The sequence below is a fragment of the Macaca mulatta genome, chromosome 9 (genome assembly GCF_049350105.2).
Source record: "Macaca mulatta isolate MMU2019108-1 chromosome 9, T2T-MMU8v2.0, whole genome shotgun sequence".
In the NCBI taxonomy this organism is placed as follows: domain Eukaryota; kingdom Metazoa; phylum Chordata; class Mammalia; order Primates; family Cercopithecidae; genus Macaca; species Macaca mulatta.
In genome coordinates, this window is record NC_133414.1 from 24516005 (window position 1) to 24657500 (window position 141496).

Below are 141496 nucleotides of genomic sequence, written 5' to 3' on the forward strand. Positions count from 1 at the left end.
GAGTCACTAAAATGAAGCATTTTCCTACAAGACTCAATCATAAGTCAAGAAATGCTTCGGAGAGAGCTACAGCTTGTGGCTAATCCATCAACACTTCCTTTTGCCTGGAAAACAAATTCCGAGGAAACAATTGGCAAGTGTTTCCAAGCACAATGTCTGCTGCATGGTAGGTGTTTAATAAATACTCATGAGAGGATGCTTGGCTGGGAGGATAAAATACGTAGAAGTCGAAAGGTTGTTTTGTTGGATGAAGCTATTTCTGGAGAATCTAATCAGTCCAGGGATCCTGCCATCCTCAGCCGAGCCCTGGGGCCAGGCAGGACAGGTGGGCTGTCCCTGGAAGGCTCTGCCGTCACTACCCCAATCCAGGCTGGATGATGGGGTACCCCTTCTCTTTCCCAGAGTGTCTGATCTGCTCTGAGAGCACGTCCAGCTGCAACCAAGAAATTGGAAGGCTTCAGCAAATGAAAGGTGAACTTTCCAAAAGCCTTGACTTCTTTTTCAACCGCGCAGGGAGAGGTTTACATTTGGGATATTGGATAGCAGTTCGGGTCTGGTTAACACAGCTCTCCCACCACAAATCACCCCGTTGCATTCTCAGATGACACTGGCCATATAAGCGCCGCTGGGTTTGCAAGACACTGTCTTTTGCTGAAATGTAAAACGAGACTGGGGAGCTGGATATAAGATATTGGCATGAGGATCCGGAACTGATCTGAGACCTACTTGGAATCCTGCTTCTGTTCTGCCTGCGTGAAAACATAATTTTGATTATATGGCACATGGATAATACCACACAGCCCCTAACTACCATTCCTGTCCAACTTCAACCAGTCTGCAAAAAGTTGTTGACAGCCAACAGCTGAAGGAAGATCTTTCCACTGGTCGCAGAGAGCAGGTGTTTGTATGGTGAGGTCTTAGATGGGGTAGGACACGTTATGCTCTCTTTGTAAACTAAAACCTTACATTTGTCACCATGTAGAGAAAACAACATTAAAAGAAATAAGTTTCTAAGAAAGAACAAACCATTCTCTGAATTGGTTGGAATTTTTTTCGGGGGGTGGGGTGGGCAGAATCTTGCTCTGTCACCCAGGCTGGAGTGCAGTGGTGCAATCTTGCTCACCGTAACCTCTGCCTACAATCGTTCAAGCGATTCCCCCACCTCAGCCTCCCGAGTAGCTGGGATTACAGGTGTGCACCACCACATTTGGCTAATTTTTTGTTTTTGTTTGTTTTTTAGTAGAGACGGGGTTTCACCATGTTGCGTAGGCTGGTCTTGAACTCCTGACCTCAAGTGATCCACCTGCCTCAGCCTCCCAAAGTGCTGGGATTACAGGTGTGAGCCACCGTCCTCAGTCTGGTTGAAACTTCTTAAGAGTATTCACCACCATACCCAGCATAGGAAAGGAAAAATTTCGGCTTGCTGCTTGTCAGTTGCTATTTCTTTCTGGATAATCTCTTTCAGATAAATAACTGATGTGGCAGACTTCTTTCTTCCCTGCAGGGCCTTCCACCCAATTTCTCCCCAAGATGGCATCTGGTGACTAGGGGTCTGTAGACTACCACTCCCCACGAAGAGACCAGTGAGAGAGAACTGCTGGCACCTGGCCTTCCTTCAAGGAGGAAGGGAATACGATGTTGGTATCAGAGTCCCAGCCATTTGCTTCTGTCCATAAATTCTGTGTGCTCTCCGGCTTCTCTGTTCTAACCCCAGGCTTCTGTCAGTCTGGTGACTCCCTCTCTAGGGGACACAGTAAGTTCTAGATTCCCTACAAACTCTACGAAGGCTGTGAGAGCCAGAAGCAGCAACTGCCTCAGGCCACTGGCCCAGACACTTCTCCCTGCCAAAGTTCTATGACAGTTCTCTGGCATGTGGAACTTGGCATGGAGTAAAATGCAGGCATCACGTGATGTCCTGGGAGGCTCAGAGCTGTTGTGCCGCAGGGAGACACAGAACAAGAAATGATTGGCTAGGAATTACTACCAGGCAGCTGATGACCCCTGAGTGGGCTTTCGCTCACCTTCCCTGAACCCCACCCCCTCATACCCAGCTCTCTCTAACCCAAAGTTCAGGAGGAAATGGCTACACCCTCTCCTGGTATCAAACAGGCAGGTGCAAACTTGGGGCACTGAGAAACACCAATTGCTCTCTGCAATTTAATGCATGTTTAGCATAAAGCAGTGAAGGGCTTAGCTTTGGCTCCTGGGGCAGGAAACAAAATTTATTAGCTAGATCATTTGCCTTTGGTGTGCGCTTTATACTATTAATAAACTAGAATGGGCTCTGAGCTCTGTGCTCTCCAGTGAAGTCTAGAAATATGTGGCCAAGGGTCACTGAGACCCTCTCCAGGTCCTGCTGCAGCGTTAAGATTTCCTACGATGATTTTACAGGCGCTTTAAAATGGCCACAATTTAAGGTTACTATTTCAGCATCTGGAAGGCACGATGTCTGGAATTCATAATCTTCCCAGGAAGCTGGGACAATATATAAAACAAAATTCACAGTCGTTCCCTCTTAGGTGGTGGCATTTCAGGTGATTTTGTTTTTGTCTTTGTGCCTTTCTATATTTTCTGTATCAAATAATATTACACTGACATGTAGCAGAAAATGAAAACATTTTTTCTCTTGATAATGTTTTTTTTTTTTTTTTTTTTTGAGATAGAGTCTTGCTCTGTCGCCCAGGCTAGTGTGTAGTGGTGTGATCTCGGCTCACTGAACCTCTGCCTCCCAGGTTCAAGCAATTCTCCTGCCTCAATCTGCCAAGTAACTGGGATTACAGGCGCCTGCCACCACGCCCAGCTAAATTTTGTATTTTTAGTAGAGATGGGGTTTCACCATCTTGGCCAGGCTGGTCTGGAACTCCTGACCGCGTGATCCACCTACCTAGACCTCCCGACGTGCCAGGATTACTGGCGTGAGTCACCGTGCCTAGCTGACAATGTTTTCATAAAGATGTTGTTTATGTTTACATGGAGTGGATTATTATTGTTTCAAATGAATTAATATTTAAATTACTTTGCTTTAATTTATAGTGCTGTAAATAGCAACACATAAAACCTACAGAAATGATATTCTTTAGTCTTCAATAATTAGAGAATAAAGGGGTCTGAGACCAAAAAATTTAAGAACAGTGATACAGAGGATTCAATAGGATTTGGAGATAGAGGATCTAAATTCAAGTTCCAGTTCTGTCACTTAACTGATATTAATTTCTGTTAAGTTACTTAAGGGCAGCCTCTGAAGTCAGACTATCTGGGTCCCTAATTTTAGCCTCGCTCCTTGCTGGCTGTGTGGCTTCGGGTGAGCCATTTCACTTATGTCAATACGGATGACTATAGCACCAGGTTGCTGCATGCCTTAAATGGCATTAGATTTCTAAAAGGTGACACCTATTACTAGAACACAGTAAGAGCCCAGTAAATGTTAGCAATTATTATTAGTCTGAAATATTTTTAAGTGGGAAAAAGTTCCTTCCTTTTTTATTATCTCATGGTTCAAAATAATAATAAAGTGTGATTCTTTTTCTTTTCTTTAGAGTTGGGGTCTTGCTCTGTTGCCCGGGCTTTAGTGCAGTGACACAACCACGGCTCACTGCAGCCTCGACTTCCCAGGCTCAAGCAATCTTCCTGCCTCAGCTTCCCTAGTAGCTGGGAGTACAGGTGCATGCCACCTCGCCTGGCTAGTATTTTCAAAATTTTTTTGTAGAGATGGGGGTCTCACTATATTCTCCAGGCTGGTCTCAAACTCCCGGGCTCAAGCAATCCTCCCACCTGGGCTTCCCAAACCGTTGGAATTACAGGCGTGAGCCACTACACCTGGCCGGTAGTGTGATTCTAAAGGGCTGGAAGTGATGACCAAATCCACTGTCTCCATCCTCCCCTCCTGCTTCCACGGGGAGGTACTGACATCAACACGTATCGTTGTTTTATAGAAAGACGTGAGCAAGGCAAGTTGTGAACCTAATGCAACAGGAAAAGTATGAAGTGGGCAGGTTGGCACAGGTGTCTGGGGAGACACTGGGGAGACCCAGATAGCCTCAGGCACACAGATGCCTAAGACCTCCTGGACCAGAGAGACTCCCAGCATCCCGAGTTAAGCCCAAACCTGGCTCCTTCCCCGTCCCCCGACGCACCATAGGGTCCAAAAAGACAGCAGTGTCCCACTGTCTCTGGAGCTGCCCAGTCCCGCAAAACGCAGCCTCCCCTCTCCCTGCCCTCCTCGTTTCCTCTTCTCCAGGCCTCCGCTCTCTTCCTTCTCTCTCTCCCTGCCGCCCTCTCCAGTTTCCTCTTGCCCCTTCCGCCTTCTCGATTGCTTACCTTCTCCCCGACCGGCCTCCTCACTCCCATCTGGGGCTGGCAGTGCTCTTCTCTGTCCAACCAGTAATGACACATGAAGGCCTTCCAGGAACCTCAGTGGAGCCTGGAATCAGCCTCCAGCACCAGGCCTGGCGACCTGCCCGCCTTCTTGCTTAAAGGTGGACTATTCTGAGGCACTGGGCGCCCCCTAGTGGTCCCTTCATGACACCAAGTCCCACAGGATCGATAACGATAACCTTTTTTATCCAGAGCGGAAGGTGTCTTCAGTTAGGCTAAGTGGAGACTGAAACAAGGAATGGGCCTAATAATGCATCAAAACTGTAGAAACCTTCCCTGATCCCTTACTTTCCAAAACATATTTTATAAGAAGGTAGGTGGAATAAAAAGCAAGTTAAGCACGGAGCCAGTGCACTTCACAACAATGCTTAATTTGTCTAGAGCCCCCAGTAAGATGCACCAACTCAAAACCAGGGTGAGACAGATGGTGGAGTCTATAGCAATGCAGAGATGATCCTGGGAAAAGCCATGGGCACAAGAGATGTCGATCCAGCAATAGTGGAAGCTTGACAAAGCCCTGGCACTTAAACCTGCTGATTTTTATTGAAGGATGCTCAAGAGACCAGGCAGCTCATGCCTGTAATCCAAAAGCTGTGGTAGGCTGAGGTGGGAGGATTGCTTGAGCCCAGGAGTTCAGCCTGGGCAACATAGTCAGATCCCGTTTCTACAAAAAAATAAAGACAATTAGCCAGGCATGGTGGTGCATACCTGTAGTCTCAGCTACTTAGGAGTCTGAGGTGGAAGGATCAGTTGAGCCCAGGAGTTTGAGGCTGCAGTGAGCCATGACTGCACCACTGTGTTCCAGTTTGGGTGACAGAGCAAGAACTTGTCTCTAAAAAAAAAAATAAAAATGCTCAGGAGTAAATGTCTCTATTCTGAGCATGACACGCATTCCTCTGAAAAACTATACTGTGACAGGCTACACAGCTACTCACTCAGGATACCCCAGAAAAAGTCCCAGCCACAGATTCTGGATCCCTTAATGACTACAGACGTCATTGTCTTTAAATGGCAGATTGTCCCAACCGCAAGTCTCTTCTGCACAGTGAGCCTGAGATGCAAGCAGATTGCTTTAACGTGTAACTTTGAAAGTCAGCTTGTCATAACCTAGAACTCTGGGAAGCCTCATCATGAAATCATAAAAGCTTGTGCTTGGCTAAAGCAATGTGTTCATGTGTCAATAATTCATGCAATCCTGTACAAATGCAATTTTAACAGATGTTAGCACATACCTGAGCTGGTGGAACATTTCCATTAATAACTGTCTGCTTGTTCCGGGAGGCTGGGGAGCCTGATCCTCATCTGCAGGCTTAAGTTCAGGTTAGGGTGGGGATAGAATTTCCATGTAGACTTTTTTAAAGTAACAGTAGTAGACGCTTGAAAGTTTCTAACAAATGGCAGGACATAAATATGCAACCAGCGTGACTGTTTTTGCACGGGTTTGCCCAGGCAGTAATTACTCCTCAGTCTTATTTGATACATGCTAATTCCTACCTTGTTCTAACTGATTTGTTTTCAGGTCCCTGGGTCTCATAGTGACAACAGAGAAACTAAGAAGAATGATGGCATTTCCCAAAAAGGAACAAGAGTTCCCACACGTGTCCAAGAGGAAGAACCGGCCATGGTTGGGGCAGGGTAGTAGCGGGTTAGGTGGTAGCAATGTCTCCATGTATAGGGAGAAGCCCAGGGCAGGTAGGCTTTGGCTGCAATCCTCTGGCACAGAACTTTTCCTTAGCAATTGCCCATCTCATTAAGAGAAAAACACATGAGAAAGGGAGAAGACTGTCCTGGTCAGGCTGGGTGCACACACACTCTTCTTCTGGCTATTGCTGGAGGTTAAGGCCCAGAAAGATCTATTCAGAGTGTTAATGGGTCAGGCGCGGTGGCTCATGCCTGTAATCCTAGCACTTTGGGAGCTGAGACAAGCGGATCACTTGAGGCCGGGAATTCGAAACCAGCCTGGCCAACATGGTGAAACCCCATCCCTACTAAAAATACAAAAAAATGCCGGGCTTGGTGGAGCATGCCTGTAATCCCAGCCACTAAGGAGTCTGAGGCAGGAGAATGGCTTGAACCTAGGAGGCAGAGGTTGCAGTAAACCGAGACTGCATCATGGCACTCCAGCCTGGGTGGCAGAGCAAGACTCCATCTTCAAAAAAAAAAAAAAAAAGAAAAAAGTGCTGATGGCAGCACTTAGCTTTCTGATGGAACGTTCTTGTCACAATTTTATAGGAACCATTGTAAAATGCAGATATGGACATGCACTTAAAACAAGGGTCACGGAGGCTATTAAAGGACACAGAAAAACAGAGGGGAGACAGAGATTGGGTGACTCAAGTGCTAATATACTTCTGTCTGGAGAATCAAGGTTGTTGCAGTTCAAGAAATAATGTGTTCTATAGTATCTGGTTATCTGTCTCTGATGTGTCCTTTGTCATGGTTGGGTACTCAGCCATGGGCTGTGCCCATGTTCAGGTGGCTCCCCAGAAGATTGGCTACTAACTAACCAATTTGTTGACACCATTATCTAATTGTAAGCAGTCGAGTAATTACTGACGCCATTAACTAAGGCTAAGGAGTGGTGTCCCCAAACCACAAGCCACTTTAAAAGAGAAGTGGTCCTCAATGTCCCATCTATTAACTATGACCCTGCATTTGCTAACCTGGCTAGACTGAAGTACAGGAAGCTGAAATGTGCTCTCTGTACTCAAAGCATGATTCGATTCAAGGCACCTGTTCTCACACACTAGACTGATGGAGCGGCAGTTCTCAAACTTCCGTGGGCATCAGAATCAGCTGGATGCTGGTGAGTCCTGGGCCCCATTTTCAAAAATAGCCATTCTATTAGGCCTGGGATGAAGCCTCAGAATTTGCACTGTTAACAAGCTCCCAGGTGAGCCTGCCTCTCTGGTCTGGGGCCATGCTTTGAGAACTACTTGCCTAGACTCTGAAAAAAATCTCCCACTTAGGCTAGCCTGAGTCCCTCTTTTTTTTTTTTTTTTTTTGTAGAGACAGGGTCTCACTCTGTTGCCCAGGCTGGAGTGCAATGGTGTAATCATAGCTCACTGCAGCCTCAATCTCCTGGTCTCAAGCAATTCCCCTGCCTCAGCCGCCAAAGCAGCTGGGACTACAGGTGTGTACCATCACGTCCGGCTAATTTTTGTATTTTTTGTAAAGATGGAGTTTTGCCATGTTGCCCAGGCTGTTCTCGAACTCCTGAGCTCAAGTGATCCTCCTGTCTCAGCCTCCCAAAGTGCTGGGATTACAGGCATGGGCCACTGCACCTGGCTAGTTTCACTCTTTCTTTCCCAATATTGGTGTAGCAAGAAATAGGACAGATGCTACTTAGTCCTGAAAAGCAAACTATCACCTTGGCTTACAACCGAAAGAGATGTGCAGTTTTGTGAATTTCTGAATTAAAGTTTCTTTTTTTTTTTTAATTTTTATTTTTTGTTTTTGAGACGGAGTCTTGCTCTGTCGCCCAGGCTGGAGTGCAGTGGCTCAATCTTGGCTCACTGCAAGCTCCGCCTCCTGGGTTCACGCCATTCTCCTGCCTCAGCCTCCCGAGTAGCTGGGACTATAGGCGCCCGCCACCACGCCCGGCTAATTTTTTGTATTTTTAATAGAGACAGGGTTTCACCTTGTTAGCCAGGATGGTCTCGATCTCCTGACCTCATGATCCGCCTGTCTCGGCCTCCCAAAGTGCTGGGATTACAAGCGTGAGCCACCGCGCCCGGCCAAAGTCTCTTTATTAATAACCTGTGAAATTTCCATTTTAGCCTTCTTAATGCCCTGGAGAGATTAGCGCTAGAAACAAGAACACAAAATTGCAAAATGAATAACCTTCCAGTGACAGCTGTGACCACACTGAGGTCACTGGAGCCAAATAAAAGTATACTCAACCGCTTGTTTATCTCATTTTGAACTCTGAATATATTCAGTCAGCCGAAACTCTGAGATGACTGAGACAAGGAATGAAAAGTAAGGAATTAAGATCTCAATGCAACAATTCAAAACTGAGAAAAGGTCAGGCACAGTGGCTCAGGCCTGTAATCCCAGCACTTTGGGGGGCCTAGGTGAGGGGATAACTTGAGGCCAGGAGTTCAAGAACAGTCTGGCCAACATGGCGAAATCGCGTCTCTACCAAAACTACAAAAATTAGCTGGGCATGGTGTCGGGCGTCTGTAATCCCAGCTACTCAGGAGGCTGAGGCACAAGAATCGCTTGAACCCAGGAGGCAGAGGTTGCAATGAGCCGAGATGGCGCCATTGCACCCCAGCCTGGGTTACAGAGTGAGACCGTGTCTCAAAAAAAGAAGAGAACAGAGATTTAGAAGTGATAGCTTTATGATTTTAAATTGCCCATTTTAGCACAGGGTTTTTAAATTAGAAAAGAGATCATAAATTTTACTTATGTCTGTATCAAAATAGCTCTCCATCCACTCACTGACCTCCAGCCCTATGCGTTGTAAGCTGATGACACAAATGGGTCAATGAGTAATTACATGTGTGTGCACAGCATGCAGCCTTAGCTGTGTCTTTTGTTTCAAGAAGCCCTCCCCTATGAGCTCTGCAGCCGGAGTCTTGTAGATTTGGCCCTCTCAGCAAAATGCTTAGCCCCAATCCATGTTTATTCAGTGATTACTTTCTATTGTCATAGTTAACGATGGCCATGATATACCAAGGGCCATCTCTATAACTGCCTAGGTGTAACTCTTAGTGATTGTTTGAGAAAATAAAAAGACAGACTGCATGCATCTAAATTCACCTGTATTCATAACTTTAAACAATTATGTATTTATTTTTGAGACAGAGTCTCACTCTGGCACCAAGCTGGAGTGCAATGGCACGATCTCCGCTCACTGCAATCTCCGCCTCCCAGGTTCAAGTGATTCTCCTGCCTCAGCCTCCCAAGTAGCTGGGATTACAGGCACCCACCACCACGCCCAGCTAATTTTGTATTTTTAGTAGAGATGGGGTTTTGCCATGTTGTCCAGGCTGGTCTCAAACTCCTGACCTCAGGTGATTCACCTGCCTCGGGCTCCCAAAGTGCTGGGATTACAGTTGTGAGCCGTGGTGCCTGGCCCCTTGTATTCATAAGTTCTATGCCTGTTAAAAACTCTATCACACTATTTCATAGTTAAACTTTATGCTGTTCAAAGTGCTTAACTTACATCATGTATTTATACATCATGGTGAGATTGGGGTTTTAGAGAGTAATGGCCACATTCTCCTTGAGTTTTAAGATTTTAGGTGTCGCCTGTAGTCCCAGCACTTTGGGAGGCTGAGGCAGGTTGATGGCTTGAGCCCAGGAGTTTGAGACCAGACTGGGCAACATGGTGAAACCCCATCAGTACAAAAAAAAAAGAAAAAAAGAAAAAATATATATATATATACACACACACAAAAAAAAAATTTAGCCAGGCATGGTAGCACGCATCTGCAATCTCAGGTACTTGGGAAACTGAGGCGGGCGGATTGCTTGAACCCAGGAGACAGAGATTGCAATGAGGTGAGATCATGCCACTGCACTCCAGCCTGGGTGACAGAGGGAGACCCTGCCTCAAAAAAAAAAAAAAAAAAAAGACAAGACCATTGTTATAGGCACGACATGAGGTATGAAAACCTGGCTCTTCAGAACTGAGAAGCTGAGAAGAGGGAGGGGAAACAAGAAATATCAGGATTCCAGGAAGGGAGCGGATGGAGCTCTGAGCTGGCATTCTCCCCTGGCACAGATGGGGCAGGAACTAGAAGGGCGTGAAAACTTACAGATGAAACAACTCTCTACAAGCAGGTGTTTCTTCCCCTAGTGTGGTTATGTGCAAAGTCCAGACTTAATACCTTTTCCCAAAGGGAATTTCCTCAGTGATGAAAGAAGACTATGCTTCCAGTCTAAAATCAGAGAACATGCACCCCTCTCCCGGTGCCCACAGCAGTGCGGTGCTCACAGCTCTCCATAAAACACAGCTGTTATGATTATAAAATCTCTGTCAGGCACTGATGCTTGAATGGTTTGCAACATTACTATATATAGCTGTTTATTTATCCAAGCACAGGTAAAAAGATGGCTGTTTAGATGTTGTTTTATAGAACTCAGAATGATAACTCTATCTCCAGAAATTAGAGCTGTCAAATGTCACATATTGGCTTGTTTGTTTATATATTTATAGCCCACCTTGTTCCACAAATAATTTGAAGAGGCCGATGATATACGTGACGCTTTAAAATAAGAAACTATGAAAAAGAAGTCAAGGTGACAGATAATATGGGTAGAATTGGAAAATATGACCAGAAGGTTATATGCAATTTCCTAAATTAAAGACCAGGCCAGAAATTGGGCCCTGGGCTTTTCAGGAACAAAAAAAAAAAAAAAAAAAAAAAAAAAAAATGGAAAATAGGAGAAACGCAAAATCCATAAAATTCATAAAATTCATAAAATTCATATTGTGTATAAAAAGAAAACATTCCATCTCATCAGAAGAAAGCCCATTCCCAATTTGGGGGTTGAAGTACCTTTCAAGCACATACAGTCTCATGGGAGATGCTCTGGCCATGCTGGGGTAACTGCATGTTTCTGGTTGAGCCCATCAGGGACAGAACACTGGAGTTGGCGTCGGAAGACCTGGTTTGAGTGTTGGCTTCAGTTAGAGGATCCTGGAGCAGTCACCCACTTATTATAAACTAGCAAAACATATTCCATAGCTGGCATCAGAATTAAGATGAAATAAACAAAGATAGCAACCTGCTATCTAAAGGTAGGGCTTTTTTTTTTTTTTTTTTTTTTTTAAACGCTTCCTTTATTATTGTTTTTGCCTTTCTTACCATAAAGATCATGCTGTCCCACACATCCTCCTGGGTCTCAGTTGTCCACAGGGGTGCTCTAACTATATGGATCCAAAATCAGCGTACCTCCAGGAGAGCTGATTTACTTTGGGGGCCTTGGTCTCAGTAATTAGTAAATGTGAACAGTCTCTGACTTATTACTGCCCTTTGCAAGTTCCATCTCTTGATCAGCAAGTCAGAGATTAATCTGAGAAACCCATTTGTTTGTTCATCACAGTTTCTAGTTTTTGCCTAGCTTACTCCACCCAACCCTTTTTCGCCATCCTCTCTTCCTGATGTAGCCTAACACAATGTTCCATGAAGACTCTGCAGGTGCAGCAAGATCTAAAGTAGAATATTGGTAATGAAGGATCATGCAAGATTTTATTTTGTATACTCAGTTTTTAAAAAGTCATTACCTTTCTTTCCTCAAGGCATGTAGAGATAATGTTGATTGCTTATTTTGTTTTATTTCATATATATATATATATATTGAGATGGGATTTCGCTCTTGTTGTCCAGGCTGGCGTGCAATGGCATGATCTTGTCTCACTGCAACCTCCACCTCCCAGGTTCAAGAGATTCTCCTGCCTCAACATCCCAAGTAACTGAAATTACAGGCACCCACCACCACACCCGGCTAATTTTTTGTATTTTTAGTCGAGACAAGGTTTCACCATGTTGGCCAAGGCTGGTCTCGAAATCCTGACCTCAGGTGATCCACCCACCTCGGTCTCCCAAAGTGCTGGGATTACAGGGGTGAGCTACTGTGCCTGGCCATTGCTTATTTTAGTTTTGAAAAGCGGTCTTTCTCTGTCACCCAGGCTGGAGGGCAGTGCCGCGATTATAGCTCATTGCGGTCTTGAACTCCTGGGCTCAAGTGATCCTCCTGCCTCAGTTTCCTAAATGGCTGGGACTACAGGCATGCACCACCATGCCTGACTAATTTTTGTATTTTGGGGGGAGAGATGGGGTCTTGCTATGTTGCCCAGGCAGGTCTTGAACTCCTGGACTCAACTGATCCTCCTGCCTTGGGCTCCCCAAATGCTGGGATTACTGGCATGGGCCACCACGCCTGTCCTCAACTGCTTATGGGTTCAATATAATGACAGATTGTTTTGATCCCAAATCCCCAAATACCAAAGATAGAATACAAATTAGGAAAAAAGTGTCACAAAATTGATATGAAAATTTTATCAAATGGATATCAAAAACAGAGACTCAGACTTGTAAAATAATATGCCAACATCATCGGAATTAGTCTATTTTTACTTTGGGCTTGGTCTTCGCTTAAGATGCTTAAGATGATAAAACCTCTTTACTAAAACACAGGAACTCACACAAGACAAAAGAAGAATGGGTTTTCCATTTCTTGTCCTGTAATTTTTCATCAGTTCTGCTTCCTCTACTCATGTCACATGGGGATGGACCCTTCAGGCGAGAGGAGCTCAATGGCTCACATTTTAAGAAACACGATTCACTTTGTGCAGAAGGTCACCATTTGGAAAATTGCTGTCATGGGCACTAATCATAAATGAATGAGGGTGGTACTAGCTTCTTACTTAAAGAGATAAGATACCTCCTATTTAAAGAACTTCTGCTTATGACCATTTTTCTCCCAGGTTCCAAGAATTTTCCTCTATCTTTTATTGAAAGACAAGGGAGGAAACAGAAAGTATACTAATACCTTAAATATCTGAAAAAAATTACGGTAGCTCATAAATTATTTTTGTAGAGGGAAGAATCTTGCTTCTTTAAAATCCCAAACTTAGGAAAAGAGCAGCCACTTTGTTTTTGTTTTGATATAGAGTCTCACTTTGTCACCCAGGCTGGAGTGAAGTGGTGTGATTTTGGCTCACTGCAACCTCCGCCTCCCGGATTCGAGCCATCCTCCTGCCTCAGCTTTTCAAATAGCTGGGATTATAGATGCCCACCACCACGCTTGGCTAATTTTTGTATTTTTAGTGGAGACGGGTTTTCGCCATGTTGGCCAGGCTAGTCTTGAACTCCTGACCTCAGGTGATCCACCCACCTCAGCCTCCCAAAGTGCTAGGATTACAGGCATGAGCCACTGCGCCCAGCCAAGAGCAGCCAGTTTGGATGGCAATCTTTCTAAAATGAATTATCTATATAACTGATTTACTAAGTCATTTAAGTTATTTGAGAGTATAAAGATATTATTCTTGCCTTAACCACAGCTTTCAGTGGTGCTATGTCAAATGAATTTCCCCTCCACTAATGGCATCTTAGTCAGATTCCATATACCTGGTTTACTTTTAGTTATTAAAGCATAGTCTGACCGTGGGCTGTAGCTCACTGCTGTAATCCCAGCACTTTGGGAGGCCAAGAACGGGAGGATCACTTGAGGCCAGGAGTTTGAGACCAGCCCTGGCAACATAGCAAGACCCCTGTTTCTACAAATAAATAAAAAATAAAAATAAATAAATTAGCCAGGTGTGGTGGTGTGCACCTGTAGTCTCAGCTACTCAAGAAGCTGAGGCAGGAGGATCACTTAAGCCCAAGAATTGGAGGCAGCAGTCAGCTACGACTGCATCACTGCACTTCAGCCTGGGCAACAGAGTGAGAGACTCAAAACAAAACAAAACAAAACAAAAAGCTCCATAGTCTGCTCAATTCAAAGCTCTTCTTTGATACAGGCTAGATTGGGGAGACAAAGGCTTGGAGTGCCATATGGGGCATGGATTGTTTTTCATTCTTTCTCCCACCCTAGCATGTTGGGTTTGGTTGGCTGGTGGGGAGGATGCTGGCTCCACTCCTGGGTCCAGCTGTTCTCCAGTGAGGAGGTAGAGGAAGGGTAAGGAAATACCACTACTAAAACACTAAGCTCACAGCACTTGGTATTTAGCAGTTGTTGCGATAAAGAAATATTTTTCAGGAACGGATGCTGGAATGCCTTGCAATAACTCTCTGCAGAGCTGGATCTTTATCCGAGTGCAAGCGAACAGATGGATTTGACATGTTGTTTTGTAAAACTCTGAATGATAGCTCTCTGGCCTGCTTTTGGTTTGCTCCAATATGGTGACCTAGACTCATGTGGTTGACTCAGCATAGGGGTTTATCATCTTTCCTTTGATGGTGTTTAGTTTCATCCCAGCCCCCTTGGTCACTGAAGACCAAGACCATCTCTCTTTAGCCTCACATGGCAGCTCCAAGAATGGGGAGCACCCCATCATTTGTTTGGTGCCCCCTGGGAAAGCCCATAGCCCTTACCTTTCTCTAGGTTCCATATTCCTTCATGAACAGCCATGGGGATGAATAGGATACTTTTCGCTTTTCTCCAAGGAGCACAGAGAAGTTGGTTGGGGTGGGGCTGCACCCTACTTCTTCCCAGGCCACTACCATGCTTTAAGACTTCTGGAATGTGGGCCAGGCACAGTGGCTCATGCCTGTAATCCCAGCACTTTGGGAGGCCAACGCGGGTGGATCACCTGAGATCAGGAGTTTGAGACCAGCCTGGCCAACAAGGCGAAACCCCGTCTCCACTAAAAATACAAAAAATTAGCTGGGCGTGGTGGCAGGCACCTATAATCCCAGCTACTTGGGAGGCTGAGATGGGAGAATTGCTTGAACCCAGGAGGTGGAGGTTGCAGTGAGCCGAGATCTTGCCATTGCACTCCAGCCTGGGCAACAAAAGCGAAACTCCATCTCAAAAAACGAAACAAAACAAAACAAAACCCAAAAACAAACAAACAAAAAAGACTTGCTGGTGCAGAGAGAGCTCTCCACTGGACCTTCCTCTTTCAGAACACTCTAGAACAAAAATTGGCAGCAGGCCCTATGTGCTTGTATGCCCCAAACTCCAGAGAATTCATGTCAAGTATTCTAAAACATTCTCTCACCACTCTTTAGTCTGGCTCGTTAAGCCTCTGGCCAGGGGATCAGAGGCAAGTCTTCCTTCTTGCAGGCACTCTAATTTCCATAAATTCTATCTTGGAGAAAAGGAGAGAATTTAAAGAAAATAATAAGGAAGGCAGGGTTTTCCAGAACACTTTTTACCTGATCAGGAAGTGGAATAGAATGAAAGTCCTCAGGAAAAGAACTAGGATGTCATTTCCCTTCTCTAAAGGACATTTTGTGGTTCGTGTCTGTAATTCCAGCAATCTGGCAGGCTGAGGCAGAGGATTGCTTGAGCTCAGGAGTTGAAAACCAGCCTGGGCAACACAGCAAGACCCATCTCTACAAAAAAAAAAAAAAAAAAAAAAATTAGCCAGACATGGTGGCATGCACCTGTGGTCCCCGCTACTCAGGAGACTGAGGCGGGAGGATCACTTAAGCACAGGAGCTGAAGGCTGCAATGTGCTACGATGGCACCACTGCACTCCAGCTGGGGTGACAAAGAGAGACCTTGTCTCAAAATAAATGAATAAATAAATAAAATGTTTGTGCCTCAAAATTCTTAGAATATTGACTTAAACTAGGATGAGATTCTGATTTCCTTCTTAGTGGAGCTCCCAGAAAGATTAACTCCTAAAAATTTACTTTGAAGAGGAAAAAGAAACACATAGGTGTACATGACCTTCTAGATGCCTATTGTTCATCATGGTGTGAGTGCTGTGATGTTCTCTTTCACTGTTTGGGAGCCACACTATCCCTTAGCCTTGCAAAAGGAAGTTCCTTCTGCCTTCTGTCTTACAACACAGGAAGACAGCACCTCATGGACCAAAGAGGGTCTTCAGCAGGCTTGACTTGTCAGGAATTCATGTGTTAGGATTGACAGAGCATTCCTGGTGGGCACTTAATGAGCATGCATGCCTGACTAAAGCTTTCCATTAGTGGCCTGTGTGTGCGCTGGGTTGTGTGTAGGGAATGTTAACATTTTTGACTTACATAGTTTGGCAAATGACACAAGTGTTGTTAAAAAAACTAAATAACAGATCCCAAGTGCAGTGTATCATGCCTGTAATTCCAGCACTTTGGGAGGCCAAGGTGGGAGGATCACTTGAGCCCAGGAGTTCGAGACTAGCCTGGGCAACCTTGCAAAACCCCATCTCTACAAAACATGCAAAAATTAGCTGGGCGTAATGGTATGTGCTTGCAGTCCCAGGTACTTGGGAGGCTGAGGTGGGAGGATTACTTGAGCCTAGGAGATAGAGGCTGCAGCAGTGAGCCAAGATCACACCATTGTACTCCAGCCTGGGTGACACAGCAATACCCTGTCTAAAACAAAACAAAACAAAACAAACACACAAAAAGGAAAAAAAAAAAAAGTACAGGGATCAGTAGAGTTCCTGGAATTCAAGGAATGTTAGATATTGGTTCTTATTTATAACCTAACATAGCCCTCAAAAATAGCCTGCTTGCTCTTTTCTCTATGTCTGTCTCTTTGCTCTGGTATTCTGTTTTTCTTTATATTTTATTATTATTGTCTTTTTTGAGACAGGGTCTCACTCTGCTGCCCAGGCTGGAGTGCAATGGAGCAATCATAGCTCACTGCAGCCTCTAACTTCCGGGCTCAAGTGATCCTCCCATCTCAGCCTCCTAGATAGCTAGGACTACAGGTGTGCACCAGCACACCTGGCTAATTTTTGTATTTTTTTGTAGAGATGAGGTCTCACTTTGTTGCCCAGGCTGGTCTTGAACTCCTGGGCTCAAGCAGTCCTCCTGCCTCAGCCTCCCAAGTGTTGGGATTACAAGTTGCACTGCTATTCTTGCTTCTTCCAGCTTCCCCAATTCTCTCTCTATCCATACCGCCTTCAAATCTCACTCCTAAGAAACTGTCCTGGACTTTCCCAGCTTATCTCCAGTAGTGTTTCCATTCATGTGAATCTACATAGTAAATGCCAAACTTGGTTAGAGATGCATGAAGATGGAAATAATACCTTGTCCTTTATTTTATGACCTTTCACAAACACGTAATAAATATTTGTTAAGTCCTTAAACGAGGTAGCAGTCACAGTATTGTGGGTTTACAGATGATGCCTCTTTAATTCATAATTTGAAAGTATAACGTTCTATAAAATTATAAATAATAAGTAATCAAGAAGTAGATGATTTTTATTCAAGTGAAGATTATTTATTAACAAAAGCATGAAAATAGATGCTACTCTGTGTGGATAATTACTAGATCCACATGAACTTGGCTTTCAGAGAAGTGGAATGTGATGTTCTGATTTTTCGTTTGTAAGTCAATCATCCAAAAACCCAGACAGATCTAGGCAAGGAAAGAGAAGGGAGGTAAAATGTAATCAACATAGGCTGCAATGGCCTGCTTATTCAGCTGTTAAGACATGCAGTAAAATGGATACTTTTAAATAAAGTGTATGCATTCATTACAAGGAAAAAAAAATGAATACGTTCAATCAAAACGTGGGCCTTTAGAATAATAAATGGAGAAGGAAAAATAGAATGTGTTGAGATGATCAAGACAAAATAGATATGATCATTTTGATCATCTCGATTTCACCATGGCCCTCCTACAGAGTTCTGTAGCGCAAAAAACTTGTTGAAAAAACAGCTCTGTCTCTAAAACAAAACAAGGGAAATCAAAAGAGGTCATTCTTGCATTTGCATAGTGAAGCATAAAGAATCTGCATTAGAGGTCAGAAAATACAAGTTATTGATCTGTGTCTAATCCTTTAGGTGTGTGAAACTGGGGAAAGTATCAGCCTCTATGGATCTCATTTGGCTAAAATACAAATGAAGAGTTTGAGTTTGATGACCTCTATGGCCCGTTCTGGTCTAAAATTCAGCACAATGCTTGCAAAGACTTGGAAGAATCAACTCTTATTACACTATGTGTTCAGTTCTTAATTACGAATGGTAAGATGACTGCATCTTTAAAACTTGTCATTTCATGAACCTGCAATGGGTTGACTACTCTCTAGCTTTGTCATGATGTGTATAGGCATGAGGGTGGGGTTTCACCTTATCATGACGAAAGCCACAGTACAGACCATACATTTTCTGCTATATACTTGGAAACAAGACACTTTCTCAGACTAGAAAATGAATCAGAAGATTGAGGGAAGTTAGGGAGCATGAATTAGGGTTCCTTGGCCTTGTCAGAAAAAAAACCAGAATTTTGAAACACTCTTGAATGAGAAGTGAGACTGTGCTCACACAGGCATAAGCAAGTCAGGAAAATAAGGCAAGCAAATTTTATGAAAGGGATGTTTTCTGGCTGGGTGCTGTGGCTCACGCCTGTAACCCCAGCATTTTGGGAGGCCGAGGCAGGCAGATAACTTGAGGTCAGTAGTTCGTGACCAGCCTGGCCAACATGGCAAAACCCTGTCTCTACTAAAAATGCAAAAATTAGCTGGGCCTGGTGGCGGGTACCTGTAATCCCAGCTACTCAGGAGGCTACGGCACAAGAATCACTTGAACTGGGAGGCGGAGGTTGTAGTGAGCTGAGATTGTGCCACTGCACTCCAGCCCGGGTGACAGAGTGAGACAACATGTCAAAAAAAAAAAAAAAAAAAGTTATGTTTTTCTAAGCTGTTTGTTTTATATACGTAAATCCCTCTCTATTCCTCAGAAGTAAAATTCTAGTATTTGCAGATTTAGTGCTGTATAAAACTTTTCTGTAGTTGCCAGATTTCCAGTTTGCATATAAGCAAACCTCGAGTGACTCCTATTAAGGATAATTAGAAAAAGAAGGAGCTGGATATAGAGAAGGGGAAAAGAGAGAAACATGAAAACAGTAGAAATATTTTTTCAGTGCCACATTATAAAAACAAATAAACAAAGTAAAATATAATATTTCTTCCCCTAAACACGAAGAGTTGTAGCTCTAAAGACTCCTGAGCTGACTTTTTGTCCTGGTCATGATGAACTAAGAAGCATCAGACTTAACATTTCCAAAATAATAAGCACAAAACTGGACAAAATGCATGAAGCAGCTGTTTTCAGTCATAGACAACAGACAGCAAAGGGTTGTGATCTTCAGAAGAAAGGAAACAGTACATTTGCCATGACAGGCTTGGAAGGTATCCTGGGGCACCTTCCACACTGTGCAAGAGGAAAATCGAGCCCAAACAGATAGCAGTGGTTTCATTGTGCTAAGGAAACAGAGATTTGATTCAAGGCTGTTAAGGCAGCTAGAATTTGGGGATTAGAATGCTATAGAGGAGAGAGCGTCTCAGAAGAGGAGCTGCAGAAGTCCTGGATTCACAAAGGGTCTTTAAATCCTTAAATCTTTGGCTGAAGACAAAGTTGCACACATGGAAGGTAAGACTTTGTGGGGTAGAGAACAGCTACTGGGGACCTCTAAGCAGAGCAAAGGTTCCAGAGGTCACCTGGAGCTGGAAGATGTCAGAGTTCCAACCAGCCAGAGTGGACAGAACTTGCTGAACACCTCAGGTATTCAGTTGAGAGCCTAGAAAGGCCACACCTAAAACACGGACTACCCAAGAACTGCCCTAACAAAGCCTAAAACAAGTCTTAGCAAAATCAAACTAATCCATCAGCAAAGTAACTGGATGCCAGAAGTGAACTCAACATACTTTAAAGAAAAACATCAAAATCCAGCACTGGCAGCATTCTCAAAGTCCAGCATACAATAAAAAACTACTAGCTGTGACAAAAAGGAGGAAGAAAGTGGACCCCAATCAGGAAGAAAATAAATTAATAGAAACCGACCCAAAGATGACACATGTTGGAATTCTTGGACAGGACTTTAAAATAGCTATTATAAATTTGTTCAAGGATTTAAAGGAAAAGATGAACTTAAGGAGTTAACAGATACGGAATCTCAACCAAGAAATGAGAAATGGAAGCAAATAGAAATTATAGACCTAAAAAATAAAATGTTTAAAGTATAATATTTAATTATATTGATTTAACAGTAGATTAGACATTGCACCAGAAAAGGTCAGTGAACTTTCAGACAGCATATTAAAACTGAAGCACAGAGAGAAAAAAATAACTTAAAAACATGGACAGAGCCTCAGTGCCTTGTGGGACAGCATCGCATAATCTAATAAACACATAATTAGAGTCACAGACGAGGAGGAGAGAGAGATTGAGACAGAAAAAAAAAATTTAAAGAAATAATGGCTGAGCAATTTTCAAATTTTTGGGAAAATTTCAACCCACAAATTGAAGAATTTCAACACGCCTTAGTCAGAACATAGTGATATTCACATCTAGGCATCATAGTCAAAATGCTGGAAATCAAACATTAAAATCAGCTGGTGGGACTGGGGGAAGAATCACTTTACATGAAGGAGAATAAGATAATTGTTGACATCTCATAATACAGTACAAGCCAGAAGTCAATGAAATAACATCTTTAAACTGCTGAAGAGGCAGGAGGGGGTTCTATGGGGAAATGTCAATCTAGAATCCTATAAATGGGAGAAACATCTTTCAAAAATGAAGGTGAAAAGAGACATTTTCTAAAAAACAAAACTGAGAGACTTTGTTGTCAGCAAGCCTACACTACAATAAATGTTAAAGCATGTTCTTTAGGCTGAAGGGAAATAATACCAGTTGGAAACTCAAATCTGTCAAAGAAATAAAGAACACCAGAAATGGTAAATATATAGATAAATGTAGAAGAACTTTTTTCATTTTTAAAATGTTTTCACAGGTAAATTAACTATTTAAAGCAAAAATAGGGCTGTGTCTGGTGACTCACAGCAATAATCTCAGCACTTTGGGAGGCTTAGGCAGGTGGATTGCTTGAGTCCAGGAGTTCGAGACCAGCCTGAGCAATATGGCAAAACCCTGTCTCTAAAAAACATTTAAAAATAAAAAATAAATAAAGCAAAAATAAAACAATGTGCTGTGGGGTTTATGGTGTATGTTGAAGTAAGATGTTTACAACACAAAGACAAGAATGTGGTAAGTGGATGTGCAGTCATCCCTCGGTATCCTTGGGGAATTTGTTCCAGAACCTCCTACGGATACCAAAGTCTGCAGATGTTCAAGTCCCTTATTAGGAATGGCATAGTATTTGCATGTAACCTACTCACATCCTCCCATATACTTTAAATCATCTCTGGATTACTTCTAATACCTAATACAGTGTAAATGCTATATAAATAATCGCAATCCTATATTTTTATTTGTATTTTATATTGTTATTATTGTTTTTTAAGCTATTTTCTGTCCATGGTTGGTTGAATACCCAGGTGCAGAACCATGAATATGGAAAGCCAACTGCATATAGTTTAAGATTTTATATGAGAAGTGGTATAATAGACTGTAATAAGGATGTAATGGTAACCTCCAGAGCAACCATTAAAAACAAATACAAAGAGGCATAACTCAAAAATTCAACACAGGGAAAACAGAATGCCAAAATGCCAAAAACTCAGTTAATGCAAAAAAATCAGGGAATGAGATTTTAGAGAAAACAAAAAAAATTGGGGACAAAAAGAAAACAAATAGCAAACAAGCCCGAGTCAAGTGTAACGATTCCTGGCGGGACTTAGCTCCTATGTGAAAAGCCCTTATAAATATTATTATAGTCACTAAATCACATAGCCATGGCAGTCCACAAGCTCAATAGTAATATCTATGATAATTTATACACATTAAACTTTTATGAATGGGTTATTAATAATTTCCATTTACTATCTTGTAATCAAAAGAAAATTTTTAGAACCTTCTTATCCAGCAGTTTCAACAAGAATTCTGCTTTGCTGCAGCTAAAATACATTTTAAGACTAAGAGCTATTTCCGCAATGATTGAAGTATTTCTGATTCTATGACTGGGAGTTGCTTGAGACAAAAAGTCTTGGGGATAGACTTTTATTTAAGCTGCCTGGTCCAGACATTCTGAATATCTGATGCCCTAGCTTCCTGAAGGAGGCAGTGGGGGAGATGAGACTTTAGCACACAGACCTGCAGTGGGAGTGTTGAACAGTCCTCAGCATGAACTCTGAGGTCGCCCAGCTGCTGGGCTGGAGAGAAAGACACTAAACCAGGCACACATGTCTCCAGTGAATGCGGGAGAGTGACCCAAAGGTTGACAGATGGCAGGACTGAGACATAGGTCGTGGGTGTTTGTAGACCTGAGTAACCTGAGCCTCAAAGCAGGAGTTTGTTTATGGCAGAAGTGGAATTCCAGAGGACTTGCTGGGGAAGTTTACATGGAAGGGAACCTGTGGGAGGAAGGGTGAATCTAGGGTACCACAAAATCGGATTATGGGAGGGGATAGGTGAGTGGAGGAGGCTTAATTCACTGTTTGTTTCCTTCTGGTTTTCCTTTTGCATGTATTCATGTTGTTTAGGAATTGTCAGTCTGCCTGGGCTGGGCTAAAAGGGAACACAGTAAATTCGTTGTTGCTGTTGTTATTTACAACAGAGCAGGACACTGGACACTGATTGCTTCCAAGAGGAAAGGACAGAATTGAGACCTACGTGTGGACACTTTCTCCAGTTTTGGAGATGTTCTTTCTAGAGCTCTTTCTTGCAAAACACTTGGAGGGCTCCGGATTTCATATATGGGGGCAGATTCTTCCATTACTGAGAATGGCTCAGATTTAATTCCATCACTGCTGCTGTAATGTGAACACGAGCAGCCTAACCTCCACGTGGTTCATTTTCCCCACCTATAAACTGTGGAATGGGATATTTACAATGTACCCAACTGATGGGGAGTCTCATAAAACAAAGTAATTACAAAGACTTTTATGTAGTGTGTGTGCGATAAAACAAAATTGACTCCATTTCTACAGCTTTTAAAATAATCCGTAATGAAGTCAATGTGCCATTTTACAATGACTAATGAAATTTAATTTAAATACAAACTTTAGTAATTTATAAAATTGAAAAAAAAAAAAGCCAAGGACGCAGTTGAATGATGAACACTATTTTCTTGTTTTCTGTTGACCTCTTGATAATCATAAAAGCCAATTTATTACCTACATCAAAAATTTTGTAAGTCTATTAAGTTTCTAGAGGTGATTTTTACTCCATTATCTTGGTAGTATTTCTGAAAAGGCATTAAATACGAGGAGTAGTTTCTCCATCTGCTCTGCAACTCTGATTTCCTTGTTTCCAGGGAAATTTACAAAGCTTCTCTTTAAAAACAAAACAAAACTTCTCCATAGCCATCAAATTAAAGAAAAACCTTTGCTCAACTCCTAATTTTTTTTTCTAAGGTGAAACTTCCTTTTCAATCCTGCAGTACAAATTGGACTTTTATGACTTACTAAAAGTAGTGTCAGGGGGTCAGTTTCCACTGTAGAGTTGTCCTTATAACAAGCCCTGGAAGCATCTTGCTTTGTGTTGCCTCGGACCAGATGCCAGTCAAACAGGCAAAAAAGCAAGCCCAGTTATGTGATTATTTTCCAAACCCAATGTCTTGATGCTCTGTTTTACTTTTAAATGTGGCCAACTTCAAATGCCTCTGGCCTCATGGGCAACATTTAAACAAATACACTTACTGACGCAGAGCAGCAGGCAGCCTCTTTCTTACTCAATCAGGTTTCAGCTGTCTGCATGGCAAAGGTCCTAAAAGAAAGATTTTGCACAAAGCTTCTGAGGTCAAGAAACCCAAGGCTATGTGGAATAATTTGCTCTTACTTCTTTTTCCATGGTTCTGATTTTTAAGTACGGGGGATTACCCATTGCCTGTAGCTCATTAATCACGGTAGCTTTTGATTATGAAAAGTGCTATCCAAAAGATAGGACTCTGAGGACTTGGCAGGGAGGTTCTCTGCCCGTCCCTTGAACGTGCCAGAACACCCTGAACTCTGCCAACTATGATTACACTTGGCATTAATTGAAGATGCTGAGAGATATAAGCCTTCCTGAGTTTAGCCACCTGGAGCAGATTAAAATCTGGGTCCTGCCGGTGAGGAGGTCTGAGGGATTGGGAATACTAGGCTGTTTTAATCTTTTCCAAGTCAGGCTGTTTAGAAATATCCATACATCAAATGTTCATGGATCTCATACAATTTCCTTCTCAGGGGAGAATTCAATTACCAGTAACATGAAGTGGGATTAACTTGTTGTGGTGAGCCATCTGGAGAGAGGAGATTCACCATCCCCTCTAAATATGTTCGGAGATTTGCCCCCATGGTTTCGAAGAACTTGCTGAAGGTGCTCGAAGGCACAAATGATGTTTGCTCTGAAAGCCTTGTTCAGTGGACCCAGTGAAATTAAAATGCAACTAGAGGATAATCTAGACCTTCCTCCGTGCTGAAATACTTCTCTGACACAAGAGGGTGATATTCGGGTTTCAAGGACCAGACTATTTGTAAAGATACAACAAAGAGCCAGTGGAGGCTGGGTGTGGTGGCTCACACCTGTAATCCCAGCATTTTGGGAGGCTGAGGTGGGAGGATCACTTGAGCTCAGGAGTTCAAGACCAGCTTGGGGAACATAGTGAGACTCTGTCTCTACAAAAACATACAAAAATTACCCAGGCGTGGTGGTGCGTGTCTTTAATCCCAGCTACTCAGGAGGGTGAGGCAGGAGAATCACTGGAATCTTGGATTTGGCCACTGTAGTTAGCCATGATTGCATCATTGCACTTCAACTGAGCAACAGAGTGAGACCCTGTTAAAAAAAAAAAAAAAAAAAAAAAAAGCCAGTAGAACTGTCCTGGAACAATACTTCATATGTAAACAATGGGACTGGAGGACTAGCAGGGAAATTACTGAGTTAGAATTCAGCTTTCTAGATTTTTATTCTAGAGTGCCAGATAAGGGCTGGTTCCCTTGAGGAAAAAAGGAACACATTTAGATTAGCCTCAGAAGTAAAGGACCCAGAGGAGCACTAAAGGCAGCAAAAGTCTTCACATTTTAATGGAAGAAAACTAATTGGTGGAGTGTGGGGATAAAGACAAGATGCCTCACACATGAAGAGCCCAGGAGACCAATGACCAGAGCGGAGTTCCCTGGACCAAACCCAGATTCATCCTGAAATGATGCCAGTCTGTGGAGTGGGAAAGATGCCAGACCTCTGGAGGGGAAACTCACCTCTGCTAAAAGGTAAGTGCTAGCCTAACAATTTGGCCAGGAAACCTCTATGATTTGGTAACAGAACCAGATAGATCAGAACAATAAAATATTATTTTTATGTTGGTTTTGCTAACTGTTCATCATATTTACAATTAAAATCACCAACAAACTATACATAAAGTATCTTCTTTAACTTGCAAATAAATTATGATACATCCAAACAACAGTGAAGTCATTAAAATTACACACACACACACACACACACACACACACACAGAGAGATTGATTTTTGAGCAATATACACAAGGCTTCGAGATGCATTTGGTAAGACTAGAATAAGCTTAATTTTTAAAAAGCAGGCAATGGAACTAGGAGAAAGGAAAATTATAAACTAAATTCAGTTTTGAACATAAATGCAAAAATCCTAAATAAGACATTGGCAAACCAAATTAAATGCATGTTTTAAAAGAACAAATCACATCGTGACCAAGTATGGTCATGAAAATGACCTGAAAATTTCAATGATGGCTCAGCATTAGTAGAAACTCTATTAATATAATACATGACATTAACATAGTAAAAGAGAAAAATTATATGATTATCTCACTGCAGCAGGAAAGTCAAGGAATAAAATCCAATGCTCATGCATGAAAAAAACTCTTAGTAAACTAGGAATTGGAAGGAACTTGTATATCCTAATAAAGATTAACTACCAAAAATCTCCAACAATCTATGCTTTGTATTGGGGGAAATGTTAGAAGCATTTCCTTTAGAGTCAGGAACAAAACAAGGGCACCTGCTATCACTAATTTCTACTCAACATTGACTGGAGGTCTCAGCCAGCACAATACGGAATTAAAGGTATTGGACAGGAAAGGAAGAAAGATGATGTGATAATGAGATCGTTTTCAGAGAAAATCTTTTTTTTTTTTTTTTTTTTTTGAGATGGAGTCTGGCTCTGTCGCCCAGGCTGGAGTGCAGTGGCGCGATCTCGGCTCACTGCAAGCTCCGCCTCCCAGGTTCACGCCATTCTCCTGCCTCAGCCTCCCGAGTAGCTGGGACTACAGGCGCCCACAACCGCGCCCGGCTAATTTTTTTGTATTTTTAGTAGAGACGGGGTTTCACCGTGGTCTCGATCTCCTGACCTTGTGATCCGCCCGCCTCGGCCTCCCAAAGTGCTGGGATTACAGGCGTGAGCCACCGCACCCGGCCGAGAAAATCTTAAGAAATTCTTCAAGACAGATTGTTGAATGCAAGAAGGGAGTTTGGCAAGATTACTCGGTAAAATACAGTGATATATCATATAATGACATATCTTTCAACAATAGACCACATATACCATGGTAGTTCATTAAGATTATCATACTGTATTTACTGTACCTTTTCTATGTTTATATATTCTTAGACACATAGATATTTGCCATTGTGTTAACAATTGTCTACAGTATTTGGTATAGTCACATGCTGTACAGGTTTGTAACCTAGGAGCAGCAGGCTATACCATATAGCCTAGGTACGTAGTTGGTTATACCATCTAGGTTTGTGTAAGTACACTCTATGATGTTTACACAATGACAAAATCACTTAATGACGTATTTCTCAGGACGCCTTTCTCTTCGTTAAGCAATACGTGGTTATATAAATATACTAAAATTACACTCAAATACACAATGAGAAATTAGAATGTTTAACACACACACAATGGCAACAAAGGTTACAAGGTTTCCATGAATAAATGTAAGAAAAGATGTACAAGCCCTTTATGAACAATAGCATAAAACTATAGAAAAATATAAAAGAAAACCTAAGTTTTCTTTAAGTACTTCATTATTTTAACTTATTATTTTAATATCAAATATATTTTAAAAAGCAGAAACTGCCTCTTACTCTATAAACTCAAAGCAATTCCAATCAACATTTCAATAGAATTCTTTGTATGCTACTAGATTTCACATGGAAGGTGATTCTATATTTCACTTGTATAAATGGAGAGCCAAAAATAGCCCAATACATTTCTGAAGAAGGAAGATTTATATTTGCCAAATACTAAGGCTTAATATGAAATGATATCCAGCTCTCTCACTTCTGAGTATATATCCAGAGGAATTGAAATCAGCATGTTGAAGAGACATGTGCGTTCCCATGTTCATTTCAGCATTAGTCACAATAGCCAAGATATTAAAGCAAGCTTAGTGTCCATCAACAGATAAATGGGTAAAGGAAATGTGGTATATCTACACAACAGAATACTATACAGCCTTTAAAAAGAAGGAAACTCTGTCATTTGCAACATGGATGAACCTGGAGGACAGTGTGCTAAGTGAAATAAGCCAGGCACAGAAAGACTATATGATCTCATTTATATGTGGAATGTAAAAACATTGATCTCATAGAAACAGAAAGTCGAATGGTGGTTATCAGAGCGAGGGAGGAGTAGGGGACAATGGGAGAAGGCAGGGAAAAAGCTGATGTTGGTCAAATGGTACAAAGTTTAATTGGACAAGAGAAGTAAGTTTTGGGTATCTTAAACCACAGCATGGCGACCATAATTAACAATAATATATTGTATATTTCAAAATTACTTAAAGAACAGGTTTTTAAACATTCTTGCCACAAAAAAAGTGATAAGGTGGTGAGATGATAGATGCATTAATTAGCTTGATTTAATCTTTCTATACTACATCATTTTGAATCCCATAAATAGATGTAATTATTGATTATTAATCAATTTTAAAATTACAGTATTGAAACTGTGGTATTGGTACAGAGCTAGAAAATTGATCAATGGAACAGAATATACTTTTTAATAAATGGCTTATTAAATGGACATTTAATAAATGACTCTGACAACTAGCTCTCGATGTGGAAGAAGACTAAATTAGACCCCTACATCACACTATACCCCAAATGTAATTTCAAGTGGACTAAAAACAGAAATGTGAAACTTTAGAAGACAACTTAGGAGCATATCATTATTACATAAGTTCATTAGAATAAATAAAATAGATTTTAAAAATCCATAGAGGAAAATTTTTTAAAATCGAATGAGAAAGCAAGGTGGAAACGGATACCTACAGTATGATGACAAGAATATGTACTGTTTGTAGAAAATTATATGCACACATATGGGAATAAACATAATAAAAGCACATAAATAAACTTTAAGTGTAAAGCTAGGCAAATTTAACTACTTAGAAAACAAAACATCCGTAGAAAAATCATGAGCAAAGTAAAACTCCAATCCACGCAACAGAAGAAAATAATTGGAACCCATATATTCAATAAATAGTTGATATGCATAATAATAAAAGATTCCAATAAGGCTATAATAAAACAGAAATACTCTGAAAGAAAGAGACAAAATGTCCACAATTCAGAAAGAAAACCACAGTGACCCGTAAATATCTGAAAAAATTCTAAATCCTATTAACAATCAGGGAATTGAAAATTAAAATCAATGAGACCCCATTTCGTACCCATCACATAGGCAAAAACTAGTAAATCTCATAACATCAAATATTAGTGAAGATGTAGGGAAAACAGGAACCCACAGACACTGTAGGTACAACTACTTTGACAAATGATGGGGAGTCCTAGGAAAACTGAAGATGAGTGTATTCTTCAATCCACGAATTCCATTTCTAGATGTCTACTCTAATGAAATCTTGCATGCACAAGAAGATTTGTGTGAAGTTGTTCATTGTAGCATGGTTTGTAATAGCTAAAGAATGAAAGCATTTCAATTTTCTGAACTAGTCCATTTTCTCACTGCTGTAAAGAAACACCTGAGCCTGGGTATTCCATAAAGAAAAGAAGTTTAATTGGCTCACAATTCCACAGGCTGTACAGGAAGCATGGCTGGGGAGGCCTCAGGAAACTTACAATCACGGCAGAAGGTGAAGGGGAAGCAGGCATGTCTTACCTGTCCAGAGCAGAAGAAAGAGAGGTGGGAGGTGCTACAAAATTTCAAACAACCAGATCTCATGGTAACTCACTCACTATCATGAGAACAGCACCAAAAAAAAATCCACTCCCATGATCCAATCCCACATTGAGGATTACAATTGGACATGAGATTTTGGGGGAGACACAGACTCAAACCATATCATGTCCATGGATATCCATTATCCTCTTTAGAGAGGAGTTCATTCTTTCCCCATGGGTTCAGCAGAAGATTGATTTCTTGCTCCTTAGAGGTTCTGTTTGGCTTGTGTGTCCATCTCTGATCAGATCCTTGAGGGTAATAGGATGGAATCAGTTAAGTGGCTTAAGTCAATCAGGGTCTAAGTCTAGAACAGTAGTTCTCAACCAATGGTGGGTGATTTTTCCCCAGGGGACATCTGGCAATGTTTGGAGACATTTTTAATTGTAACACGGGAGGAGGATACTACTGGCATTTAGGAGGTGGAGACCAGGAATGCTGCTAAACATGCTACAATGCACTGGACAATTAAACCTATGCCCCCTGACCCACCCATACGCCCACCAAAGAATTATTTGGCCCAAAATGTCCAAAGTACTGAGGTTGTGAAATTCTGCTCTGGAGCCATCTTATCTAAATCTCATGACTAAGAATGGGAGGGGGAGTTGTTTCCCAAAGAAGAATCAGAGTATAGTTCAGAGGGAAGGGAAAGTAATTAAAGTATCAGCCATCGATTACAGTATACTTAAAAAAGATTGAATAAATATATACAACAAATATTATCAGTAATGATTTCTGAGACAGTGTTCAATAATTTCTTTACATGCTTCTGCTTTCTAATTTATCTAAAATGAGATTCTGTGAAATGTAAAAAGTCATTTGAAGAGAAACGTACAAAAGAAGTGTCTTTTCACCAAACAATACTAACCTCTTCCAAAATGGTATCCCTCAGTAGAGGTTGGCTCCATGTGCATGCTTTTACCCACTGTTACTGTCAAGTATGAATTATTTTGTATTCTACTTTTTTCTCCTTGACATTATTTCATGTAGACCATTCCACAAATCCAGGTAGTCCTCATATTTGACATTTTAATGGTTATATAATGTTTCATTGTATTGCTATGTCAAGATTTACTTAGTCATTTCCTGGCTGTTAATGATTTTGGATTCATCTGCCATTATGAAAAGCACAAACTTCTTTGCAAAACTGGAGCTTTCTTTACTATTGATTTTTTTCCTTGGGATTTGCTCCCCAAAGCCAATTTGCCAAATTGTCATCTTTAGTACATGTTGTCAGATTTCTTTCCAGAAAAAGTATGACACTATTTCTACAGGCAGTGTATGAGTTCTTAAAGCTCTGATAGCTTTAGTTCGCCCCCCAAAAAACTATTATTAATAATTTAATATGCATGAGGCAATATATTAGGCCATATTAATTTTTAATTCTTTAATTATTATGGAAGCTAAACATTTTCCCAAGTGTTTGTTCGCTATTTGTATTTTTCCTTGTGCAGACCATCTGTTCATATTCTTTAACCATCTGTCCAGTCAGACCTGAAATTGGCCATATAGATAATATTAATTTCCCTAATATATATAATGTTAAATGTTTACTGTTATGTGTATTACAATGCTCTGTATTTTTATCATTTTAATTTTTCTAATTTGAGACTAATCATTTTTTGTTCTTCATCTTGTGGTATGTATGTATGTACTTAAATTTCATTCACTTGAACCTGTCAACCTTATCATTTGTTCAGTGCTAACTCCTTTTATTGCTTCTGTTGTCCAAAAATTCTTTTTATTTCAAAACAGATATGCAGCATTGTTTTATTTCATGTGTGTGTGTATGTGTGTGTGTGGGGGGGGGGGTAGAGAAGTTTAAACTTTCCCTCTGAAGTAAGACTGCTGAAATAAACTGACAGTAGAATAGCAGAAGAAAAAGCATACAAATGTATTAAAGTGCACATGGTCACAGGGACCCCCATAAATATGAGACTCGAAGAAAGGCCAAATTGTTGAAACTTATATATCTTCTTCATAGGAAAGAGGGTGATGGCAGAAATGTAGGCAATTTTGAGGGATTGTAAATAATTTTCAGGGAAATTGAATAGGCCCAAAGAGCAAACAGTAGTTTTTGAATTATTCTCTTTGGAAGAAGGATGGGACCCACAGTTATGTGAAGGTGAGGGGCAGAACTGTACTGTGAACAAAGGTTGTCTTATTACGCATTTAATTTTTATTTAAATAGTAAATATTTAAATATTCTTAAATAAATCTTAAATAATAAAGTAATCCTCAGAGGTGCCCTCAGAAGAACAGATAAAAAGTGTTTCAGGGCATAGCGATGACTTTTAGTCTTTCCTCTTCTACAGTGGTTAATCTTTCCTGGTTATCTGATAAGATTCCTAATAAAGAGATCTTAAGACAATTGCATTTCTTTTGGAAGACTCAGTGGGAGAAAACCCTTCCCTTCACTTGTGGGGAAGAAATAAAAAGTTAGAAAGTCCTTGTTTCTGAGGCAGCTTCTAAAGCCTTCCTATTTCATTTAATTCAAAAATGCTCAGCATACCAGAACACCATACTTTGGGGTATTGTACTCTGAGCTCTGACATGATATGCATACACACACACTACTTTTAACTCAAAATATAATTCTTTTAAGTGAATTGTTAATCTAAGCCTTAGATTCCAAGATTATTCCCCCTGTATTGATAGTCAGTTTCCCCCAAAATATATACTGAATAATTTTATATCCCCTTGTTTCTAATAGGTTAAATATGTATTAATTTCTGGAACCTCTTATCTCCTTGGACTATTTTTTGGTTATCATTTCAATCAGAACACTGTTTTCATACCTACTCTTCCTTGATAAGCACTTTTAATATGTGAGAGGCTACTTCTCCAATATTATCTTTAACATAAAAGTATATTTTCATCCACATTTATTTCAGTTGTTATTTTTTCAATTCCTATAAAGTAATCCATTGGGATTGTAAGTGACATGGCTTAAATCTTTAAGTTGAATATTATTTTAAACTTCGTAATTTCAGCTCTTTGGTCAGCAAGTGTATCTTTCCATTTTTCACCACACGTCATATAATTACAGACTGAAGAGAGTTTAGATATAATTTGAGTTCTAGTTCTAGGCCACCCTCCCCTGTATTAGTGTCATTTTCCAGATGATCAAACCAAGGCCCAGAGACTGGTTTGTCCAAAACATCTGTATCTGCTTAGGAGAACACCTAGAAATTGAACCCACGGCATATCTCATGCTATTTTTTTTTTCTATCGAACCATTTATTTAAGTCTTCATTCACTGCCTTTAGAGCTTTAAAACTATATTTTATATATATTAGATATTCCAGTTGGTTAGTTTCTGAGAATTCTCTAGATTGAGGTCGAACAAAAATGAGCATCAATGTTGAACTTTGGGCAGATGGAAGCAGATAAAGTCTCTTCAGTGCAGAGAAATTGTGCAAAGCTTATTCCAGTTCCTCACTGTTTCCCAAACGGCTTTTTGGTAGGGAAAAGCAAATTGGCTTTTGCACTGATCTCCCATTTTTTGGTCATTCTATCTTATCTTTTAGGGCTTTTATTATCAAACTTATAGTTTGCAGGGAAGTATGTTGGACATACAAAGAGTCAAAGTTATAGAACTTTGCCTTTCCTGAAGATTGTCACAATCGAATTCAGGACATCAGTTACACACTGCATCAACTTCATGAAACAGAAAATCCCAATAATAGTGATTTAAACAAAATATAGATTTATTGGTCTCTCATGTAATTGGAAATCTGAAGACAGGCAATCCAAGGCTAGCATATTGGCTCCACACTGTCTTCAGAAACCTGGGCTCCTTCACGTCTTCTACTTCTTTAAAATCAAGATGTTGGTCTCATCTTCATGTATACCAGAAGATTGCTAGTGCTCCAGTCATCATGACTAATTTCCAAGCAGAAAGAAAAGACAGAGCACAAGTCCAGTGCTCAGCCAGCTCCTCTTTAACTAGTTTTCCTGGCAGCTCCCAGTGATACCTGCTCCTATCATTGCCCATAACAGCATCATATGATTGCCACCAACTACAAGGGAGCTGGCAGATATAACATTTTAGCTAGGCATATTGCCACTGTTAAAGTCAAAGATCTGTTTGTAAGTAGAGAGAGTGGATACTGGCCAGGCAACGGATAGTCTCCACCACTCAGTGTACGAAGTAAAAGGGAAAACATAAAGTAGAGTTTTGTTCAGGCTAAGACCATGTGTCCAAGAATGTGAGGTTAATGCATGGCCTTGATGGTTAAGTTGGATTTAGACAAATGGTGGTGAGAAGAGGGGACATTTTAAGACCAGTAAGGGCCTGGGCACAAATGAGGTAAAGGTCCTCCTAGCAGGTGTAAAGGACAATGGTGGTAAGGAGGGAGGGACTTCCTCTGCACTTAGAATGTCTTTCTGGGAGTGTAAGGATATGCAGAAACGCAAGGATAGATTGGTTATCCACTCTGTTTACCAATTACTGTTGTCCTCATTAAATCTTCAATAACAACTAACGTTCATTAAAACCAAGTATGTACCAAAGGGTTTGCTAGGTGTTTTAACATATGTTATATCTAATCCTTATAATAACCCCATTTTGGGAATAAGAAAACTGATCTGTCACAGGTTGAATACTTGATCAAGCTCATGCATCTTTTAAATTTAAGATATTCTGACTTGGGTATGTTTTACACCAGACTCCATAGTTTTTTTCCCACAATGTCACAATGTTAAGTTAATTTATTAACTTTGCTTGGGATTGGGGGTGAAGGTGGGTGAGTTAAACTGGTATTCCTTGATATTTTCTAAATTCTAAACTTTAGGGCAACTTTACAAACTCTTCAACTAACTAGCAGTGTGATCACAGACAAGGTACTTAACCTTTCTGGATTTGAATTTGTTTACTTATTACTCAGATACAAAATTAGACAGATACTATAGGAGAAGAACATTTCAGTCCAACATACCTCATCAACACAGACACAAAAATTCTAAAAATTTTAATCCATGATACATAGAACATAATCCAACAATACGTGAAACAAATAAACCAATAAAGCAGGCTTTATTGAAGAAATACTAAGTTGCTTTAACATTTGAAAATCAAGTAACAAACTAAAAAAAGAAAATAGGAAAAAACGTATTATTATATCAATAGCAGCAGAACAGCATTTGACAAAAATCCAACATCCCTTCCTGATAAAAACTCTCAGTAGACTACAAATAGAAATTTCCTTAATCTGATAGAAAATTTATGAAAACCTTATAGCTAACATCATACTTAATGGTAAAAGACTGAATGCTTTTCCTCTAAGATCAGGAACAAGACAAGGATGTTCACTCTCACCATTTCTATTCAACATTGTACAGGCTCTAGCCAGTGCAATAAGGCAAGAAAAAGAAATCAAAGACATCTGTACTAAAAAGGAAAGAGTAAAACTCTTTCTACCCAGATGACATGATTTTTCTATGTAGAAAATCTGATAAAATCCATAAAACGTTACTAGAACTAAGAAATGAGTTTAGCAAGATTACAGAATACAAGATTAATACACAAAATCTACATACTAGCAATCAGAAATTGAAATTGATAAAACAATACCACAGCATCAAAAATATGAAATGATTTAGGATGAATCTATTAAAAGATGTGCAAAACCTATACACTGAAAACTACAAAATACTACTAGTAGATGTTAAGGAAGACCTAAATAAATAGAGAGGCATATCTTTATTCATGGTTCAAAATATTCAATATTGTTATGATGCTAATTTTCCCCAAACTTATGGATAGAATCAATGCAATCCCAATCAAAATTTAAGTAAGCTTGTGTGTAGAAATTGAGAAACTGAATCTAAAATTTATGTTGAAAGACAAAAGACCTAAAATACCCCAAACAACCGTAAAAAAGAACAGAGGTACAGTACCAATGCTAGCTAGTTCCAAGTCCAGTCATCAGGATATTGTAATATTGATGTAAAAATAGACAAATTAATTAATGGAACAGAATAGGAAGTCCAGAAATAGACACAACACATTGATAAGAAACTGATGTTTGACACAGATTCAAAAACAGTTCAGTGGAGAAAGAGTAGCCTTTTAAAAATTGGTGCTAGGAGCCTGGTGTGGTGGCTCACACCTGTAATCCCAGCACTTTGGGAGGCCAAGGCAGGCAGATTACCTGAGGTCAGGAGTTTGAGACCAGACTGGCCAGCATGGTGAAACTCTATATCTACTAAAAATACAAAACTTAGCCAGGCATGGTGGCACATGCCTGTAATCCCAGCTACTCGGGAGGCTGAGGCAGGAGAATTGCTTGAGCCTGGAAGATGGAAGTTGCAGTGAGCCCAGATTGTGCCACTGCACTCCAGCCTGGCCGACAGAGTGAGACGCTGTCTCAAAAAAATAAATAAATAAATAAATAAAATAAATAAATAAACAAAATAAAAATGGTACTAGAACAACTGGATATAGATATGCAAAAAACAAAACAGATAAACCAAACAAAACAAAAATTTTGGCCGTATGTAAAAATTAATTTTAAATGGGTCAGAAACCTAAATGTAAAACCTAAAACTATAAAAATTTTAGAACAAAACATAGGCGAGAATCTTTGTGATCTTGGATTAGGCAAAGATTTCTTAAATATGATACCAAAAAAAGAACAATCCATTAAAAAATTGATAAATTGGGCTTCATAGAATTAAAAACTGCTCTTCCCAAGACACTATTAGGAGACAGAAAAAACAAGAGATTGGGGGAAAAAATATTTCCAAAGTATATGTTTGATAAAAGATTCGTATCCAAAACATATAAAGTGTCCTAAGCTCAATAATTAAACAACTCAACATTAAATGGGCAAAAGATTTGAACAGACACTTCACCAAGAAAAATACACTCGCTGCAAATAAGCACATGAAAAGATGCTCAACATCATTAACGGCTAGAGAATGCATAATAAAGCCACAATGAGCTACCACTACACAGGATCGGAACATCTATTATTAAAATCTCTGGACTTTCAAGTGTTGACAAGGATGAAGAACAATTGGAACTCGCATAGACTGCTGGTGGGAAGGTAAAGAAAAAAACCACTTGGGAACACAGTATAGTAGTTTCTTAAATGGTTACACCTACCTTATGACCTGGGCATTCCACTTCCAGGTATTTACCCCAGAGAAGAAAAACCATATATGTCTGTACGAATATTTGCACAGGAATGTTCCTAGTAGTTCTAACCAGGAAAATTGAAAGCAGCCTAAATCAAGTGCTGACTAGGTAAACACACGGTGGTATATCCATAAATGGAATACTGCTCAGGAAGGAAGGAATGATTGTTGCATGCAAAAACACGCAGGCATGTCAAAGTAACTATGCTGAGTGAAAGAAGCCAGACAAAATCAAGTACATATGGGATGATTCCATTTATGGACGACTCTAGAAAATGCAAACTAAAACAGATTAGTTTTTGGGCTGCGGATGGGGGATAGGTGGGGTGGGGTAGGGCGAGGGAGGAGCAGGAGTGGGAGGAGCTGGGAGATGCAGAGATGGGTTGGGGAGGTCCTCGGGAAAGGGAAGGGAGAGAGGAAGGGGGAGGAAAGGCGAGAGGAAAAGGAGGGGAAGAGGGATGGGGAGAGAGAGAGGCAGAGTGGGAGGGAAGAGGGGCGGGGACCTGTGAGGGCCCAGGGCGCATAGTGGGAGGAGGAGGTGGGAAGGAGGGAAGAAGGGAGGAGGAGGGGAGGGAGAAGAGGTGGCAGGCGGTGTGGGCGGAGCGTGGGGAGGGAGGCCGACTAGCGCCGACTGAGGGGAGAGAATGGGGGAGGGGTAGGATGGGGGCAGGGACAGAGACGGGCAGAGACGGGCAGAGGGCAGAGGGCAGAGGGCGGAGCGGCGACGGAGCGGGCGTCATGGCGCGGCTCCTCTGGTTGCTCCGAGGCCTGACCCTCGGAGCTGCGCCTCGGCGGGCGGTGCGGGGCCGAGCCGGCGGCGGCGAGCCCTGCACTGGGCCGGTACTGGGGGAGGCAGGTAGGACGCGGGTCCCGCAGGCCCCACCGCTGCCTACGGCTTTCGGCGTCATTTCACCCGCTGCACCCGGGAGCCTAAGGCCGGTCCAGGCCGGGCGCTGCCCTGGCAGGCACCCCTGCCCCCCCGCGCCTCCCCCGCGACCCGAGGGTCTGGGACAGTGGATTGTAAACTTGGTGGCGGCGGGGTGGGGACTGACCCCTGTGAGAATTCGAGGAAATGAACACATGAGCCCCCTAAATGTGCGCGTAATTGTTTTTTTTTTTTTCTTGGCGCGGGGAGTGGGGGCATAAATAGGGCTCGGGGTCCCCGACCCCTATCCGGGACTCCAGGCGAAGGCCCGCGGTCTGGGCTGCAGCAGCCCGGCCCGCGCGCCCCTGTGAAGGCCTCCAGTATTTTGCACTGCAGCCCTCTTCGTAGTTCCGCGGGCTTCCTTCCAGCATCTGAGAAGCCGGCAGTTCACACTAGGGATTCCTGGGGTGTTTCCTGCCCTGCTGTCTTCCCGTAAGTGTGTCTAAGAGCCAGGGAGACTGGGTTGATCATTTGTTCCTTCTTTAAGGTGACAGCCATTGTTAATGACTGAGACAGAGACCAGGGCGGGCGAGAGAGAGAGAGAGAGAGAGAGAGAGAGAGAGAGAGAGAGTGAGAGTGAGTGAGTTAGTTTTCTGCTAAATGCCTTTGGATCCTTTCTTGGATGTGGGTACCTGCACACTTCACCAAGCAGGAAGGAGTCACCTCAGGAGACCTGAGCTAGCTACCCCTGTATTTCAGGTCTATTTCAGGGGAACTTAGTGCCCCAGGGGATTGGCTTCCTGGGCGGTTGCCAGACTGACCCACTCTGAATCCAATTTTATATATGTTCATTGAAGATGTTCACCCAACTGATGAAAATGTACCAACTCATTCTGAGCTCTTTTTAGCCCCTGAAGTTTTCAAAATGTAGTGTTAAAAGAATACTTAACTAAATAAAAGCGTTGGCGTTGTGAAATGTTAGCTGATCCAACATGACTTCCAGCTATGGCCTTTCTAACCACTGGTGTCTCTGGCCAGTCAGTCTGATGACCTTTGTGAGCCCACTGTATGCCAAGCATTGTTTTGCTGAGAACCACAGGTAATAGAAACAGATCACAGTTACCGACGAGCTCTCTATAACCCCTTGATACAGGATGGTGGTTATAGCGGTAACTACTTCATGGCTATAATTGCTGCTGTCAGAAGCAGCCTAATGAATTGCCCTGGGATCTGAAGTTCTCCACCAACATTAAAATTTGGCCAGACACCAGTAGGTAACAGGAGCTATGTACCTTATCAGATATCCCTCCTGGGAATTTATTCGAAGGAAATAGTTCAAAAGAAGAACAAGGAGATATATGCAAAGATGCTTTAAGCACTGGTCTCTTATAAAATGGAAACTGGCTGTAACCCAAATCAGTTAAGAAATACTTACGTAAATCATGAAAATTAAATTCAACAAACTTTTAGGGAGTCATTAAAAATGATAAACAGGGAGTAGTTCTGGGATGAAGGGCTTGGGCATGAATAGATGCAGATTTTGAGTCTTGGCTCTCTGTTACTTCCTGGCTCTGTATCTGAGCTCAGGCTGCTATTGCAAAACACCGTGGACTGGGTGACTTAACCGACATTTTCTCACAGTTCTGGAGGCTGGGAAGTCCAAGATCAAGGTGGGAACGGACTTGGTTCCTGATGCAGACCTGCTTCCTGGCTTGCAGTTGACTGCCTTCTCACTCTGCGTTCACGTGACTATCTCAGGAAGGACCACTAGTGCCTCAAGGGAGCCTCACCTTTATGATCTAATGTAAAACTAATAACCTCCCAAGCCCCATCTCCAAATACCATCTCACTGGGAGTTAGGGCTTCAGCATATGGGAGTGGGGAGAGGAGCAGGGAGAATACATAACATTCAGTTTGTAACAATGTCTTTGGACATCTTTCTTGAATTTGGTAAGTTTAAACTTCAGATTTTTTTTTTTCCTTCTATCAAATAAGGCTAATGATAATAGTAGGGTGGTTGTACAGAATAACTTTTTAATTAAATATTTTGTTACAATGTTTGACACTTAGCAGGCACACAATGTTAGTTATGATTACATAAATAAGTGTAAAGGACAAAAATGTAGCTACATTTAAGTTAAATCATGGGCTTAGGGAGTGCTGAGAGAGAGAGAAATTGGGAGGGGGGAAATGAGAAGATACTGAAATGACAGTATTTTTCTCCAGTGCTGCAATTTCTCATATGCTCAGAGTGATTTTTTTTTTTCCAGGTTGATAAAGAGCAAACTGAAAAAGGAAAGTAAGAAATATTCTGGAGCAAAAACTCTGTTGCTTCAGGAAAATATTCTTTCTAGAGATAACTATGCTAGGAAACCATCCTGGGCATAGGGTTAAAACAGTCCAGGCACTGTGATGGGAGAGACTAGTTCTGCAGATCAGAATGGGCTGGGGATTCTTTTAATACCAGTTTCTGATGAGTTCCATTAGATTCAACACATTATTTATTGAAATGAAGTGGGCTTATGTGTGACAATTGGCAGTATAGCAACTGTGGCCAGGAAGGTTAGCAAAACCCGAAGAAGGCACCCAGTAGGTAACAATAGGACCAATAGTGGATTTCCTTAGGGATGAAAAAGTTGAGGCCCACCCCGTGGAACTTCTGGCCAACAGGATATATGACCTGTGCAAATCACAGCACACAGAGAGAAGGGAACTCCAAGGAATTTGAGTTTATTAAGGCATAATTCAAAGTAAAGTTGTGTAGCTATCTCATGCAATAGCAGCAATGGATAAATGTTTTCATAGTGAAGATAGCAAGAGAATGTAGAGGGAATCTGGAAAATGTGTAGCCCCCAAAGGATGAGCACGTGGTGCAGAGGACAGAAAATACCTGTACACACACACAAAAGGACACAACCAGTGTGGAAACCTCTCTCTAGCCATGGTAGCCAGAAGACTTGACTCATTCCCAAGTGAGAGAACCTATCGTGTATCTAATGCACACGTGCCTAAATTGCTGTTTGATAAAACTGCTCAGAATTTACTCATACTGCAATTTTTATTTAAACTTTGGTTGTTTTCTAAAACCCCAGTGTGTTCATTTGCTAGGGATGCCATAACAATATACCACAGGCTGGGCAACTTAAGCGATGGAATTCATTTTCATACAGTTCTGGAGGCTGGAAGTACAAGACCAAGACTTGTCCTGAGATTTGTCCTGAGACCTCTTTCTTTAACTTGGGGATAGCTACCTTCTTGCTGTGTCCTCAGGTGGCCTTTTCCCTACTGTCCCTTCCTCTTATGAGAACACCAGTCTTATTGGACCAGGGCCCCCTCTTAATGGCCTTATTTTAACATGATTGCCTCTTTAAAGGCCCTGTCTGTAAATGCAGTCACATTTTAAAGTACTGGGGATTAGGACTTCAACATATGAATTTGGAAGTTGGGGGGCAGCGAATATCGTAATTCAGCTCTTAACATCCAGGTCAAAGAAACCTCTAAAAGTGATACAGCATACATATATCCTGACCTGGGTGTACCCAACTGAGCGTTTGTCATTGTGCTATCAAAGCAAAGTCTGTGTGCCCTTGACTGAGCCTTCTAGGCTGGCAAATCTGCAGCTAAATGTTGCATAATTGGTGCTTGAACAAGAACTAGTCTAAACATTATTGCCTACCCACTAAAGCTTTCACACACATTAAAAATGGTGTAAAAGGTCCACATTGATAAGGATTAAAAGAACCATTAAAAATGGTCTTTCATATTGTACTTAGATGAAGGCTTAATTCTTTCGGTTAGCAATTTAAATACTAGTTTTATATTTTAAACTTAAAAAGAAAACATTACAGCGTGGCACTGTATCATGAACCTGTAGTCTCAGCTACTTCAGAGGCTGAGGAAGGAAAATCACTTGAGCCCGGGCGTTCAAGGCTGTAGTGTGCTTTGATCATGCATATGAATAGCCATTGTGCTCCATTCTGGGCAATACAGTGACACCCGGTCTCTTAAAAAAATTAGGGCAGAGGGAGGAGGTGGTGTCTGAAGAACAGATAGTCACTCTCTAATAGGTGTAACAAAATACAGAGGTGTGGGAGAGGGAGCTGGGAACCCAGACAAACTCAAGCCTTAGGTTCAAAGCGAAGGAAGTACCTGCTTTAAAACAGGTACTTGAGAGTCCCACTGACTTTTAGCCCTTCTCTAATTCCCACTTTCCAGTGTCAGCTACTATACTGTGCTGCCTGTTGAGTCACACTAAGGACAGTGCTTCCAGGAGACAATAGGGTTTTTTTCTAAGCCCATTCCACTTCCTCCCTGAAAGGAGATAGGCAGATAAAGCCAGCTTCACAGACTGTAAATTCCAACCTTAGTACCTGAAGTTGGTCCTCTTACCTATCCACAGGAATAATGCAAGATCTTTGCCACAGCCAAGAGGAGGGTGTTTTATCATGATGCTGTTTACTCCTTTCCTTGACAAATGTCAGTGATAGCCAGAGATTAGGTCTCACAAATTCCCCCACGGGACCAGAGTTTAAATATGGGAGGAGGAACCCAGGACATTCACTCTTACTAGCAAAGCCTGTTCTTGCTCTTTTGAGTGCCTCTGGCTAAAGCATTCCCTTTTTTCATCATTTGGGGTGGCCAAAAAGAGATAGGATCCTGAACAGAAGTGGCAAAAAAACAGACAGGAGGAGGCTTGTATTAGTTTGTTTTCAAAGTGCTATAAAGAAATACCAGAGACTGGGTAATTTATGAAGGAAGTTTAATTGGCTCATGGTTCCACAGGCTGTACAGGAAGCATGGCTGGGGAGGCCTCAGGAAACTTACAATCATGGTATAAGGTGAAGAGGAAGCAAGCACATCTTACATGGTCAGAGCAGGAGGAAGAGAGAGGGGGAGGTGAACTTTTAAACAACCAGATCTCTCAATAACTCACTATCATGAGAACGGCACCAAAGGGCCCCCATGATTTAATCACCTCCCACCAGGCCCCACCTCCAACACTGAGGATTACAATTTCACATGAGATTTGTGTGGGGACACAGAGCCAAACCATATCAGAGGCAGTCACTTGTTCCATTGTGACAAGATGGAAAAAGGGTAGATGTAGGTATTGTTAAGTGTGATGGTTTGGTAGCAAGAAGGTTTGTGGCTTTTGATTTTGCAAAAGTTGAATCTGTTGAGAGGAAGGGGAGATGTAGTAGAGACCATGGTTTGAGGAGAATGGAAAAGGTTTTTTTTTTTTTTTTAAATTTCAGTAGGTTTTTGGGGAACACGTGGTGTTTCGTTACATGAATAAGTTATTTCTGTAATGGTTATTTATCAGATTTTGGTGTATTCATCACCCGAGCAGTGTACATGGTACCCAATGTATACTCTTTTATTCCTCATCCCCCCTCACAGCCTTTCCCCTCTGAGCCCCCAAATTCTATTGTATCATTCTTATGCCTTTGCATCCTCATAGCTCAGCTCCCACTTATAAATGAGAACATACAATGTTTGGTTTTTCATTCCTGACTTACTTCACTTAGAATAATAGTCTCCAATTCCGTCCGGGTTGCTGTGAATGCCATTATTTAGAATGGTATTCCTTAGTATATATATACCATCATTTCTTCATCCACTAGTTGATTGATGGGCATTTGTGTTGGCTCCATATTTTTACAATTGCAAATTGTGCTACTATAAATGTGTGTGCAAGTATCTTTTTTCATATAATGACTTCTTTTCCTCTGGGTAGATACCCAGTAGTGGGATTGCTGGATTAAATGGTAGTTCTACTTTTAGTTCTTTAAGGAATCTCCACACTGTTTTCCACAGTGGTTGTACTAGTTTACATTCCTGAGAGTGGAAAAGGTTTAAAACACCCATTGCAGAGAAATGGGAAGACAGCTGACTGGGGAAAGATAATACTCACCATGGTTCACTGAAACCCCAGTGAGATGAGTAACTTTGAGTTTATAAGGACAACTCTCTCCCCAGGTGGGGGATTTTCTCCAGTAGTGCTTGATGGTACAGGGGTGGCCATGGAGAAGATAGTTTTTTAAATAAGCTTTTTTATTTTGGAATAATTTTAGATTTATAGACAATTTATAAAAATAGTGCAGAGTTCTCAAAACCCCTCACCCAGGTCCCCCTGGTTATCCACTGACACCATCATAGTACATTTGTCAAAACTGTCTCTGTCTTTCCTTGTTTTTCATGAACTTGACAGTTTTGGGGAGTACTCGTGGGGTTCCTTGTAGAATGTCCCACAGTCTGGGATTGTTTGATGTTTCTCCTCACAATTAAACTGGGATTATGGGCTATTGGGAAAAATCTCATGGAGATGAAGTTTCTTTCTAGATTCATGTGCTCTTCCCCATCTCTCTTCCCAACACTGAGACACACACACACAAACATACACTCACACACTCACACTTATTTATATTTCTCTTGCTAAACCATTTGAGAGTTGCAGACATCATGACACTTTACTGCTAAATATTTCAGCACGTTTCCTAAGACCAAAGACATTTTCCTACAAAACCGCAAGACGGTTTTCCTCTCAGGAAATTGAGCACCCTTGTCTAATACATAGCTGATATTCAAATTTTCTACCATATACCAACAATGTATTTTATAGCTTTTATTTTTTTTCTGGGATCTATAATTTAATAAAGGGTCACACATTGGTTTCAGTTGTGGAGAGTCCTTGCTTTCCACAGGAAAGTGAAAATTTCCCTCAATTTTCACTTATGTGATTGTTTCTTCATGAAACACAGATTGAATGTTTTCAGCAGGAAAACTTTACTGGTGATGTTGTGTTCTTTCCAGAGCATCACATCAGGAAGATAGGATGTCACCTGTCCCGCTGTTGGTGATGCTAGCTTAGCCTACTTGGTTAAAGTAGTGGCATTTTTCTTCTTTATAATTAATAAACTCTGGGGTTGTATTTTGGGAAGATGTGACTATTCTGTTCCCCAGCAGTCGAAAGGGGTTTTGGAATCCTCTGATGATTTTTACAAAATGGTGATTTAAAAATTTCTATAATATCTTCTTCATTTATTACTTGACATTCTGCAGGATAACTCTGAAGGCCATTGAGCAATAGTAATTATCACATAAATACATTTTGTTTTGTCCCCAAAGTGTCAAATATCCCAAAAATCATGTGTTAACTGAGGTATATTCCATAGGAATTTCAGATACATATTTCCATAGTAAAAAGAAACCCCTGTAGTCTTATAAACAGTATATTTAATAAAAGATACCTCCTAGGGGAGCCCTTGTGTAAAAATAATAACAGTAATAAAAAGAAAGAAAAAAAAACTTTTAATATATTAAATAGTTTAAAAACCTTTTAGCAAAATGTAAGCAATCAGCTATATCATCACTGGAAATGCAGTATTGTTCGGTATTATAAACTGGAGAGAAGATAAGTCTTTTCTTGCCGAAGGACAATTTAGGACTTTTTTTTTGTAACCTTAAATGAATTTCAACTGTAACTTCTGACATGTTTGATATATAGATGCTGGCATCACGGGCATTTAACATTTCATCTTCGGTGCCATAGTCAGATTACTAACCCTTTGGGCCTCTGTTTCTCATCTGTAAACTGAAGAGTTGGACACATTACAAAATCCTTTCCAATTCTTAATGTTGGATGATTAAAAACATTTATTATAGGAGTTGGACTTCCTACTCCCTTTGGCTAAAGAGAGTATTGCTCTAGTTACTTGGTTTATGCTCATGTGAATAAATGTAGTAATATAGATGCCAAGGCGAGCAGGAAAGAGGAAAACAAAATATGGACAAAAACCATGAAGCATCATAATAGATTATTGTAGGTCTGTTTCCCTTTCAGGACTATATGCTATGGGAGTTTCTTCTTTTGTTCCATGCAAGAAGATTTTTAAAATAGAGACCTCCCTTGACAAAGAAAATCAGAGCTATCCTTATAAACCAGCAAGGGAGAAGAGTTTAATAATCGACTAGCTCATGGTTCTTTTCTGGCCAATGCCTCAACTACTTCCGGCTAGATCCTGACAGCAACTGCTCCTCTGAAAGTCATCAGAGAAGAGAGGATCAGTTTCTATCCTTAGGTACCTGAAGGGAATTATTCCACATTCTTTCATATTTCAGCTGCCTCTTTCACTTCTATGCCCCAGGAGGACTAGAAAACTGGCTCTCTACTTCTTATTAATTTCTTATTAAATTAAATAGTCAATGAAGGCATTAGCCTTCTGGTCCCCATGAAGAATAAACTCGTGGGAGAGAGAAGAAGGGACTGGATTATTCTGCTGGGTGACAGTGCACTTAGGGAAAAAAGCCAAGGAAGAAAAGTCCATCAGGTGTTTTTGTTTTAATTTTTAAAACTCCTGTTTAACAATACAGGGTCTCTTGCAACGTGTGAGCTGCCTCTTGCCAAGAGTGAGTGGCAAAAGAAACTAACCCCAGAGCAGTTCTACGTCACGAGAGAAAAAGGAACGGAACCGGTAAGCTAAGCTGGTTTACAGTTTTCTGATTGCGTGTGTTGGCATTGAGGGGGCAGTTGGAATAGGTCCAGCTATGAAACCCAGCTGCCCAACAACACTCCTCTTCCATTGTCCCCTTCTCGGAGTGTTGATATTCATCAAGTTGTAGAAACCTGAAACTCTTCCCTGGACACATCATCTCTATTCTGACTCCTAAATAACCTTCCTGTCATTTCAATTCCGTGCACCACTATCACCTCCCCTCAGGGCCAAGTCACTGTCACCTTCTCTGCGCATGGCCATTCTTGCTCCAGCCAACCCATTCTCCACACTGCAGCCAAAGAGTTCTTTGGAAAACACAAATCTGACCATATCACTCCCCAGCTCAAAACTTTCGGTGGCTGCCCAGTGCTTTCAAGGAAAAAGAAAAGTATGAGATGACTAATAAGGTCCTAACGGCCCCTGGCTCCCACCCCATCCTCAAATCCAGCCATCTTCCCTCTTGACCCAGTACTTTGGCCACACCACCCTTGAGCTCTCACACACCCTGGGCTCCCTTCTCTCTTAGGGCCTTTGCACCCGGCATTCCTTCTTCTCTCCCATCATCCCTCCCCACACCCTCCACCCATTCATTCAGACCTACCTTGTAGCTCTCAGCCCAAATCTCACTTTCTCTGGGAAACCTTCTCCTAGCCCCCAGCTAGGCTTGCTTCTAGCAGAACTCTTCCTTCATAGCATTTGCCATCGCTGCTATAACCCCTGTCACCTAATGTGGTGGCTGGCCATAGTAGGCATCCAAAAAAATCAACTTTTGTGAATGTTGAATGACTGCCAGGTAAACGGTGCAAACATTATTTAAACTGCATTCGGCAGTCTCGGCTTTCATTCATTTTCTGAGAAAACAACCCTCAGTGGTTCCTCATTATAACATCACTTTTTACAGCACTGCATTTATCTGTGTGTCTGTGTGTGTGTGTCTGTGTGTGTGTGTACAAGTTTCTGGGGTACATGAGAAAATTTGTTACACATATATAATGCATAGTAATCGAGTCAGGGTATTCAGGGTGTCTGTCACCCGAATACAATGCATTTTTGTTAAATGTCATCCACCTACTCTGCTGTCAGACACTGAGCATATTCCTTTTCTCTTACTGTATGTTTGTGGCCTTTAAGCCACTTCTCTTCATCCTCCCCCTACCCTCTGCTCACCCTTCCCAGGCTCTGTTATCCATTTTTCTACTCGCTACCTCCATGTGTTCAAATTCTTTAGCTCTTACATATAAATGAGAGCATAGTGCCGCATTTCTTAACCAGTGGTCTTAGACCCAAATATAGCTGCTGGAATGTAGCTTTTCTGAATTGAACTTTGTTATTAGATATTTTTTACTAGTGAAGCAGATCTCACAGAGTGGACCCCAGCCCTGTGGCTTCAAGCACAGTAGAGTATGAATGTTTTTTCCTTTGTCAGCACCTGCAAAACTCATGTCACTACCCACGTGCACTGCCATTGTAATCACGGTGTCACCCTCAGTTTCTCCAATGCTAAAGTCATCAGAAGGACCAGCACATCCCAATAGAGTCTCCTGAAATGCTGGTATTTTTGAAAACTTCCTGTAGGTGGGATTTTACTAAAGCCCTCGTTGGGAAAGAGACTACATTAGCCATTTGTGTAGATTGCACAAGGGAACCACATGATACTCTGTGAGCAGTTGTATGTATTCCCAGAGTATTCTAAGCCAACCCTAATTCTCAGGTGCAGAGCCAGGCCGGGCTTGGTATGTAGAGAGAACCTAGAGATGAGCTGCCAGATGTTTAGGAAAATAAATATGTGGGCTTCTCAAACAGATGGTGCAATATACTCTCTGTATTTGGCCATTTGACAAAATGAGCATCATTCATTATTTTAACTAATGTTATAAATCCCTTTCCATGGATCCATTTCCACGTTTAACTTCTTAGAATATTGCAGAAATGTAAGCCTTCATTAGCTTTGTTCACCTAAGAGAAGAGAAATGAAACATCGAAGGTGTCTCTTTGGTGACTCTAAATTAAAATTCAGTCCCACATGGTTTTTCTTGGGCAACAGTAATACGCTAGCACTCTGCTAGACCAATGAATAAATTTACAGGCTGGCTGAGCAATAACCGAAAGTCAAGTATCAATAGAAGGGAGGTTTTGTGCGGGTCATTCTCTGTCTACTCTCCAGATCCACTCTCCACGGGATTCCCCTGCTCTGAGCTCTAGGAAGAGTGAGCAGTTCCTCTTCCCCGCAGCTACTGATTCAGTTTAGCCAGTGGGAGACACCAGTGAGATCTAAAGGTGGGATGGAGAAATCACTAGGGCCCAGCATTCTCTCTGTGGGGCTGCAGGTTGGCAGTGGCTGTGTGTCTGTATTGCAGGTGGCAGCTCTTGCAGGCAGCCCTCCCCTGCAGGTGCAGCCTCACCAGGTTCTGGCCACTCCCTCTTCCTCTGTCCCACAGGTCTAGTGGAGGCCATGGCTTCTCAAAGTCATTAGCCTAGGAGGCTTTGCCCTCACTTGTGGATTTCCATTGGCCCTGTCCGCACCTTTGTAAACAGTCCTGTGTGAAGTTATCCGTAGTCATCCCTCTTGAGTGCGTCACCTGTTTCCAGCAGGTGTGTTGTATTGACAAGATGGAATGGCAAACTGCCGTTGGTCCAGCAGACCTTGCAATCCCAGGGGAATCTGGAACGTCATTCTCTCTCTGACCCTGGCCCCTCCCTGTGCAGCCAGGCATTTCAGTTCTCTCTTCTAAGTATTCTTGAATCTCTTTCTTTTATTTCCACTGCTCTGCCTGAGCAGGAGCACACTCCAGGCCTGCATGTGTGAGGGACATTGGATTGCTCTCTGCCTTTGGTGGCATCTTGCCCCATTCCAGCTCATTCTTTACCTGAATGTCAAGTGATCTTTCTAAAAACCAACTCCAATCAGTCGTCCACCCAGTTTACAAGTTTCCAGTAGCTTCACATTTCCAGTAGGACACAGTTTAAGCTCTTCGTCACGATCTAACCAACCCCAGCTGGCCTGGTCTCACCCGCCTTCTGGCATCCTCTTTCTCCATCCTCCTCTTTGCCCTCTTCTCTCATGTGGGCCTTGCCCAAGGTGTTCTGCCTGCCTGAAATACTCTTCCATTTCCTCATTCAAAAGTCAGCTTAGTGTTGGCATTTTTCTATAATAAACAACAATCAGTTGTGCAATTTAGAATAATAAAAGGTTAAGAAATAAAAAGACTCCCCCCCACCATCTCAGATAATATCTGATACAGACAGCCTTTGTGGAAACTCCCTTCATAGTGAAGGGTACAGCGCTACCCGAACTCCATGCCATCTCTATCATAGCTGTCACCACATGGTATAAATTGTCAGCTCACATGTGTCTTCCTCCCACTTAAGTAGCAAATTCTTTGAGTGCAGAAACTGTTTTGCTGCCCACCTCTGCAACATTAGCACCCAGCTCAACCTGGGTTTATATTAGATTATCAGGTAAATACTAGAAATGAGATAGAAGCTGAGTTTAACCCTAAATAAGTTACAGGACTTGTATAAAATTGGAGAGGGAGGGCACATCAGGAAGCTAGGCAAGGAGAGAGTGGGTAGATGTCATTTCAGAAACTATGTTGGCTGAGTATTGCTTTTCATTGATTTTTTTTTTTCCTTGAGATGGGGTTTTGCTCTTGTTGCCCAGGCTGGAGTGCAATGGTGCGATCTCGGCTCACCACAACCTCCGCCTCCTGGGTTCAAACAATTCTGCTTCAGCCTCCCGAGTAGCTGGGATTACAGGTACCTGCCACTACACCCAGCTAATATTTTGTATTTTTAGTAGAGATGGGGTTTCACCATGTTGGCCAGGCTGGTCTTGAACTCCTGACCTCAGGTGATCCACCCGCCTCGGCCTCCCAAAGTGCTGGGATTACAGGCATGAGCCACCGCACCTGGCCTTCACTGATTTTTTAATTTTTATTTTGCTTACTGTGATAGCAGTTTTCTGTCACTTCCTCTGTCCAACTGCCCCCCTGCAATAATGAGATTATGTTTTGAGTCTTCCCAGGCTGTCTGGATCCTATGAAAAGGCTTTTCTAGATCAGCCTTGGAACTGGCAGTCCTGTTTTGCATGCGTGCATCTTCAGCCCAGGTGGGAAGGATGGGAAGCTTCCTCTTTTTTTTTTTGTTTTTGAGATGGAGTCTCGCTGTGTCGCCCAGGCTGGAGTGCAGTGGCACAGTCTCGGCTCACTGCAACCTCTGCGTCCCAGGTTCAAGCAATTCTTCTGCCTCTGCCTCCCGAATATCTGGGATTACAGGCATGTGCCACCACATCTGGCTAATTTTTGTATTTTTAGTAGAGATGGGGTTTCACCATGTTGGCCAGGCTGGTCTTGAACTCCTGACTTCAGGTAATCCACCTGCCTCGGCCCCCCAAAGTGCTGAGATTACAGGCATGAGCTACCATACCGGGCCAACTTCCTCTTCTTTACAGCTGCCAACTAGTGCCAGTTTTGGGAGCAGGCATTTGAGGGGACTGGCCATAAAGGACCAGCTCACTACCATTCAGATTTCTGCAGCTAAGTTTAGGGTTTTAAAGAAGGAAAACATCCAAGTGTGCCCAGATGGTAGGCTCAGTAGGTTAATTTGAAATTGTCTGTCATGCAGCTCACTGAAAATGTGCTGTTAAACTACCACAGGGAATTTGGATGTTTGACCTGTGAATGTTTTGAGTTGGGAAGCCTGGAGGGGTCTGAAGATTTCCTGAGTCAGCTTTGTCACTTGATGAGCTGTTCTGTGCTTTGGCTTTCCTCTGGCCCATAGGAGGGGATGGTGCCTGCTGCCAGGCCCTGTGATAGTGGATCTTCATAGTCAGCTTGTGCAAGGGTTGATTTTCTTTAATTTTCTTTGACAGAGGAGATGACAAAAGAAATTGGGCAAAAATGGTCTTTAAAAAAAAGTCATCAGCCGGGTGCAGTGGCTCATAGCAAGTGCCTGTAATCCCAGCACTTTGGGAGGCTGAGGCATGCCGATCACTTGAGGTCAGGAGTTCGAGACCAACCTGGTTAACACGGTGAAACTCCCTAAAAGTACAAAAATTAGCTAGGCTTGGTGGCATGCACCTGTAGTCCCAGCTATTCGGGAGGCTGAGACAGGAGAATCACCTGAACCCAGGAGGCAGAGGTTGCAGTGAGCTGAGATCATGCCATTGTACTCTAGCCTGGGCAACAGAGTGAGACTTCATCTCAAAAAAAAAGAAAAATCAAGTTTGAGAAATAACATTTAAACAAATATTGACTTGGCTCATTCATTGACTTGTCTCCTGTTCTCCTCTCAGAATACCTCTGAAAACTTGCAAACCCTGTAACTCACAATGAACACAGTAATTTCATCTAAGTAGTAACCTGGGTTGGTGGGGGGAGAATCTAGCTCATTATTTAACATTTATTAAGTACACTGTGTCCTAAACATTATGTGAAGCATATTAAAGGCAAAATCCCTGATCTCACTGAACTATGCTTTTTATGCATTTATATTCTGTCTTTAACTGGAGATTTCAAAGTATGTTAGACAGTAGACTGGATTCCTGTTGTATTAACTCTTCTAAAAGGGAGAACGAAATCTCACACAATCACAGAGGACAAGACTCTGTTCTCTTGCTTTTTCACCAACTTTGATGCTCTTGGATGAAAAGTCCTGTATGAATACAAAGATTATCAATGTCATAATTTGCATATTGGGTGCAATAAAGCCCCGGCTGTAGATACATCTGCAGGCTGCTTCATTGGGTGCATTATAATTTTCTCTCTGGCGTTATTTGCACTTCGTCAAATTAGTACAGAAATTCCTTGATTTGGGGACTTACCCAGGATTTAAATCTGCTGTATCATCTCCTGCCAGTAGTATGAGAAATCTGAACGTGACATATCTAATTTACTTTCAGCCTTTCAGTGGGATCTACCTGAATAACAAGGAAGCAGGAATGTATCATTGCGTGTGCTGTGATACTCCACTCTTCAGGTAAGATAAAGAATCGAGAGCTACGGAAGGAGAGCAAACCTCCAGGTTCTTACTGCTGTGTTTCATTTGAGATCTTGGATAAATAAATACCCATAATACCCATTTTGTTTTTTAAATTGCCCTTCTCATTTTGCATTGTTGCTGTAAGGAGAGCTATTCATATGAGATACTTGCCTGTCTTGACTTTTATTTCTAGCATTTAGAGCCATTAACAAGACTTCTTAGCTTATATTCTTCCTTCCTCTATCCTCAAGAAATAGCAAGGAAATAAAACTTGGTGGGTACCTTATGATAAAACTATTAGAGTTTTTTTTTTTTAGAGGGAAAGTATTTAAAGAAATCTAAACCATGATTATATTTGCTGGGCCATGTGATTAAAACTCTCTCTCTCCCAGGGAAAATGGGTTTATAATTTAATTTAGGAAATGTAGAATTTTATGAGGATAGATTCCCCACAATGCTTGACAGTAGTGAATACCATACCCTCTTCTATATAGCTAAAAGTAAATTTAATTGTCCCTTGATTTCAAAGCCTCTTTTAAGTCAATCAGGATCTGAAATCTCTCAACAAAGGCTTTTTTGTTTAGACATGCAGGAAACAGTCTTAAAAAAAAGTAGATTCGATGGAGAAGAAAGGAAAATATCTTTGAAGTCCTATTTTTCAGAACTTCAAAGATGTTTTCCTTTCTTTTGCATCAACCCTAAATTAGTTTAGAATAAAATATAAATCAAGCCAGCTCTGTGCATCACCCATTAGGCAGTGCTTCCTTCTGTCCTCTGGGCTTTGAGCAGTCTGGGCCTTCCTGCCCGACTGGCTGCTAATGTGGGCTGCGTTAGGAAGCCGGACCCGCCTGCAAGGATGAGGAGCGATTAGCATCGATTTTCCTCCATGCTCACAGATGGGCAGGCCTTTGCCCAGATGCATTCACATTGGCATGGGGGAAACTAGAAGGAGGTTAATTTTTACACAGTAAAATGTGGGACTCAGGTTTCTGAGACAATAGTTATTTCTTGACGTTTGGTTCTGTTAAAGAGGAGAGGTAGGACTTTGAGATGGCCCATGAACTTTAAGCCATAGAACCATGCTGCCAGCGTGTCAAAGGCTCCCTTGTTACTGCAGGCACCAGGCAGTGCTCTGTCTCCCTCTTCACACAGTGAATACAGAAGATAAATCATCCTTGCAAGAGCATTCTCCTAAATCATAGTCTTCACTCTTCCCCTTCCTTGATGTTCCGGTTTCTGCATCTGAAAAAGAAGGGGCCTTCTTCCCTTCCTTTCACCTTGCAGGCTTAGTTGTAGTGTCAGAATACTGGAACCAGGAGGGTCCTGAGTCCAGAGCACAAACCTCTGTCCAGTAGAACTTCCTGTGGTGATGGAGATGTCTGTATCTGGCCATGTGGTAGCCGCTCATCACATATGCTTGTTAAGCACTCAAGATGTGGCTAGCATGGCTGAGAAGCTGACTTTTTCAATTTAATGTTAATTAATTTAAACTTAAATTTAATGTTAATTAATTTAAACTTAAAAGGCCACATGTGGCCAGAGGCTACTATATTAGCACAATGCTAGTTCAAATTAAGGAGGTTAAGTGACCAACCCCAGGTCCTGGAGGTTGTGAAAGAGTCAAGACTAATAGGAAAACCAGCCGATTCTCCAAAAGCCCACTGACCAAGTAGCCAGTTTAAGGGACTGCCAATTCACCAACCTTATTTGTTTTTGTGTAACCATTTAGTTTCAGTTGAAAAGTTTCCATTTTGCATTCTTAAAGACTTCTGAGTTTGTTTCTGTTCTTCTTTCTTGTTGCTGCTACTGCAGCTGAAGGAAACAATATATTCCTGAAGATTATTTATGTTCCAGAATATACTGTTCTTAAAGATGCACTCATTTATGGGAGAGGCAGTAGAATGGTTAAGATTGCCAAGGTATATATCCTGGCCCCATTGCTGTGTGACCTTGAGCAAATTTCTTAACCTTTCTGATTTCCTCACTTCTAAAATTAAGATAATAGTAACTAATTCATAAGGTTGCTGGGAGGATGATCTGAGTCATGAGTTAATACATGAAAAAGCATAGAGCGATGCCTGACATGCCTGACTCAGGCCAGGCAGTTGCTGCAAGTTAGTAATGATTTTTTTTTTTTTTTTTTTTTTTGAGATGGAGTCTCGCTCTGTCATCCAGGCTGGAGTACAGTGGCGTGATCTCGGCTCACTACAACCTCGGCCTCCCAGGTTCAAGCGATTCTCCTGCCCCCCGAGTGGCTGGGATTACAGGCGTGTGCCACCACGCCCGGCTAATTTTTTGTATTATTAGTAGAGATGGGGTTTCACCATGTTAGCCAGGATGGCCTCGATCTCCTGACCTCAGGTGATCCGCCCGCTTTGGCCTCCCATAGTGCGGGGATTACAGGCGTGAGCCCCCGCACCTGGCCATAATGACGTGTTCTTAAGCAACAGAGCCCTCTTAGGGCTGTATACATGAATGTGCTTTTGATCCTGAGGAATTCTGGAAGATATATTCTAATTAATGAGAATATACAAATGCAGACTATATTCCTGAGCCTTCTTCCTGTTCAAGAGGAGTTTTAGAAATACATTCTTGTTTTGCCTCTCATTTTTCTTCTCTTTCTGTCTCTGGTCTCCAGTTTCTATAGTAGGAAGCAGAGGTACAGAAAAAAAAAAAATTCCTTCAAATGTTTGTGTAGAATGAAAGTGAAGGGAAAGTTGGTCAACCAAAACTAAGTAGTTCTTTTAACAAGTAAATGCAGGGCCGGCTCCTTTGAGCTGCCTGCTCCAGCTCGGCTGCTTCCTGCCTGGGACCCCCTTCGTGCTGTGCTGGCCTCCTGGGATCTGCTCAGCCCCACTATTGCTAATTGAAATTCCACTTATTTTTGGATCCCAGATTTACCCTGAAACCTCCTCTGATAGCACACACTGTGGGGTTTTTTAAAAAATCTGCTTCAAATTCCTATTTATCAGTATCACACAATTTAGGACCTAATTATTCTCCTATTGGTTCAAGTATTTTATTTAGTTAAGGAGAGAAACTTGATTAGCTCTTGAGCCCCTTGGCCATCTTATCCTTCTTGGACAAGCCTCATGGAAGTTGCTACGGGTTGAATTTTGTCTCCCAAAAAGACATGTTGAAGTCTTAATCTCTGGAAACTGGGAATGTGACCTTATTTGGAAATAGGGTGGCTGCAGGTATAATTAGTTTAGATAAGATCATATTGGAGTGGGGTCAGCCCTAGTTCCAAAATCACTGCTGTCCTTCTAAGAAGAGGAGAAGTCGTCCAGACAGAGAGGAGACAGCCATGTGAAAACGGAGGCAGAGGTTGGTGATCTGCAGCTATAAACCAAAGATTGCCTACCTTAGAAGGTAGGAAGAGGCAAGGAAGGATTCCCTAGATGCCTCAGAGCCCTGCGGACACCTTGACTTTGGACTTCTATCCTCCAGATTGTGAGAGAGTCCCACCCATTTTGTGGTATTTTGTTGTAGCCACCTTCAAACAGATACTTAGATGCTCCATAAGTACTTCTTGATTGGTTGATTAATAATATCCGTCCTGCTGCTTAGAAGCCATAGCAGTGTTGGGACTATCAGAAGCTGTGGTTATGGGCTGGGCATGGTGGCTCACGCCTGTAATCCCAGCACTTTGGGAGGCCAAGGTGGGTGGATCACTGGAGGTCAGGAGTTCGAGACCAGCCTGACCAGTATAGCGAAATACTGGCTTTTCTAAAAATACAAAAATGAGCTGGGCGTGGTAGCACACGCCTGTAATCCCAGCTACTGGGGAGGCTGAGGCAGGAGAAGAGCTTGAATCCAGGAGGTGGAGGTTTCATTGAGCTGAGATTGAGCCACTACACTCCAGCCTGAGTGACAGAGTAAGACTCCATCTCAAAAAAAAAAAAAGAAAGCAGCTGTGATTATGAAATCACTGTGGAAATGTGAGGGAAGTGGCTGCAATTTCTTGAGCACTTACATGCCCGACACTGGGCTCCAATGCTTTGCAAACAATCCTCACCTTCCAATAAGGAGCTATGAAAACCCCCATTTAACAGATGTGAAAACTGAGGCTTAAAGAATTTAACTAACTTGCTCAAGGTCACTTATCTAGTAAGCCATAGTGCAGGAATTTGGGTTCCACTGGAGCCTGTACAGTGCACTCTTCTTGAGAGTGGAAAGCACCCCAGCAATGAAGAAGCCCTCTGGACATGTGGCAGGTGCCATGTCCAGGCTCTTCATGTGCATCATTTCATCAGACCTCTTGGCAGCTCCCCATAGTGCTGTTATTATTCTCATTTCATGTGAGGAAACTGAGAGGAAGATGAAATAACTTGTCCAGGGTTCCGCGGTTTACAGGTAGCCAGCCAAAATATGACCTCACAGTTTTGGACTCCAGAGCCCACATTCTTCACTAGCTGAGCTTCCATTAAGCCACGTGGGCAGCACCGTTGACATAGGTGCCATCGCCTTCTGGTGCCTGCTTTCTGAATTACAGGTGTAAGTTTCTCAGAAGACATAACCAGTCTCTGATGGTGATCCCGGCCAGTGTAACTCATGAGTTCCCTTTCCAGAGCCTTGTTGCCAGCCTCATCTGCCAGACTTACCGTCATTCTCCTCATCATCCTATAGTTGTTGGAATGAGTTTGGTGCACAGTTTTTGAGAGCTTCTGCCTCTCCAAATCAGAGACCTTTAATCAAAGGTATCTGGGTCAAGAACACTTTCTAGCATGTGTTGCCACACTCCTAGGGACTCCAGACTCTCATTTCGCTAACTTGGAATGAAGTGACATTGTCCCCCACTGCCACTTCCTCTCCTCCTTCTCTCCTTCCTTCTCCCTTTCTTCTTCCACATAAGCCTATTGGGAAAGTGTTTATTAAAATCTATTGTGGGATCACATATTTCACGATCATAAATCTTCTTAAAATAAGAGGAAACAGAGCCTGATACTAGTTCACGTTTTACATAACGTCCTGATGTCTTACGCACCATGGGTAACCAAGTAATATTGTTAAAAACCTTTTGTGTGCCCCATTCCCTCAAAGGAATAGAAATTCTTCTAAGAGGTTAGGGCTGTCAGTTATCACCAAGTGCCTGTGCTGTTGGTTTGGGAACTGTGGAACTTCCAGAAATCAAGGAAAACCAAAGCAAATAAAATGAAACAAAGTAAAAATCCCATAGAGTATATGATTCAGAATGGTTTTAGTTCTTCAAGGGCAAACCTTACAATCTGCTAATCACTTAAATATGTATATTGGAATTTCTGATTGGCTTTAATATTTTGGTTCCCAGTCTTAACTTATATACGTTAGGCCTCTCATATTACTAGGTAAAATCTCCAGATTCTGCTAATTGCATCAATAAAGGTTTATTGTTTCCCATAAAATGCTTTAATGAGTTTTTATTAGTCGTAGGTTCATTTATTTAAAAAATTTTATTGTAGTCATAATTCTCCATCAAAATTCATTTAATGATCACTAGTTTATATATAATGTTGAGGATGGAAAGACTGGGATTAAAAGATACTTAATGATGTTTTTCCCTGAGCAGAGTGGTCAGATGAATGTTTTCGAACCCTTGGAAGAGGATTGCAAAGAACCTGACCTGAATATGCAAACACTTCTAGTTGGACCCACAACTGCTCACATTTCATAGATTTCTGGTATTAATAATAAAAAAATTAAAAAATAGCTACTAACTTATGTGCCATGTGTCAGGTACTATGCTAAGCATACATACAGAAAGTGAGGTGATAATTCCATTGCTATTGTTAGCTTTTAAAAAATCATACAATCTATAAATGTAGAAAAGGAGACTTTATTTCTTCTAAAGGGTTACTGTCTTCAGGGTGGCCATCCCACAGGCTGGAAAGCGAGCTCCCAGCCAAGCGCAGACGCAGGCACTCGGAAGGGGGAGCAGCTGGGGTAGGAGCTTTATGCTGAAGGGTTGGCTAAATATACCTATTTAACAGATCACAGGAGGGGTTATGAAAATTCGTGAAGATGGTCCTGACATATGCATATTGAACAGACATGCATGTAACACATGACCTATGTTTATTTGGGGGTAGAAACTTAACATTTAAATGTATTACAATTAGGCCCTGTACATCAAAAGTCTTTCAGGATATGAAGGCCCGCAAGTGCACAGCCTCTGTAAACCATCCAGAACCAGTTCATGGTCTTTTAATCAGGAGAAAGTTACTAAAATCAGTCTCTTGTGAAATCAAAGCTGTAGTTATGGCTGGTGGAACAGAGGGTCTCAGCTAGTCACTGTCTGATGGAAGATGAGCTGCTTATCTCAAGGCCAGTGATTGTTTAGCTGCTAGAGAAAAAGAAAACCCTTGTGGCAGTTATAACAGAGTTGATTCTTTAAGTGTAGGGGGGTGTGACTTCACCCTCGCCTGGCATGGCCTTAGGTCCTGTTTATAATGTGGTATATTATTGCCACAAAGAGTCCGTTTGCCAGTCTTATGATCTCTATTTAAACATCAGTGCTGGTCATTTGTTGTGTCTAAACCATGAGAGGGAGGGGGTATAACGAGGTGTGTCTGACCTCCTGTCCCATCATGACTGGAAACTCGGTTTAAAGGTTTTTCTGGAGTCCCCTTGGCTAAGAAGGGCTCTATTTAGTCAGTAGGTGGCTTAGAACTTTTTTTAGTCTATGCTTATCTATAGATTAGGACACTGAGGCTTCAAAAAATTAAATGACTTGCCAAGGTGACATAGATGTAACAGACAGATCCCAGATTCACACCCAAATCTTTCAGAAATCAAAGCCTTTCCTCCTAATGGCTATACTTGTGGTTCTCAAAGCCTAGTCTGAGGACCCCAGAGATTCCTGGGGGGGACTTTTCTAGGGGCTTTTCCAACCACACTTGAGGCCACTTGAGGCCACATCCTCTTATACCTCAATCAAAACAACATAGCAACAGACTGAATCCAGAGGAAGATTCAGTTGTCTTTTTTTTAAGCCAGACGTTAAAGAGCCTTGCAAAATTGTAAAACAGTGCAACTCTTCTCATGAAATGTTTGTTTCATTTAGAAAAACATAATTATTTGTCATAAATATATGTGATGTTAACATGTAATAAATTTATTTCACGTTGAGCATTTCTACTCTGAAAATTCAAAATCTGAAATGCACCCAAATCTGAAACTTTTTTATTTTTTGAGACGAGTCTAGCTCTGTTGCCTGATCTCCACTCACTGCAACCACCGCTTCGTGGGGTCAAGATATTCTCCTGCCTCAGTCTCCCGAGTAGCTAGGACTATAGGCATGCACCACCATGCCCAGCTAGTTTTTCTATTTTTAGTAGAGAGGGGGTTTCACCATGTTGGCCAGGCTGGTCTCAAACTCCTCAGCTCGGCCGGGCGTGGTGGATCACGTCTGTAATCCCAGCACTCTGGGAGGCCGAGGCGGGCGGATCACGAGGTCAGGAGATCGAGACCATCCTGGCTAACACGGTGAAACCCCGTCTCTACTAAAAAATACAAAAAATTAGCCAGGTGTAGTGGCGGGCGCCTGTAGTCCCAGCTACTTGGGAGGCTGAGGCAGGAGAATGACGTGAACCCGGGAGGCGGAGCTTGCAGTGGGCCGAGATCATGCCACTGCACTCCAGCCTGGGCGACAGAGCAAGACTCCATCTCAAAAAAGAAAACAAAAACTCCTGAGCTCAAGTGTTCCACCCACTTCCACCTCCCAAAAAGCTGGGATTATAGGTGTGAGCCACCATGCCCAGCAAAATCCGAAACTTTTTGAGAACCAACATTAGACTCAAAGGAAATGCTCATTGGAGTATTTCAGATTAAGGATGCTTAACCGTCAAGTAAAATGCAAAATCCAAAAAGATCTGAAATCCAAAACACTTCTGGTCCTAAGCATTTCAGATAAGGGACACTCAACCTATATTAAAAAAAAAAAATTAATGCACGTTTTTAAATTCTCAGTTATAATTTATAACTTGTTAAATGTTGGCATATGTAACTCATAGACAAAAGCTCTCAGCAATCCCTATTAATTTTGGGGACACAGAGGGAACGTGAGGGGTGCTGACCCCAAAATGTTTGAGAATTGCTGCATCACACAGTTGTTTCTGTGGGAGTTTGTGCTGTCAGCTAGGCTTCCTTCTGTGGGTGGCAAGTCACCCAGGTGCCGAGGCAAGAGACCGAGGGCACGAGCTGTTCCAGTATAATAAAATATATAATATAAGAATAGTTATACTAGATATAGATAATAGATTATATATGAATATCATTAATCAGTAGTTTGTAGCGATTACTCTTCATTCCAGTATTACAATAATCCTCCCTCTACAATCATAACCTAGGAGCAACCAGGTCATACAGAGATAGGAGCTGAGGGGACATAATGAGAAGTGACCAGAAGACAGGAGTGTGAGCCTTCTGTTATGCCCGGGCAGGGCCACCAGAGGGCTCCTTGGTCTAGCGGTAATGCCAGCATCTGGGAAGACGCCAGTTGCCAAGCGGACCGTGGTCTAGCGGTAGCGTCAGTGTCAAGGAAAAACACCCGCTACTTAGCAGACCGGGAAAGGGAGTCTCCCTCTCCCCGGGGGAGTTTAGAGAAGACTCTACTCCTCCACCTCTTGTGCCCGCAGTTATCTGTCTCCCTGTGATGCTGTGCTTCAGTGGTCACGCTCCTAGTCCGCCTTCATGTTCCACCCTGTACACCTGGCTCTGCCTTTTAGATAGCGGTAACAAATTAGTGAACGTACTAAAGGTCTCTGATATGCAGAAATAATGGCATAAGCTGTCCCTCTCTCTCTCTCCTCTCTTTCTCTCTGCCTTGGCTGCCAGGCAGGGAAGGGCCCCCTGTCCGGTGGACACGTGACCCACGTGACCTTACCTATCATTGGAGATGGCTCACTCTCCTTACCCTGCCCCTTTGTCTTGTATCCAATAAATAAGAGTGCAGCCTGGCATTCGGGGCCACTACTGGTCTCCGCGTCTTGGCGGTAGTGGTCCCCCAGGCCCAGCTGCCTTTTCTTTTATCTCTTTGTCTTGTGTGTTTATTCCTACAATCTCTCATCTCCGCACAGGGGGAGAAAAACCCACCGACCCTGTGGGGCTGGACCCTACATCCTTCTGTGTTCATTGTCTAGGGATTTCATTCTTTGCCACTTTTCCTTCTTAGTTTGTTTTGTTCGTTTGTTTTTTGGCTGGGTCTAACATTCAGTTCTTCTCTTTCTTCCTTAGAGAGAGAGCCATTTCCTTGCCACAGCAATTTTTGAAGTCTATTTTCCCAGTGCCATTTAAGGGAGCTTATCCATCAGAGCACTGAGAGGGTGGGTCTTTGGTGAGTGGACTTACCTGCTGTCCTTCTTCTCCATGTGCCAGCATCATGAGTCCTTGGGAGACTTCTGGAGGGCTAGGTTTCACTGCAGTTATTGATGCCAGGTACCCGGGCGTATTAATTAATCATCATCATCATCATCACCATCACAGCAAGAATTCTGTGTTCAGCCCTGTGCTAAGCTTTATATCACACTTCACAGAGTTCCCCTCAAATCCTCAAAACAGCCCTGTAGTGTAGATACTATTCCCATTTGCTAGGTGAGCAAACTGAGGCTTCAAGAGCTGTGGTTTCACACAGCTAAGAAGTTGCCAGAGGCAGCTTTTGAATCCCTGGTCAGGCTTCTGTGTTTAGATAACCTGAAATTCCTGTTGCTAAGCATGACTTTCTCATCAGACCTTACACTTCCGTGTTGCACCAAGATGATGATGACTTCCTCCGACCATTAGTATTTCGTTTTGATTTCTCCTTTTTTGACATTTTCAACACATGGGCTTGATCTGTGTTACCTAATATGCAACACAGTTCACAAAGCACCATGTGTTTTTAGATCCTTGTTGGACATCCAGAAAGAAGGCTTTAGCATCAAAGGATCAAGAAGTCCTTTCACTTTGAGAGGCAATGGCTTCAATAGTGAAGGTGCAGTGTGGACGATTCCCGGGGGACTGACTGTCACATAGCTGGGTGTGGGATCTGGCAGAGGAGAGTTGAAATACATCTTGTTCCCTGGAACAACACGTTGGAGCATGAAACCCTCTTGGCATGTTAATGACAGTGTCATTAGCAGCTGTAGTATCATTTATGTCTTCCACAGTTCTGAGAAAAAGTACTGCTCCGGCACTGGGTGGCCTTCGTTTTCCGAGGCCCATGGTACGTCTGGCTCTGACGAAAGCCACACAGGGATCCTGAGACGTCTGGACACCTCGTTAGGATCAGCTCGCACAGAGGTCGTCTGCAAGCAGGTGAGATTTCTTATTTTGTTTTACTTTCCCTGATGCTGCCCCAAGTGCCACAAACAGCTCCCTTGTTCTTGGCAAATCTGGTGTCCTTTTCTAGGGGTACTTTTGTCTTCAGAACACGTGGGATTCCCTTTTTGTTTTGTGTTGTTTTGAGACAGAGTCTCGCTCTGTTTTCCAGGCTGCAGTGCAGTGACACGATCTCAGCCCACTGCAGCCTCTACCTCCTGAGTTCAAGTGCCTCAGCCTCCCAAGTAGTTGAGATTACAGGTGCCTGCCACCACACCCAGTAAATTTTTGTATTTTTAGTAGAGACGGGGTTTTGCCATATTGGCCAGACTGGTCTCAAACTCCTGACCTCAAGTGATCCACCTGCCTCGGCCTCCCAAAGTGCTGGGATTACAGGCCTGGGCCACTGCACCCAGCCCAGAACACATGGGGTTTCTACACATGACAGTAATGATCACTCTCTCCCTTCTGGGCACTGCGAGAAAGAGAAAAGGCTTCGCCAGCTTCTCTCTAATGTGGCTGTTCCTGGTTCTAGCCTTCCATAGAGATGAGAACAGAGGTAGGATCTTCACCTTCTTTTGAGCAGGGATAAGGAGCAGGAAGCCCTTATCCTGCCATAGTGGCTGGCATCTCATCTTTGACTTACCCAGTGTGGCTGGCACCTCCATCTCCCCAACCTTCTTTTGCACCCTGCAGCATGTCACTGGCCGGCAGAGCAATGCTGCGGGTGACATCACCATCTGTGCCTTCTGTGAGCCCAGTAGGAGAGAGTGGCTTAAATCCAGATCACAAATTCATTTTGATATCCTTAGCTGCTCACGTTTTCTGACTCATGGGTTTTGTAAAACACTAGAGGCAAGCTGATTAAGATAGCGTGGTTTTGCCTTAAGTGATAAATAATAATAATACACTGGGTACTACAATATTATTCAGTACTTACCCAGGAATTATGTTAATGCTTTGCGTGCAATATATCAATTAATTGTCCCCACCGCTCTCTTATGTAGGTATGATAATTATCCCCATTTTTAGATGAGTAACTCTAAAGGCCCAAATTTAATAACTCGCTCACATCCTATTGATAAAGTAAAACTATTTACCGTGACTGTGTTCTGCTTTCTTTCATTTCTTAATTTAATTCGGATGCAATAGACTTTTCTCCTAACACAGATGTCAGACTCCAGAGTGGAGTGATTTTGGGGGGGTTCGTCTGTCTGGTTTTACATAAAGAGCTTTGTTTGCATTTGGAGATGACAGAGGCTTCTGTCCTTTGCAGTGTGAGGCTCATCTAGGTCACGTGTTTCCTGATGGACCTGGACCCAATGGTCAGAGGTTTTGCATCAACAGTGTGGCTCTGAAGTTCAAACCAAGGAAACACTGACTGTCTTCAAGAGTCCCGTTCCCTTGCCACCCCTTCATGCGCACTCTCAATTTCCATAATTCACTTGAATGACTTGCTTTGTTTGCAATAAAACTGGCCTGAGTTTGCTGCTGTCTCCAGCGAGTCACTGCTTCTCTTAATTGATTTACCTGGAATCAACTTAATCCTGTGTGTTAGGCTGTTCTTGTGTTGCTATAAAGAAGTACCTGATCAGGGTCTGGGAGAATTTGGAAAAAGAAAAAAAAAACTAGAAAAATAAACAAAATTAAAAAGAAAAAAAAAAGAAATAACTGAGACTGGGCAACTTATAAAGAAAAGAGGTTTAATTGACTCACGGTTCTGCAGGGTGTACAGGAAGCAAGGTGCCAGCATCTGCTTGGATTCTGGGGAGACCTGAGGGAGCTTTTACTCATGGCAGAAGCTGAAGGTGGAGCCGGCATCTCACATGGCAGAGCAGGAGCAAGACAGAGTGGCAAGGAGGTGCCACGTACTTTTAAACAGCCAGATCTCTCAAGAACTCACTCACTGTCACCAGGACAGCATCAAGCCACGAGGGACCTGTTGGGAGCAAGCCCCCCCAAAACTGGCCATAAGTAAATATCTGCAGCAATGTAACATGCTCATAATGGCCATAATGCCCAAGCTGGAAGGTTGTGGGTTTACAGGAATGAGGGCAAGGAACACCTGGCCCTCCCAGCGTGGAAGACCGCTAAAGGCATTGTTAAGTCACAAACAATTAGCATGAGCGATCTGTGTCTTAAGGGCGTGTTCCTGCTGTAATTAATTTGGCCCATCCCTTCGTTTCCCTTAAGGGATACTTTTAGTTAATTTAATATCTATAGAAACAATGCTAATGACTGGTTTGCTGTTAATAAATACGTGGGTAAATCTCTGTTTGGGGGTGTCAGCACTGAAGGCTGTGAGACCCCTGATTTCCCACTTCACACCTCTATATTTCTGTGTGTGTGTCTTTAATTCCTCTAGCACTGCTGGGTTAGGGTCTCCCCGACTGAGCTGGTCTCGGTAGGGATCCACCCTCATGAGCCAATTACCTGCCAGCAGGGCCCAACTCCAGCACCAGGAATTATACTTCAACATGAGATTTGGAGAGGGGAAACATCCAAACCATATCACCCCAACTGCCACTTGGAGTAGAACTTCACAGAATGACAGAGGGACAGCTGTTTCTTTTTTTTTTTTTTTTAATTTATTATTATTATACTTTAAGTTGTAGGGTACATGTGCATAACGTGCAGGTTTGTTACATATGTATACTTGTGCCATGTTGGTGTGCTGCACCCATCAACTCGTCATTTACATCAGGTGTAACTCCCAATGCAATCCCTCCCCCCTCCCCCCTCCCCATGATAGGCCCCTGTGTGTGATGTTCCCCTTCCTGAGTCCAAGTGATCTCATTGTTCAGTTCCCACCTATGAGTGAGAACATGCGGTGTTTGGTTTTGTGTTCTTGTGATAGTTTGCTAAGAATGATGGTTTCCAGCTGCATCCATGTCCCTACAAAGGACACAAACTCATCCTTTTTTATGGCTGCATAGTATTCCATGGTGTATATGTGCCACATTTTCTTAATCCAATCGGGACAGCTGTTTCTATCAAACACTTCACAGCTTCGCCTGAGACAAGGGCGTGACTCTGGGAACATCGGGAGGCTGACTGGACTACTAAGCCAAACAATTCCTACAAAAATTCCCTGGCACCTTCCACTGCAGTTCAGTCCTTGATAGACATAAGTGAGGGATCAAGTGAGAAGAGGAAGGAAAATACAGGATCCAAGGAATCAACAATGCTAGCACTGAAGAGCAGGATTGCGGAGGAGCTGTGCTCTGGGAACATAGATGGTGATCGATCAGATGCGTGACTTTTTTTCAAAATTTTAAACGTGTTGAGCATGCTACTTCCAACCATTCTACCCACAAATAAACTGCAATAGGAGTCGGTTAGATTTCAATGATTATGAATAAATGTTCACCTTCATACCTTCTGGTTACAAAGCTAAACTTTAAAACGTGCAAATAAAATATTCACTAAAATTTATGTTTGCTTTTTGGCTAAGTCAATGAATGTGCTCTTTTATAAAAAAGACTCTAGCCAGGCCCGGTGGCTCATACCTGTAATCCCAGCACTTTGGGAGGCTGAGGCAGGTGGATCACCTGAGGTCAGGAGTTTGAGACCAGCATGACCAAAATGGAGAAGCCCCATCTCCACTAAAAATACAAAATTAGCAGGGCATGGTGGCACATGCCTATAATCCCAGCTGCTCAGGAGGCTGAGGCAGGAGAATCGCTTGAACCCGGGAGGCGGAGTCAAGATCACGCCATTGCACTCCAGCGTGGGCAACAAGAGCAAAACTCTGTCAAAAAACAAAAACAAACAAACAAAAAAAACCCTCTAAATTAAAAATGACAAATAAGAATTGGCTCACATGGTAGCAGGCATTTGGTTATACCAAGACTAATATCTACTCAAGTATTTCACAAATCAAGAGTCTTGAATCATTTGTTACTGAAAGTATATAAATCATTCTCTTTGTGACTTTATGGGCAAAAAGGAAACTTACTTATACTATTTTTCTCTTTATGAAGTTGTTATATATTCTTTTACATTTCGTTTAGTAGCTACCATGGAAATTACAACATGCTTCCTTACTTGTTACCATCATATGAATTATTGCTTATTTTAAGTTGTCCAGGAATGTTAGCCTTAGAACACTTTATTTACATCCTCTCATATTTTGTTTTACTATTCTTATGTATTTCATTTCACACACATTTTAAAGCCCCCAAAACCATTATAATAATACACTAAAATATGTACTTATACTAATAATTAGTATATAATTAATTAGTATAAATATATAATATACACTAAAATGTATACTAATAAATATATACTAATATATAATATATAACATACTAATATATGTTCTTAGTATATATGGTTGATACTCATTTATATTTACCTACATATTTGCCCCTTTTGTTGCTCTTTTATTTCTTCCTATAATTCTGTGTTTCCCAGTGTGATTATTTTTCTTCGGCCTGAAGAACATTTTTTTGTTTTTTTGAAATGGAGTCTCACTCTGTCACCCAGGCTGGAGTGCAGTGGCGCGATCTCGGCTCACTGCAACTTCTGCCACTCCCGGTTCAAAAGATTCTCCTGCCTCAGCCTCCTGAGAAGCTGGGATTACAGACACCTGCCACCACACTCAGCTAATTTTTATATTTTTAGTAGAGATGGGGTTTCACCATCTTGGCCAGGCTGGTCTTGAACTCCTGACCTTGTGATCCACCTGCCTCGACCTCCCAAAGTGCTGGGATTACAGGCGTGAGTCACCGTGCCCAGCCAAACTTCTTTTATTTTTCCCATTAGTTCATATTTCCTAGTGATGATTTTTTTTCAGTTTTTGTCGGTGAGAAAACGTATTTATTCTCCTTTCATTCTGAAGAATATTTTCCCTGAGTATAGAGTTCTAATTTGGGGATTTAGAATTTTTTCCTCTAGATAGCCAATTATCCCACCATCTTTTACTGAAGACTTGACATTTTTCAAAAAATTAATTTCCATATTAGCATGGGTCTATTTCTGGACTCTCTATTCTGTTCCATTGATTTATCTATTCCTACGGCATTTACACCACACTGTATTGATTATTGTAGGTTCATAGCAAGTCTTGAAATTATTATAGGTTTATAGCAAGTCTTGAAAATCTTATGGCATTTATACCACACTGTATTGAAATCATAGGTTTATAGCAAGTCTTGGCTAGTTGTTTTATGCTAAAACAATTTTGAAAAAAGAACACAGTTGGAAAACATAACCAAAACATGTGCATTTCCATATAAATTTTAGAATTTGCTTGAAAATTTCTACAAAAAGTCTTGCTGGGAAATTGATTGGTATTGCATTGATATATCAATCTGGGGAGAACTGGCATCTTAAAAATATTGAATGTCCCAGTCCATGAGCCTGGTATGTTTCTCTGTTTATTTAAGTATTCTTTAGTTTTTCTTTAAATATTTTGTAGTTTTTAGTATGTGTGTCTTGCACATAGTTTGTTAAATTAATGCCAAAATATTTTAATTGTCTTAATACTGTCATAAATTGAATTGTTATTTACATTTTTTTCTATTTTTTCACTATATATAGAAATACAATTAATTTTTGTGTTTTGAACATGTATCCTGCAACTTTACTAAACTGACCTATATTAATCCTTGTAACTTTTTTCTGGATTTCTTAGAGCTTTGTACATACAAAATGATGTCGGCAAATAGGACAGTTTTACCTCTTCTTTGCAATTTGCCTTCTTCTTTTTCTTGCCTCATTCACTATCTGGGTCTTACAATACAAATTTAAATGCAAATAGTGAGAGTGGATATCTTTGCTTTGCTTTGTTTGTGATTTTACGTAGAAAATATTAAATCTTTACCATTGAGTTTGATGTTAGCTGTAGATTTTTTTAATAACCTTAATTGGATGAGGAAGATTTCTATTCTTGGTTGCTGAGAGATTTAGTCATGAAAGAGTGTTGATTTTTATCAAATTTTTTTTCTGCATCCATTTAAATAATTATATGGTTCTTTTTCTGTTTTCTATTAATATGGTAGATTATATTGATTGATTTTCTGTTAAGCCAACCTTGCATTCTGAGATGAACCCCACTTGGATATGATAGATAATATTCTTTTTACATGTTATTAGTTTTTATTTGCTAGTATTTTGTTAGGAACTTTTTGTTTCTATGCTCATGAGTAATATTGCTCTATAGTTCTATTATCTTGTGATGTATTTGATTTTATAATAAAGGTAATGTTAGCCCCATAAAACGATGTGGGAAATGCTCCCTCCTCTTTTATATTTTGAAAACGCTGGTGTGAGATTGGTGTCATTTCTTCCTTAAATAACTAGTGGAATTCCCCAGTGAAGTGATTTAGATCTGGAGTTTTCTATTTGGGAAAGTTTTATTATTAATTTAATTTCCTTAATTTATAGAGGGCTGCCAAATTTTCCTGAAGCAGTTTTGGTAAATTTTGCTTTTTAAGTAATATTTTATTGTATCTAGATTGTCAAGCTTATCAGCATGCAATTGTTCACAGTATGCCCTTATTGTTCTTTTCATGTCTGAAGTACATGTAGAAAAACCCCTTTCTTCATTCCTAATATTGGGGATTTGTCTCTTCTGTTTTCTTTACTAGTCTGGCTACAGCTGGTCAGTTTTATTGAATTTATTTCCAAAACATGGCTTTTGGTTTTATTGATTTTTCTCTTTTTTTATTTTTATTTTTTTGAGACAGAGTGTCACTCTGTCGCCCAGGCTGGAGTGCAGTGGCATGATCTCGGCTCACTGCAAGCTCTGCCTCCCCAGTTCACGCCATTTATCTTTTCTATTTTATTGATTTTTACCCTTTATCCTTTCCTTCCTTTTGTTTACTTTGAGCATAACTTGCACTTATTTTTGTAATTTCTTAAGGTGAAAGCTTAGATCACTGAGCTTTAGACTTTGCTTATTTTCCCACATAGGGATTTAAAGCTACACTTTTCCCTATATGCTCTGTTTTACCCTACATCCCACAAATTTTGATATGCTTTCATTATCATGTGTATATGATATATTATCAACATATTTTCTAATATTACTTGTGACTCTTCTTTGATCTAGTGATTACTTAGAAGTATGTCAAAGTCCAGATATTTGAAATTTTCCTGGTTATCTCATTATTATTGAATTCCAGTTTATTCCTTTGTGGACAGAGAAAATAGCCTGCGTGATTTTAAACTATTCAAATTTATTGAGATGTGTTTTGTGCCCAAAATATGGCGTGTCTTGACAAACACACCAGGTGCACTTGAAAATAATGTGTATTCTGCCAGTTTTGGTGAAGTGTTCTATAAATATCAAGTCAAGTTGGGTGATAATATTGTTTGAAACTTCTATGTCTTTACTGATTTTCTGGTCTAATTGTTCTAGTAGTTGCTAGGTAGAGATGTTAATATTTCCAGTGATGTTTGTGGAACTCTTTTGCCCTTTCATTCTGTCAGTTATTTGCTTCATGTATTTTTGCTTCATATACTGGGTGCATACAAATTTTGATTGTTGTGTTGTTCTTGACAATAAGACTTTTATCATTATGGAGTAATGAAATTATATAATATATTTCTTATTGTGATATAATTGACATAACATAAAATTTCATATAATAAAAAATTCTCCACTTAAAAATATGCAGTGTATATTTTGTCTTAAGTATATCTTATCTGATATCAGTATAGCCAGGCTAGCCTTTTGATGTCTGCCATTTGCATGGTGTATTTTTCCATCCATTTTCTTTCAACCTATTTGTGTACATATTTGCAGGTTCTTCTCTAATAAACATTATATAGTTGGGTCTTGGTGTTTTTCGTTTTTTGGGTTTTTTTTGTCCATTTTGACAATCTCTGCCTTTTAATTGAATTGTTTAGTTGATTAACACTTAATGCAATCATTCATATGCTTGCATTTGGGATCTGTTTTATTTTTTATTTTTGTCTCTGCTGTTGTTTTTCCTTTGTTCCTTCTTTTGTGATTTTTATTTTTGAATTCTTTGAATATTTTTCAGAATTCCTTTTTGATTTTCCTGTTGTCATTTAGCTAGACTTCTTAATTTTTTTTCTTTTTTTAGTGGTTATGGAAGGAATACACACACACACACACACACATACACTTAACTTTTCACTGGGTGCTTATAATGATTACTTCACTACTTCACATAAAATATAGAAATTTTGCAACCTTATTAGTCCATATTCCTTTTTATAGTTTTTATATGTAGTCATCTATAACATTACAAACCTCACAAGACCATGTTATAATTTTTTAAATGTGGTTTATTAAAATAATTAAGAGGTAAAAAGGAAAAAAAAAAACAAACTTGTGTTTAGCCAGGTACTTGCCATTACTCATGCTTTTTATTATTTTCAGAGAATCCAAGTTTCTATATGATTTTTCTCCAGACTGAACAACTTTCTTTAGTATTTCTTATAGTGCAAGTTTGCTGGTAACTAATTCTGTAACTTTTCTTTTAAATGAAAATGTCTGTTTGTTTTTTTTGTTTTGTTTTGTTTTCATTTTTTTGTTGTTGTTGTTGTTTTGAGACAGAGTCTTACTCTGTCGCCCAGGCTGGAGTGTGGTGGTGTGATCACAGCTCACTGCAGCCTCAACCTCCCAAAGTCAAGTGATCTTCTCCCACTTCAGCCTCCCAGGTAGCTGGGACTACAGGTATGCACCACCACACCTGGCTACATTTTCTATTTTTTGTAGATATGAGATCTTTCTATGTTGCCCAGGTTCGTCTCAAACTCCTGGGTTCAGGCGATCCGTCTGCCTTTGCCTCCTAAAGTCCTGGGATTACAGGCATGAGCTACCATGCTTGGCCTATTCTTGAATGTTATTTTCACTGGATATAGAATCTTGGGTTGACAGGTTTTTTGCTCCACTCTCTTCTGGCTTTCATGATTTTTGAAAAAAAGTTGGCTATTACTAGGATTATTGCTCCTCTGTACAATCTGTCATTTTTCTCTTGCTGCTTGCAAGTTTTGCTTGCTATCTCTGGTTTTATCTTTTGTTGTTGTGCTGCTATAACAAAATAACAAAGACCAAGGAACTTATAAAGAACAAAATATATTTTCTCACTGTTCTGGAGGCTGGAAAGTCCATGATTGAGGCACTGGCTGTTTTGGCATCTGGTGAAGGCTTGTCTGTTCCATGGTACATAGTTCAGCAGTCAGTCAGAAATATGGACACACAAAATGTGGGGATCCCCTCTCTTGCCTTTCCCTTGTAACTTCACCCCTCTCTTTTCAATGTTCACAATTTCTTGGCTTCACTTTTCTGGCTTCTCAGACCAAAAATGCTGCAGGTTTTTTTCATGTCTGCACCCCCACTTCCACTGTGTGCACCACATGGAATTCACTTAGCCTCAGGCTAAAGTCTGGACAGATGAGAACCGATTTGTTCGGCTCCCTATCGTCCCTTCTTCACGCCAGCTCACACTCTTCACAAGAGACTGTCTGCTTCTGTTCACTCAGTACTTCAGAGTTACTTTTGTATTGAGTCCAGGTTTTGCAGTTGTTTTCCAAGGAGCATAGTCCTCTGGAAGGGTCTCAGTCATTGCTCCTACAAGTGGAACCTAAAAAGCGTCATGGCCCCTCTGTCCTAGTACAGTGCACAGAGGCACAGAGGCCTCCCCCAGATTCATCCCACAAGAGAGCCATTGAGTTCATGGGACTCACCCTGTGGTCATTTTGCTGGTCCCTGAGGACATTATTGGGATGGATGGACTTCCAAGATGGGTAGATCTCACATGGTTTACCTGACTGTGGAGTAAGGACAACTGTGATAAGAACGATCAAGTGGAAACCCCTAAAACTGTGCCGCCTCAGCCAAGAGAGTAAACCAGATGTATGACATCCCACTGGGAATGGCAGAGATTAAATTTGGAAAAAGTTAATTAGGATAAAAAAATGAAATAGTGAAGCCAAGGGGACACCACTGCTTTTCTTGTCCTGAGTCACAAAGTTATGCTTGGCTTTAAAACTAAGTTTAAAATTTGACCCAGTAGGCACTTAAAAAGCTGCATACCTAAGCTGGGAATGGTGGCTCACACCTGTAGTTCCAGCTACTCATAGCTGCAAAGCAGGAGGATCACTTGAGCCTGGGAGTTCAAGTCCAGCCTGGGCAACATAGCAGGACTCTTAAAAAATAAAAAATTAGGCCAGGCGCAGTGGCTCATACCTGTAATCCCAGCACTTTGGGAGGCCGAGGTGGGCGGATCATGAGCTCAGGAGATCGAGACCATCCTGGCTAACACAGTGAAACCCCGTCTCTATTAAAAAATACAGAAAAAAAAAATTAGATGAGCATGATGGCGGGCACCTGTAATACCAGCTACTCAGGAGGCTAAAGCAGGAGAACCGTGTGAATCCGGGAGGCGGAGCTTGCTGTGAGCCAAGTTCTCACCACTGCACTCCAGCCTGGGCGACAGAGCGAGACTCCGTCTCAAACAAAACAAAACAAAACAAAACCCATAAAATTAAAAAGTGCCTACCTCCGCCTATAGGCTGATTGATGGTTCTGTAAGGTGTTCTTCCTATAATTCACAGGCATGTTAGAACCCATCATCAGTCTGTGGGATTTTAAGAAGCCTGTCTAATAATATCCCAAGACGGGTCTCCAAGGTCATCATGGCTGGATTCTGCCTCTGCATGGGCCTTAACAGCATGATCCATTCCCCATGATGCAAGAAGGATTTGAACACCCGACATGGCCAGTGACTTAGAAATTCTCAAGTCTATTAACACACTGACGCCACAAGATGTCCCGTGAGACACCAAAGGGGCTTTGGGACTCCAGAAAAGGTCTTTTTCTCAAGACACCCAGGAGTGAGGAATTCCGTAAGAATGGGTAGTCCACACAGGCTTGCTTTGTGTGTATGTATGTCTTATTTCCTCCCCTCACAGTCTCTAGCCTTTTCTCCAATTAAAACTCACTGTCCGAGGCCCCTGAGTCTAGTTCTGAAGAGAGGACAGGAGGCAGCCTCCACAGCAGACCCAGTGCAAGGCTTGGTCTGTGCAGCCTTCTGCTTCCTGGTCTCTGCTCATTTTATACTAAATGGAAGCATCCCGCGTGGCTGCCTCCCCAGCGCTATCATGGTGGTAGATTTGTGTCTATCAAGTTATCTAAGATGTGGTTCTGGGATCTCTGAGCACGGCCTGACTCTTCATTCCCTTCCCTCAGAGTTATGAACAAAAGAATAATGCATGTGACATTTAGATGCTGATTATGGAGCATGGGAGTTGGTAAGAGATGAGGGTGGAGGGAATATTCCTAGCAATTGGTGTATTTGGCTGATTGGTAACTGTTTATAGACTTGTTTCTTTCTAGCGCGTACCCCTTGAAATCATTTTCTTTGTAAATGTTAAAAGCCATAAAAAAAAAAAACACCATCTTGATTACTCCTCTTTGTACTTTAATCAGCAGCATGTCAGCCTCTGAATAAACTGTAATTCCTTCACTATGCCTGTCGAGGGGAGCATTTAGGCCACGTTAAAAAATATATCTTGGTAAAGATCTCAAGAACAATTAGCAATTAAAATAATCTATTATTCTACCTTTTACTATATAAACACGGCTGCTTGACTGATTTCACAGTCTAAGGTATCGCGCTGCTGGGGAGTCCCATCTTTCCTACTTCCACAGCTCTTAGACACACTGGAGGCATCTGAAGTGTTGTGAAGTAGCTCTTGATGGTCATTAGTACATCTTTTTTTAATTTGAGACAGGTTCTCACTCTGTGCCCAGGCTGGCGTGCAGTGGTGTGATCTCTGGTCACTGCAGCCTTGACCTCCTAGGCTCAGGTGATGCTCCCACCTCAGCCTCCTGAGTAACTGAAACTACAGGCGCACGCCTCCAAGCCCAACTACTTTTTTTTTTTTTTTTGGTATTTTTTGTAGAGACAGGTTTTCACTGCGTTGCCCAGGCTGGCCTCAAACCCCTGGGTTCAAGTGATCTGCCCGCCTTGGCTTCCCAAAGCTCTGGGATTACAGCCATAAGCCTTCCATGAATTTTTAATTTGCTTTTTGTTTCCAAGTAAATCTCTAAAAGAATACTTATTAAAAATGAATCTTTCAAATCCTTAGTATTTGTATCACTTACATTTACACTCCAGGATGATTTTCTATTAAAATGTATTTTCTAGTAATTTTGTCCACTTTCTCCATTATTTTGCCTGTTACACTGATTTAACAAAACCATGATGAGATACCATCTCATACCAGTCAGAATGGATATCACTAAAAAGCCAAAAAATAACAAATGTGGTTGAGGTTGTGGAAAAAAAGAAACACTTATATACTGTTGGTAGGAGTGTAAATTAGTTCAGTTATTGTGGAGAGCAGCATGGCAATTCCTCAAATAACTCAAAACAGAACTACCATTGGACCCAGCAATCCCATTACTGGGGATATACCCAAAGGCATACAATCGTTCTATCATAAAGACACATGCATACATATGTTCACTGAACACTATCCACACTAGCCAAGACATGGAATCAACCTAAATGCCCATCAGTAGTAGACTGGATAAAGAAGATGGTACATGTACACCATGGAATACTATGCAGCCATCAAAAGGAATGAGATCATATACTTGGCAGGAACATGGATGGAGTTGGAGGCCACCCCCCCTTAGCAAACTAATGCAGGAACAGAAAACCAAATATCACATGTTCTCACTTATAAGTGGGAGTTAAATGATGAGAACACATGGACACATAGAGAGGAACAACAGACACTGGGGCCTGTTGGAGGGCAGAGGGTAGGAGGAGGTAGAGGATCAGGAAAAATAACTAATGGGCACTAGGCTTAATAGCTGGGTGACAAAATAATCTGTAAAAAAAACACCCCTGACTCAAGTTTACCTATATAACAAACCTCCATGTGTACTTCAGAACTTAAAATAAAAGTTAAAACAATAAAACACTGATTTAAGGTCATTTTCTTGGTCTTTTTTTTTTTTTTTAGAGACAAGGTCTCTCTATGTTGTTCAGGCTGAGCTCTAACTCCTGGGGCTCAAGTGATCCTCTCACCTCAGCCTGCTAAGTATCCCAAGTAGCTGGGACTACAGGCTTGTGACTTTTACGTCATTTTCAATCAGTGTTTCCTGTCCTACAGTCAGCTGATTGTATATGCATACCCGTGTGCTAGCAGGACATTCAGTGCTCAGGGGATGCTGTGAGTGCAGCTAAGATGCCAGCATGATGTATCATGTTCCTGTGTCTGCTTGCTTCATGGATACCCATATTTTGTTTGATAGAGTGAAAGAAGGCCTCAGATCTCCTTCTAGCCCCTTAGATGGGATTTGAACCACCCAAGGAAGGAACTATTTATGAAATTCTCTATGAGATACTGGATAAGGATCAGAAACCGGAAGAAGGCTGACTGAGCTTCCAGTTTTTGGAGACTTCCCAAAATAACTAGGAGACCTAAGAATGGCTATGTCCCTTTTCAGATATGTCTACTGTAGTTTGGGCATTGAAAGTTAGTAAGCCCATAGAGGTGGCTTACCCCCATAATCCCAGCACTTTGGGAGGCTAAGGTGGGAGGATCACTTTAGCTCAGGAGTTCTTACCGGGGCAACACAGTGAGACCCCCATCTGTACAAAGAAATAAAAATTAGCCAGGAGTGGTGGTTTGTACCTATTGTCCTGTCTACTCGGGTGACTGAAGTGGGAGAATCACTTGAGTCCAGGAGGTCAAGGCTGCAGTGAGCCATAATCACAGCACTGCACTCCAGTCTGGGCAACAGAGCAAGACCCTGTCATTAAAAAAAAAAAAAGGTAATGGGACTTCGTGTCGTAGCCACAGGCTTATCAAGCCTGGATGTAGCTTGTATACCTATGATGATTGTCATGCTAAATTAAAGAAAAAATTATCAAGATAAAACAATTTATACCTCTTTATTCTAATTTCAGTGGTAAATAGAAAATTGCATTTAGCAAATTAAAACTTCATAGAGATATTATTTCTTATCTATGAGATTGCCAAAAGTTCAAAAGTTTGCTAACATACTCCATTGGTCAAATTATAGAGAAACAGATGCTCTTATACATTGCTCATCAGCACGTACAATGGCATAGCCCCTATCCAGGGCAATTTGGCAATACCTACCAAAAAATATACATTTACACTTTGACCCAGCCATTTTATTTCTAGGAATCAATCCCAAAGATAATACTGGCAAAAATAAGCAAAAGAGAAGTGCAAGGATATTCATCACAGCACTGTTTGTAAGAGCAAAAGATGGAAATAATCCAAATATCCATCAGTAGGGTACTGGTTAAATATAGTACAGCCACATAATGCAGTACTATCCAATTATGAAAATAAATGAAGCCTACCTTGATAGTCTTCTAATAAAGAGGAGATTTCTCCAAATAAACTTTCTTTTGTAGATTTGCCTTTGAAACTATGGAAATATTTCACAGAACTTTAAAACAAAAATTAAATTTGAAAAAACAATCCCCAAACAACCAAAAGCAAAATGAGACAGTGAACCCAATTCTACATCATGTTAGTGGCATGACCACACACAGAGTAGGAATTTTAAGTAATTTAAAAACATGGTAATTCCACTGTATATTCATAATGGGCTGTTACCTCGGACAAAAAGAACTGTAAAAGAAGAAAAAATTCAACTGTTTTCACTATCTTTTACTTTTGGTAAATAAGTAATTATGTTAATATCATTGGGAACTGGGACTTGCAGTATGGGTTTTTCCGTAAGAAAGGAGAAACTGATGGAAGATTTCAGAAAGTTAATTTAAAAACCTTACAATTTTCCATTTGAGTTGGAAATACTAGTATGTAATAATATAAAACACATTTTATGTTTCATCTTTCAAAATTATTTCCTAACTCTGCCCATGAAAAGACCTTAAATCAAAGAGCAACCCAGGGACAGTGAGCAGTTTGTGATCCCTAAATATTTCCCCACGAAAGGAACCAGGGCTCATTGAAGAAATGGGTTTCTCCAGATCGGGGATGGGAAATGTATAAGATGAGCCCGGGTCATCTATGCTCATTACCAGAAAGCAAGGTAGCTAACAAACACTTAACTAGGGCCAGTTGGGGTGGCTCATGCCTGTAATCCCAGTGCTTTAAGGGTTACGGGCTGAGGAGGGCAGATTGCTCGAGGTCAGAAGTGTGAAACCAGTCTGGGCAATGTAGCAGGACCCCATGTCTACAAAATTAAAAAAAAAAAAATAGTGGGCACGGCAGCTCATGCCTATAGTTCCAGCTACGTAAGAGGATTGCACGAGCCCAGGAGTTCAAGGCTACAGTGAGCTATTGTACCACTGCACTCCAGCCTGGGCAAGAGTGAGACCCTGTCTCAAACAAAACAACCACTTAACTAGAATTATGTCAAAAGAACTCAGGATCCAACTTGCGAGGGCTCACAGTGACTAAAAATGGGACAATTTGGGGATCAATAGGAATAGTATCGACAATATAGTGAATCACTTTAAATATGTTTAAGTCCATTAGTTCTTAATAGAAAGAAAACCTTTATTGGCTCACTTTTGTGGCTATTAGATAACCAAATGATTATTTTGAAAATTGTGGCTGGGTGCAGTGACTCATACTTGTAAACCCAGCACTTTGGGAGTATGAGACAGGAGGATCATTTGAGGCCAGGAGTTTGAGACCAGCCTGGGCAACATAGTGAGACCCCATTGCTAAAAAACTAAAAAAAAAACTAAAAAAAAAAAAAAAAAAAAAATAGCTTGCCTGCCATACCAGTTCTTTGGGAGGTTGAAGCAGCGGGGTAGCTTGAGCCTAGGAGGTTGAGGATGCAGTAAGTCGTGATCATACCACTGCCTTTCAGCCTGGGCAACAGAGCAAGACCTTGCCTCGAAAAAGAGAAGGGAAAGGAAGGGAAGGGAAGGGAGAAAGAGAGAAAGCAAGCAAGCAAGAAAGAGAAAGAAAGAAAGAGAAAGGAAGAAAGGAAGGGAAAAATTGTGGTAAATAAAGGGAAAAATGGAAGCAATTTCTCTTTATAGAAGTAATACACATAATAAATGGTTTGATCTATCATTCTATATCACCATTTCACAATCCCTACTGAAATAATGGATCTAGGCAATGATCATCACAAAAAGAGAGGCAAGTAGTCTTACCAAAATATTCCAGCATCAATCTAATCAAGTTCTAGCTAGAGCTGTTGGTCTATCAGAACAAATATAGGGGACAGAGGAACATGTTAAATAATACAACAGGGCTGCAGTTAGGAAAATGTAGACTGATTTCCTTCATAAGTAATTTGTAAGGAGGAGAAACAACCCAAAGGTTTTTAAAAATGTTAGGAAACACAGCAACCAATGGCAATGTATGGGACCTTACTTGGATCAGTATTTGAAAAAACTATAAAGAATTTATGAAAGAACTGAAGAAATTTGGATATTACCATATATAATGATATTAAGAAAATATTGTTATTATGTTGTGTAAAATAGTGTTTTATGGGGTTTTGTTCAAGAATTCTTACTGTTTAGAGATGCATGCTAAATAGTTATAAATGAAATGACCTGTCTAGGATTTGCTCTAAGTAATTTGCACAGTGATTTAGATTAGAGATCAGAGATAGTGTCTATATTAGAGGTAGTAATCTAGATCTAGTGATATACATTGAAGAAGACTGGCCAAATGTTGATGATTTTGAAGCTGGGTGATACATAGGTCAGAAGAGTTCATTATACTAGCAGCAAGAGAAGGGAAATTTCACAAGTGAGCTGCAGTCACCCAATTCTCTGCCTGAAGATGACACAGAGAGCCAGACTCCAAGTAGAGCACAGTGGCCTTGCTGAGCTGAGGAGACAGAGATCAGAAACTAGAAGTTGGATCAGCTGAAATGTTTGGAATCTGGATGAAGAGGCATCAGAAAGGAGGGAGCTGTGCAGATGAGGCCCTTGGGAGTTGAGGTGGGTGCCTTCTGGGAATATGTGGCATGGCTGGATGGTACATGCACAGGACACAGCTCCCCATGGTAGAAGCTACCGTGTACTTACCAGACAGCAACTTCTTCAGGATTGAAGGTGATGCCCGTAGCAGAGGGTTAGTAGTCCTGGGGCATTCTGGAATGCCCTGTATGAGAAATTTCATTACCTCTCATTAATGTATCTGGCACCCAGGTGAGATCCCAGATAGGCTTTAAGAATAAGGACACGCCAACCAGGTGCGGTGGCTCACGCCTGTAATCCCAGCACTTTGGGAGGCTGAGACGGGTGGATCACAAGGTCAGGAGATGGAGACCATCCTGGCTAACACAGTGAAACCCCGTCTGTACTAAAAAAAAAAAAACAAAAAATTAGCTGGGCACGATGGCGGGCGCCTGTAGTCCCAGCTACTCCAGAGGCTGAGGCAGGAGAATGGTGTGAATCTGGGAGGCAGAGCTTGCAGTGAGCCGAGATCACGCCACTGCACTCTAGCCTGGGTGACAGAGCAAAACTCTGTCTCAAAAAAAAAAAAAAAGAATAAGGACACACCCTGTCAAAGCCTAAGTCAAGCCCCAACATCTCTTCCAAACTTAAGCTCAGTTGGGGAAGGAAATGTGATTTTAGTAAAAAAGAGAACAAAAGGAGAATGGGTGCACTGGACCAATTTTACCTAATGTTTAATATTGCTGAAGATGGATGTGGGGGATGTTATGAGGATAAGGGGGAGTGTGAGGAAGGAGGAAGAGGAAATAGCACATGGGAAGGCCCAGACATGATGGAAGCTGGTTCCACAGAGCTAAGAAAAGAACTGTTTCACTGGTACCAAACCCAGATTTTCTCTCATTTTCACATCTCTGAAATCAGACATCCCTTGCAATGTAAGTTATTTTACCATTTTAATTGGCAGAATTGTTTTTTCTTAATGTCACATAAAATAATGGTGCATCTTATGGTTGATATTTCAGACTTACTGAAATATGGTAGTCATGTTAGACTTGAGAAAAAGCATAAGTTAAGAACTTACAGGAAAAAAGTCTGAAGAACTCAACAGGTGGGCACACCATGCATCTAGTATTAAAGGGGTTGAATTTTATCCCAAGTGTAATGAGAAGCCATTAAAGGATTTTAATAGTGGACTAGCTTGATCAGATTTGTATATTTTGGAAAATAACTGATATGGTTTGGATATCTGTCCCCTCCAAATCTCATGTCGAAATTCCATCCCCAGAGTCTCAGCCTTGCCACTGCCCAAAGACTGCTGAGTCCCTGTCCATCCGCTGCCACCACCCACTCCGGACACAGAACATCCAGTCATGGATAAAAATGAGATGGTTCAGAAGGTCAAACTGGCCAAGCAGGCTGAGCAATATGATGACATGACAGCCTGCATGAAGTCTGTAACTGAGCAAGGAGCTGAATTATCCAATGAGGAGAGAATCTTCTCTCAGTTGCTTATAAAAATGTTGTAGGAGCCTGTAGGTCATCTTGGAGGGTCGTCTCAAGTATTGAACCAAAAAGACGGAAGGGGCTGAGAAAAAGCAGCAGATGGCTCGTGAATACAGACAGAAAATTGAGATGTAGCTAAGAGATATCTGCAATGATGTACTGTCTCTTTTGGAAAAGTTCTTGATCCCCAATGCTTCACAAGCAGAACAAAGTCTTCTATTTGAAAATGAAAGGAGATTACTACCGTTACTTGGCTGAGGTTGCCGCTGGTGATGACAAGAAAGGGACTGTGGATCAGTCACAAGAAGCATACCAAAAAGCTTTTGAAATCAGCAAAAAGGAAATGCAACCAACACATCCTATCAGACTGGGTCTGGCTCTTAACTTCTCTGTGTTCTATTATGAGATTCTGAACTCTACAGAGAAAGCCTGCTCTCTTGCAAAGACAGCTTTTGATGAAGCCATTGCTGAACTTGATACATTAAGTGAAGAGTCATACAAAGACAGCACACTAATGCAATTACTGAGAGACAACTTGACACTGTGGACATCAGATACCCAGGAGACGAAGCTGAAGCAGAAAAAGGCAGGGAAGATTAACTGGCCTTCCAACTTTTGTCTGCCTTATTCTAAAATTTACACAGTAGACCATTCCCGTTGTCATCCAAGTGGTCCCACAAATAGTTTTTTGTTTACAACTTATGACAGGTTTATGTTACTTCTATTTGAATTTCTATATTTCCCATATGGTCTCTATGTTTAATATTAGGGGAGTGGAGCCACTTAACATTCAGGGAGTTATCTGTTTTCATCTTGAGGTGGCCAATATGGGGATGTGGAATTTTTATACAAGTTATAAATGTTTGGTATAGTACTTTTGGTACATTGTGTCTTCACAAGGGCCGGTGTTAAAACTGTTTCCATGTCTAAGCAAAGAAAACTGCCTACATATTGGTTTGTCCTGGTGGGGAATAAAAGGGATCACTGGTTCCAGTCACAGGTGTAGTAATTGTGGGTACTTTAAGGTATGGAGCACTTACAAGGCTGTGGTAGAAACAGATACCCCATGGATACCACATGTTAAATCATGTACATCTGTGGAATAGTCAATCTCACAACCTTTGACTACAACTGCAGAAGTGTTCCTTTAGACAAAGTTGTGATGTATTTTACTCTGGATAAGGGCAGAAATGGTTCACATTGCATTATTTGTAAAGTTACCAGCTGTTAGCTTTCATTATTTTTGCTACACTCATTTTATTTGTATTTAAATGTGTTAGGCAACCTAAGAACAAATGTAAAAGTAAAGATGCAGTAAAAATGAATTGCTTTGATCATTACTTCATATATATCAAACACAGCAGTAAAAAAAAAAAAAACCCATGTATTTAGCTTTTTTTTAGGTTTTTTGCTTTTCTGATTTTTTTTTTTTTGATACTTGCCTAACACATTGTGCTGTAAAAATAGTTAACAGAGAAATAACTTGAGATGATGGCTAGCTTTGTTTAATGTCTTAGGAAATTTTCATGAACAATCTAAGCATAATTGTTAAGAACAGGTGTATTAAATTCATGTAAGAGGAATAAAAGTTTTATGAATGGAGTTTTCAACTACTTTCTCTACAGCTTTTCATGTAAATTAGTCTTTTGGTTCTGAAACTTCTCTAAAGGAAATTTTACATTTTTTGAAGTTTATTCCTTATTCCCTCTTGGCAGCTAATGGGCTTTTACCAAGTTTAAACACAAAGTTTATCATAACAAGAAAAATACTACTAATATAACTACTGTTTCCATGTCCTATGATCCCCTCTCTTCCTCCCCACCCTGAAAAAGAAATAAGTTCCTATTTTTTCTGGGAGAGGGGAAGATTGTTTGGAAAAAAAATGTAATATGCTCCATTTAAAATTTTGGTATATGGTGAGAGGTTCCAAGATGGCTGAATAGGAACAGCTCCAGTCTACAGCTCCTAGTGTGAGTGACACAGAAGATGGGTGATTTCTGCATTTCCAACTGAGGTACCAGGTTCATCTCACTGGGGCTTGTCGGACAGTGGGTGCAGCCCACGGGGGGTTAGCTGAAGCAGGGCGGGGCATCGCCTCACCTGGGAAGTGCAAGGGGTTGGGGAATTCCCTTTCCTAGCCAAGAGAAGCTGTGACAGATGGTACCTGGAAAATTGGGACACTCCCACCCTAATATTGCGCTTTTCCAATGGTCTTAGCAAATGGCACACCAGGAAATTATACCCCGCGCCTGGTTCAGAGGGTCCCATGCCCACAAAGCCTCACTCACTGCTAGCACAGCAGTCTGAGATCCAACTGCAAGGCAACAGCAAGGCTGGGGGAGGGGCATCCACCATCGCTGAAGCTAGAGTAGGTAAACAAAGCAGCAGGGAAGTTTGAACTGGATAGAGCCCACTGCATCTCCAGGAGGCCTGCCTGCTTCTGTAGACTCCACCTCTGGGGGCAGGGCATAGCTGAACAAAAGGCAGCAGAAATTTCTGCAGACTTAAACGTCCCTATCTGACAGCTTTGAAGAGAGTAGTGGTTCTCCCAGCACAGAGTTTGAGATCTGAGAATGGACACACTGCCTCCTCAAGTGGGTCCCTGACCCCCGAGTGGCCTAACTAGGAGACACCTCCCAGAAGGGGCCTACTGACACCTCATAACACCTCACACAGCTGGATGTCCCTCTGAGATGAAGCTTCCAGAGGAAGGATCAGGCAGCAACATCTGCCATTCTGCAATATGTGCTGTTCTGCAGCCTCCGCTGGTGATACCTAGGCAAACAGGGTCTGGAGTGAACCTCCAGCAAACTCCAACAGACCTGCAGCTGAGGGTCCTGACTGTTAGAAGGAAAACTAACAAACAGAAAGGACATCCACACCAAAACCCCATCTGTATGTCACCATCATCAAAGACCAAAGGTAGATAAAACCACAAAGATGGGGAGAAACCCGAGCAGAAAAGCTGAAAATTCTAAAAATCAGAGCATGTCTTCTTCTCCAAAGGAACGCAGCTTCTTGCCAGCAAAAGAACAAAGCTTGATGAAGAATGACTTTAATGAGCTGAGATAGGAAGGCTTCAGATGATCGGTAATAACAAACTTCTCCGAGCTAAAGGAGGATGTTCAAATCCATCACAAAGAAGCTGAAAACCTTGGACAAAAATTAGACAAATGGCTAACTAGAATAAACAGCGTAGAGAAGACCTTAAATGACCTGATGGAGCTGCAAACCATGACACAAGAACTACACGATGCATACACAAGCTTCAGTAGCCAATTCCATCAAGTGGAAGGAAGGGTATCAGCGATTGAAGATCAAATGAATGAAATGAAGTGAGAAGAGAAGTTTAGAGAAAAAAGAGTAAAAAGAAATGAACAAAGCCTCCAAGAAATATGGGACCTGAAAAGACCAAATCTATGTCTGATTGGAGTACCTGAAAGTGATGGGGAGAATGGAATCGAGTGGGAAAATTCTTCAGGATATTATCCAGGAGAACTTCCCCAGCCTAGCAAGGCAGGCCAACATTCAAATTCAGGAAATACAGAGAATGCCACAAAGATACTTCTCGAGAAGAGCAACACCAACACACATAATTGTCAGATTCACCAAAGTTGAAATGAAGGAAAAAATATTAAGGGCACCCAGAGAGAAAGGTTGGGTTACCCACAAAGGGAAGCCCATCAGACTAACAGTGGATCTCTCTACAGAAACTCTACAAGCCAGAAGAGAGTGGGGGCCAATATTCAACATTCTTAAAGAAAAGAATTTTCAACCCAGAATTTCATATCCAGCCAAACTAAGCTTCATAAGTGAAGGAGAAATAAAATCCTTTACAGACGAGCAAATGCTGAGAGATTTTGTCACCACCAGGCCTGCCTTACAAGAGCTCCTGAAGGAAGCACTAAACATGGAAAGAAACAACCAGTACCAGCCACTGCAAAAACATGCCAAATTGTAAAGATTATTGATGCTAGGAAGAAACTGCATCAACTAATGAGCAAAATAACCAGCTAACATCATAATGACAGGATCAAATTCACACAAAACAATATTAACCTTAAATGAAAATGGGTTAAATGGTCCAATTAAAAGACACAGACTGGCAAATTGGATAGAGTCAAGACCCATCAGTGTGCTGTATTCAGGAGACCCATCTCATGTGTAGAGACACACATAGGCTCAAAATAAAGGGATGGAGGAAGATCTACCAAGCAAATAGAAAACAGAAAAAAGCAGGGGTTGCAATCCTAGTATCTGATAAAACAGACTTTAAACCAACAAAGATTAAAAGAGACAAAGAAGGCCATTACATAATGGTAAAGGGACCAATTCAACAAGAAGAGCTAACTATCCTAAATATATATGCACCCAATACAGGAGGACCCAGATTCATAAAGCAAGTCCTTAGAGACTTACAAAGAGACTTAGACTCCCACACAATAATAATGGGAGACTTTAACACCCCACTGTCAACATTAGACAGATCAATGAGAAAGAAAGTTAACATGGATATACAGGAATTGAACTCAGCTCTGCACCAAGTGGACCTAATAGACATCCACAGGACTCTCCACACCAAATCAACAGAATATACATTCTTCTCAGCACCACATCACACTTATTCCAAAATTGACCACATAGTTGGAAATAAAGCACTCCTCAGCAAATGTAAAGGAACAGAAATGATAACAAACTGTCTCTTAGACCACAGTGCAATCACACTAGAATTCAGGATTAAGAAATTCACTGAAAACCACTCAACTATATGGAAACTGAACAACCTGCTCCTGAATGACTACTGGGTACATAACAAAAGGAAGGCAGAAATAAAGATGTTCTTTGAAACCAATGAAAACAGACACAGCATACCAGAATCTCTGGGACACATTTAAAGCAGTGTGTAGAGGGAAGTTTATAGCACTAAATGCCCACAAGAGAAAGCAGGAAAGATCTAAAATCGACACCTTAACATCACAATTAAAAGAACTAGAGAAGCAAAAGCAAACACATTCAAAAGCTAGCAGAAGTCAAGAAATAACTAAGATCAGAGCAGAACTGAAGGAGATAGAGACACAAAAAGCCCTTTAAAAAATCAGTGAATCCAGGAGCTGGTTTTTTGAAAAGATCAACAAAATTGATAGACCGCTAGCAAGACTATTAAAGAAAAAAAGAGAGAAGAATCAAATAGATGCAACAAAAAATGATAAAGGGGATATCACCACTGATACCACAGAAATACAAACTACCATCAGAGAATACTATAAACACCTCTACACAAATAAACTAGAAAATCTAGAAGAAATGGATAAATTCCTGGACACATACACCCTCCCAAGACTAAACCAGGAAAAAGTTGAATCCCTGAATAGACCAATAACAGCCTCTGAAATTGAGGCAATAATTAATAGCCTACCAACCAAAAAAAGTCCAGGACCAGACCGATTCATAGCCGAATTCTACCAGAGGTACAAAGAGGAGCTGGTACCCTTCCTTCTGAAACTATTCCAATTAACAGAAAATGAGAGAATCCTCCCAACTCCTCTTATGAGGCCAGCATCATCCTAATACCAAAACCTGGCAGAGACACAACAGAAAAAGAGAATTTTAGACCAATATCCCTGAGGAACATCGACAGAAAAGTCCTCAATAAAATACTGCCAAACTGAATCCAGCAGCACATCAAAAAGCTTATACACCACGATCAAGTTGGCTTAATCCCTTGGAGGCAAGGCTGGTTCAACATACACAAATCAATAAACATAATCCATCATATAAACAGCACCAAAGACAAAAACCACATGATTATCTCAATAGATGCAGAAAAGGCCTTTGACAAAATTCAACAGCCCTTCATGCTAAAAACTCAATAAACTAGGTATTGATGGGACATATCTCAAAATAATAACAAAATAAAAGCTATTTATGAAAAACCCACAGCCAATATCATACTGAATGGGCAAAATTGGAAGCATTCCCTTTGAAAACTGGCACAAGACAGGGATGCCCTCTGTCACCATTCCTTTTCGACATAGTGTTGGAAGTTCTGGTCAGGGTAATCAGGCAAGAGAAAGAAATAAAGGGTACTCAACTAGGAAAAGAGGAAGTCAAATTGTCCCTGTTTGCAGATGACATGATTGTATATTTAGAAAACCCCATCGTCTCAGCCCAAAATCTCCTTAAGCTGATAAGCAACTTCAGCAAAGTCTCAGGATACAACATCAATGTGCAAAAATCACAAGCATTCCTATACACCAATAACAGACAAACAGAGAGCCAAATCATGAGTAAACTCCCATTCACAATTGCTACAAAGAGAATAAAATACCTAGGAATCCAGCTTACAAGGGATGTGAAGGACCACTTCAAGGAGAACTACAAACCACTGCTCAATGAAATAAAAGAGGACACAGACAAATGGAAGAACATGCCATGCTCATGGATAGGAAGAATCAATATCGTGAAAATGGCCATCCTGCCCAAGGTAATTTATAGATTCAATGCCATCCCCGCCAAGCTACCAATGACTTTCTTCACATAATTGGAAAAAACTACTTTAAAGTTCATATGGAATCAAAAAAGAGCCTGCATTGCCATGACAATCCTAAGCCAAAAGAACAAGGCTGGAGGCATCATGCTACCTGACTTCAAACTATACTACAAGGCTACAGTAGCCAAAACAGCATGGTACTGGTACCAAAACAGACCAATGAAACAGAACAGAGCCCTCAGAAATAATACCACACATCTACAACTATCTGATCTTTGACAAACCTGACAGAAACAAGAAATGGGGAAAGGATTCCCTATTTAATAAATGGTGCTGGGAAAACTGGCTAGCCATAAGTAGAAAGCTGAAACTGGATCCCTTCCTTACACATTATACAAAAATTAATTCAAGATGGATTAAAGACTTAAATGTTAGACCTAAAACCATAAAAACCCTAGAAGAAAACCTAGGTAATACCATTCAAGACATAGGCATGGGCAAGGAATTCATGACTAAAACACCAAAAGCAATGGCAACAACAGCAAAAATTCACAAATGGGATCTAATTAAACTAAAGAACTTCTGCACAGCAAAAGAAACTACCATCAGAGTGAACACGCAATCTACAGAATGGGAGAAAATTTTTGCAATCTACCCATCTGACAAAGGGCTAATATCCAGAATCGACAAAGAACTTAAACAAATTTACAAGAAAAAAAATCAAACAACCCCATCAAAAAGTGGGCGAAGGATATGAACAGACATTTCTCAAAAGAAGACATTTATGCAGCCAACAGATACATGAAAAAAATGCTCATCATCACTAGCCATCAGAGAAATGCAAATCAAAACCACAATGAGATACCATCTCACACCAGTTAGAAAAAGTCAGGAAACAACAGGTGCTGGAGAGGATGTGGAGAAACAGGAATACTTTTACACTGTTGGTGGGACTGTAAACTGGTTCAACCATTGTGGAAGACAGTGTGGTGATTCCTCAAGGATCTAGAACTAGAAATATCATTTGACCCAGCCATCCCATTATTGGGTATATACACAAAGGATTATAAATCATGCTGCTATAAAGACACATGAATACGTATGTTTATTGCAGCACTATTCACAATAGCAAAGACTTGGAACCAACCCAAATGCCCATCAATGATAGACTGGATTAAGAAAATGTGGCACATATATACCATGGAATACTATGCAGCCATAAAAAAGGATGAGTTCATGTCCTTTGTACTGGAACCATCATTCTCAGCAAACTATCACAGAGACAGAAAACCAAACACAGCATGTTCTCACTCATAGGTGGGAATTGAACAATGAGAACACTTGGACACAGGGTGGGGAACATCACACACTGGGGCCTGTCGTGGGATGGGGGAAGGAGGGAGGGATAGCATCAGGAGATATACCTTATGTAAATGACGAATTAATGGGTGCAGCACAACAACATGGCATATGTATACATATGTAACAAACCTGCATGTTGTGCACATGTACCCTAAAACTTAAAGTATAATAAAAAATCAGTAAATAAAATAAAATTATAGTTTCTAGCTTAAAATAAAATAAAATTTTGGTATATGGCATTTTCTAACTTAGGAAGCCTCAATATTCTTGGCCATCATGACATTGGGTAGCATTGACTATTTTGTGCTTCCAAATCACTTTTTGGTTTTTAATAATTTCTTGATACTCTGATAGCCTGCCTTCAATTTTGACCCTTTATTCTTTCTATTTGTCAGGTGCACAAGATTACCTTCCTTTTTCTGCCTTCTGTCTTGTCACCAACCATTCCTACTTGGTGATCATGTACTTGGAAAAAGGCCTCATGGTCTGTTTGGCTCCACTCAATGTCTATGACACCCGCTTCCTTTGCTTGCATCCCACAGACTATTTCCCTCATCCTATTTACTTGCAGCAAATCTCTTCTTAGTTGATGAGATTGTGTTTATCTCCCTTTAAAACTCTACCTATCCTGAATGATTTGTCATTGTCTGCCTTTAAAATCCTTCCTCTTTCTCTTCCTCCATTCTCTAAATAATGATGGAGCTAAGTTATACCCAAAGCTCACTTTACAAAATATTTCCTTAGTACTTTGCAGAAAACACCAAAAACGCCATTTAAAAATAGGTGTATTTTTTCTTTTAGAATGTAAGCTCCTCAAGAGCAGGGACAGTGTTTTCTGTATGTTCTGTTGTGCCTAGTACACTGTAAATGCTCAATAAATATTGATGATGGGAGGCAGTGAGTCTTGATAAGAGTGAGAAACTGAAATCCCAAATACTGTTTTGTTGCTTGTTTTATTATGACCTCAGATTAAATTGGGAAATATTGGCCCTTTTGGATAATTGTCCCAAGTATTATATTCAAATAAAAGTGCAATGGAGAAAACAACAACAACAAGGAAATCCATCCCCAATTTGGAGGTGGGGCCTAGTGAGAGGTGTTTGGGTCATGGGGGTGGATCCCTCATGAATGGCTTCATGTCATCCCTGTAGTAATGAATGAGTTCTTGCTTTATGAGTTCCTGGAAGATCTGGTTGTCTCAAAGAGCTTGGCACCCCTTCCCTCTCTCTATTTCTTTCTTTTATGCCATGGGATGCCTGCTCCCCTTTGCTTTCCACCATGAATGGAAGTTTCCTAAAGTCCTTGCCAAAAGCAGATGCCAGCACCATGCTGCTTATGCATCCTGTAGAACTGTGAGCCAAATAAACCTTTTTTCTTTATAAATTACCCAGGATCAGGTAATTTATAGCAATGCAAACAGACTAAGACAATAACTTTATCCATAATGGGAAGGATGGAACTGAAGAGAGCATGGGGAGAAGATTTAAGAGGTTTTTGGAGTAATCCAGAGGGAGATGATTATCTTCTTGACTGGCGTTGCAAGTGTTGGATGGAGAATGTGGAATTGAGAAAAATTTAGGATGTCAAATCTTCAATTCCTGTTGATTGTCTGAATGTGTGGAAGGGGACAAGGGAGAATTCACAGTTGATACCCAGACATCTGAATTAGGCAACCAGATAGGTGGTGGAGCCATTTAAGAAGATAAGGAACAGAGGAGAAGGAGTATTACTATGAGGGGAAGATGGTGATTTCTATTGTGTTTGAGGTTCTTGGGAGACACCCAAGGGAAGATATCCAAGAAACACTTGAATATATGGGTCTGACGCTCAGGAGGCAGATCCAAGCTGATGCTCTAGACATGGGAATCATCAGCCTATAGTTGTAATTGAATAGCTGAATTAAGGGAGGAGATGTGGATTGCCTAGGGAGGGTGTGCAGTGTGAGTAGAGGTAAGACCAATGACAAAAGCCTGAAGATCATGGGCAGAGGGGGCACCCCACAAGGAGAATAAGAATGACCAGCCAAAGAAGGAGGAGAAAAAGCAGAAGAGTGTGATGTCATGAAAGCCAAGGATAAAAGAATGACCAGAGAGGCCATAAATGGTCAATTCTGTGAAAGGCTATGGAGAGATCAGAGGAAGAGATCAGAAATGCCTGCTGCATTTACTTGGTAACTTCTGTTTTTATTCAGCACAATTGAAAGGAAAAAGACAAAATGGGGAACACTTTTGTGGTATAAATAAGGAGCTCTTATAATTTAGTAATAAAAAGACAAATTCTATGGAGAAATGGACAACAGACATTGACAAGCAATTTTCAAAAGGAGAAATTAAAAATGACCAAAATATATTAGAAAATAGCTGCAGACTGATTACTAATAATGAAATGCTAATTGAAACAATACTGCCTCAATCCCATTTACAATAGCCATACAAGAAACATTTTCTAGGAATACATCTAACTAAGGAGGTGAAAGATCTCTACAAGGATAACTACAAAACACTGCTGGAAGAAATCACAGATGACACAAACAAATGAAAAAATATTCCCTACTCATGGATTGGAAGAACCAATATCTTTAAAATGGCCACACTACCCCAAGCAATCTACAGATTCAATGCTATTCCTAACAAACTACCAATGTCATTTTTCACAGAATTAGAAAAAACTATTCTAAAATTCATATGGAACAAAAAAAAGCCCACATAGCCAAAGCAATCCTATTTTAAAAATAAAAGCCAGAGGTATCACACTACCAGACTTCAAACTATATTACAAGGCTACAGTGACCAAAACAGCATGGTAATGGTACAAAAACAGACACATAAAGAACCCAGAAATGAAGCCATACATCTACAACCAACTGATCTTTGACAAAATTGACAAAAATAGGCAATGGAGAAAGGCCTCCCTATTCAATAAATTGTGCTGGAATACTGGCTAACCATACACAGAAGAATAAATCTGGATGCCTACCTCTCGCCATATACAAAAATTAATTCAAGATGGATTAAAGGATTAAATATGAGAATGTCAAACTATAAAAATACTAGAAGAAAACCAGGAAACACCCTCTGGACATCAGCCTTGGCAAAGAATTTATAACTAAGTTCTTAAAAACAATTGTAACAAAAACAAAAATTGACAAGTGAGATCTAATTAAACTAAAGAACTTCTGTACAGTAAAAGAAACTATCAACAGAGTAAACAGACAACCTACAAATGGGAGAAAATATTCACAAGCAATGTACCCGATAAAGGTCTAATATCCAGAATCTATATGGCACTTAATTCAACAATCAAAAACCAAATAACCCCATCAAAAAATGGGCAAAAGACATAAACAGACACGTCTCAAAAAAAGACCTCCAAGTGAGTGATTAACAGCAGTGTCCTTTGGTTCATCACTAATCATCAGAGAAATGCAAATCAAAACCACAATGAGATGGCATCTTGTACCAGCTATTATTAAAAAGTCAAAAAACAACAGATATTGGTGGGGCTACAGAGGAATGGAATATTTATACACTGTTGGTAAGAATGTAAATTCAGCCACTGTGGATAGCAGTTTGGAGATTTCTCAATAAACTTAAAATAGAATTGCCATTCAACCCAGTAATCCCATTACTGGGTATATACCCAAAGGGAAATAAATCACTCTACCAAAAAGACACGGATTTGCATGTTCATTGCAGCACTATTCACAGTAGCAACAATGTGGAATCAACCCAGGTTCCCATCAACAGTGGAATGAATAAAGAAAACATGGTACATATATACCATGGAATGCTGCACAGCCATAGAAAAAAACAAAGTCATGTCCTCTGTGGCAACACAGATGGAGCTTCAGGCCATTATCCTAAGCGAATTAATGCAGAAACAGAAAATATTGTGTGTTCTCACTTATAAGTGGGAAATAAATAGTGGGTACTCATGGACAGAAAGATGGGAATAACAAATACTGGACATAGGAGGAAGGAGAGAGGGAGGGAGGCAAGGGTAGAAAAACTGCCTATTGGGTACTATGTTCACTACTTGGGCAACAGGTTCAATTGCTCCCCAGACCTCAGCTTTACACATCAAACTGCAGGGATTTTTAAAAGTGAGTGCAATAGTATAGGCCCAGTATAGACAAGAAGTACCCTATACACTACTGCAGGGATTCAAGGGAACCAGCCCCTGGCAATATTTGTCAATTCCTTTTATATATAGCATAGCTTTGCCAGTAATTCCTTGAAAGAATAATCTGAAATATATGCAGAGATGTATATGTAGATAACTTATATAGCTACTGTTGTATATAATAGTAAAATATTGGGAAAAGCACGCAAGTCCAGCAATAGAGGATAGGCTAAGTAAAACGGTGGTATGTCCGTCAGCTTTTAGAGTCGCAGATGAATGATATGACGATATAGGAAAATGTTCAAGGGAAACTGTGAAGCTAAAATAAGGAGGGGGATGGGTTGCAAGCCAGCATGTTTGCTGTAGCTTCAACTTTTGTACACCACCAAATAATGAAAGCTCTGGGTAAGGGCATAGAAAAACACCGAGAGGATATACATCACATTATGAACAGCCATAGCCTCTGGATGGTGACATAATAAGACTTTTTCACTTTGCACTATTTAGTTCTTTTTTCATTTTTCTTCATCAAATATATTAATTTTGTAATAATTTTTAATATGCACATAGATTAAATGTGAATAAATTAAATGACTACATAGAATTATCAGCTAAAGCCAGTTAAATTTCAAAAATGAAAATTTTGTTTTGTTCAAAAATGAAATTTTGTTCAAGCACTGCCTTTGTAGCCCTTTTAGTTGGCAGTACTTGAACACCAAGGTGAGTTATTTTTTTGAGATCACTCTTTGTTCACGCCAGGAAAATCCTGCTTTCTGTGTTTAAGAAAATGCCTCGCCATCTATCCACCCCCGTAGGAGGGCATGAATGCAGCTGGCCCAGTCAAAAAGAATGAAGACAAGAACACATCCCACAGAAGGTTGCTAACAGATCCATAAAATATTTTTTATTGATCTTTATTTTACAGTCCTAAAGTTCTGTTTCCACGTGAGCATCGCCCCTGGGTACTTTTATAACTTTTTAAATCAACTATACCCTGTGAGACAAATAACCGAGACCTAGGCTAAAAGCCAGGGGGTTCCGATGGCTTGTTTCTCTTGCAGATGGCAACCAGGGTCCACCTTCCGCGACCTCACTCTGCACATTTCCATGCAGACCATGGGACTCAGCCCATACACCTAGCTCAGGTCACCAGAGGCTGAGACCACCAACTGGATGCGTATCATAATAACTGAGTTTGGGTGGAGCTTTTTAAACAATTATTTTTGAGGCAATAAGAAATTTACAAGATTCTCCAAATGTTATAACATCTAATGGCCACCTCTTTTCATTTTTACTTCACATCTCACCTCAATAACCTGGCTGGGACAGGGAAGTTTTGTTTGCTTTTTGTCATTTGGAAGACCTGATCAAATGAGGCAGAAGGAAGTGGCAGTCCACTGATTTGGGGTTTGAGGAGACCAACTCCTGAAAGTTCCCTAAATCAGAGGGTTTTGTTGTTGTTGTTTGTTTGTTTTGAGACAAGCTCTCGCTGTGTCTCACAGGCTGGAGTACAGTGGTGCCATCATGGCTCACTGCAGCCTCTACCTCCCGGGCCCAAGCGATGCTCCCACCTCAGACTCCCAAGTAGCTGGGACAACAGGCATGTACCACCATGCTTGGCTAATTTTGTTTTTTTGCAGAGACAAAGTTTTGCCATGTTTCCCAGGCTGGTCTTGAACCCAGCTCAAGTGATCCACCTGCCCTGGCCTCCCAAAGTGCTGGGATTACAGGTGTGAACTACTGTGCCCAGCCTAAATCAGAGTTCTAAAAGCCCATGGATTGTAACAGGTAGAGTGTGAAAGCCTTTGGCTGCATTTTGCCATCACAGCCCCACTGTCCCTGGTTCAATCTTCAGGCTGGTGACCTCCAACACAGTTCTGCTAAGAATAATAAGGGAGAAAAACAATTTTCTCCCTAGCTCAGGCGGTTACTGAGAACATACTACCTGTCAGGCACCATGCTAAATATTTGATATACATGATCTCATATAATTCCTACAACCACCCTATGAGATAGATATTGATACTCCCATTTTACAGTTAAAGAGTTCAATGACTTGCCTAAGGTTACCCAGCTAGCAGGGTCAAAGTTAAGATTTCAACCCAGATTTTTGTTTTTCTTTCCCTTTCTTCCTTCCTTCCTTTTTTTTTTTTTTCCCCATAGGGTTTTGCTCTGTCACTCAGGCTGGAGTGCCGTGGCTTGATCATAGCTCACTAAAACCTCAAACTCCTGGGCTCAAGGGATCCTCCTGCCTTAATTTCCCGAGTAGCTAGGACTACAGGCATGTGCCACCATGCCTGGCTAATTTATTTTTATTTTTGTAGAAATGGGATCTCACTATTTTGCCCAGGTTGGTCTTGAATTCCTGGCCTCAAGCGATCCTTCCACCTAGCCTCTCAAAGTGCTAGGATTATAAGCATGAGGCACCAAGACCAGCCTCAAACCCAGATTTTTCTGATTCCAAATTTGTGGGGCTTCTTTTTTAGCACTACTTAACTATTATAAGTCTTTTTGTTTTAGATGGAGCCTTGCTCTGTCGCCCAGGCTGGAGTGCAGTGATCTGGGCTCACTACAACTTCCGCCTCCCGGGTTCAAGCGATTCTCTTGCCTCAGCCTCCAGAGTAGCTGGGATTACAGGTGCACGCCACCACGCCCAGCTAATTTTTGTGTGGGTATATATATACACATATACAAATTTTATTTGTATATATAAATTATATATATATATATAAATTTTACATATAAATTATATATATAAATTTTATATATAAATTATATATATACAAATTATATAGATATACAAATTATATATATACAAATTATATATATATATATATATATTTTTTTTTTTTTAGTAGAGACGGGGTTTTGCCATGTGGGCCAGGCTAGTCTTGAACTGCTGACCTAGTGTGATCCTCCTGCCTCCACCTCCCAAAGTGCTGGGATTACAGGCATGAACCACCACGCCCGGCCAACTATCATAATTCTTTAGCACTACTATTGTAATTTTCCCCGTGGAAGCCGCAGAGAGACCATCAGAGAGACAGCCTGATGAAGTTGGCAGCCACACCCATCCTGTAACCAGTCCTTTTGCTGGGTGGCTGGGTGGGGAGCGGCTGCTGATAGAGCCTGGTTTCAGCGCACTCTGCAGGAACATGGGTGTCAGCCACTGTGCTGACCCCAGGATGCTGGTCCCAGCTCCCAGAGCTCCACTCATCGTTCTAATGGACCCTCTGCCCCCATCCAGTTATGTGTCATGGAATCAAACATCCTAGGTTGACACTGCCTCAGTTCCAGCCGTACATACTCAATGGAGGGAAACTGCTGTCCCAGAAAAAAATGACAAGAGCCAGCCACGCCGAGGCAAGAAGCCTGCCTTTCTCAGCGCCAGATTTGCCTCTGTCACTGTGATCAGCCGTTTTTCTCCTGAGCTGGCAGCTATCGCTGTGGTGGCCCAGGGACGCAGGATTTCTAGGCCACTTGAAAGATAAAACCCTAACCCACGAAGCGGGAAGAGGGAGTTGGGGACGTAAAGACCAGCAAGCTCCTAAGAGTGCACAGAGGGTCCCTGACTGCACACAGCTCCTCCGCCTGGGCTACTGTGGAACTGTGCCAGGTCTTACCTGGCTGGCGCAGAAGTGGGTTTTCACCTCTGCACCAGCACTGGGAAGGGCTTCTATTACTCCCGTCAGCCATACCACTTCCTGTGCACTTCCCAGGAAACAAAGTGTGTCTGTACATAGCTTCACTTGAAGCCTCCAGAAAGCCTTTCATTGCTGGGTAAAATGCTCAGAGTGAAGTGTGGTTTTTAAGAACAGGATATATTTTAAATATATAAACATACACACACACACACACACACACACACACACATGAAACTAGAGAAATAAACCAAGCATATGAACTTCTCTTCTTTGTTCTCTAGCCACATTGGCCTCTTTTGGATCCATAAATGCATTGTGTTCCCTCTTGCTTTTAAGTATGCAGGGGCTCTGCACAAAGCCCCTTCCCTCTTATCCAGTTAAATCCTATCACTCTTTAGGTCTTGGCTTGACACCACTTCCTTGGGAAAAACCCTGAGCTCCTAAACCAGGTCAGATATTCCTGTTACACACTCTGGGCTCCCAAATCACGCAGTACACGTGCAATTCATGAATTATGTAGTTACTTGCTTAACAGCATTATTCCCCGCTAGATGATGGGTTGCAAGTGTCCCAACACAGTTTCCCAGCTTCTCCTTAGTGATGCTCCCCGCCGCTCGGCTCCTGCCACCACCTATGCAGGAATCAATGCAGCTTTGAATAGCATGTCTCAGGTGTAACTTCAAAAGCCCGGGTCTGCCCTGGCTCTGCCTCAGAGCGATTGGGCTCCGGTCTCTGAAAGCAGGGCTGGTCCTCTCCATGGAGGTGATGAGCTCAGTGGAGGCCACCCAAGTCTGTCTTGGTCACTGCTGCTTTCCCAGGACATGCATAGTGCCAGGTTCATGGTAGACACTCACTAGATGCTCATTGGATGATTGAATGCATGTTGGATGCATGGCAGCCTTGGTGCTCTACTGCACAAAGTACTTCTGACGGTCATAGTTAGGATGACCTTATGTCCCATGCCTAGGAGAGTCCTGATCCATGTTAGCTATCCTTTCTCTCTCAAGAATGTCCTAGTTTAGATGACAAGTGATTTGGACGCGCTAGTAGAAATATCTGCCAATTCAAATTCTTCTTCCTGTTAAATAAAAACATCTTAATGAAGAAATTAAAATCACTTCAAGGTATCCATATATATATATATTTTTGAGACGGAGTCTCGCTCTGTGGCCCAGGCTGGAGTGCAGTGGCCGGATCTCAGCTCACTGCAAGCTCCACCTCCCAGGTTTACGCCATTCTCCTGCCTCAGCCTCCCGAGTAGCTGGGACTACAGGCGCCCGCCAGCTCGCCCGGCTAGCTTTTTGTATTTTTTTTTAGTAGAGACGGGGTTTCACCGTGTTAGCCAGGCTGGTCTCGATCTCCTGACCTCGTGATCCGCCCATCTCGGCCTCCCAAAGTGCTGGGATTACAGGCTTGAGCCACCGCGCCCGGCCGGTATCCATATTTTTAACCAATTTTTATACTCTCCAGGCAGCAGGTGTTTTAGACCTGTGCTCTAAGCTAGAAACAAAAATAAATTTTTTTTCTCTTGTCTGCAGAAAGTTGTCCGTCACCAGCCTGCCGCTGCCCCATGCATTTTATGAAGGTCAGTACTGACTCAGCTTTTCTTTTTGCAGGAGAGACTTCGTCACAATTCCATTTTCTTCCCTTAAGTCCTGAGTGGAAACACTGACCACCACAGAGGGCGGTGATGAAAATACCTCACTCAGGGGTCTAAATTCCTTCCTCACTTTGCTCCTAGATTCAACAAAAATTTGCATATAACTCACTTTTTGTCTTACTACAAAAGCGAAAAATGTAGAAAATACCGATACTTGGAGAGGGGAAAATCTACATTACCATAATTCCAACCTCTAAAAATAGCCACCGTGAGTCTTTGGAGATCATTTCCTCCCAGGTAAATACATACTTTTATTATATAAAAATGAAATACTTGGCAGAGTTGGAGAAAATTAGTACAGAGTAATCTAGCAAACACATCTGTACTATTCACCAGCAGAATGAATCAATGTGAGCATCTGGTAATAATACGTGGGTGTGTATGTGTTTTCCTGTAGGTGTGTGAATGAAATGCTGCAGGGGAAGTTGGCATCTCCTTGGTTCCTCTCTCTGACGTTCCAGTCTCCTTCCTCCTTCGCCAGGAGCAACCAATAACATGAATTGATATATATCTATCCTTCCAGGCCCTGTGTGTGTGCGTGTGTGTGTGCACGTGCGTGTGCACATGTGCAGTGTGCATGTTTATATAATTGACACGATGGTAATTACTATGCATACTGATTTGCAGCCGCTGATTTTACTTCTTGGGTTTTTGTTTGTTTTTTTTGAGACGAAGTCTTACTCTGTTGCCCAGGCTAGAGTGCCGTGGTGTGATTTCTGCTCACTGCAACCTCCGCCTCCCAGGTTCAAGTGATTTTCCTGCCTCTGCCTCCCCAGTAGCTGGGATTACAGTTGAACACAACCACGCCTGGCTAATTTTTGTATTTTGAGTAGAGACTGATTTCACCATATTGGTCAGGCTGGTCTCAAACTCCTGACCTTAGGTGATCCACCCACTTTGGACTCCCAAAGTGCTGGGATTACAGGCATGAGCCACCACACTGGGGCCACTGATTTTACTTCTACTCTACATGTCTGTGATCTCTTCATGTTGGTATATGTAACACGGACTGATTGGTTTAAACAGCTGCGTGGCATTCTGTTGTGCCAATATATACAATTTGATTTCTTCTTCTATTGTTAAAATGTTGATAGTTTCCAATATTTTACTATTATAAGCAATGCTGCAAAGAAACTCCTCTACCAGTTTCCTTATGCACTTGAGGGCTTTTCAACATATGTATTTAGAACTGGAATTGCTGGGTTGAAGGGTATACACATTTCAAGATTGACAAGTTGACTTCTGAAGTGGTTTTTGCCCATATACACTCACTCCAGCAGCATCTAAAAGTTCCCACTTCCGGCCCGGCCCAGTGGCTCACACCTGTAATCCCAGCACTTTGGGAGACCAAGGCAGGCGGATCACAAGGTCAAAAGATCGAGACCAACCTGGCCAATATGGTGAAACCCTGTCTCTACTAAAAACACAAAAATTAGCGGGGCATGGTGGCATGTGCCTGTAATCTCAGCTACTTGGGAGGCTGAGGCAGAAGAATTGCTTCAACTTGGGAGGCGGAGGTTGCAGTGAGCTGAGATTGTGCCACTGTACTCCAGCCTGGTGATAGAGTGAGACTCCATCTCAAAAAAAAAAAAAAAAAAGAAAGAAAAAGAAAAGGTTCCCACTTCCACATATCTTCATCATCCCTTGGTATTGTTACTGGTCACATTTATCAACTAAATAGGTGAGAAATTGTATTTCACTTCTTTTTCATTACCTTTTCCATGGTTGCATATGGGTTTAAGCCACACTGTTTTGTAACTGCTTTCCACAGTGTGTTTTGGATGTCCTTTCACACAAATAAATATTCTTCCCTATAATTTTTGTTTTTTAAGACAGAGTCTCACTCTGTTGCCCAGGCTGGAGTACAGTGGCATGATCTCAGCTCACTGCAACTTCCACCTCCCAGGTTCAAGCAATTCTCCTGCCTCAGCCTCCCGAGTAGCTGGGACTATAGGTGCATGCCACCACGCCAGACTAATTTTTGTATTTTTAGTAGAGACGGTATTTCGCCATGTTGGCCAGGCTGGTCTCAAACTCTTGACCTCAGGTGATCCACTCATCTTGGCCTCCCAAAGTGCTGGGATTACAGGCGTGAGCCACTGCGCCCGGTCCGTCCCTACAATCTGAAGGCATATTATTTTGTACGGCTGTGCTGCTGTTTAACAAATGTCTTGCCATTGAACATTTCCATTTATGCTTCTGGGAGTCTGACATCAGTGATACTACAGTGGTGAAGAGGATTGACTTTACATTCAGACAGAAACTAGCTTTTTTGTCTGGGGCCACACCACTTGTCAGTTGTGCAGCCCTACACAGGTCCCTCGGGGGAAAAACAAGACTGACATCGACCCTCCTGGGTCTCATGGTATATAGCAGCGTGGCTGAAAGTTAAGCCTCTGCAGGCAGCTGCTGTCTGAATCCTGGTTCTGCTACTTATGGGCTGTGTAACATTAGGAAAAGGCTTTAACTTCTCTGTGGCTCAGTTTCCTTGTATGTAAAGTCAGGGATGACAGTAGCACCTCAAACCCACCCCAGAGGGTTATTGGAAAGAGTCTAGAATACAGTGGATGACCTTTGCACAGCACCTAGCACATAATAATATCTAGGACTCATTCTATGCATCCTATTCAAGTTGAAATAAAATAGAATTTGGACGTCAAACAGGATCTTTCGGGTCCATTCCAATTTTCTCAGATGGAGAAAATGAAGCTCAGAGGAGTTAAGGATTGGCTGAGATCCCACAGCCAGTTGCTGTCAGCTCAAGGAGTGGGAACCAAATGAGGGTGGCCACTAGTGTGCCTTCTCTGGTGCTTTGAGCCACATTGTGATATGGAAAGCAAGAATTCGTAAACAGGAATGGCTTACATTCCTTCGGCATGCTTTCACTCCACAGAGTCCCACGGCAGTTCTTCCTGGCAGACGGTCTTGCAGCGAGTGATAGGCACCAGTCACCACGCTGCGTGCAAATTTGCTCCAGGCCATGATAAGGTAGGTGTTTACCCTAAGGTTCGGGGACTTTGCAGGTGTCAGAGCCTTGGGGTGCAAAGCTCCGTGTGCTCTGCTCACTGCTGAGAAACAGAAGCTTGTCCACCAGGAGAGCCTGTCATCATTTTCCTTTAGGGACCTGATCCATGACTGTGGTCACCAATACATCAAAAGCTCTAATTGTCTGTCAGAGAGTCCTCAAGGGGTGATGGAGGGTGGGTATGGTTAGGAGGTGCAAGTTGCCTGGCAGCACGTAACCCTTTTTGACCCGCGCATCTTGTTGCTGTTCACCCGATTTGTCATTTTGCCTAGAGCCAGCTGGGGCACACCTAACCTTAGTGCCTGCTCGGCTGTGGCCCAGCCCAACAGTAGGTGCAGACATTAAGGGGTTTCCTGTGGCTGGACACTGCCAGCAGCCTGGATGGGCGAGAACTGGAGCTGGAGGGCTTCGTTTTCCATGAGACTCTCTCCCATTTCTTTTGCTTCTTCTGTTCCATTTTGGAATGACTCCTGGATTTTTTTTGTCACTGAGATGGACAATAAGGACATTTCCCCAGAAGCAATAAATACAGTTTTCCTTTGAGGATAAATCATCTGAGTTTCCAGAAGATTATCCAAACGTAGGAATACGACCAACAAGATTTCTGGAGATTCTTCTTGATCCTACCTCGCTAATGTTAGAATATCTAGGAACGTGTTCTAAAAACCTGTAAACCACTAGACTTGTTCATCACTGACAGCCCTTTTCTCTATGGTTACAATAACAAAAAGTACTAGGACTCATATTTTGATAAATTTTTTAAAAAAGTTTCTCTTTTATAAGACCTTTTGGAAGAAAATAGGTTGTAGGCTGGGTGCGGTGGCTCACGCCTGTAATCCCAGCACTTTGGGAGGCTGAGGTGGGTTGATTGCTTGAAGCCAGGAGTTCAAGACAAGACTGGGCAACATGGCAAAACCCTGTCTTTACTAAAAATACAAAAATTAGCCAGGTGTGGTGGCACGTGCCTGTAATCCCAGCTTCTCGGGAGGCTGAGACACAAGAATTTATTGAACCCAGGAGGCAGAGATTGCAGTGAGCCAAGATTTCATCACTGCACTCTAGCCTGCGTGACAGAGCAAGACTCAGTCTTAAACTCAAAAAAAAAAAAAAGACAAAAAAAAAATAGATGGTAAAAAAAAAACAACCCATATATATATACACACACACACACACACACATATTTAGATACTATATATAATATATATGATATCTAATATATATACTATGATAGACATTATATATATATAATTTTTTTTTACTTAAAATATCTCCCTCACCCCTTTCTTTCCTCTTAGGGCCCCTCCCTCTCTGTTGGATTGGAGATCAACTTCACAGTTCAAAGTTGATCACTAAAAATACATTAAAAGGGCAAACAGCTGAATGTGTCTAAGTTTTTGATAATTTTTTAAAACAATCCCATTAAGGGCTGCATTGGAGACAAAAGAAGCAGCAGAGGGGGAAAGACTGAAGGTTGAGGAAAGATGGGGTGGGTGGGGCAGAGTCGGGCTTGGGGAGGCTGAAGCCGGGGTCAGGGACTGGCCTTGGAGAGGAGCAGAGGTTTATTCTCCTGAGCTGGGAGGGAAGGAGCAAGGTGAGGACGTGGAACTGATGAATGTCTTGGCAAGGAGGTAGGAAGTTAAGCCAAGTAACTCAATCGCCTCAAGTTTCAGCCAGTTGAGATTGAGGCGGATTCTTGAGAAGCAGTGAAAGCAGGTCTGTTCTGTAGCTGATGGAAGGAAAGAGATCAGGGGTTCCAGAGGCTTGCAAATGGCTTTGTTCATTACAACAAAAGTTCCTATTATAAATCTCACCCTACCCAGGTGCGGTGATTCATGCCTGTAATTGCAGCATTTTGGAAGGCCAAGGCAGGTGGATTGCTTGAGACCTTGAATTCGAGACCAGCCTGGGCAATGTGTTGAAACCCCATCTCTACAAAAAATACACAAAATTTGCCAGGTGTGGTGGCGTGCACCTGTAGTCCCAGCTACCTGGGAGGCTAAGAGATGGGAGGACTGCTTGAGCTCAGGAGGTTCAGGCTGCAGTGAGCTATAATCACACCACTGCACTCCAGCCTGGGTGACAGAGACCCTGTCTCACACACACACACACAAAATCTCTCCCTCGCAGTCCTATAAATTACAGGCGTGTGTGGAAATTGGCATGACCACTTTGGAGAAGTATTAGAATTGCCACAAATCCTTTGTTCCTTATCCTATTTGGAATTAGGCAGAGTCTAATTGTCATTCCTGTGAATCTGAGCTGGCCCAGGTGACTCGTGTGATCAGCAGAATGTGGCGGAGGCGATGCTGCATGCCTTCTGAGGCTCGGTCAGCAGCAGCCTTATGGCTTCCACCTCCGTCTCCTTGAACACTTGCTCCAGGGGCAGCCAGCTATGCTGTAAGATGCCCCACCACCTTGAGATGACCACACTGGAGAGGCCTCATGGAGGACAATCTCGGCAGTCCCAGCTGAGCCCAGCCTCGCAGTTGTCCCTGCTGAGGCACCAGATATGTGGGTGAAGCCATCTTGGACCCTCCAGATCATGTGACAGTCAAATACTTAAATGATCTTAGTCTGAGCCAAGTGGAGAGAAGAACTGCCCAGCTGAGCCTGCCTGAATTTGTAGCCCACAGAATAGACATAACAAAATGGTGGTGGTTTTAAACCACAAAATGTTGGGGTGATTTGTTAGGTAGCAATAGACCACCAGAACAAGTACCAGCCACCAATGCTGAATGTACCCAGATCCTACTTCTGGATAAATATCTCACAAATATTTGTCTCTATGTGCACCAAGACACAACAAGAAAGGCCATAGCAGCGTCACACACACACACACACAAAGCAAGATGAGAATGATCCATCTGCTGGGCTAGATTGCATGGAACAGGAAAGTCGCAGAGGGTAGGAAGGAGAGAAATCTGGAGGGGACTTTGTGACCTAATTAGGTGCATTCCCAATCACATGGGTGTGCAGTGCTGATGATGTCGCCCACCGTCACCACTTCCTCCACTCACACTGCGCGTGTGAGCGGGCCCTTCTCCAGAGCCAACCCCACTTTCCTCCTATGTATTTGTTCTGGTCACTATAGGCTTACAGCATGCCAGGCAATGTGCCTGTTGAAAAGAAAGAAAGAGAGAGGAGATGAAGGGAAGGAAAGAAGGAGGAAAGGGAGTGAGGGAGAAGGGAGGAAAGAAAGGAGAAAGAAAGAAAGAGAGAAAGCGAGAGAAAGAAAAAGAAAGAAAGAGAAAGAAAGAAAGAAAGAAAGAAAGAAAGAAAGAAAGAAAGAAAGAAAGAAAGAAAAGAAAAGAAAAGAAAGAGAAAGGAAGAAAGAAGAAGGAAGGGAAAAAGGAAAGGAGAAGGAAAGAGAGGAAGGGAAGAAAGGGGAGAAGGAGCAGGAGGGAGGAAGGAAGGAAAAAAGGAAGAAAGGAAGGAAGAGAGGGAGCGAGGAAGGGAGGGAGGAAGGAAGGAAGGGAAAAGGGAGAAAGAGAGGAAAGGAGGAAAGGAGGGAGGAAGAAAAATAGAAAGCAAGCAGGGAGGGATGAAGGGAGAGAAAGAAAGGGAAAGAAACGAACTAGCTATTAAAATATCTTTCATTTAGGAATCACAGGCCTGTGGGCAATTGCAATACGACAGAACAGCAGTGCTGTGCAGGTCTGCGCACTTCTCTTGTGTGGATCAAAGGATTTTGCTTTTAATGCACAGCCTGTCTTCTCTACCAGACTAGAAACGAAACTCCTTACCGGTAGGGACTTTTTACTGATCTTAACTTCCTGCAGTGTCCAGCACAAGGCCTTGTGCATGATAGGTACTTTTAAAACATTTTTTAAAATGGAAGAACTACATTAAACCTGAGCGACCAACTCTCAGGTAGTTGGGTTTGCAAGGTCACCCATGAGATGACCTTGAGCTGATGTGAATGGTCCATCTTGCTGCAGTCAACAGAACTCAGCCTTTGAGTGGCCTCACTGCACAGCCGCAGTAAGCACACTAAAGCCAAGGACTATAGGCAACCAAGTGCATCCAAAAACAAATGCCCCTGCCTGACGGCCCCATGACTCTGTCATCATAACGAGCGGTGAGCTCCAGGCACGGATGGTCCTGTGTAATTAATTACACAGCGTCGTAAAAAGGCAGGCAGGAAAAGTCCTCTGGTCAACCAGGGAGGGCAGAGTCCTGGGGGCTGAAGAGGGTCCCGCAGGTGGAAATAAGCTCCCTAGAAACCTGAGAGCCACAGCATCCTTGTGTCAGGACAGGGCTAAGCTGCAAAGCCCCTGTCACCTCCCACAGCAAGAGCAGGTAAACCTCAGTGATCCATAGCCCACCGACCAGCTGTAGTTTAGAAATTGCACACGTACGCACGCACACACACACAGAGTTAGAATGCAAAGTACACATTAACTTAATGTGGTTTTAAAATTATTAAATAACCTTTATAAATCAATTAGAAATGTGCAACTAATATTAGTGGTGGGAGGAGGGTTCTTGAATTCTAAAGGGTAGATTGTTTGAGGTGTCCAAACTAAGACAAAAAATTTCACATGTGGGACTCATCCAAACCATTAGAGGGCGACCTTCACCTTTACAAGTCTTTTGAGCAATTAGTGGTGGGGGAAGGCAAGACCCTGACATGTATTGAATGGACTCTGTGTTGTAGACTAAGGCACTATGGAAGAAATAATGGTAGCTACCAAAATTAATATACAAACATTGCTAAAATGCCATTATCTATTTTGCATAGAGTGGAACTGAATCAATTTTATCTCTTGAATTTTGCTTTAGCTCTGCCTAAATTGACCTAAAGTCCTCAGTCAATTCCTTCATCCTTGGAATTTAGCCAAGGATTTGTGTTAACAGACTGTTTCGTTGCATTTTTCTATTTTCCAAATAAGTGAGTTGATGTGCGACAGGATTGTTTATGAGGGGGGATGAGTAATTCTGCAAGAATCCACCAGAGGGAGCCAAATGACTGCTTTAGAACCATTCAGTCTCTGCTTTTCCTCTTTGGGAAGCTGCTTTATCAAACCCATTGAACACTCTTCTCTCCCCTCCCACGACCCCAGACACTTAAAAAATTAGAAGTAATCCCGGCACTAGAAATGCACATTCCGTATTTTCTTAGCCCACAGACTATGAACAAACAAATAATACTGCTGTGGTGAGGTATTTTAACAGTGTGAAAGTTGCCCAGTTAATAGGGAATAGAATAATTAAAGAGATCTTGGCTTAGGAAAAAAAGTGAAACGGCAGACACACAGTGAGAAAAAAATCCGGTCAAGTACAGTGACCTGCCAGGGGATAGGAGAAAATTCGAGAACCAATTAGGATTCTAAACAACTTACCCAACTGAGCATATCACTTTTCTCCTATTCTCAACTAACATTTCAAGCATCTGCTTTCAAAGGAGCCTTGACAGTGACTGTTTCTTCTTATGCTGTAATGGGGGTTAGCTCTGGTTCTGTGCTGCTTCAGACCTATGAGACCATCTGTTCAGATCAACAGCATTTGCCCACTGGCATTTGTCATGATTGGCATTCTGAAGGCCAGGATCTACTGGGGAAATGGTGTGTCTGAATTTCAGCCATGTTCTTAAAAGGTCCATCCTTGGCTGGGTGCTGTGGCTCAGGCCTGTAATCCCAGCACTTTGGGAGGTCGAGGAGGGTGGATCACTTGAAGCCAGGAGTTCGAGACCAGCCTGACCAACGTGGTGAAACCCTGTCTCTACTGGAAATACAAAAAGTAGCTGGGTGTGGTGGTCTGTGCCTGTAATCCCAGTTACTTGGGAGGTTGAGGTGGGAGAATCTCTTGAACCTGGGAGGCGGAGGTTGCAGTGAGCCATGATCGTGCCTACAGCCTGGGTGACAGAGTGAGACCCTGTCTCAAAAAAAAAAAAAAGAAAAAAATCCAGCCTCTTTCTTGATATTCTTACCTTTCTACCCACAACCTGAGGGGGGCTAGTGCATCTTTCCTCTCACGTGGCACACACTTTGTAATATATTATAGCTCCAATTCAATTCCATAGTTATTTTTAAACTGACTTTCCTATTAAATTGTCAGTTCCCTGAGGAAAGAATTTTGTCTTAATACTCTCCCTAGCCCCAGAACCCAGCAGGATGCAAAGCATATACTAGGAGTCATTCAATGTTATGCATAAATGATATCTTTATGAACAAGGTGTAAAATAATAAATAAGAACTAAGAGCCAGTGGGTATTTACATGGTGCCAGTCTCGGTCTAAGCACTAGGTGTGTTCACTCATTTCATCCTCAGAAATGCCCTGTAAAACAGGGGATAGGCACTACAAGTGTCTACATTTTTAAACTGGCAAAACTAAGGTGATGGATGAGGAGGATTAAGTAACTTGCCCAGGGACACAAGTAGTAGAAGCTGAGACTGCGATTTGAACCCCAGGAGGCTGAGGCCAGAGCCTATGCACACAACCATAAGACCATAAAGAGCCACACCAGAGAATGGAGACAGGATGGTTATGCAGGTCACAACCTGCTTAATGACTATACTCAAAGTGTGATTAATTCACAACCAATAAAATATTGAGTAGAGTAACATGCTACTTACCTCAGTGTGCTAGGTAGGGCAAAAAGCTGAGCTACTGGAACAAGAGAACACCCCTTCCAAATATAATGGCTTAAAGACCAAAAAGCATGCGTTTTTCACTCATGTAATAGTCTGGGGTGAGTATTCTGTGCCAATGAGCAGCTCTGCTCCATGTGGTCATCCAGGGACTCAAGATCTTCCATCCTGGGGTCCTGCCATCCCTGAGGGCCTTTCCTCTGTGTGACTGGGGCTGGGCCATACTGTGTCCAGGCTGCACCCAGCAGGAAGGCAAAAGAGACATGGGGAAGGCACACTCACTGTCTTAACGCCTCACATTTGGGGAGAACTTAGTCATGTAGCCACATTTAACTGCTGGGAAATGAGGTCTTGCTGACTGGATTATTATTTGTCAAAAAAGGAGGAACATACCAAATTCTCAAGATACAAAACATCTACTGACACAGCAGCTAAACAAATTTTTGACATGATTTTTTGTTTTAAAGGATAAAATCTAGAAATGGAAAAGCATTTTTGATAAAGCATGTTTATGATTCATATGTATTGCTCGGAAGTCTCTGGTGCTTTATTTCTACCAGAGATCTACATATACTAGAAATCAATGTAAACAGCTTAATTTTCCTATTATTCAGCCAACTCCACCCCCTGCTTCCAGCAATTATTTATGTCCCTGGTAGACTGTAGCACTGAGGTGACTGAAGGAAGAGATATTAGAGGATGAGAAGATTAGAAGGAAGAGATATTAGAGGATTAAGAAACTTAGTTGACAAGTCGAGTTTGAGACCAGCCTAGGCAACACAGGGAAACCCTGTCTCTACAAAAAATTAAATTAAAAAAAATAGAGCAGGGCATGGTGGCACACGCACCTGTGGTCCCAGCTACTTGGAAGGCTAAAGTGGGAGGATCACTTGAGCTCAGGAGTTTGAGACTACAGTGAGCTATGATCACACCACTGCACTTCAGCATGGGTGAGAGGGAGACCCTATCCCCCCCAAAAAAAAGGAAAAACGAAAGAAAGAGAGAGGAAGGAAGGAAGGAAGGAAGGAAGGGAGGGAGGGAGGGAGGGAGGGAGGGAAGGAAAGGGAAAGAAACTTAGTTGGGAGGCAACACACATGAAATAATTTGAAATGGGAAATGGTAGAAACTGAACTACTGCCGTGGGTAGCAGTTAGTCACCTTAGCTTAGTTGTGGAGGATTCCAGGAGAGATCAATGAGAACCACAGTTGTAAATAAAGACTCAGAATAAAGGTCTGGAGAGCCCATCTCAAGAATTTGGACCAGTCTCCTTCATAAAGAGGGCATGAGGCTCCCACCCATCCAAGAAAGGCTGGTCCCGTGCCAACAAGGCCAGAGAGCAGAAACAGCCAAGCCACAGGCCTCATTACAGGACAGCCGTCCCCCACAACAGATGCAGCCCCACCCAAACAAGAGAGTTTGGGGACAAAGGAGAGCTAAATCCCCTGGCCATCCCTGATCCCCCACCCCCATTTCAGCATCACTGGGGCCTCAAAGGGGCCAGGTGGCATTGGGGGCAGTTCTGCCATCAGCCCCTGGGAACTGGCATTTTTAATCTGCTCAATTAGGAATGTAACAACGTCTCACTTCCATTCGCCAGGCTGGCAGGGAGGGCGTGCAGACAGCCAAATGCGCTTAGTGTTGCTGAGCAAAAGTGGAGGAAATTCAACAGAAATGCAACCTCTGGCCGGGCCTGGCAGCTCATGCCTGTAATCCCAGCACTTTGGGAGGCCGAGGCAGGCAGATCACTTGAGGTCAGGAGTTCAAGATCAGCCTGGCCAACATGGTGAAATCCCATCTCTACTAAAAATACAAAAAATTAGCTGGGCATGGAGGCAGGTGCCTGTAATCCCAGCTACTTGAGAGGCTGAGGCGGAAGAATCACTTGAACCTGGGAGGTGGAGGTTGCAATGAGCTGAGATCACACCACTGCACTCCAGCCTGGGTGACAGAGTGAGACTCCATCTCAGAAAGAAGAGAAAAGCAACCTCCTTCAGAAAGAGAGCCACTGGCTGACAAAACACCCAGAGGCGCCCAGCTCTCCTTTCCGGCCCTCCATGTTTGACCATGACTGCAGGACTGTGACGGTCAAGGGTGTCTCTCTTTCCCTCACCTCTAAATCAGGATAGTAATAGACAGTGATTGCTTTTGCAAAGATGAAGGCAATGCATGTAATGTGCTCAGGCCCAATACCTGTATAGAGCAGGCACAAGTTTAGCTGCTAGGATGTGGCTTATTTCCAGCATTTTCGTTCTGCCCTCTGGCATTTTTAGTCCCTCCACTCCTGGAGGCCACATTCAGACTAGGTCTCTCCTGAGATGCAAGGAGAGAAGATTCAAATACACTACCGTGAAATCGCTCTGCACATCAATGTCTCAGCAACAAGTCAAGCTGTTGCCTGAAAATATCTGGAAGTTGATGGAGCTTTTTCATGAAACCCAAGGGTGTGGCTTCCAGGACTGCAATGTGCAGTGACATCATTTACAGGGCTTGCTCACCCTCTTTTGCTCTGTGCCTCACCAAGAAAAAGTGGGGTTGTGGGGAAAGCTGTTTTTATACCCTGGAGGCTCAACCTGTCCTCCCCTACTTCCACCCCTGGTCTTCTTTCTTTTGCAGCTCTCAGCACATCAATTAACCATCCCGTTACCAAGGGTCTGTGCCAGGCAGAATAACAGCCCCCAAATATGGCCACACCCAAATCTCTGGAACATGTGACTATGCTAGGTGACAAGGCACAGGGAGATTAAGGTTGCAGATGGAATTCAGGTTGCTAATTAGCTGCCTTTAAAATAGATTATCCTGGGTGATCCTGGGGGCACTAAGAAATCATGGCATTCTTAAAAGACGAAAAGGGAAGAAGAAGGAGATGTGAGTGGGGGAGAGATAGTCCAGGGATGCAATATTACTGGGCTTTGAAGATGGAGGAAGAGGCCACAAGCCAAGGAATGTGAGAGGCCTCTAGAAACTGAAAGACAAGGAAACAGATCTCCGTGGGTCTCCCCTAGAGCCTCCAGATAGAAAGGCAGCTCTGCTGACACTCAATTATAGTCCGCTGAGACCCAAGTCAGACTTTTAAAATTAATAATTTTTTATTTTCTGTTATTTGTTTATTTATGTATTTATTTTTGTAGAGACAGAGTCTCACTTTGTTGTCCAGGCTGGTCTCAAACTCCTGGCTTTAAGGGATCCTTCTGCCTTGTCCTCCCAAAGTGCTGCAATTACAGGCCAGAGCCACTGCATCCCAGCCTTCATGTCAGACTTTTAATCTACAAAACTGTAACATAAGGCCCCAGACGGTAATCCCAGCACTTTGCAAGGCTGAGGCCAGCAGATCACTTGAGTTCAGGAGTTTGAGGCCAGCCTGGCCAACATGGCGAAACCCCACCTCTGCCAAACACAAAAATAAGCCGGGTGTGGTGGTGCGCACCTGTAATCCCAGCTGCTCTAGAGGCTGAGGCACGAGAATCACTTGAACATGGAAAGCAGAAGTTGCAGTGAGCCGAGATCGTGCCACTAGACTATAGCCTGGGTGACAGAGTGAGACTGTCTCAAATAAACAAACAAAAAACCTGTAACATAATACATTTGTGTTGTTTTATTTGTGGTAATTTGCTACAGACGCTGCAGAAAACTAATATAGGTCTTTCATCATATGGTGACATCCATTCTGTCCCCCAAGATGTATTTCTTACAGAGGTGGCATGTGCCATCCCCTTGATGTTTCTTTTGCCTTGCATAACAGGCTGGTCAAATCCTGCTAAGCCCCTACGCCTGTGGACAGGGGTAAAATGTGTCATCCTCCACAGGACCCATCACTGAGAGTCTGTGCTAGAGAGTAGGGAATGGCCAAAGAGAGCCAGGCATGGTGGAACCTGGAATCCCAGCTACCCGGGAGGCTGAGGTGGGAGGGTCACTTGAGGCCAAAAGTTTGAGAACAACCTGGGCAACATAGCAAGACTCCACCTCTAAAATAAATTTAAAAATTTAAAATTTAAGAAATGAAGAATGGCCAGGAAGGAGAGATTGAACAGACAGGTGCGGGTATGTTTCTGGGTTGCCAAGCATACCCACATTCCTCATCATAAACCTTCAGTGCTCCCCAGTCTCTTCAACACCACAAACCCCATAGGCCCCAAGGTTTAAGAGACTATACATGTGTCCATTTAAAGCTAATTTTCCTAACTTTGTTACTCAGAGATACACATGACTTCCAACGAAAGCCTGTGATTAGCATGATGTTGCCAGAGCTATCACAATGAGTTCACAGAATTCCAGGTCAAAACAAGGCCAGGAAGCTTTAGAAATCCTGCCCAGTCCTATTCGCAGTAAACGGTTCATTTCTCTAAGTGTTTAATGTTGAAAATTATTGGTTTAGCCCCATTACCATCTCCATGGCTTCCTGAAGTTCCCAGACTTAGAACTATCGAAAGATATTTTATTTGTGTGATCCATTCACATCCATAACTTTACTCTTTAGTACCTAACTCTTTTCACCCAAGTGTTATTTCTGAGTGCCCTTCAATGCTGTGGCTGGTGGGATGGTTTTTTTTTTTTTTTTTTTTTAACTGTATTGGGAGATTCACTTCAAGGTCAGCGTAGATTCTGAGCTGGAGTATATAGCAATGTCAGTATCTATTGTGAGCCTTGGGGATCACATAATCGGATAAAGAAGCTTTCTCCAGTCTGTCCCTGAAAGAAAAAGGCTAAAAACAAATCCCCCAGAGTCTCCTTTTATGGACCATATGCTTCCACTCCACAAAGAGTTAAAGCACATGCTTCTTGCCAATGGAAATGTAAACTCTTAGAACCACACTGGGGAATAGTTCAGCATTAAATCTACTGAAGACATCCACATCCTTAGACAGATGCAAAAAATGAATTCTCTTTTGCAACCCAGAGCTCATTGTGCAGTATGAGCTTTGATACATATAAGAAGGAACATTATGAAAAGAAGAAGAAAAAGATATGCATGTCCTATGAGCCAGAACTTCCACTCCTAGGTTTATCCTCAAAGAAATGTCTGCACATGCATGCACTAAGAAACGTATAAGACGTTCACAGCAGCTTTATTCCTAATGGTCCAAACTGGAAACATCTATGGGAAAATGATAGATAAATAATGTTGCATTCATACAATGCAACACTATACAGCGATTAATGAATTTTGCCACATGCAACAACATGGAGGCACCTCCCATTTATAGTGTTTACAAAAAAAAAAGAAAGCAGATACAAAGAAATGCTCTATGATTCTATTTCCATAAAGTTCAAAAGGTAGATAAAATCCTCATGTTTAAGGATTCAGACTTAGGAGACAACATTCTGAAGAAAAGCAAGGAAACAGTGGCCATAGAAGCTTGACAGTCATTACTCTTGGAGACGACAAAGGGGATGGTGATTGAGGGGGATATAAGAGGGATTTCTGGGCACTGGCAGTATTCTAGCTCTTGAGCTTGGTGGTGCTTGTCTTGTGATAAATCCTTGAGTTGTGCATTTCATACATTTTTCTGTGTGCTGTATTTCAAAATTTTTTTACAGCTTAAAATTTTTCTTCTGAACTATTTCTCTAAAAGCAAATTCCTTGTATTAAATTTTCTATTTTTTGATTTTTCCATTATAAAATATAAGCATGAGCATAATAGAACATTTGAAAAAAATTAGAAAAGTGGGGGAAAAATTATCTCTAATTCTTTTTCCCAAAGACAAAATGCTATGAACATTTTGGTATATTTCTTTCCATCATTTTTCTATCACTAGTTTTTGATGTGCTTTTTTTCATTTTAGGTGGCCATTTTAATTCAAATCTACATTTTAATATTTTTCACATAATATTATCTCGTCAACATTTTCAAAGTTATTATAAGCCCTCTGCATGATTATTTTCATGACCATGCATGTCATTTAATAATGCATCATTAAATGACTTATCCACTTAAACAGGATTTAGGTTGTATCCTCATTTTGTTTATAAATAGTGTCATCGTAGAGCTTTTTGCATACAGTGTTTTCCGTATTTCAAATTATTTCCTTAGAACTGACCCCTAGAAATGGAGTTTCTGGGGCCAAAAATAGTACCTTTATAAGGTTCTTAGTAAAAAGCACATCCTTTCTCCCAGGTCAGAATTCAAGGAGCTTTATGAGTTTGAACAGGCTTACAATGGGTCCATTTAGAACAGTCCCTTGCAGAACTGAGCAAACTGGTCTACAGCATCGAGCACACCCCTTCCCTAACTGCTATTCCAGCCCAGTGATACCACTCGGATTGAGGTGATGCCCCTTCATCTGCCTTCCCACTGAGATGTATAGCTTAGGTGTACTTAGGTCACCCAGTCAAACTCTCTAAAAGGGCAGAGCTTTAAGTTCATCAGTAAGTCCCTAATGCCAGCACAGCAATTCCAATAAGATTTTAGAGTCTTCATTATAAAATGAGAATATTCATGCCTATTTTGAAGGAATGTATGTGAGTACAAATGAGATTGTGCATGAAAAGTGTTCTGGATAGTGTCTACCACATAACAAAGACTCTACAGACCTGTGGCTCTTCCTTTTCTCTTCGAGCTCATCTTTCTTCCCCAGTGGTGACAGGATCAAGGCAGAGAGAAAAAAAGGAAGAAAATATTCAGGAAATAAAATAATGCCATATAAATTATGACTTTTGAATAAATTTTATGAGGAGGCAACATTTGTGAAATGTAGGCACTGACCCCAAATCTTGCATTTACTTGGATTGCTACCACTCCTGAAACCATTACCATTCGAGTCCTTCTTAGACGCTAAGGAATTGTCACCAGAAGGCAGAATCATTTGCTTCTCGACAGTTTGGTTTGGAGTAGTGTTTCTCCAAAAGTGGTTATTGGACCATGTTAGAATCACCTGGTATATTAAGTTAAGAAAAGCTAGAGGCTGTAACAAACAGTCCCCAAATTTCAGTAGCTGACAGCATAAACATGTAGTTATTGCTCATTACATAGCTCTGTGACTGTTGCAGATTGTAAATGGTGATCTTCCCTACACACTCATTCAGGGGCACAGTTTTCCTTCCATCTAATGTCTCTGCCATCACTCAGGGCATTCAGAGTCCTCTCTGGGATCCTCTGTACAAAGGTGGCAGATGACAAGAGGAGAAAAAGCCAACTTAGAGGATTTCAAGAGTGGTTTTAGGGACTAATGTTAGAAGTGATGTACATCACTTTTGCTTACATTCCATTGGCCTGGACTCAATTACACAGTCCAACACAGCTGCAAGAAAGGCTGGAAGCTGTAGATTAGCTCTATACAAGAGAAGAAGGAAAAAATTTAGTGATCTCATTGCATATCTAGGGTGCTTATAAAAAATTATGCTTTTTCAAAAATTATGTATACACATAAATATACATGTATGTGTATGCATATACACACATACATACATGTATGTGTATGCATATACATATAGATGCATACATACACATATATAATGTATATATGTATATTTTATATATATATAATGTTTTTTCCTGATGCCACTAGACCCACCAAATCATAATCTCTAGGGCCTAAAAACGTGAAGTTAAAGCTGATGACTTTTATAGGTACTGAAGTTGGAGCACTGGCCCAAAGACGGCTCTGAAGTTTCCAGCACTAACAGTAACACCTCCTCTTTTCTAAAGTCTGTCATTGTCATTGGTCTTACCTTAAATACCAGGCTGAGTCCCGAGAGTATTTTTTGCAAATCTTTCAGAAGTTGCAACAACTGTAGCATGAGGATTCTCAGGATGGTTTGCCCCCAGTGCTAAGACTGCAACATCCCAGTAAGGATGTGAGTGAGCATGGTGTTTACCAGGTCTTTTTCTCGCCAGTTTTATTCTTACTCAAACAAAGGGAATACTGTGGGGCTTCACTGAGTGACACAAATAGAAGCTAGCCCACACAACTAAGATCTGTTTGCTTTAGGGACACTGTTCAGGTCACTTTTCATTTTATGGGTACATCATTTTATGGGGGCACATGGAAGAGGTTTCTGTCTGATGTCAGTACTGCAAACAGTTGTTCTTCTGTGAGAAACCAGTTTACTTTTATCTTAGACCCCGTGAATCATGACATTTATTGTGGTTCTTCTTTGCATTGGGAACAACTAGGAGGTTTGGAGCCAAACTTTAGAGCATCTCTAGCAAATGTACAGAAATTAATTCCAGTTACATCTTATTTTTTCTACTTTCACTCCAAATATTCTCATTTACTTATTTTCTGATCCTGTTAAAGGATACATATTTGCACATACTACTTAATATCTATTTTGAATGAGCACTGTATAAATAGATTTTTAACTGTTGAATATGATATTACAGGCGTGGTGGCTCATGCCTGTAATCCCAGCACTTTGAGAGGCTGAGGCAGGTGAATTGCCTGAGCTCAGGAGTTCAAAATCAGCCTGGGAAACATGGTCAAACCGTGTCTCTACCAAAAATTAGCTGGGCTTGGTGACTAGTGCCTGTGATCCCAGCTCCTCAGAAGGCTGACATGGGAGGATGGCTGGAGCCTGGGAATTTGAGCCTGTAGTGAGCTGTGATTATGCCACTGCACTCCAGCCTGAGTGACAGAGTGATACCCTGTCTCAAAAAAAAAAAAAAAAAAAAAAAAAAAAAAAAAAAAAAAAAAGAGATATTGTGACAGAAAAATGAACAGAACAGGTCCTTGGTCTTTTGACCATATTTTAGCCCAAGGAAAATTCTTCCCATAAATGGCACACATGAAGCCTTAATCACTGGGTTAGACCCAGTACTAACTGAGCTTCCTTAGAGATCTCAGAATAGATTCATTAATTAAAACCGCATGTACCTTTCCAAGATTATACTGTCCCAGTGATTTCTTTCCTGAGATGGAATCACCCCATTTTGGGCCCAGAAGCAGTGAAGAACTTAAATGTCATCAGGGAGAAGTGCTGAATGGACCACTCTTGTCTTTGACAAATTTTGCTCTTGGCTGAAACTTCTCCACTATAATGTTTAGATCAGACGATGAAAAGAAAGTAAGAAACAGGTATCCTTAAGACATTGTATGACTATTATTTAGTAAAAATTTTCCCACATGGAATTGAATAAGTAAGTTATGGAGCAGATTCAGAGAAAGGTATTTAAATGTCCATTCAATGAACTAAACTTTATTAGACAATGTCACTGTGCTTTCATACGTTACTTTTTATTACACACACACGCGGGCACGCGCACACACACACCCTTCACCCCTAAACCCCCTCAACGGAAACAAGCACACACCCTGGACGGGAGGTATTAAAAAGGTGTGATCCCCTTGCTTTTAGCTTTGAGCAGATGGCCCATGGTTTGAGGCGGTTGCCTCCGCAGGCTAAGCCTTTACCTTCAGCACCAAGGCCAGCGCACCTGGCTCCGCGGGGCTCCCAGAACCTTCACCATTCCGGGACTCTCATGCCCAGAACTGCAATAAAAAATGTTATTTCTCAATGAAATTCACCTTCCTAACTCATGAATTGCGCTTCATTCATTGCTCTTCACGAAGTGGTCATTGCTACCAGCAGGAAAAGTGTGAGACAAGGAGAAATGAAAATGTCCAACTATTGGAGACCTGGCCCCTTACACACGTGCACGCAAGCGCGCACACACACACTACCAGATGGTCAGCATGTTGGTTGAGTTTTGCTCTCCTCACTCCTCAGGGACCCAGTCCCTCTTTACACGGGGAAGCAGTTAGGAAGAACATTCCTTTCCTCCAGTCCCAACAAGGAGCGATTCCTGCTCAACGATTGGGAGGGGAGGGACACCAGTGCTCAGGTCTCTGAGTTTCTGAGATTTGTCCTCTCACGGAGGTTTTTATCCCTGGGGCTTATGCATAGTTTTTGACTTCAAGGCACACAAAAACAACCTACCCAAAAGATTGCTGTTCCCAATTAAAGTCCTAATGAAAACAACCCCACGAGGAAGACACATCAGACATTGGTTCCCATTTCATGGATGAGAAAACTGAGCCCAAGAGGTTAAGCTACTTGCCCAAGATAACACAGTGAGTCACCGACAAAGACGAACCCCAAAGCTGGATTTCCAATCTTCTCTTCTGCTTGTCTTTCCTCACTAAGATGCATATATTTACCAACTGTCACCACGATCTGCAATTCTTCGCCCCTCCCTCCGTCCCAATTATCTAGAAACAAAAAGAGTAGAAAATCGAAAATGAGATAGAGGTCGGCAGGGGCATGAGGCCACGGATGGCTGCTGCTTCCTTGCTTCCTTTTTTTGAAGCCAGAATCGACTCTGCTCTTGCTCGATGACAGCCTCTCGCCTGAGGCTCGGCTCCTGGCCTCTGCGGGGGTCCGCGCAATCCGGGCGCCTCCAGCTGTCCCCCTCCTCCGAGGGTCGCTGCCGCAGAGCGCAGGGCCAAGCTGGGGCAGACCAAGGGCGGCCGGGGTGCTCGTGCCGGTGCCAGCATCACTGCCGGAGCCGCCCTGGGCGCACTGCACCCAGCGCTTCTTCTCTCACTGGTCCTGTGCCGCTGCTCCTCCTGATACTTGGGGGACCGCAGGGAGGCCGAAGGACAACTGGGGAGCCTCGGGGCCGCGCCTGAGGCCCAGAGTCTGGGCTGTGCAGAGCTTGGAGCCCCAGCTTCCCCAGCTCCCTCCGGGATTAATGCTCGGTGCCAGGGAGAAGCGCAGGGTTCTTTCCGCCTCCTCCCCAAGTGCACCCGGGCGCGCTTCCATCTGATTAGAATGTTTCTTCCATCTTATTAGAATGACAGTAGCTTTCAAGTCATTCATTATGAGAAGTATTTTAGTCTTAAAAGAAAAAAGGGAGTCCCACTGTAATTGTGAGTTGTAATAAATGCAAACTTCTGGTGCCTTCCTCTGCGGCATGGAAGACAGTAAAAAATGTGTCTCGTCCAAACGCACCCCCTCTCCAAGCCCATTGTGAAGTCAGTCGCCAACAAAGGGGACATGTGAATATTCAACACCGACTCTTTCACTTGTTTTTTTTTCCGGAATCCCTGAGTCGCCTCCCCCCTCCCCCTCTTTTTTTTTTTTTTTTTTAAATGGGCGAATACCTGTTCAAGTTTTAAAAGCACATGGAAATTGCCCGCGAGCGACCATATAATTTGATTTGCCAGGCAATCTGCAGAGCGATCGCACGTCATTTATAATGTTCATTGAGCATTTTGCCTAATTGTGTCTGTCTCTGAAAGGGCAGCGCACCCCCTCCCGACCGCTAGCAGCACAAGTGGCGACATTCCCATGGAGCGGCCGCGCCGCAGCTTGCTGCATTCAGCGCGGGCGGCCGGGCCGCGCACTTCCCAGCCCGGACGACCGGGAGCGCCTGACACTAATAGCTCGCTGCTCAGGTACGAGCGGGCGCCGCATTTGACTCAATTCAATTCACAACCGGCCGCGCTTGCAGGTGTCGCCTTTTGAAACCGCCATTCAGGCGGCCGCTGTTCACTTCTCGCTGCGCCGCGGGTTTTGTAGAAGCGCAAGAATGGGGCTGATTATTCCCGTGCCCACATGCCGCCCCCACACGCCCCCACCCCCGTCCGGCGCAAGGCTTTCCTTGGCCAAAAGAGGCGTTTAATTAGTTCTGGGGCCTCGGAGAGCCAGCGTGGCCGACAAAGCCCGGCTCCCCAGGTAACCCGGGTTCCCTGCGGACCCGGGAGGGGGCGCGCGGGGCCGGAGCACCGGCCTTGGACTGCGCGCTCCCTCCGGCGACACTGCCGTCCCCCTGGCCTCCGGCCCGGTCCCCCGCAGGACGAGGGCTCATCTGCTGGACTTGGGTGGCCTGGGCCAGCGCCGCCTGCGGTCCCCGAGCGCGGCTGGCTCTAGGGCGCGGCGCCCTCTCCCCGCCTTTTGGTGCCCAGAGCCAGGCCACCGGAAAAGAAGGCAGAATGGTCGGCAAAAGACAGGTGGCCGTGGCGTCTTGCATGATACTTGTCCTTCTTCCCTGTTCCCCATTTTGGGGAAACATTGGAAACACTTTTCTCTTTATACGCATTCGCGTCTCAGCACCGAGTGCTCCAAGCCCTGCGCGCACCGCCGGGCTTGGGAGGCGGCGAATGGCTGCCTCGCCGCCGCCGCTACTAGTGACACTCGGCCTCCAGCCCCGCCCAGGACGTGCACATCTGACAGCACTGGCCCGGGTCCCAGTCACTGGGTCACCCACGCCACAGGTACAACCGCACCCAATCCAACCTGGCCCTCGGAGGGCTGTGCGCGCCGATCTGGGATCGCGCCCCACCGAGCCGGGCCTTTGGCTGCGCCGGGGCCCAGGCAGAGTCATCCCGCCTCTCGCGGTGCCGGGAGGCGGGACACACCGCGTGATACCTTTGCCGTGGGGTGGACGTCGGCCGCGGGGCGGAGAGCGGGTGTCCCACCTCGCCTTATCATTTGATTTCCGCCAGCGTCTGAGGACTGCGCACCCAATTCGTTCCACTCGCTGCGCTCTGTGAACGAGCGGCGGGGAGGGCGGAGGCGGCCGGGCTTGGGGAGGGCCGGGTGGTCCCACTTCCCCGCCCCCGCCCCGCCGGCCTCGCAGAGCACAAGTGTTGGGATTCCCACGGGCAGGCGTGCTCTGCGGCTGGAGGCCTGAGCGCCCAGGGCCCAGGAGACGTGGCGGACACAGAGGGGTTTGTAGACACGGTGACCTCCGCGCTCCCGCTCTGAAAGGGCCTGAAAGGAGCTGTTTATGGTGCATTACCAGTCAAGGGCTCAGGTACCAGCGCCTTGTGTCGGGAACCCGGGCGGCCGCCCGTGCTGCAGGTGTCTGCTATAAAAACGTCCCGGGAGGGGGAGGGCAGGCCGCCGGAGAGGGAGCCGGGGAGGGGCCTCCGGCCTGGCCTGCTCCTGCCACTCGCGCGGTTTCACTCTTGCTCTTCTGCAGCCATAGCAGCCAGCCAGGGGTGCCCACGGACGTCCTAGGGGTCGGGACAGAAAAAGCTGCAGGGGCCTGGCTGCCCAGTCCCGGTTTGGTTTCAAGACTAAGGGCAGCAGGAGGTCACAGGACGCTTGAACCTCTCCGGGGAGGCAAGCGGTGTGCCGGGGAAGAAACATTTTGCCCACACGTTGGGCTGCTTGGGCCTCCAGAGGCCTGTCAGGATTTAACTTGAACTTTCCAGGTAGGCCTGCCCTCTCCTTGTCTGTCTTCCTGTGCAAAGAAGGGCCTGAGCCCAGGCGCATTTAGCAGCTGTTTCTGGTTAAACAGCAGTGTGGCCTTCTCCTTACTGACCTCTCCCAAAGCCACAGTCACTCCCTGACCAGAAGAAACCACGAAAGGTACGTTAGCTTCTTTGGGCTGCATCAACAGCTGTGCCTTTAGTGGGTCACTCCTGTACCCGTCTGTGCCCCGAAGACCTGACAAACCAAGAACTTGAGCCCCCCGCCCCACCCCCACCCCTCAAGCTGGCTTTTAAAGCAAAACCTTGAAATGCTTTCTTTCCTTAGGGAGTAAATTGTGAATGGAGTTTCCTCCCTAGGCAAGCCCCGAAAAGCCTTCACACGGCGAAAATACCGAAAAAGAAAAATAGCACAAGAAATACTGCTATGATATTAAGACAATTTTAAAAAGAACAAGTGGTGTTTAATAATACTCTGGGCCAACTTGAAGAAAAGATTAAGGAGACAGAAATGTTGGGTGTGTCTAAAGGGAACTTCAAAAAGTTTTACAGCTTGTCTGTCTTGTCTAATGTTAGCTGGAAACTTCCTTTCCCTTAATGTAAGTCCACCACCGTCATTACTTTTATATGCGTCATCAAGTACTAGGATTCGTTTTTGACCAGATAAAATGATTTTCTTAAAGTAATAGAGAAGCTGGTCCAGGAATAAGGAAGTTGGCCAAGGATAAGGAAGATGGATGTGTGTCTGAAAAGGATTGTTTGAGAGGAGAATAAAGGGGAGAAAATAGATTCCTCCCAGGGTGAAAGTCTTTCCCATCTTCAAAAAGTAACAAAAAATCACCCCCTGACCTTTCTCTTATCACGTTCACAACTCTACCTCTTAATAAGTTCCCCCAGATAGGTGTCTCAATCAAGTTCGTTGCCTTTATTCAGTCTTCATCACTCTGCACCCCAGTCTCACATTGAAACTGTTTTTAATCATTTTCACCAGCAATTTCCATGTCCCTCAATGTAGGGCCAATTTACAGACCTTCGTTTGCCTACAATTGCAGTAACAGGCCTACCATTCATCCTGATGGCAAAAGCAGAATCCTTAGTATCATATTTTCCTTCTCTCTTTTTCCAAGTCCCGCATTCAATAAGTTCAGAAGTCCTAGTAATTCTCTTTCCAAAATCTCTCTCCAATCTGCCCAGTCACCACCCAGTTCAGTCCTTAACAATATCCCAGCTGTTCTGCTGCCACAGCCGTCTGCTCAGTCTCCCTACCTGTAGTCCTGCCTTGCTTCCATCCATTCTCCACACCGCAGCCCCAAGCACCCTTTGTAATTGGTAAACTGGATCATGCTATCCCCCTGGGCAAAACCATTTGTCAGCTTTCTATTCCCAAATTAATTATATGTAAGTTATAAACATGTACTGCTATACAAATCAGTTATATATATTACAAAGAATGCATAAGACACACAATTTTTCTTAAAAAGATAAAAATATAGATGATAGTTCTGATAGTTTCTTCCCATACCCCTATAAGGTTTATCCAGTCTGGAAATGACTATCTATAGGATGCCCATCTCCATAACACAGTTTACAAGGTCTTCTTTGATCTAGATCCCATCTACATTTCCATCCTTAGCATCCCTCTTGACTTCATCCTTAATACAATTCTTTTTTAAATAAAATTTTTTATTTCTTCAAATTTCAAGATGATCATTCTGTTTCACGTTACTGTCTACCTCTACTCCTCATTTTGACTCCTCTGTATGCCCCACGGAAAAAAGGATCTGTGTTCTGCTAGTGTTTAATGCTAGCAACAGACAGAACAGTACATAGAAGAGAGATTTCCCAGCACAGAACAGGTGCTTAATAAATGTGTGTTACATACATGAACATAGTGCTTCTTTGAGGCAGCCACGTTTTCTATGAAATAACTAGAAATCAGAGAAAGCTGATCCATATAAAATGAAAAGGATGAATATGTGCAGAAGGAAACAGAGATAAGCACAAGAAAGATGGAGACAATGTCCAGGCATCTTTCTAGATCATGATGTGTTGACTAGTATTCAAGTTTAGCTGCTCTATTTTAAAAAGTTTTAAAATGTGAGATACAAGTTTATTTATTTCTCATAAAGACAAAATGAAGCTGGATAGGTATTCCAGGCTTGGTATGGACTGTAAATGATATGGAGGACTTCAGTTCCTTTTGTGTATTTGCTCATCTTCAACATGTAGCGTTCAACTCATGGTTCACAGTGGCTGCTCCAACTCCTCCTGTTGCCTCAGCATTCCAACCAGTGGAAACAGAGGAAGTGACAACATAGGACATGTCTTTCCCCTTCAAAGATTGAATCCCAAAGCTTGGCCTCATTTCTGGTCACAACCCATTAATTAGAAATTAGTTTCATAGCCACACTAAGCTGCCATGGTGAGCAGGGAATGTAGTTTTTATTCTGGGTAGCTATGTGCCCAGCTAAAATCCTGGAGTGCCATTAGGAAAGGAAGGAGAAATTAGGTATCAGGGGAGAATCTTCAGTTTCTACAACACTTGGCACTGCTGCCTCCTGAGGCCTCACTACATTCCTGCTATCAGATTCTAGGAGATGCTCTGTATCCCATGATGTATCCCCCTTTTAAAGTTTAACTTAGTTCAAATTGGCTTCCACTACTTAAAACCAAAAGATTGTAAACAAATCCACAAAGGTACTGAGTCTCTATGCAATGACACTAGGTGCAGAATACTACATGCACCAACCTAGGTATGTCAGGTGGGCTAGGTTTTGCTGCAGTAGCAACCCCCAAATCTCAGCAGCTTCACACAACAAAAGTTTATTTCTGGTCCAGGTTACCCATTCTATGAAGGTTTGCTGGGGAACTTTGTTCATCAGAGTCACTCCAGGTCCCCAGCTGACAGATGTTCTGCCCCAAGATGTATGTCCACAATCAGTACAGAATATGGAGGCAAAAGAGATAAACTGTGCACTGGCTCTTAAAGTTTCCTCCCAGAGGTACCATGTCATTTTCACACATCTTTCATTCGCTGAGCATGTCATATGGCCACATTTCACCTTGAAGAGGGTAGAGAAGTGTAAGCTATCATCTGCCTGGAAGAACTAGAGTATCTGTGGTTTGCTCCACTGGCTCCCAAAGCCTAGGTATGGTGGAAGCTTTCCCGGTTAATCTTTTTTTTTGTAAAGCATCCAGAAAGTATAAAATAATCTATCTGTACCTTCCTTTCTTCTCTGCTCAAACTTGTCCAGCTGAAGACGAAATGTACTCTCTAAGTCCTGGAGACCTCTAAGGTCAATGACAACATAAATCCCTCACATCATTTTAAATTTGAGCAGGGAAATATTATATAACAGATGATGCATTCTCAGCTTTGGTTTCATCTGGGACATCCCTTAACATTTTTAGGAGTCTCTGCATATATTCCTAGCACCATCTTGGATTTCTACAATGGGTTTGTACTCAGGTGTAGTAGATAACAAGCTTCTGAAAAAGAAAAAAAGCCAGAATCAGGAGTGTATGAGGATACAGAAAGACATTCTACCATGAGGTGCACACAGGGAAATCTATTTCTAGAGCTGGTAAAGGCTAAATAAAAGTGAGATTCAGTAGACACGAGGAAATCTCTGTCTACCCCAAAAATGCCTTCAAATGACTGCACTAAGGCCCAAATGCCAGATTCAAAAAATCCCTTCCTGTGATTTATGGCATTACCTTTCAAGAGTCCTAATCAAATCCTGGGGAGGGAATGATGTGGTTGCTCTGTGTTGCTCATACCTTACGGGAGCAGATGTTTTCCTTTATGGCCTCTAAGTGAGACCAATGGCCCTGAAGTAATTGGCTTCTAAAGAGGGCAAAAAGGATAATTTGGAGCACTGGGCATTCTTTGAAGACACAAGTCTTGGTGGGTCATCCATGTGTTCACCATGAGGCCACTCCATGCCTGGGATGGGGCTGGGGTGTGGAGGCGGGACTAAGAAAGGAGATGCAAAAAGGCACACTGGAAGGTGCAGAACCCAGGCTGTGCTTGGGGCTGAGCCCCTAACATCTCATGGATTTGCTGGGGATATCCATGGGCTATTGACAGCTCTAGGCTTTTGTAAATATGTTCAACCTCCCAGAAGCACATTTCTGCCCCTCCTCTTGTGGTCATGCTTCCTCAGGACTGGCTTAGCTCAATGTTGTTCCTTTTATTTTTTCCCCTGAGATGGAGTCTTGCTCTGTTGCCCAGGCTGAAGTGCAACAGCACAATCGGAGCTAACTGCAACCTCTCCCTCCTGAGTTCAAGCAATTCCCCTGCCTTAGCCTCCCGAGTAGCTGGGATTACAGGCACGTGCCACCATGCCTGGCTAATTTTTGTATTTTTAGTAGAGATTAGGTTTCACCATGTTGGCCAGGCTGGTCTTGAACTCCTGACCTCTCTGCCTGCCTCAACCTCCCAAAATGTTGGGATTACAGGCATGAGCCACAGTGCCTGGCCAACACTGTTCCTCTTTTGAAGCTCTCCCTGTCCCTTCATTCTTATACCAACTTATACCTCAATATAGCCCTCACTGAACTGGATCATAATTACTCCTCTCTTTACTACACCAAGAATGTGTTAAGGGGCAGAGATTGCACATATTCATCTCTGCATTTCCACATCTATAACACAGTCACCTGAACATAGTTGATGGTCAAAACATATTCTTTAAAGCAATAAATAAATTAAAACAGCATGATTTGACATTTTCTCAGCATTTCTGTGTTTACAGCTTCATATATAATGATGAAAAACAACAAGATTATTCAGCTTAAAAAAATACCTAAGTGGCCGGGTGTGGTGGTTCATGCCTGTGTTCCCAGAACTTTGGGAGTACAAGGTGGGTGGATCACTTGAGCCCAGGAGTTCAAGACCAGTCTGGATAACATGGTGAAACCCCATCTCTACAAAAATAAGTTGGGTGTGGTGACATGTGCCTGTAGTCCCAGCTACTTGGGAGGCCAAGGTGGGAAGATTCTTTGAGCCCAGGAGGTGGAGGAGGCAGTGAGTCATGATCATGCCACTGCACTCCAGCCTGGGTGACAGAGTGAGACCTTGTCTCAAAACAAAACAAAAAGAAAACAAACTTAAGTGATTGTTCAGCATTATATAGAGTAGTAGTTTCCAAAGCAAGTAAGATATTCTACTGAGGTGCAGGAAGAATTTTAGAACTTACATCTTTACTCACCTTCTTAAAATTTATTTTTGTGCATGTTGAAAAATGTACCCAATGTATTACTGCAGTCCTATTTGTGTGCAATTTAAAATATATAAAGATACATATATTCTCAAGAGGTCATACTCAAAACTGGTAATGATAAGGTGCGTTGGGCACAGCTAATCTCCATCTCCCCAACACACACTACTTTTCTCTCTTTCTTTGATAACATTCTAAGTTATAACTAGAAACATGCCTACCAACCTCAAGACTGTCTGCATCCCTTGCAGCTAGATGTGGCCATGTGATGGCTCAGGCCAATTGAGTGTGACCAGCCTCGATGTAAGCAACCTTCAGGTCATGGGTTCTTAAAAGGAAAGAAGGAAAGTGTGTCCTTTCCTTTTTCTTGCTGGCTGGGATGCAGCAATGGTAGGAGTAGGAGCAGCCATTTTAAACTCAGGGATGGAAGCCATGTTTCAGGAGCAAGTTTCAGAGCAACAAGCTGCAAGGAAGCTGGACCTCCAACCCATGTAGTCATCATATAAACTTTGGATTGCCTATGCTAAACTATTACATGAGAGAGACATAAATGTTATATTTTAATCACCCTTATCCTTAGACATGTGTTACAGAAGGTAGAACACTTATCCAAAATAATGCAAGGTGTATAGTCAAAAAAAGAACTTTTAAGTTGATACAGATAATCAAGGCTCAAGGTGAAAGATACCAGAGGAAGAGAGTGCTCCAGTTCTTCTTTGAACCCCTGTAATATCACTTCTCATGCATGCCTCTTTTTTTCTTTTTTCTTCTGTACTTTATAGACATTTGATTAAAAAAAAAAACTTACTCATTAGGGGAAGCAAGATGGGAACTGGCATTCATTGAATGTCTGCTACGTATCAGATGCTTTTCATAAATCATTTGCTTTACTTTCCACAACAATCCTTAAGGTAAACATTGTTATTTCTTCCCCTTTCACTATCCAATGAAACTAAATCTAAGCAAGATTAAATAGTTGATCCAGGAACAGACGACTATAAGGACATTTGAGCAGATATTTGGATCTGAATTCAGGTGATATGGGCCAAATGTCCATGCTTTTCCATTCTCTGCCCTTTCATGTGTGTTTCTTACCTTTCCAACTCTTCTTCTTGCATCTTCTCCCTCTTATTTTACTTCACTTCCTTTTCACTTTCTTCTCCTGTCCTCTTTCCTCTCTGCTATCTACCTCCTGAAGCCAAACGTCTGTATTTGGTAATCATCTGGAACAGTATTTCTCAATCTTGACTTTAATATGTATATATATTCATGCCTGCACATATGCGTATATTCCTGTAGACATACACATATGTATGTACTTGTATAAAATCTCCATAGAGATTACTTACATTGCACACAAATAAGACTGTAGTAATACACTGGGTACATTTTTTAACATGCACAAAAAGAAATTTAAACATTCATGGAAAACAAAACAGCAACAAATAAAAACATTTATGGGCTCTCGGTGTCACATTCAATAATTATTAATATGAAATTAAGTAATGTACTTAAGTAATTTCATATTAATAATTTAATTAGTAATTCACAAATACTTAGAACATCAGAATAAACTCTTTCTATGTACTGCTCTTGGATAACTACAAAGCCAGACAAAATTTAAAATGAAAAAGTTTATAAATCAACAAAATTCAAATTAACCAGCATTTACTATGATAGATAATATGACTCTGTCATAGTGACATATGCCACCTACAAAGCTAACATGGTATCAGTTCCTCTCTTCAGTCCACTGTGTGCCACGGGATAGTTCTACCCCAGTTTAATTAAACTACCATGCTAGCTTTGTCTGTCTAGCTTGTTGTGCAGCTATTTCATCTTTTCTAGGCACAAGCACAATCTCTGTGTGTTTTCTTTAGCCTGCAGTAATTAAGGTTGCCTGATTGGCACCCCCTAATCTTAAACATGAATGGAAGCCCAGATTCAGGTCCCATGTCCCATGGTAGGACCAAGTCCTAAGGTGCTCATCTAGATGTTCCAGCAGACGCCCATACTTCATTGTCATTATTTTTAAAGGTTATCATCTAAATGATATCACAAAATTAAAAAATTGTTGTAATAAAACTGTGGAGCTTTCATTGAAGAAATATGGATCCAGAAAAATCAGAGTCCCACAGAAAGGAGAGGTCCAATGATAGGTCCTGCCAGGAAACTCAATCCCAGTAATGGAGAGTCCCCTTGTTATGAAGAGAGAAATGGCTATAAATACTGATTACAGAGGAATGAGCAGATTGTGAGGCAACCGTGTCCCATAACAAGCCTGGCTTATCCTTCAGATAAGAAGTGAAACAAACATCCTTGGCTTCTCTGCAGGGCTGGGGAGAGTGAGGGAGTTAGACGGGGAAAGCTGTCTCCCCCTGGGCTCCTGCACTCACAGTCTTGGAATCAGTCTAACTGGTGACTTGGAGAGGGACACTGCAGAGGAGAAATGATAAAGATTGGCCTGTGGGAACACCTCCCCCGCCTCCCGCCCACCATCCTGAGCATCTTGCCTTGTTTTATGTTTGTTTGTTTTTAAGAGGCAGAATCTCACTTTGTTTCCCATGCTGGAGTGCAGTGGTGCATTCACAGCTCACTGCAGCCTTAACCTCCCGGGCTCAAGCCACCCTCCCACTTCAGCCTCCTGAGTAGCTGGGGCCACAGGCATGTGCCACTATGCCCAGTTACCTTTTTTAATTTTTGTAGAGATGGGGTCTCACTACATTGCCGAGGCAACTCCTGGGCTTAAGTGATCCTCCCACCTCAGCCTCCCAAAGTGCTGGGATTACAGGCATAAGCCACCATGCCTGGCCAACGAAATACTTTTCTGGTCCCCACTTTAAAGCCAGGAGCATTAGCAAAAAGCTGTAACTAGATATAATCCTGACTGCTCCAAAAGTCATGAGAATAGCTGAATAGAAGTATGCTGCATCTTCCAGTGTAGACAGTGAATTAAACTCAGTATTTGTTGATATAGTCATTGATACTCTCCACTATGAATCTAGGAGGTAGGATGCGGTGGCCAACACCAGGAATGACTCCTGTGTGATTAAGCAGGCTCCCACTTCTCACGATGACTTACACATATCCATTCCATCATGTATTGAGCACCTACTACTAAATAACTTATTAAGCAACTACTACTATGTGCCTGGCACTGTTGATGTGCTTTATATCTGTTAACTCACTTAATCCTCACAATAACCCAATGAGGTAATATTAGGATAATTTCTTTTTGCATATGCAGGAGCAGAGGTGTGGCTAGGGACATGCAGCTGCCTATTTCTTGAAAAGCATAAGCAGGAAAACTGTACACTTGAGATTTCAGGCAGCTTTCCCAAAAACCTAATGTTTCTTGGCTAACATTGGGCACTTTTGTGCTTGAACCAGGTGTGGTTTGGCATATGTTTCTTCAAGCACAGATTAACCCAGAAGATGAAGAGTTTTTTGCTCTAGACAAGATTTTAAGGGAACAAGAGGAATAGTACTACTACAAAAAAAAAAAAAAAAAAAAAGTCAGACCACAAATAGAATACAAAGGCAGTCAAAGAGATACAGAAAACATGAACTGAATTGTGAGTTCTCAGATGAAGCGAGTGGTGCTCAGTGAACATGAAATTACCCAACAGTAAAGCCATGTGATGAAGAATCATGCCACCATTAAAGCCTGCCAGTAAAGAGATGGAGAAATTATGAGATGCTGTCCAGTGAAAACTGTAAGATATAGAACTAGAAACACACAGAAGAAAATAGACCAAAACGTTAACAGCAGTCACCAGTAGGTTGTGCCATTGCAGACAATGCGAAAATGTGGTGGTTTTCATGAGTATTTAGTAATTTAAAATGTGTTTTACATTGTTGAATCTCCCTAAACTTTATTCGACATTGACTTCATACAAGAAAAAGCATTGCATCCAGTGCCACCCATTTTAGATTATTATGGAAGGGAGTCACCAAGGTTACTTGACAGCCCCTGTGAGCCCTTGTTGTTCCCACCTACCACCTAGTTCTTGCTGATATTTTAAAATGGCACAAGCTACGATCCAGATCTCTGAAGGGCTCCTCCAGGGTTTATATAAAGACATAATAAACTCCAAAATTTTTCTTAAAAAAATAAGTTCATTAACTTTTAAAAAATTTCCTGCATAAAGGCCTACAGAGTGATAAAATGGACTTTGGAGACTCAGAAGTGGGGTGGTGGGATGGAGGCTAGGGATGAAAAGCTACATATTACGTACAACGTACAGTACTTGGGCGACAGGTGCACTAAAATCTCAGAATTCACCACTATACAATTCATTCATGTCACCAAAAACCACTTGTACCTCAAAAGCTATTGAAATAGTTTTTTCAAAAAAGAATGTTCAAAATAAATACAATATACAAAGAAAAAAATATTTTTTAAAAAGGAAATTTACACCCCCCCAGAAGTCAGTACTTTCTAAAAGCTGCTGTGGTGAAGCCTACCTTATCCACTCGGTTAGTCAATTAACCTCTATTATTGGGGCCTCACCATGAACCCACTAAATATAAAAGTCAGCCAAATTCAAACTCAAGTAGGTTGTATACTTCAAAATAGCTAGAAGAGAAAAACTGGAATGTTCCCAATATGAAGAAGTGATAATTGTCTGAGGTGATGAATACCCTCAATTACCTTGATTTGATAATTGCACTTTGTATGCTGGTATCAAAATATCACATGTGATCCAAAAATATGTATAATTATTATGTATCCATAAAAATTAAAAATTAAAAAGTTTTAAAATTTAAAAATCCTGCATCTACATTCACATATCTTAAAAATCAAAAGATTCAAAGGAGTATACAATAATTCTATCCACTAACCACTCAGTTCCTTTCTTGATGCAATAATTGCATTAGTTTCTTGGGTATCCATCTGGAGGTTTTTTTTTTTTTTTTTTCTTTTTGAGACAGAGTCTCACTCGGTCGCACAGGTTGGAATGCAGTGGTTCCATCTCAGCTCACCGCAACCTCCACCTCCCCGGTTCAAGCAATTCTCATGCCTCAGCCTCGCCAAAAGCTGGGACTACAGGCACGCACCACCATATCTGGCTAATTTTTGTATTTTTAGTAGAGACAGGATTTCACCATGTTGGCAAGGCTGGTCTCAAACTTCCGACCTCAGGTGATTCACCCGCCTCGGCCTCCCAAAGTGCTGGGATTACAGGCATGAGCCACTGCACCCTGCCCATCTAGAGATATTTGATGCCTACACAAACATGCTTACATATATTCCCTGTCTTCTTTGTTAAATGCAAGAAGGAACATACTAGTCACTCTTGCTTCTTTCACTTAACAATACATCTTGGAGATATTTCACATCACCAAATTAAAAAACAAAAATAACAACTCGTTTTTTCTGGCTGCTGCATATTCCATTATACAGATGCACCATAGTTCATTTAAGGCCCTACCAAAGGACATGAAGACAGAAAACATGTATAGCTTTGACAAGAAATAGACAGAGAAAAAATTTTTTGTTTCTATTAAATTCATTGTTGTTCTTTCCACTGCTCCCTTTGGAGGCCAAGATACAGACATCCAGTAATAATGACTTGCAGTGTTTACATTACTAAAGTTCAAACACCTTGCCGAATAACGAAAGCGAAGGACAAAGCTCAGAAGCTTTGCTATTCATCAAATAAACCCTGGCATGACAGAAAACGCTTATTTGGATAATTATATCAGCATTTAGGTGGTTCTCACTTTAAAAGTTAATGTTTAACAAGGAGAAATGCAAAGGCAAGAAGGAATGGGGCTGGCATTCAGCCTGTGGGTCTTCTCTGTATTTTACCACAGATATGTGCCTCCTGCCCTCATTCTCAGTGGGAGACAGCCCAGTTTTATTTATGTATTTTTTTTTTTTGAGACGGAGTCTCGCTCTGTCACCCAGGCTGGAATGCAGTGGCCGGATCTCAGCTCACTGCAAGCTCTGCCTCCCGGGTTTACGCCATTCTCCTGCCTCAGCCTCCCGAGTAGCTGGGACTACAGGCGCCCGCCACCTCGCCCGGCTAGTTTTTTGTATTTTTTAGTAGAGACGGGGTTTCACTGTATTAGCCAGGATGGTCTCGATCTCCTGACCTCGTGATCCGCCTGTCTCGGCCTCCCAAAGTGCTGGGATTACAGGCTTGAGCCACTGCGCCCAGCTGTTATGTATTGTTTTTAGGCTGAGCAGCCACTGAGTGGAGAACGTCTCTTAGGGAACCCTCCCACAAGAGATCCCCATTCCCTTGTGCTAGAAACCCACTTATTTCTACTTGTGGCCCCATAGTGCCAGCATGTCACTCCAAGCCAGTTAGCCCTTCTAAATCTGTTTCCACTTGTGAATGATAAAAAGCAATCTGCCCAAGCTGGGCATGGTGGTGTGCACCTGTAGTCCTAGCTACTAAGGAGGCCGAGTAGGGAGGATCCCCGGAGCCCAGGAGTTAGAGGCTGCAGTGGGCTATGATCACACCACTGCACTCCAGCCTGGGTGACACAGTGAGACCCTGTCTCAAAAAAAGAAATAAAAATAAAAGTTTAATAAAATACCTGCCCAGTTCATCTCACAGTTCTGTATTAGGAGCTAATGAGCTAATGCATGTGAAAATCATATTAAAGCAACTACATTCAACAACTTCTTCAGAAAAAAGGGGAGGCTGGGCAAAGTGGCTCACATCTGTAATCCCAGGACTTTGGGAGGCTGAGGTGGGAGGATATCTTGAAGCCAGGAGTTCAAGACTAGCCTAGACAACACTGCACATAGGTACAAATATGCCTTTGAAGTGTGAGGGAAGCAGGGCAGAAATCTGTTCTCAGCAGTCAGTGGAGCCAGTACTGGGCTGAGATGGGTAAGACTGGCATTAACTTGGCTGTTTATGGTGACTCATGCCTGTAATTCTAGCACTTTGGGAAGCTGAGGTGGGAGGATCACTTGAGGATAGGAGTTAGAGACCAGCCTGGGCAACATAGGCAGACCTTGTCTCTATTTTTGAAAAATCTGTATTTAAAAAAACAAAAACTGACACTAACTTGCTGTGTGACCTTAGGGAAACCTCTGAACGTCTCTGGGCCTCAGAGGCCTTTCAGCGTGAACCTTGTGAGTATATTTTCCATATCTTTTCCCAAGAGTACAGGGATAAAGAGTGGACCAATGAGGGTGCCTGGCCACTCAAGCAGGGAGAAGAAAGATATCTCAGATAAGGAGTGGTGACAGGGACACAGGAGAGGAGAAACCACCCACCTGCCATCACCTCTGTGTTTCTGAGATGGGGAAGGGAACAGTATGGGCCATGAGGAATTAACATGGACCCTTTCTCAAGCTAGGAACAGACTGTGAGCCACATCCACAAGTACCTGCTTTCAGGCACTAAGGAGGCATGTGGGATACTGTGGGTGAGACAGCTGCATCCTGGTTTCTGCAAGACGAGGTTCTTGAAGGGAGGATACACACCCAGCATCATGCACTATGAGAATGTTCCATGGGGAAGCTGATGATGGAGAGCCAGGAGGTGCCATTCTTCATGAGTGGCCTTTGCCCCAAGTTCATCCTGGACAAAGCCAGGGACCTGGGCTCTAACCCTCTCGTCATTTTTCCTAGAAGCTGGGAAAAGACTCTGAAAATGTTTGATGAGAAACAAATGAATAAATATTCAAGTCCCCAAGAGGGAGAAATAGCTAGGTGTGGGGAGAGGGAGGGAGGGAGAGAGAGAGAGCGCGCGAGAGCATAAGAGAGCTCATTTCTGAGGTCCCAGCTACTCAGGGAGCTGAGACAGGAGGATCCCTTAAGCCCAGGAGTTCAGGGCTGCAGTGAGCTGTGATCGAACTACTGCACTCCAGCCTGGGTGACAGAGCGACACTTTGTCTCTAAAAACAATAATGAGAGAGAGGCAGAGACAGAGAGATGAGACCAAGGCTCAACATCAATGGCCCTGGCCAGAAGCTCTCCTGCAGCTGAGAACCTAGGAGATGGGGCAAGACCTATGGGCAGTCGGAAGGAAGCCTGGGAATCTGCCAGGCCCAGGGCAACAGGGTGGCACTGAGCCCGTGCTGAAGACTTGAAAAAGTCTTGAGGTCTCACCAGGGATTGGCACTAGAAAGAACCAAGTGCTCCTTCTACTGCCCACCACAGGGGATGAGATACGATTCTATAATGAGGCAGAGCTCTTTACAAGGTTAGGGGACATCTCTCATGGGGACAATGTGTGGTGAGAAGAAGCCTGAGCCTGGCAGAGAATAGAGTGGCTTGCAGCTCTGGGAGCAGCCTTCTCTCTCTCTCTGTGTGTGTCTCTCTCAGACTCCTGGAGCCTCGTGACCAAGCCCCTCTCCAGGCTCCCCAACTGCCCAGAGAATCCAGGGGTGCAGAGGGCATGACTGGAATGAGGGTGGGGGGCCTTTAGCCTGGCAAGATAAGGCTCAGTTTCAGTCTTCTCATCCAACCTGTTGCTTCCAGTGGCAGAGGGCAGCCATCCACATGGTCGTGACCTCCAGTGACCCAGAGAAAATTCCCTTTATTAGCGGAGAAGTCTTTCTTCTTTTTATAAGAGTAAAGAATTATCATGTCTTACTTAAAGCCTGTGTGTGTGTGTGTGTGTGCGTGTGTGTGTGAGAGACACAGTGTCACTGTCTGTAGGCCTTGTCCTAGATTCTCAACAAGGCCAGTGTGCACAGCCAGCAATTCTCTAAAAACTTAGAGGGCAGTAGAGGGAGGAGGAGGAGGAAGGGTAGGAAGGACTATGTCTGAAACAAGTGAGTACATTTTCTGTTCTTCCTACCCCATGCTCATCCATGCACCCCTAGGAGCCACCCAGAGCCTGCATGCTAGTTCTGCCCCCTTCATAAGACAATAAGCTTCCTACCAGCAGTGAATGTCCCATGAGCTCACTGGGTGTTCAAGGTGAATTTCTGTAACTCTTTTCGCAAACTCATCAAAAATGTGAGATGATTTTCTGTGGAAGTGGATTGCTAAAATCATATTGAATAAAAAGATACCCATATATAGCCAGGCATGGTGGCTCATGCCTCTAACCCCAGCACTTTGGGAGGCCAAGGTGGGTGGATCACTTGAGGTCAGGAGTTCGAGACCAGCCTCGCCAAAGTGGTGCAACCCCGTTTCTACTAAAAATACAAAATTAGCCAGTCGTAGTGGCGGGCACCTGTAATCCCAGCTACTCAGGAGGCTAAGGCAGGAGAATCGCTTGAACCTGGGAGGCGGAGGTTGCCATGAGCCGAGATCGCACCACTGCACTCCAGCTTGGGCGACAGAGCGAGACTTTATCCCCCAACCTCCATGCTCCACCCCAAAAAAGAAAAAACAGATACCCACAAATTCACATTCACTCCCCTGTCTCCCAGTCCTCCACCTACCCACATGTCTATGACACATAGTTTCTCAAGAGCCACCAGTCTAGAGAGCCACCAGAGAAAGCCTTTCAACCTCCTGAAAAGAGACTTTGTAGGCTCAATTCTAGTCTTCTCTTCAGTGGATAGTTATCAGTATTTCCGATAAGGCTTTGAAGCTGAGTAATTTGTTACTCTTGCATGTCCTCACATTGCCCCACGGGCACGGGCATATTTCCACTTAGTTTTAGTCTATGTGAGGAAGGGAGGGTGCACATCACTAGCTGGCTAGATTTCTGGTCTTGATACACACACACACACACACACACACACACACACACACACACACACACACACCCTTTTCCCTTCCTTTGAGGTCAGAAAGAGAAATCTAATTGCAGAGAATCACAGCTCAGGCTCTATCACCAGGAACCTGTCCATATTTGCCTTTAAGGATATGCAAATAGTGAACGACTCCTTCACTATGAAGGCTGAGAAACTAAGACAGGAAAAAACTACTGAAAACCAGTCCATCCTTGGGTTAAAATTGTTTGCGGTTGTTGGCAGTTCAAGGTAAGGCAATCTCTGGCCTTCTAACCTTATGTATCTTTTGGTTTAACTCTGGTCTCAATTCAGTTAATTACAGTGCAGTGTCTAAAACCAAGAATCGTATTTAAATCACTAATCTGAAGAGGCATGACTTGGAATTTGAGAGGTGTCTGAATACCCAACAGAAGCCTCTCGTGAGACAAGTGCCTGAAAAAGGAAGTGGCCCTGGAGGACGACTCCTTTCAGTCCTCTGTAGGGAGAAGACGCAGGATGGCTGCGTTTCTGAACTCTTCTGGGGTGGAAGCTGCGGCCTGGCTTTTAACCGGAATTGCCCAGACCTCGAAAGTGTTTCTTTGTTGCTCTTAAAGGGAGGAATTCACGTTGCATCACAGTCTGTGATTAAGTCTGTCTTGGGGCAGAGTTGCACACGTTTTGTGGCGTGTGTGTGTGTGTGTGTGTGTGTGTGTGTGTGTGTGTGTGTGGTGTGTATGTGTGTTTCAGAAAAGAAAGGTCGAGGAAGAAAAAAATCATTCAGGGATGGTCCCGGTGGCCAGTCAGAAAGGTGAGAGACTCGGGCTTTGAAAACGATTAACACTCTGCCCTTTAACTTCAATGCCCTCCCTCTGGACTGTGCCGGAGCAGACGATTCAATTGACTCCTTTTGTATCCGGTTTATTGCTCAGAATCCCTAGGGTCTAGATTTGCTCTCAGAAGAAACGCGCCCTGCTGAGCTGCTCTCGGAGGCAGCCCCTCCCGTCTCCCCATTCCTTTCTCCAGGCCGGGCCAGGGAGGGCAGAGGAGGCTGCCACTGAGCCGACGTCACTGGGGACGGACACCAGGCACCGAAGCCAGGCTCCGGAGCGGCGTCCCATAGGTGCGCTCCCAACCCCCGTGCTGCATCTGGAACGCCTTGGGAGTGGGCCCGGATCACCTTCCAATGCCACCCGCATATACTCTGCAAACTGTGCAAAAGCCCTTGAAAAGTCCAGAGATGGGACAGGAGCCCCCAGTGGAACCCAGGCCGGAGCCCCGCGCGCCTCGGATAAGGGGGTGGCGGAATGCACCCACCTGGCCCCTGAGGGCAGCACCCTTGGATTGCCCAGGCTGCCGCGGAGGACGACGATCGCCGCGCGGCCTCCGCTCTCGCCATCTGGGCTACCGGCGCGCACTCCTAGGAGCTTCTCTGGCTGCTTGTAGACGCGGCGCGCGGCTGCCCCAGCCCCAGGACAGAAGGACCCAGCGCTGCTCAGCGCGCGCAGGTAGGCGGCGGGCACCGCGGTACGCAGGTGGCCCTGGAGCCGCGCGCGGGGCAGGTACAGAATCCAGTACGCAGAGGCAGAGGAACAAGAGGAGAGAAGTGCGAGGAGTCCCGGGCCGCGCGACCCCGCCTTTTCCTCACCCCAGGAGCTCCCAAAGGGAGCAAAACGCCCCCCACCCCCGCCCACCGCCGCGCCTCCGGGCCCCCTCGCCGCCGGCACCCAGCGCTCTGATTGGCTGGCGCGATGGGTCCCTGGCACGCGCCTGTGGATGTTGTTATAAGAATCCTCGCGTGCCAGCCCTCAGCTCCAGCAAGTCCTTCACAGCCCTCCCCAGCGCAACGCGGGCGCCGGCCAGAGCGCAGCGGCCGCGGGCACTCCAGGGAGGCCCGGGGGCGGGCAGCCCAGCGGCCGCCTAGCTGCCCCCAGCCAGGGCTCCGGGAGGGAGGGGCTCGGACAGGCGACGCCGGCCACAGAAACTTACCAAGAACTAACGCGCAGCCCGGCAGTCCCGCTGCCCACTGCGGCGGCAAGCATGGACGCGGTGCTGCTGGAGCACTTCCCCGGGGGCCTGGACGCCTTTCCTTCTCCGTACTTCGACGAGGAAGACTTCTTCACCGACCAGTCTTCCCGGGACCCACTGGAGGACGGTGATGAGCTGCTGGCGGATGAGCAGGCCCAGGTGGAGTTCCTTAGCCACCAGCTCCACGAGTACTGCTACCGCGACGGGGCGTGCCTGCTGCTGCAGCCCGCGCCCTCGGCCGCCCCGCTAGCGCTCGCCCCGCCGCCCTCGGGGGGCCCCGGTGAGCCAGAGGACGGCGGCGGCGGCGGCGGCTACTGCTGCGAGGCGGGGGCGCCCCCAGGCGGCTTCCCTTACTCGCCCGGCTCGCCGCCCTCGTGCCTGGCCTACCCGTGCGCCGGGGCGGCAGTACTGTCTCCCGGGGCGCGGCTGCGCGGCCTGAGCGGAGCGGCGGCCGCGGCTGCGCGGCGGCGGCGGCGGGTGCGCTCCGAGGCGGAGCTGCAGCAACTGCGGCAGGCGGCCAACGTGCGGGAGCGGCGGCGCATGCAGTCCATCAACGACGCCTTCGAGGGGCTGCGCTCACACATCCCCACGCTACCCTACGAGAAGCGCCTCTCCAAGGTGGACACGCTGCGCCTGGCCATAGGCTACATCAACTTCCTCAGCGAGCTCGTGCAGGCCGACCTGCCCTTGCGCGGCGGTGGCGCGGGAGGCTGCGGGGGTCCGGGCGGCAGCGGGCGCCTGGGCGGGGACAGCCCGGGCAGCCAGGCCCAGAAGGTCATCATTTGCCATCGGGGCACCCGTAAGTGCTTCCGCTTCCCAGCTCAGGTAGACGGGGACGGGCACTCGAAGGCTCCGGAGGGGCTGGGGGAGCTGACTGCCAAGCCGAATGACGGATTGTCGGTGGGCACGGGCAACCTTGAATGCGAGCTCGCGTTTCTCGTTTGTTTTTTCTTTTTTCTTTTTTTCTGCCACGTTGACCGCGGCTCTCAAGGGCGCGCGTCCCCGCCAGACTTGCAGCTCCTCGGATTCCTGGGAGGGGATGGTGGGGGCTTGAAGTGTGGAGGAAGAGGGTGGTTCTAGTGTAACCGGAGGACACCTGCTCAGTTGAGGTGCCCAGGAAAGGGTCCTAAAGGACCTGATGGGACCAATGGGAATGTGGTTGGATATTCACAGTCTGTCTTCTCTTCTCACCTGTCCAGGGTCCCCATCCCCCAGCGACCCTGATTATGGCCTCCCTCCCCTAGCAGGACACTCTCTCTCATGGACTGATGAAAAACAACTCAAGGAACAAAATATTATCCGAACAGCCAAAGTCTGGACCCCAGAGGACCCCAGAAAACTCAACAGCAAAGCTTCCTTCAACAACATAGAAAACGAACCACCATTTGAGTTTGTGTCCTGAGAAGTCCCAGACTCGGCTGAGGATCTGATTATGTCTCTGTGCATATTGTACATGTAAATATCTATAATGTAAATGTAATTTAAGAATCAAATTTTTCTAATGGCAATCAACTGTTTATTATTTATCTATTTATTATCCTATTGAGTTGATGAAATAGATGATTTCTTTTTAAATATATAATTTATATAATTTATCCTGATTTTCTGAAAATATGCAATAGCCTATGATTTTCCTGAACTCTGTGTTGTTGGGAGAACTCTGGCCAGAAAACGTCATGCTTATTTATTGCCAGATATGGTTTATTTCTAAGCGTTGTCAATAAATGCTATTTACACCTTTTCCTGAAGGTTTGTGAGTACATGATTTGATAGATAATCTTTCAAAAGAATTAGTAAAAATTAACCGAACCAGAGACTCAAAGTATAGCTCTCTAGTAAGAAACTACATTTCAGATTTAGCCTAAAGGTGGGTAGGTTAGAGGATTAGACCTCAACTTTCTATGACAGCACTTCATCTAGGTCGCCTGCCCTACAACTTTGGTGTGTATTTTTAGCCCACCTTCCAAACACCCTATACAAATACATCCTGGAGTATTTATTGTTCCCACTTTGCAGATGGGAAAGCTAAGACTCAGAGACGACATTTGATTTACCCAAGGTCACCCCTACCCTGTCTATTCCTGGTGTATAAAAGTGAGCGCGCGGTGTACTGTGGGAGCAGGGGGCTAGTGGGCTAAGGGAATGGGCCTTTCTCCTTCCACCGGCTGGGAAAGGGGCTACTCTTGAGCTGCCCTGTGACCAACTTCTTCGGCAGCAACAGCATCAGGTACCTGGAACTCAGGCTTACCCCTCACAAAGGAGATGAGACAGGCTACGGTGCCAAAGCCTAGAGACCACTCCGAGGCCACTCAACATAAATCCAGGGTCTTTTAGGTAAGGCAGGAAGAAGCCGCCCGCTACCCCTGCCATCTTTGCAACAGGCTTACTTCTAAAACTGAGTTCGTTTTGCTTTCAACAGAACTTGACCCTCCTCGGCTAGCAACCTGGGGAGAAGGTGAGCCTGAGGCAGGGGGCGTAGGGTCGCCCCCTAGCGAAGGGGAGAAGAGCGAGGGCGCGGCCGAGGTCGCTTAGCCAGAAAGCCTGGGAGTCCAGGCTTGGGTTTGTCTCCTTTGTGACCAAGAGCGCCTCCCGGGATCTCGGGGCGTACTTCCCTGCCCGCCAGAGCCGGGGCGCGCGGCACTGGACGGCGAAGCCTGGCGCGCGCGCAGATGGCGCTGGCGCGAGCGCGGACTGGAGATGCGCTCCTTCGCGTGGCACCTTAGTCCTGCGCGGCGCAGGCCTGGCCCAGCCGGGGTGTGGCTCCGCGGCCCGCAGCGGCCTGGTGGGCGAAGGTACAATTGCGGATAGTCTCTAATACTCACGGCCCTGCCGCAGGACAATATGTTGGCAGCATGCTAATTGCTTTAACCTAGTTTCAGACCCACCGAGGGGTTCCCCGCGCGCCGCGGGTGCCATGGACCTAGTCCAAGAGCAATTAAAGCGAGGCCGCGAGCCCGACCCCGCAGCGCGGCCTGGCCAGACACGCGGAGATTCTGGGTCGCGAGGCTCCCGGGAGCCCCTTGGCCGTGGACCCTCTCACCACTTTTAAGCCTTCGCGCCCTCTCCCTCCCCTCCTCCTAAAAGAAGATTTCACACTGGAGACAGAATTTCAGAACGAGAGAAAATAATTCGATTTTGTCCTTTATTAGGGCCTCATTAAACACGAAAGTTGCTTTTGCACAAATGCTTCCATCAGGCATGTAATCTCATTACACTCATTAGAAAGTCAAATGTTAGGCCGACTTCAACTTAATTATAAGTTATGGAAGTATTGTACCGTTTGCTTCGGCTGTATAGACCTGCGTTTCCGTTGGATTGGGCAGTGTGGCACTCACAGTTAAAACACTGCAATCATTGTGATGTGGCACCTTTTATTTTGCGTGCCACTTTTTTTTGCGATTCAATGCCTCAACACAACCTTTAGTGCGGTGCAGATGAAGCGGAAGAACCGAGCTGAGCATGCAAAACACCAGGGTCTCTATCTTGTCATTCTCTGTCCTGACTTGGCAAGTCTCTTTAAGCACAACCTTCAAAGAGACTGACAGCTTCTTTTTATTTACTCATAATCCATTCATTCTAGTGTAGCGATTTTTTTTAAAATGCAGCAGTAAAGGCAGAACAAACGTATCATTTCAGAGTCTTCTTTGGCGTCAGGGAGGCCCGACCCGCGCTGGGTGCAGGGGCTGCTCTCCTTGTGGCAGAGCCAGTCTGGGGAGCCTCTGGCCCTGGGCATCTCTGGCCGGCAAATACAGCCTGGCACTGGAAGGATCATGTGAGGGCAGTTTGAGTGACAGGTATTCAATGGTCCTTCTAAGTCCACACTTTTCGTCCAACTTTTAAAAAAGATGCATATGAAGATAACTGAGTGAGCCAAACTCCTGGATGGATATGAAGAGTCTTTGCCCAGCCCGGCCCTTCTGAACACCCATCAGCCCCTGCGCTGAAACCCAGCCTGGGACCACCAGGGGAAAGAGTTTAAAGTCTGCCCTGGCTGCCCTTGTCCATTTAGCATAATAAAGAAGCTGCAAGCCCAGTACAGGGTGCATTTTATGATCTCTATTGGAGAGCTGGTTAAATCATTCTCCAGTGGTCCAGACTCCACTGCTAGTCATGGTGGGGGGAGGGAGCCCTGGAATGGGCTTGATAAAGTCTTTGGAGAACAGAGGTGGCCTGGGGTGCTCTCTCTTCCTCTCCCCCAATATCTCACCCCCCTCCTGCCAAACACACATCCTCAATTCTAGCCCATCCTGCTGGTCTCCGTCCCAGGTTACTGTATCTACCTTCGTGGCGGACTGCCAATGATTTCACTCAATGAAAGACCCCTGTCTCCATCCCTCCCTCTCTCTTCTATTTCTGGTGGGCTTTAGTGTTAAGGTACTCTTGTGGTTGTCTTAAAAGACATTGCATGTCACAAGGAGAGTGGCTTTTT

General features: G+C 42.9%; 3 protein-coding genes and 2 pseudogenes across 5 annotated transcripts; 4 read left to right on the top strand and 1 right to left on the bottom strand.

Moving 5' to 3' along the window:
* Positions 1-36912: 36912 nt before the first annotated feature.
* Positions 36913-64144, top strand: MSRB2 (methionine sulfoxide reductase B2). 2 transcript variants are annotated; one of them, XM_028826059.2, is made up of 5 exons: positions 36913-37053; positions 45436-45536; positions 51457-51533; positions 61661-61808; positions 63538-64144. In XM_028826059.2, the coding sequence occupies exons 1-5, from the start codon at positions 36936-36938 to the stop codon at positions 63787-63789; spliced, it is 696 nt and encodes a 231-aa protein (XP_028681892.2). In that variant the 5' UTR covers positions 36913-36935; the 3' UTR covers positions 63790-64144. The 2 variants fall into 2 exon arrangements, with proteins under 2 accessions (XP_028681892.2, XP_015002099.3); XM_015146613.3 differs by lacking the exon at positions 63538-64144 and adding an exon at positions 63088-63307.
* A 15887-nt stretch (positions 64145-80031) lies between these two features.
* LOC144330999 (14-3-3 protein zeta/delta pseudogene) lies at positions 80032-80922 on the top strand (annotated as a pseudogene).
* A 30984-nt stretch (positions 80923-111906) lies between these two features.
* On the top strand, positions 111907-112023 carry LOC114670227 (small nucleolar RNA SNORA40; annotated as a pseudogene).
* A 13867-nt stretch (positions 112024-125890) lies between these two features.
* Positions 125891-137081, bottom strand: LOC144331419 (uncharacterized). The gene is made up of 3 exons (XM_077947948.1): positions 137040-137081; positions 136357-136832; positions 125891-136250 (listed from the first exon to the last, which is right to left on the bottom strand). The coding sequence occupies exons 1-3, from the start codon at positions 137079-137081 to the stop codon at positions 135977-135979; spliced, it is 792 nt and encodes a 263-aa protein (XP_077804074.1). The 3' UTR covers positions 125891-135976.
* Positions 136822-138808, top strand: PTF1A (pancreas associated transcription factor 1a). Of its 2 annotated transcripts, none has more exons than XM_015146639.3 (2): positions 136822-137866; positions 138267-138808. In XM_015146639.3, the coding sequence occupies exons 1-2, from the start codon at positions 137080-137082 to the stop codon at positions 138467-138469; spliced, it is 990 nt and encodes a 329-aa protein (XP_015002125.3). In that variant the 5' UTR covers positions 136822-137079; the 3' UTR covers positions 138470-138808. The 2 variants fall into 2 exon arrangements, with proteins under 2 accessions (XP_015002125.3, XP_077801613.1); XM_077945487.1 differs by having other exon boundaries at positions 138315-138808.
* Positions 138809-141496: the final 2688 nt, after the last annotated feature.

What these genes read in the sequence shown, in the direction of transcription:
- LOC144331419 (XM_077947948.1), bottom strand. Translation starts at nt 137,081, where the DNA reads ATGCTTGCCGCCGCAGTGGGCAGCGGGACTGCCGGGCTGCGC. An exon ending in GCGGGACTGCCGGGCTGCGC is followed by an intron (nt 136,833 to 137,039) that starts GTTAGTTCTTGG and finishes CTGGCACGCGAG; the next exon opens with GATTCTTATAACAACATCCA. An exon ending in GTGCTGCCCTCAGGGGCCAG is followed by an intron (nt 136,251 to 136,356) that starts GTGGGTGCATTC and finishes GCTTTTGCACAG; the next exon opens with TTTGCAGAGTATATGCGGGT.
- MSRB2 (XM_028826059.2), top strand. Translation starts at nt 36,936, where the DNA reads ATGGCGCGGCTCCTCTGGTTGCTCCGAGGCCTGACCCTCGGAGCTGCG. An exon ending in GCCGGTACTGGGGGAGGCAG is followed by an intron (nt 37,054 to 45,435) that starts GTAGGACGCGGG and finishes TTAACAATACAG; the next exon opens with GGTCTCTTGCAACGTGTGAG. An exon ending in CAGAGGTCGTCTGCAAGCAG is followed by an intron (nt 61,809 to 63,537) that starts GTGAGATTTCTT and finishes ACGGTTCTGCAG; the next exon opens with GGTGTACAGGAAGCAAGGTG.
- PTF1A (XM_015146639.3), top strand. Translation starts at nt 137,080, where the DNA reads ATGGACGCGGTGCTGCTGGAGCACTTCCCCGGGGGCCTGGACGCCTTT. An exon ending in CATTTGCCATCGGGGCACCC is followed by an intron (nt 137,867 to 138,266) that starts GTAAGTGCTTCC and finishes TCACCTGTCCAG; the next exon opens with GGTCCCCATCCCCCAGCGAC.